The sequence below is a fragment of the Cetorhinus maximus genome, chromosome 4 (genome assembly GCF_964194155.1).
Source record: "Cetorhinus maximus chromosome 4, sCetMax3.hap1.1, whole genome shotgun sequence".
Taxonomy (NCBI): Eukaryota; Metazoa; Chordata; class Chondrichthyes; order Lamniformes; family Cetorhinidae; genus Cetorhinus; species Cetorhinus maximus.
Window position 1 is genome coordinate 57,335,244 of NC_135882.1, and position 144,179 is coordinate 57,479,422.

The window sequence follows — 144,179 nt, forward strand, 5'->3', positions numbered from 1 at the left end:
CATTCTCTTTTATCCTGTGTCTCTGTGACTCTCCTCACGCTCTTGTATCCTGTTTATCGACCACTCTCCTCAATCTCTTTTATCCTCTGTCTCTGCCGCTCTCCTTACCCTCTTTTATCCTGTGTCTCTGCCACTATCCTCACATTCTTTTATCCTGTGTCTCTGCCACTCTCCTCGTGCTTTGTTAACCTGTTTCTCCACCAGTCTCCTGATGCTCTTTTATCCTGTATCTCCACTGCTCTCCTCGCACTCTTTAATATTGTGTCTCTGCTGTTTTTCTCATGCTCTTCTATACAGTGTCTCTGCCACTCTAATCCTGTTCTTTTATCTTGTGGCATCAGGTATAGGAATAAGAGTGTAAATGAATAAATTGTTTGAAAGTTACATAAATAATTTGCTCATCCTACTTGTCAACAGTTAAAAATCCTGCTGAATCATGCAGATGTGGCTGATGAGGAATAAACTGATTAAGAGACGAGATTAGTAAGAATTGCAAAATCTGTAATAAGTACTGGCAGATGCTGCCATGTCCTGTAATAAGGCTTCCATTGACACTTTACTTTAACAAGAGAGTTTCCATGGATCTAAATTATAGGACAAAGACCGAATAAAATCTTAGATTTTATTGACCTGGCTACCGGGTTTAGTATACATACACTAATATCTCATAAGGACAAGAGTGTTTTTATAATGGAAAAATGGATAAGATCTGTACAAGGGACACCAGTGAAGTTACTGACTGACAATAGATATGAATTTGTTAATGATAAATTCAGAGATACGTGTGAAAACATGAATGTTATAGTCGTGAATACAGAATATGATGGCCCTTTTAGCCACGGTCTGTATGAAGGATTCTTGCTGTGATAGATAAAATGGTGCATGAAATTTTAGCTAACCAGGTTGCAAATTGACAACTGCCTGGCATGCGTGGTTAATGCAAAGAATTATTTCCAGATAGTTGGAGGATATTGCCCCTATCAATTAGTTTATGGACAGAACAAATTCCTTTCTGTTCTTTGTGATAGCCCTCCTGCTCTAGAAAGTACAGCAATTCAATCATTTTTTCTTTCACAGTAAGACAGGCTTTTTTCAAGGCTAAGGTCTCATAGAAACTCCATCGTGCACTGTGGTATTGTATAAGACTATCTGAGACAGAGTTTAACTCAGGAGATTTCATCTATTATAAAAGAATGGGTCATAGGAATTGGAAATGTCCTGGTAAGGTCATAGGTAATGATGATAAGACAGTACTTTTCAAACATGGTAATCAAACTATTAAGGTTCATTCCTCATGAATAATTGGAAGTAATTACAAAATTTGGACTCTGAGCAGCCGATAGAAGTTTACGAGGCAAGTTGTACCTCATACGCTCAAATGTTTATTGATGAGGGTCCTAAGGAACAGAATGTGGCAGGTCAAGGGCTGTATGATGGTAATGTGTGTGATCATGACACTGACCACAAGACAGAGCTATAACATCCATAGGCCAATTACTCAGAATGGGTGTTCAGGTGACATATATTCCAGAGGAGTTTAATGAATGGAGGGATGCAACAATTGTGGGAGGTGTAGGAAAAGTTACTGGTAAGTTTAAATATTAGTTGAATGTTCAAGAAGATGGCCTAAGAATTGAGGTCCAGCGACTGACAAAATGGAGTGGAAATTAAGAAGTGCATTGCAAGTAGTGACATTGAGTCTGGAAATGATTCTTGTGGCAGAAAACAATCACAAAATAGAGAAGGAAGCTCTGTGCAAGATGGAGATATCACTGTAGTACTAGTTGTTGGGTCTATATGACATGAATAGAAATCCAAAACTTTATTCTATTGCCATGTTTAAAAAAATTGGTATTCTGCAGAACCAAAGAAAAATGGCTGCTACAAGTCACATGACCTCAGGTCAGGCCCCTTGTCCTGGAGTTAAAAGAACAAAATAATTCCTCACTCAGCCTGTGGAATCTCACACCTTATACAGACCTCTTGTGATCAACGAAAGCAGAGGAAGTGCAGATGAATTGCCCCCCCGCCAGCTGGAACTATCACAAAAGAGAGAGAGCTAAACTTGTCTTTCATAAGAGATGCTAATAACCACTTTGTCTGTCTCCTAAGGAGGAACAATGGAATTCTGGCCAGAAGCACAGAAACTAATTGTTAAACTGCAATTAACAGTTACTGGGCCATGTCACATGATCAAAGCCTCTGACCTTTTGGACAATTTTAATGTTACATCTTTGGGTCTCACAGGCAGTCTGCTGTTTAAGATCCAATTGGGAAACCCGCAAGAGGCAGATCTCCAGGCATCTCTATGTACCTACTTCATTTTGCAGCATCAGCACCAACTGTAAAGCAAACTCGATAACTCCATACCTCAGCCAGCTAAACACAAACGCCTATGTGAAAGAATTCCTCTCTGGCGTGTGTATGTGTGTTTCGTGGAATGGGAAGTTGCGAACACTCCTTGTCCAGGTTTCAATGTGAAATATACTAACCTTCTGAGTTCCTCATAGTGCGAATTTGCTGCAGGTTATTAGTAAATTGGATCACACAAACCAAGGGTTTGGGAATTCACTTCACTGGGTACTTTAAAAATGACTCCAGAAGCTCATCATCTGCCTTCGACTCAGCATCGTCCTCGTCTCCAGCAGTCCTCCAACTGCCAGCGCCCTGGCACTCTCTGCTTCCACCTGCACCTCAAGCAAGTGTGAAGTGCCCTCACCGCTGTGCACCAACATTCTAGCCACCGTTCTAACGCCCACCGAGGTGTTGCTTACAGACAGTTTGGTGAGAGGAAATATGTACAGTCTGCCTGTCTCTCTCCCGTACGTTACATAGTGGAAGTAGAGTTCATTGCTCAAATAGATTAGATAATGAAATAAAGGCCATGGAACAGTTGCACAATTGAACTAAAAGCAGAAATCCTTATGTTCATAAAGTTTTGGTGGATAAACCAATAAGAGAGACACAACAGAGAGACGGATATTTGGAGAGAGTTTAGAGTTTAACCTGAGATACCAGATAAGGGTCAACCAGCTTTGTCACATCAGTGCATTGTACTGAAAAGTCCTTGCAGATGGGACTTGTAAGGCCAAAGCAAGGTTAGTGGCTAAGAGTTTTGTAGAGTGATTGAGTGATACAGAATGGACTCTCCCACAGCTGGAAAAGTAATCTCAAATCTTTTTAGCCTATTTAACCACATATTCATGGGTGTGTAGGTCAATCGACACAAGTCCCACTTCTACAGAGTGAGGCCTTTCAGGGAGGTCTTTCTGAATTATCCAAAGACAAGGAAAATGCATAAGAAAAACCATGGAAACTAAACAACTGCATCCATTGCCTGAATGATACTTCTAAGAGTGGTTATCATTGGGGAGATGTTTTGCTAAACACAGGTTATGTTCAGTTAATAGATCCTGCAATGTTTAATTGGTATCATGAAAAAAAAAACTTCTAGGCATCTTCATGATGAACATTGATGATTTCTTATGGGGTGGTACAGCAAAATCTTTTTTAAAACTCTTATTAATAAGATCAGTGTAGAATTTAATATTGGAAGCTAGGCTTATGGGTTTTTCTTAATATATTGGTTTAAATGTTAAACAGAGTACTTCTGGAATAACTTTAAACAGCAATCTTATTTAGAATATTACCCCCATCCCATTTAATTGTGCTAGGCCATCAGGAAGATAATGATACATTTAAAAAGAACAATTGCCAAGCTTAATTGACCAGGTGAACTGGTTGTGCACTCAGAGTAGGCTACATGATAATTTTGAGGTGTTGCAGTTTAGTATTTTGATGAACCACTCTAAAGTATAAATTGTTTTAATGGCAAATAAAACATTAAGAAAATAAAATCTAGATAAATGTATGCTTAAGTTCACATCCTTAAGTGATGCAAAGAACATGAAGGTAGTTATTTTTAATGATTTTCACACTAGGACGTCCATAATTGGCCCACCAGCAGGAAATAACCTTCTGGCTTCAAATGCAGGCGGCGGTCAGTTTCCTGACAGCCCCCACCGAGCCCGCCTGACAAGAGTGAAATTCTGCTCCAAATCTCTAAAATTTAATGATGGCTGCAAGTCATCAACTGTCGGATTGTTTTACAAAAGGAAATGCACGTCTGAAGAAATTGTTAGGGGTCCTAAAGGAAGATTGTCTTGAAATGTAATGCTTTGTACAGAATATGTAAGCATTTGATTTAGTTTTTAGAAAATGTAGTTAAAAATATGAACTCCAATTTTTATTTAGAGGGAAGAAAACATGTTAATTGTTTATTAATTGAGTGTTTTATTGTGTTCAACTGGTGGGCATTAACTGGGAATTCACTTGTACTCCTATATATAGAGGCAGAATGAAACTGTGGTTGGTGGGTTAAGAGGTGCATGTTTGTAATGGATATCTCTTGTAAGCTTAAAATGTATAAAGATTGGGTTCCAGATTTTATTCTTCACTACCTGGCTTTCTAGAATAGGACAGTGAGAGTCTTTGCTCTGAATTCAAAGGTTCTGGTCAGATCACTTTCTCACAGTCATGGGTGCTGTAGCCTTGGCCTGCAGCATGACTAGGAAACTGTGTGATGTTCTGAGTCGAATACAACTCTTCTTCAGAACTGAAGGTAGCAGAAATGTGATGGGTTTTATGCTATTGAAAAGGGGGAAAGAGAGGAAGAACAAAAGGGAGGGTCTGGGATAGGGTAGAGGACAGGAGAGATTAAATGACAAAGATATCACAGAGCAAAATCCAAAGGGAAGGGTAATGAGTTTAGTAAAGAAACAAAGTATTTGTCCAGAGTGAATGTGAATGGCAGAATAATGAGCAGCTCCAAATGAAATCAAAAACATGAAAAATTGACACATGGCAAAGAATCAGAATCAAAATGGGGACAGAGTTCATGGTCTGAAATTGTTGAACTCAGTGTTGAGCCTAGAAGGCTGTAAGGTGCCTAATTGGAAGATGAGGTGCTGTTTCTCAAGCTTGTGCTAAGCTTCACTGGAGCACCACAGCAGGCCAAGGACAGAAATATGACCATGAGAGCAAGGTGGTGAATTAAAATGGTGAGCAACTGAAGCTTGGGGTCATGCTTGGGGACTCAGCAGAGATGATCCACAAAGCAGTCACTCAATCTGTGTTTGGTTTTCCAATATAGAGGACACTACATTGTGGACAGCGAATAAAGTAGACTTAATTGAAAGTACAAGTAAATCATTGCTTCACCTGGAAAGAGTGCTTGAGGCCTTGGACAGCGAGGAGAGAAGAGGGAAAAGAGCAGGTGTTACACCTCCTGTGACTAAATGGGTGCTGTCTGCAGCAGATGTTGGAGGTGATTGAGAAGTGGACCAGGATTTCACAGAGGGAACAGTCCCTTCGAATACTGGCAGGAGAAGGAATGGGAAGATGTGATTAATGGTGGCATCATGTTGGAGGTGGAGGAAATGGCGGAGGATAATCCTTTGAATATAGAAGCTGGTGAGGTGGAAAGTGAGGTCAAAGGGAACCTTAACTTAGCTCTGGGAGGGAGAGGAAGGGGTGAGAGCAGAAGTGTGGGAAATGGGTCTGATATGGTTGATGGCCCTCTCAACCAGAATAAGGAGGAATCCTCAGTTGAGGAAAAGTGAAGACATGCTAGAAACTCTGTGTGGAAGGTGGCATCATCAGAACAGGTACAATGGAGATGGAGAAACTGGTAGAACAGAAAAGAATCCTCACAGGAGGCACGGTGTGAGGAATATAGTTAAGACTGTTGTGTCGGTGGGCTTATATGGAATATTAATAGTCAGCCAATCACTTGAAATGGAGACAAAGATGTTGAAGAAGGGAAGTGTTAGGAATGGACCATGTGAAGGTGAGGGAAGTTGATGAAGTTTTCCAGAAGAGGAGGTGGCTTGGGTCAGGAAACTGGAAATTGTTGAAATGACGTAAGGCTTCAGAAAATTCACAGATGCAGGTAGGAATAGACTGGGCAAGGGGTAAAAAAAAGAGTAGAGATAGGGAGAAATAAGTTCAGTGGGGCAGGAAAAGGCTGAAATGGTGGGTTTACCAGTACAGTCCTCTTTGTGAATGTTGGGAAGGAGGTAGAAGTGGGCTGTTTGGAGTTGGGGGACTACGAGGTGGGAAGCTGTAGATGGAAGACCTCCAGAGGAGATGAGGTCAGTGACAGTCCTGAAAACAATGTTCCATACAAAATCAGCTAACCAGCATTGTGCATTTCCTCAGTGCCTGCATTCCTTCTGCCTTTGACTGCCCTAGTGCTCTAAGAAAATGATATCCCAGTGGCTGAGCATGACAGGTTGAAGGTTGCTGCCTTTCAGTGGGGAGGATTGCAGATTGTCTTGCAGGTGGCCTTTGAGCAACTTTGAACCTAGAAGGCCTGATTTCGGACTGCACCACCTTGGCATGGGCAGCAGCAATCTGGGCTGGCTGGCTGATAAACTACAGCGAGGGCACTAGTGGAGTGGCAGTGGTCTGAGCTTCCAATACAGCATTCATTATGCGTTCTGCTAGTGCTGCAAAGGAAGCCTTGGTAATGTCACTGGACTAGTAACCCAGAGGCCCAGGCTAATGCACTGGGGACATAGGTTCAAATCCCATCATAGCAGCTGGTTGAATTTAAATTCAATTAATAATAAAATCTGGAGTTAAAAGCTAGTCTCAGTTATATCATTATGAAACCATTGTTGATTGTCATAAAAGTCCCATTTGATTCAATAATGTTTTTTAGGCAAGGAGATCTGCCGAGCATGCCTGGTTGTCCTGCATGTGACTCCAGGCCCACAGCGATATGGCTGGCTCTTAAATACCCTCTGAAATGGCCTAACAAGCCACTCAGTTGTATAAAACCCCTACAAGGTCTAAACAAAAGAATGAAATCAGGCGGACCTCAGGCTTTGACCTAGGCACCAAAGTTGATAATGGCACACCCAGCTCTGTCGACCCTGCAAAGTCCTCCTTTCTAACATCAGGGGGATTGTGCCAAAACTGGGACAGCCTTCCCACAGACTAGTCAAGCAAAAGCCTGCCTTGTTACCTTCAGGGAATCATGCCTTACAGATAATGTCCCACACACCACCATCATCATCCCTGTGTACATCCTATCCCACTGACAGGACAGACCTACCAGAGGTGGCAGCACGGTGGTATACAGTTGGGAGGGAGTAGCGCTGGGAGTCCTCAAAATGGACTCCAGACCCCATGATGTCTCATGGCATGAGGTCAAACATGGGCAAGAAACCTTCTGCTGGTTACCACCAGCTGCACCCCCTGAAACTCTCACCTTAGCTGATAAATCAGTGCTCCACCATGTTGAACACCGCTGGAAAAAGCACTGAGGTGTCGTAGGCACAGAATGTACTGTTGGTGGGGGACTTCAATGTCCATCACCAAGAGCAGCTCAGGAGCACAGCTACTGACCAAGCTTGCTGAGTGTTAAAGTACATAGCTGCTTGACTGGAATTTTTTTTATTCATTGATGGGATGTAGGCATTGCTGGCTAGGCCAGCATTAATTGCCCATCCCAAATTGCCCTTGAGAAGGTGGTGGTGAGCTGCCTTCATGAATTGCTGCAGTCCATGTGGTGTAGGTACACCCACAGTGCTGTTAGGGAGGGAGTTCCAGGATTTTGATTCAGCAACAGTTAAGGAATGGTGATATAGTTCCAAGTCTGGTGGTGAGTGGCTTGGAGGGGAACTTGTATCACCATTTGTGACTCCACAGATCCTGAAGCAGTCGGTGCGCATATGCAGCAAGAGCTGGTTAATAAAGCATATTGGATACTGGACTTTATAAATATAAGCATAGAGTACAAAAATAAGCAGTTTTTGATAAACCTGTATAAAACGTTGATTCAGCCTCATGTTGTTCAGTCTGATATTCTGGGCACGATGCTTGAAGAAGGATGTGACCGCATGAGAGAAGGTGCAGAAAAGAGTCGTGGGAGTGATCTCACGGATGTGGATAGGTTGAACAAGTGCAGAAAAGATTTGATAGAGCTGTTCCAAATCATGAGGGATCTGAAAAGAGTATAGGGCGAAGCTGTTCCTATTGGCACGAAGATTGAGAACCAAAGGACACCGATTTAAGGTGACTGGCAAGAGAAGCAATGGCAACATGAGACAAAGGGCAGAATTTTGCCGTCAGCGAGCAGGGGGCGGGGCCCACTCGCCGACGCGTAAAATGACGTGGGATGACGTCGGGCAGAACCCTCAACATCATCCCGCCTCATTTAAATTTTTAGGAAGGCGGGGCCACAGCAAAGTCAGCTGCAGGCCCGCCGACCTGTCAATGGCTAATTCCTTATCAACCCAAATTTTTCCATGTGACTATTAATTCTATCCCGAATAATTGTTACTAGAATCTTGCCCACCAGTGAAGTTAAACTGACTGGTCTGTAATTGCTGGGGTTATCCTTACAACCTTTTTTGAACAAGAGTGTAATGTTTGCAATTCTCCAGTCCTCTGGCACCACCCCTGAGTCTAGAGAAGACTGAAAGATTATGGCCAGTGCACCTGCAATTTCTACTCTCACTTCCTTCAATATCCTTGGATGCATCTCGTCCAGTCCCAGTGCCTTATCAACTTTAAGTCTCTTCAGCACTTCCTCCTTATCAATTTTGAAACCTTCTAGTGATAGAGTTTTCTCAACTGTCATTATGGCCTGGGTAGCACCTACCTCTTTGGTAAAGATGAATGCAAAGTATTCATTTAATACCTCAGCCATGGCCCCTTCGTCCATGTGTAAATTCCCTTTTAGGTCCCTAATCGGTCTTAATCCTCCTTTCACCACCCTTTTACTATTTATATGCCTATAGAAGACTTTGGGATTCCCCGTTATGTTGGCTGCCAGTCTTTTCTCATAATCCCTCTTCACTTCTCTAATGTGCTTTTTCACCTCTCCTCTGAACCTTCTGTATTCCTCTTGGTTCTCAATTGAATTTTCTACCTGACACCTCTCATTAGCACACTTTTTTTCTCCTTAATCTTAATTTCTATCTTCTTTTTCATCCAGGGAGCTCTGGATTTGTTTGCCTTACCTTTTCCTTTCGATGGAATATACCTTGACTGTGACCGAACCAATTCTTCCCTGAAGGTAGCCCATTGTTTAGCTATAGTTTTTCCCGCCAACCTTTTGTTCCAGTCTATTTGACCCAGCGCCGTTCTTGCCCCATCAATGTCGGCTCTCGTGCAGTTAATTATTCTTACTCTGGATTGCCTATCGCCCTTTTCTATCATCACTCTAAAACGTACAATATAATGATTGGTGTCTCCACATGTTCCCCTACTGATACTTGATCTACTTGGCCCACTTCATTTCAATGAACCAGGTTCAACAGTGCATCTTTTTTGGATTGGACACATGCTGCTGTAGAAAGTTTTCCTGAAAACAATCTAGGAACTTTTGCTTCTCTCTGCCCTTTACATTACCACTGTCCCAGTCTACATTTGGGTAATTAAAGTCCCCTATTATAATTACTCTACAACTCTCTGCAATTTCCCTGCAGATTTGTTCTTCTATGTCATTTTCACTAGTTGGCAGTCTGTAGACTACACCGAACAATGTAATTGCACCATTTTTGTTCCTTAGCTCTAGCCAAATTGATTCTGCCCTTGAACCCTCTGGGAAATCCTCTTTCTCCAGCACTGCAATGTTCTCCTTAGCAATACTGCCACCCCTCCTCCTTTCCTTTCTTTTCTATCTTTTCTGAACATCTAGTACCCAGGAATATATAACACCCAGTTCTGTCCTTCCTTGAGCCAGGTCTCTGTTATAGCCACAACATTATATTTCCACATGGCAATCTGTGCCTCTAACTCCCCAATCTTATTTACTATACTCCGTGCATTCACATACATGTATAATAACCCTGATTTTTGTCACTTTCTCTCTCACCCCGACTCCACCTATTAACTTACTATTCTCTATTCTAGTGTTATCTGTCTCTCCCAATAGTTTGTGCACCCTGGTATTCCTTTCTAATATTCTCTCCTGGCTCCCACACCCTTGCCGAGTTAGTATAAAGCCCTCCCAACAGTACTAGCAAAACGCCCTGCGAGGAACTCAGTCCTGGCTCTGTTCAGGTGCAACACGCCCAGGTTGTACAGGTGCCATCTTCCCCAGAGCCAGTCCCAGTGTCCCAGGAATCTAAAGCCCTACCTCCTGCACCACCTTTCCATCTATGCATTCATCTGCCTTATCTTCCTATTTCTATACTCATTGGCACGTGGCACTGGGAGTAATCCGGAGATTACTATATTTGAGGTCCTGCTTGCTAACTTTCCACCTAGCTCCCTAAATTGTGATTGCAGGACCACATCCCCCTTCCTACCGAAGTTATTGGTACCGATATGGACCACAACCTCTGGCTGTTCACCTTCCCCCAGAAGAATGTCCTGCAGCCGCTCTGTGACATCCTTAACCCTGGCACCAGGGAGGCAATATACCTCATGGAGTCATGCCTACGGGCCACAGAAACGCCTGTCTGTTCCCCTAACCAATGAATCCTCTATCACTGTTGCTCTTCCTTTCTTCTTCCTCCCTTCCTGTACAGCTGAGCCGCTCATGATGCCACAAAACTGGCTCTGACTGCACTCCTCTGAAGAGCCAGTGCCCTAACCAGCTTCCAAAAAGGAAAATTGATTGGTGAGCGGGACCCCAGGGGATTCCTGCATAACCTGCCTACTTCTCTTGGGCTACCTGGTGGTCAGCCATTCCCTCTTTGTCTCCAGGCCTGTAAGCTGTGGTGTGACCACCTCTTTGAACATGCTATCCACGTAGCTTTCAGCATCATGGATGCACCACAGTGACTCCAGCCGCCGCTTGATCTCTGAAGCCCGGAGCTCAAGTTTCTGCAGCTGGCAGCACTCCCTGCACATGTGGTCACCTAGGACACCGGTAGTGTCTATGACTTTGCACCTATTACAGGACACACGTTCCTCTTGAATGAGCTGCCCTGCCATGTCTTAACTCTACTTCTCTTACATTAACTTTATTCTACTTTTGATTAGTTATATTACTTTATTACATTGGCCCTAAATTTTCCTTATTCCTAGCACTTTTCAGTTAAATCCAAGTATAGCTACTTGTTTAAAAATATTACACTTTTCTAATTTACTCAACAGGTCCTACTTAGCAAGGCCGCTGCTCTTATTTCTGAGGAAAGGTAGAAAAGGAAAGGAGCACCTCCTCCATCTTCACTGAACTCCCTCAGTCACTTCTGCTCTCAAACTCTCGCTGCTTCACTTGTTGTTTTTATAACTCCTCTACTCTCCGCTAGGTGCTGCTGACTACCTATACCAAGGTCCTCCTCTCGCAATCTCCTCCAGGTGTTACTGACTCCCTGTATTTTCTTTTGTGTGATGTCACTTTAAGAGCAAAGTGAGTTGGTGGAGTTTTCTGAAAGATGGCTAATTGGTTTCTTGATTATGACATCATCAGTTCCAAGAAATGCCCATGTAACCTGAGGCTGCTGTGTGATCAAACAGCTAAGGAGCAGAGAGTAAATAGAGAGCTAATTGCTCTAATGGGTTGGCTCAGCCAGTGTGATCTCTGTTTGGCAGTTCAGAACATAGAATTTGAGCAAAGAAGAAATGAGAAAAGCTCTCTGAATTGAACAGTTTTCTGTTTGGCTGTATTTGAACAGATCTCAATTTTGAAGTAGGTCCCTGAGAATAGAGCAGAGTGCTCCTGTATATGTTATATAGCTACAAAGAGCAGAGAGCGGAAAACTGGAAGGACAAGGGATTGGGGATTGGTCAAGGCCCATTGCTGCTCTCTCAGTGTTGCCAGAGCCCACCAGTCTTTTTAAAGGGATAGAAAAAAGAGCCTCTAGGGATTCTGTGCCAGGATTGTCATGACCTGAGAGAGAGTGTTCATGGACGTGGAGCTTGTCGGCAGTAACCGTGTCAGGATCCTCAGATAGAAGACGGTTGTTGGTTTATGTGACTCAAGGCTGAAACAATTACCTGTGAAGGGAAATATTGTACAAAATGGAAAGATTGCACGTGGTCCCACATTTGGGGAGGAAGTAGTGAGAGTGCTTTTAACTATGTAAGGCGTACCTTTGTTATATCAATGATTTAAAGTTAAATTTAACCCTTTGATTGAAATACCCTTCACCTGCTAATTTGTTTGAATTATGTTGATTTTAGTCGGTTTGTTAAAGGTTTTAAAAAGTGAAATCCTGTCCAGCGATTTTCTTTCCATCGGCAAATGGAGATTCCTTTGTTATGATCCCAGTTGAGAGAATACTGGGCAAACTTGATATGTGTTAGCATCTGGCTTGATAGGCCAGAATTATTTAAAGCATATAATGTGAGGAAGGAGCAAAGGTAAGGAAATAAGCAGCAAGACTCCAAGATTAAATCAAAACATCAAAACAAACACAGGCAATAATGACTAAATAGATACACTGAACAAATAAGATAATGATTCTAAACAATATGAGCTTCTACCTTAAACTTGATATAACAGATTAGTCCAGCTTAATCTTTTTACTGTGACTTTCACTCTGATAGGCTTTTAAACAGACATACCCTGGAAGGCAGTTCTTTTCCCATCTGGGTCTGGCCGCATAGGTCACAGTTTAGGTCTATGGTATATCCCTACCAATAGGACCTCCAGCTTCATGTATGGCGTTGCTGATGGTCACATGCCCTGACCTACCAGACATAAATAGACACTCTCTAGGCACCTACTCCATAGCTGGACTCCTCCTTTCTCTACAGAGCTACTTGGTGCTCCCCAATTCTCTAGAACTCCCTCTTTTCTTCTCTAAACAGACACAAAAACAAATTGCCTGTTAAACTGGGACTGCCTGGTTGTGGCAGTTATCTGTCAATCAGCCAAACGCAGTTGTCTTAAGTGGTGTTAATTACTGAAGGAGGAAGCTAAACTAGCTAGAGACTCATCAGAGGGTCTATATAATATCCCAGCTTTTTAAACCGCATGACCAGTAAGGGGTGCATGAGGAGCCAGGAAACAACACCTGACTGAGACGAAGACCGAGTGAGTAAAAATTTAGGTTCACCTGGGAATTTGGTGCACAGGGAAAAGAGGCATAGTATACATAGGAATTATTCTAAGTTAATTGAGAAGGTAATTAAATTAAATTACCTAAATAATATAAGTAACAATAGCAGGATAGGTGTTATGTTGCAACTGTGGACTCTGGAAGATTTTGGATGCCAAAGCAATCCAAAACAAACACATATGCAGAAAGTATAAGCAGCTAGAGGAATTCTGGAACAGGATTATTGATCTGGAAGCCAAGTTGCAGACACTGCGCAAAATAAGGGAGGGGGAGAAATACCTGGGCACTTTGTTCAGAAGACGGTCACAACTCTTAGAATATGGTTGTATGTTTTGGTTAGTGGTGAGGGAGAGGAGGGTGTAACCATGAGTGAAGCAGGTAATGGGACTGAGCAGACAGTTGTAGAGGAGCCTCAGCCTTTGCAATTGTCAAACAAGTTTTAAGTGCCGGCAACCTATGTAGACAAAGGCAAGGTCTGCAAGGTGGATGAGCAGGCTGGCCATGGCACCATGGTACCGGAAGCTGTTCAAGCTGGGGAGCAAACAGGAATATAGTATAGTAGGGGATAGTATAGTGAGGAGCATTGACACCGTTCTCTGCAGCAAAGAACGAGAGTCCAGACGGCTGTTGGCTGCCCAGTGCCAGGGTTCAGGACATTTGCTCAGGGCTGGAGAGGAACTTACAGTGGGAGGGGGAGGGTCCAGTTGTCATGGTACATGTAGGTATCACTACATTCCTTTTAGCTTCCCCCGCTTGAATGGCTTCCTGTACCTCGGTGCTGTGGTCAGTTTGCTCAATTGCCCTGCAGCCCCCACTCTCATCCAAAAAAACTGAGAGAACCTCAAACCTATTGGTCAATTGCAGAAGCTCACAGTCCTGCCCTCTGGGTCATCTTACCTGTCTCACTCTCAGTCACATATTCCTGTTTCTGACCACTGACCAAATCAGAAGACCCAATCCTAAGTGGTGTGACTGCCTCCTGGTACAAAGCATCCTGGTAACTTTCGCCCTCCATGATGTGTCGCAGAGGCTGCAGCTCAGCCTCCAGCTCAATGGCTCTGAGCCAAAGTTCCTGAACCGCAAACACTTATTGCAGACGTGTTTGCCCTCCCACATGCTGCAGCCTTGACACATCACCTGTCCTGTCATCCTTAAAGTGTTTTAAATAATTACTTAATTATATTAATCACTTATTTATGTTGCTTTTCTGTATATTTTATTAATTTTACCACCAATGTGTGTGCTATTTTAAACTTAGGGATAGAATAGAACGTACCCACATAGTATAGATACTCACCAAACAGCCAGCTCCTTTCCCCGGAGCTGAGCAATAACCAATTCCTACAGGGTGAAAAAGATTTTAAAAAGGAAACAAACACCTCCTTCCCCACCTTCACCAAGCTCCCCTTCACACCAAACTCCAAGTCTTCACTCAGTTACCTCACTGTAGTTACCTCTGATAAAGGGAAGCCTGTAGATACCCTGTATTTGGATTTCCAGACAGCATTTGATAAGGCGCCACATCAAAGTTTATTGTGGAAAATAAAAGCTCATGATGTAGGGGGTAACGTATTAGCATGGATAGATGATTGGCTGGCTGGCAGAAAACAGAGAGTATGCATAAATGTTTTTTGTTCTGATTGGCAGGATCTGACAATTGGAGTCCCGCAGGGGTCTGTGCTAGGGCCTCAACATTTTACAATTTATATCAATTGCTTAGATGAGGGGAGTGGAGGCATGGTAGTTAAATTTGCAGATGACACAAAGATAGGGAGAAAAGTATGTTGGGAAGAGGATATAAGGAGGTTGCAGTTGGACATAGATAGGTTGAGTGAGTGGGCAAAAAATTGGAAGATGGAATATAATGTGGGAAAGTGTGAAGTTGTTCACTTTGGCAGGAAGAATAAAAAAAGCAGAATATTACTTAAATGGAGAATGGCTGCAGAATTCTGAGGTGCAGAGGGACCTAGAAGTTTTAGTGCATGAGTCACAAAAAGTTTGTGTGCAGGTACAGCAAGTAAATAAGAAGGCTAATGGAATGCTAACCTTTATTATGAGAGGGATTGAACATAAAAGTCAAGATGTTATGTTTCAGTCATACAGGTCATTGGTGAGGCCACATCTCAAATACTGTGTGCAGTTTTGGTCTCCTTATTTAAGGAAGGATGTAAGGTGCTGGAGGCGGTTCAGAGGAGGATTAATAGATTGATACCTGGAATGAACTTATGAGGAAAAGTTGGACAAACTGGTCTTGTTTCCAGTGGAGTTTAGAACTGTGAAGGGTGACTTGATTGAATTATATAAGGTTCTGAACAGTCTTGACGAGGTGGACGTGTAAAGGATGTTTCCTCTTGTAGGTGAGTCTAGAACTAGGGGGTACTGTTCTAACATTAAGGCTCACCCTTTTAGGATAGAGATGAGGTATTTTTTTTCTCTCAGAGGGTCATGCGACTTTGGAACTCCCTGCCTCAGAAGGCAGTGGAAACGGGGTCAATGAATATTTTTAAAGCAGAAGTTTATAGATTCATGTTAGGCAAGAGAATCGAAGGTTATTGGGGGTAGATGGGAATTGAAATCACAAACAGATCAGCCATGATCTTATTGAATGGCAGAGAAGGCTCGAGAAGCCGAATGGCCTACTTCTGCACCTATTTTGTATATTCATATGACTGAGATCTCTGGTTAAACACAACAGACTGGATGTCTGCAGTCTCCAGGTCAGCTTCCCTTACGCTTACTTAATTTCTGAAGGAGAAACACAAAACCCACCAGTTTTTCATTTAGACCATAGCTCAACTCTCAGGGATTTTCTCCATAGCAAACTCTGGGCTTTGTTGCTTCTAAAAGCCTCTCTGCTGGGTCAAAACTTCAAGCATTTTTCTGTAAACACATACAGGTCTACTAAACCAAACCAGAAGTAAACAACCCCCAATTCACCTTAATCTGAAACCAAAACTCATTACATTCTCAGCCTTAATATAAAAACAATAGAGGCAGTTATAACACCTGTCTTTTTTTATAAGTTACTGGTCTTTCCGGGGATTGTAACATAGGGCAGAATTTTGACCTTGCCGGGCGGGCGCGCGCCTGACCCGCCCGAGTGTAAAATGACGGGCGTTGACGTCAGGCAAGTGTCCCGACATCAATGCGCACTCGCATGATATTTCAGTCGGCGGGCGTGTGCAGGAGATGGAGCTGCATCAGCCATTAACTGAGAAGCCAGTTAAGGCCCTTGACATCCCAACTGCCGGTGATGTAATGTTGCCCGTTCAATTTCTCACCCGTTGCATGGGCAAAACAGGCAGACAGGCAGCCCTCACAATTTGGAAAAGCTCATCTACGGGCTGGATAAGAAGGGTCACCAGCATTGTCAATGTGAATAGTGATCAGTTTTGGATATGGTGTGCTGCTGGTTGCTTATTTGAACTGGACAGAGCTACATCTCGGTTCTGAGCTTCATTCTGAGCATTTCTGGGCTTCATTTCAGGACTCATTGGTGTCTTCCAGGCCCCTGGATGATTCAGACTCTGTGGGCTCTTCCAGGTATCAGACAGCCTTCCATTGCCCTGGTAATGGAGATTGTGCTCTCTGCTGGAGGCACCTCCTCTGAGGAGGAAGTGAGGGGCAGAAGGAAGAGGAGGCCAGGTGTCCCAATGCAGCTTCCAGGGGAGGGACCAGTGGGAGGAGAGGCACAGGCACAAGGGGCGCAGGGCCAGCTGGTATCCAAGGCGGAAGGGGATGCAGAAGACAGCATTATCCTGCCCCCAGGGTTTACAGACGGTGATGCAGCTACCTCAATATGTGTGAGGTACAATGCAGAAGGAGGCTCCGCCCCTGCAGGGAAGCCATTAACCCCATTTGTCAGATGATCAGGTCTGAGATCAGCTCCGACTGTGTGGGGTGGACATCCCATGTTAGTGGCGCTGAAGGTCACAGTGGCCCTCAACTTCTATGCCTCCGGCTCTTTCCAGGGCTCAGTGGGGAATCTGTGTGGAGTCTCACAATTAGCTGTCCACTGTTGCATCAAGCTGATGACAGAAGCTCTGTTCAGGCATGCACTGACTTTCATTCATTTCCGTATGGATGAGGCCAGCCAGGCCGAGCGAGCCAGAGACTTTGCAGTGATTGCTGGTTCCCCTGCGTCCAGGGTGCCATCGACTGCACACATGTGGCCATCAAGGCACCAGCTGGTGAGCCCGGTGCCTTCATCAACAGGAAGGGCTTCCACTCCATGAACGTGCAGATAGTGTGTGATCACAGGATGCTGATTCTACAAGTCTGTGCAAGGTACCCAGGCAGCTCCCATGACGCCTACATCCTCAGACACTCCCAGGTGCCGGGGCTCTTCAGTGCTCCAGCCCGGCTGGATGGATGGCTGCTTGGTGACAAGGGCTATCCCTTGGAAAGGTGGCTCATGACGCCTCTCTGCTACCCAAGAACAGAGGCGGAGCATCAGTACAACAGGAGCCATGCCTCCACAAGGGGTGGTGGTAGAGAGGACCATTGGTTTTCTCAAGATGCGTTTCCAATGCCTGGACCGTTCAGAAGGCGCACTCCAATACCCTCCAGAGCGGGTGTCACTGAAAGTGGTTGCATGCTGGCACTAGCAAGGGGGGACCCAGTGCAGGAAGAGGATGTTGGTGCAGCTCTACAGGCAACAGATGATGAGTCCAATATTGAGTCTGAGGACAAGCATGGTGAGGAGAACGCTGAGGGCGTGGAGCCAGACCTTGGAAACCTCCAGAGAGGCAGGGACACCAGGGACGCATTGGCCCAACGCTCCTTCAGCTAGGCTACCAAATAAGAACTACCACTCATGCCAGTGCTGCCACCTCCATCCTAGATCTTCCATCCTGTGCAATAAAGTTTCAAGAGACCCACATCCAGCATTAAATACTGGCCTACCCTGCACCTACAGAACAAATGAAGCATACTCAGGTCAATAACACAAATTCAAATCTCATTTAATGTTGGAACTTACAGCTTCTTGAACTGAACAATATCTGGTGTTGGTAATCACACCATTAAAAAATGAAAAGCTAAATGGGAGAACAAAAGATCACCCGTGACCAGCTCCTCTTGTGCTTAAGGTACTTTAAACTTACATTTATGGGTCTACGTCTAGGTGCTCCCCCTCTTGCTGGCACTGGTATTGGAGACAGCCTGCTGACTCTGCTATCTTGTTGGCCTTAATGATCTTGGCGGTCATGCTCTGGCCAGTGGAGCCCATGCTAGCCTCGCCTGGCAGGGAGCAGCCAGTGCCACGGCTGGCATCTCCCCAGTTGCTGCAGCCTCATCAGATGCCATGGTCACTGGCAGAGGGGTGGAGGAGCTGATGCCGTCATCCAGAGTGCTGTGAGAGGAACCCCACAGAGATGACAAGCAGCTTGTGTGCCAACGTGAGGTCACTCTGGACGTCCCTGCTCACCATTGAAGGACGGGCACCTAGCTGGGATATTGGGTGCCCAATCCATCTCCCACACTGACACTGACCAGCTGAGATCATTGCCTGTGTGAGGGCTTGCAGATCCGAGCGCAACCCCAGAAACCCTGATTCTGTTCCTGGAGCAGCCTCTCCATGAGAGTCGCCACTCTCTCCATGGAGGAAGCAGTGTGCTCGGCCATGAGAGTCAACGCAGTGCTCATGCTCCACAGGGACTCCTCCAAAATGGAGACCATGGAACATGTTCCCTCATGTATCTCCGCCAGATCCTCCCGCACACCCCGCTGGACTTCCAGCATCTGCTGCCTAATGGACGACTCCAAAGGCCCATCATCAGCCTTCGACTGAGCATTGTCCTGGTTATCAGCAGTCCTCTGACTGCCAGCGCCCTGGCACTCTCTGCCTCCATCTGCACCTCAGGTGAGTGCGAAGTGCCCTCACCAATGTGCATCGAGATACTAGACGGCGATCTAATGCCCACCAAGATGTTGGTATCTGTGCTGGTGCCTGCTTCAGAGAGCAGGTGTGACGTATGTGCGTGGGTGGCCCTTCAGGGTCTGGAGTGCGAATGTCTGCTGGTGAACTTAAAGCGGAGAAGAAGAACATGTCGTTAGTTAAAGTCATCACACTGTCAATGTGCGTGCCAGGTACCCTGGTGAGACAACAGAGATCTGCATCATGGTGCCCTCGGCTTTCAATAATCAATGGGGGATCCAGGTTCGAGGCTCACGTCAATGAAGAGACTACACTAGAATGTGCAGCAAAAGCTGAAATTCTCACCTCAGTGCACTGCACGTCTGACACCCCAAACTCTGCGGCCGGTTGACCGAGGTGCATGGCGCCTCTCAAGCTCCAAGGTGTCCTGTTCATAACGGGAGAGGATGAGGAGGTGTGGGTGCCCCCTGCAAGTCCACAACCTCTCAAGACTGTTATGGGATGTCTTTTCCTGAAAGGATAGACGAGCATTGATTAGTCCACTCTGTACCAGCATTGCCATTGCAGCCTGGCCAACCGCACCTGAGGAACGCCTCACAGGGCTCAGCCAATTTGTGGCTGTGGAGCCACAAGGCACTCAGTCCAAGCAGCCAGGACTCACCCCCTTGGCCAGCTCCGGCGTGATTGACAGTTGGCACTCAGACTCTGGCACCCCTGAGGTCCACGGGGGATGGCCAGCCCAAAACACTTCAGCACACTGGCCCATGCTAACATGTACTCACCCATTCTGAGTGCAGCAGGTCATTGAAGCACTTCTGGCACTGGAGCCAGGTGCGCTGCACCACGTCATGGCTGCTCACCCGGGCTGCCACCTCCTCCCATGCCTTCTTGGTGAGGTGCGGTGGCTTTCCCCTCCCGTCTCCGGGGACAAGGGCATCCCTTTCTGGCAGCCACCTTCTCCAGGAGGGCAGCGAGGCGCTCGTCGGAGAAATGTGGGGCCGACTGCCCCGCCGACCTCACCTCCCGCATTGGTTCACCTTCCTGGGTCACAGACATGTCGCTGTTGCAACTCCAACCAAGACAGTCTCCTTGGGGCTGCCTGCGCCACTTTTGAATCGGTCGCCGGGTCGCCATTGAACACAGCGGACAACAGACCTGCACCCTCACCCGCCCCTTCTCGGAGGTTCTCCAGCCGGCATTCATGCTGGGTGGGCCTTAATTGACCTGCTAGCGCGAAATCGCCTTCCGGCCTCGATCACGGGCGGTCGGCTTCCCGACCATCACCGCCCACTCCTGCCAAGCCCACCCGCCGAGGTCAAAATTCCGCCCACAGAGTATGGAATATAGCAACTGTAGAGACTGAAGCAATTTCTTCAAAAGAAATGGGGAATATTTACAACACAGGCCTTGTGATGCTCCTTTAGCCATTAACTTATCAACATGCTGCAAAGAGCTGTAAAATTATACAATCCTTTATCTGCCTCATTACTTTCTAATTAAGCCTATAATTGTTATTTTTGAATCTAGTTACTGTTGGAGGAATTGTCAAATTATACTGCTAGATATAACCAGCAATCAAACTTTTACAGATGGCAGAAGTGTTAAAGACAAAAAACAACTTAATCATATATGTTCTCTTGAGGACAGAAATGGAAATGGAATCCTTCTTTGGCTGGCAAATGATCATGGAGAAACCTTCATGAAAGATAAGTGGCAATTGCTTTTGCTGCAGTACTTAACAATTATTATCAAATGCTTCATTTGAATAAATATATTTATGACTACATAGAGCATTCAAGTAGGCACTCTTGTCCTTTTTCCAGATGTGACCGCATCAAAACATTAATTAAATCCTGAGAACGAGCTGGAACTGAAAGAAAGGGGATGGTGCTTTCTTTCAAAAAAAACTAAAATGCTGATGAAATGAAAGAACGTCACCCAGGAAAACCACATCCTGTGCTCACAGTGCCTTAAACTTACACTTGTGAGTGTTGCGTCTTAGTGCACCCACCCTCACTGGCAGCAGCATTGGAGGCACATTGTGGGCTCTGCTGTTGCATCGGGCCTGATGACCTTGGTGGCCGTCCTCAGGCCGGTGGGGCCTGAGCAGGACTGTGCAACCAGTGATATAGCTGGGCACTGTTCAGTCGTTGCAGCCTCATCAGATGCCATGGTCACTGGCAGCGGAGCAGAGGAGCTGCTGCCCTTGTCCGGAGTGCCGTGATAGGAGCCTACATTGCTTTTCCACCAGCATGAGGTACGTCTGAACGTCCCTTCTCACCTTTGATGGAGAGACTAGGTGTCTCATTCATCTCTCATCCTGGCAGTGACCTCCTGGGGTCATTGCCAGTATGAGAGCTTACAGGGCCAAGCGCAACCCCAGGAACCCCTGATTCTGTTCCTGGAGCTGCCTCTCCATTACAGTTGCCAGTCTCTCAACGGAGGAGGCCGTGCGCTCAGAGCTCAGGGTCAACACAGAGCTCAAGCTCCTCATGAACTCCTTCATGACAGAGCCCATGGCACGCAGACCCTCAGGGTTCTCTGCCATATCTTCCCGTGCATCCTGCTGGACATCCAGCATCTGCTACCTGATGGACGACTCCAGAGACTTATGTACCTTGGACTCAGCATCATCCTGGTCTCCAGCAGTTCCCTGACAGCTGGTGCCCTGGACACTTTCTGCCTGTGCCATCTCACAATGTGAGTGTGCCGTGCCCTCCCCATAGAACGCCCCATCTGAGCTGACGAACTAATGGCCACCAATGTGCTTATATCTGCACTGGTGCCTGGTGGCGAGAGAGGGACGTTGGTGGATCTGTCTGCGGATCCTCCTCAGGTGTCAAGGGAGGGTCCCCGTTTCCCAACAGCCTCCAGAGGATGGCTCTCCTGAGGGAGGAAGACAATATGTCAGGATTATCAATCATCACATAGTCAATGTACATGCTCGGTGGGCAGGTGAGACTATGGACAACTGCATCATAGTGCATCATGATTGCTGGATCACAGGGGGCTCTTGTTTAGTGGTTCTCATTTGAGGTGAGACAACCCTATATTTTTTGCGCTCTCTGCCAGTCTCACATCTGCCCACTTCACTCTTACCTTCCTCCGGCAGCCCTGCCTCTCCACAACCCGACGACCCTGCGCCTCACTTGCACTCTAACTCTAGGGCGTCCATCTCAAATTTGGTTAGTATGAGCAGGTTGGCCACCCCATCACCTGTTTGTCTATGCTCCGCAACATTATGGCTTCTTTTCTCCTGTTCGGAACAAAGTGCATTAACACCATACCAACCTCACACCCACCCCAAACCCACTGGAGGACCAGGCTGAGGAGCCAGCCCCTCTATGCCCCCAAGGCTAGCGGCCACACCTCCCAGCCTTGGCCGGCACATGTAGATGTGCCTTTTGTCACTCTGAGTCCTATACCCTTGAGCACCATGAAGGATGGCCACCCTTCACGACATCCCCACACAGTTCCATGCCAACTCGGTACTCACCCTTGCTGAGCACAGAAGATCATTAAACTGTTTGCAGCACTGGATCCAGGAGCAACGCTCAATGTCATGCCCACTGACCTGGGCTGCCACCTCTGCAGGCCTTCTTTGTCTGGTGTGGTGGCCATCTTTTGCCATCCTGCAGCATCAGAATGTCCCGCCTGCCACTCACTGACTCCACTAGAGTACACAGGCACTCATTCGAGAACCGGAGGGTGAGGGCAGGGAGGGAGCAGAGTGCCCACTGGTATTGCCCTCCTGTCTTGTGTGCCCAGCGGGTGCTGAGGCCATAACTCCTGCAAATTTCAGAAGTCTCTCCAAGACAGCTCTCTGAGCTCCCTCTTAACTTCCTGGCAGCCTTCAGGGAGCTGCCTCTGCAATTTTTAAACGCCCCTCCGGGTCCCCATTGGACCCAGCACCCGCCACGCTCTGACCCTTGCCGCCAGCACATCGGCAATGCCCAAGCGTGCTTCACACTGGCCGGTCCTTAATTGGCGCTCGGGGTCCAATCCCGGTAGGAAGTAGAAAACGTGGCTGCTTCCGGGCCTGCCCAACAATCGCGTCCAACGAGCACAACATTCAGGCTTAAATGTTTTCCCATTTCAGCAAAGGTATCGTATAAATAAATATTTGGAGCCAAAGATATGTTCAAGGAAATTTTAGTTGGGGTTTGAAGTATTTTAGTCACATAATAAATGGCTTCACCAAAATGTCTCTAAAAATATCTTGATGGAAAATTAAGAACACATACACGCACAATTCCATCAAACTCTGACGAAACAAGTATCTGAGAGATATCAGTGAAGGAGACAAAACCATGCCCTTTGAGCAATAAATGGGTTATTTTTTTGTGCTCAGTCACATTTTTTTTCACTAATTTTAGTACTTTGTATGGTTGTATGAAAAGAAAAGACCAAAAGGTAAATGTCTTTCAAATTATGAAGGGATACGATGAGGTAGATCTAAAGAAACTCCTTGCACCTGTGGGCATAAAAAACAAGAAGGCATAAGTTTAAGATTGTAAAAAAAAAGTAGATGAAACAATGTATTAAGGAAGAATCCTTTTACGCAGAGAATAGTGAGAATATGAAACTCTCTGCCACGTGGAGTGGTTGAAGCAGATAGCGCTAATGCATTGAAAGAGAGGCTTGATGCATGTATAAGGGAGAAGAGAAATAGAGGATTGGGGGGGGTGGGGAAATATAATTAGAGTGGGAGGAGGCTTATGTAAAGCAGACACTAGTATGCACCAAATGGTTTGTTTCTGTGCTTCATGTATTGTCATTCCATACAGTTTTCTGACTACAAAGGTTGATTTTATCATAAACAGATTCAAAAGACTTTTGCACTGGTGCTTATTAATGTATCAGAACAATTCCTTATTGCTATCTCAAAATTGGTCAGTATGAACAGGTTGGTCACCCCACCACCGGTGCTCCACAGCATTATGGTGTCTCTTCTGTTCGGAACAAAGTGCATTTATTAGTCCACCTTTATTAGCCCTACTTTTAACACCAAACCAGCCTTGCAATTGCCCCCCCGTCCACCGGAGGACCAGGTTGAGAAACCCATTAAATTTGCACAACGTACCGTCTATGCCCCCAAGGCTAGAGGCCACATCTCCCAGCCTTGGCCGACACAGATATATATACCTTTTGTCACTTTGAATGTACATGAATTGTACTATCATTAGATTAAAGATGCAACACGTTTTGTCAGCAAACTTTTCAATTATAGGTTTAATATGAACAATTTCAGTACTAGTGTACTGTAACTGTCAATATTAACTCTTCAGATAGTAGCACTCAATAACAAAAAGGTTTATCATTATATTGCTGGTGACTGAAGACAACCACTTCTATTGATTCCTTGTCAGTTGGGAGGTAATTACAGAGCTTTTCCATCCACTACAAGGATAACCAAGGGACACAGATGTAAGATAATTGGCACAACAACCAGGGAGGAGATGAGGAGTTTTTTTTTTAATGGAGCAAGTTGTTATGATCTGAAATACACTACCTGAAAGGTTAGTGGAATAGACTCAACAAAACTTTTAAAAAGGAATTGGATATATGCATGAAAAGGAAACATTTGCAGGGTATGGATAAAGAGCGGGGAATGCAATGACCTGAACAGATCTTTCAAAGAGCCAGCACATACATGATGGCCCAAATAACTTCCCCCTGTGTTGTAAAATTCTATGATTCTTAGGATACTATCACAATGTATAATATAGATATGCTACTGCCACCACCAGTCAAGGAGACCACTGCCATTAACATTTCTGCTCATTCTAAGTGACCACCTTTGGACATGATGGCTGCACACATGTGATGAATGATTGGTTAGCATCTTCAGAATTCTTCATCTCCTTTCCTACTGAGGCACAACAGAAGGGTAACACAGTTAGTTGTTCAATTTTTGAATACCAAAATTAATTTATTTGCTGCATTTGAGGAAGTGCAGAAATCTTGAATAGCACCAATTTGATCATCCAGCCACAGCTAGTTGTGATCCTAACAGGAAGTTCTAAAAATTATTTAAATGAGCTAACTCAGGACAGAGCTCATATGTGTTCTTAGTTAATTCCAATAATTGTATGTTGAGGAGCAATGAGTCTGAAGCTAGCCTGTACCTTAAAACAGGTTTATTTCCAAGATAGCAAAGTAAATTCACAGACTCTCCCAGTTTCTCTCAGACAGCCAGAGTAAACTGCTTTATATACTCTTGTAATGATTCCTTAATCCTTTCCTAGTTGGAGATAGCTGTGCTTAATTATCAACTTAAAGCATGTATTCTATTACAACACAGTTTCAACATTAACGTTCTTTGCAAGATCTTCTCTAGCTCCAGAGATGGGGGTCACTCACTGGGTTAAATGTGATCTAACTCGTCCAATGCAAAGCTGACAGGATCTGATTGGTTGTCTCTTATAGACCCCGCCTGATTTTACTCTACATTGGCTTCAAAGAAAATAACTCCTGTTTGCTTTTGTTTTGATGCAATATAGAAGTGGTCTTTTGTTTTCTGTCTGCTACTTGTAACAAAATTGTAAATACAAACTTTATACAAATATGTAGCATTTCCTACAAATAGCAAACAAGAATAATCTTTCAATTGGCCCAAATGTCATTACTCTGCCTTTCCTTCTAACAGGGTCAATTTATATTTTTAATGGGTTTTATTTTATTTATTCAGAGGATATGGGTGTCATTGGCTAGCCCAGCATTTGTTGCCCATCCCTAATTGCCCTTGAGAAGGTGGTGGTGAGCCACCTTCTTGAACCACTAGGGTCTATATGCTGTCTATATATCCAAAGTGCTGTTAGGAAGAGTGTTCCAAGATTTTGACCCAGCGACCGTGAAGGAATGACAACATAGTTTCAAGACAGGTGGTGAGTCACTTGGAGGGGAACTTGGAAGGTGGTGTTCCCATGCACCTGCTGCCTTTGTCCTTCTAGTTGGTAGAGGTCATGGGTTTGGAAGGTGCTTTTGAAGGAAGCTTGACGAGTTCCTGCAGTGCACCTTGTACTGCTGCCATTGTGTGTTGGTGGTGGAGTGAGCGAATGTTTAAGGTGGTGGATAGGATGTCAATCAAGCAGGCTACTTTGTCCTGGATGGTGTTGAGCTTCTTGAGTGTTGTGTAGCATGAATGACTTGCTAGATTCAGCTCTCCACTAATAAATGTTTCTTACAGCTGAGATTTTTATCTTTTACAATCCTTGATTGGCTTGGCAGCCTGATTCATAATGGAATCTCATAACACCGGCTGAACATTGGATGTCAAAGTAACAATACGCCTAATAGTGCTTGCTGTTATTTATGCAATTAAATGTGGAAATTGAAAATTTGTTGTTGGACACATGTCTCATTCCCATTAGCTTAACAAAAAATTGCACCTTATCGTCTGGCTCCCTGGTACAGTGGTTTTGCATTATTGATATTAAATAAAATTGAAATAATTATGTCCAAAGATGTTTTTAAAGATCAGGAACAGGGCTTTCAAAATTAACATTTGTTGTTTCTTTTGACCATTCTAAATTCACCTCTTCTGGATTGAAGAAATATTGCCCTGTTAGGTTTTTGGTTGCTAATTTTTCAAATCTGTTAAGTGCTCGCCTCTGAACACTTTTCCTAGTTTTAATTAAATCCGCACATTTCCCATATTTTCGCTTGTGGCAGCAAACTGCAGCATACAGTCAAATATAATTTACCAATTAGTCCTTTTGAGTCAAGACTAATAGAGATGCGGGTGTGTTAATATTCTTCACATGCACTCATAGAAAAGAGCTGATGGAGCATACCATTCTTTTCAGCATTATAAATGTTACAGCAGCCATATTTGTACTTCAGCTGCAAATTTACATTTACTGTGAATTTAAAATTAATAGGTAATAAAATCCAACTTGTGAAGTGTGCCTAATTGTTTACGGCCATTGTATATCATTGTGGAAACTTCTACCTCTTAATATTCTATTTCAACTGAGCTTTGAAGCGGGAGATTTACGTTCATGGCAATAAATATCCCATTTCCCATTTTTTTTCTTCTGATTTGCAAGTTTAACAATCAACACACATAATACTATATATGACTTGTGAACTGAATCTGAGTATAATTAGGTGCAATGGTCCTTGTCCCAGACCATTCTGAGTTTATAAATCACACTTTTCTTTTTGCATTTGTGACACTTTTGGGCTGAAATTGGTCTTTGGCTGTAGTGCAGTGATAAGTGCTAGCAATTCAATTTACCTCACCCAATTTGCTTTTCTATTGACTTTAATGGAAGAGAAATTCAGGCATAATGTAAAATATGCTCCCAATTCATTAACACCTTTTTGCACTACATTTGAAGACCAATTTTACTACCTTTGTCTCTTATTATCTTATGCATGATCAGCCAGATAAGGCTTTGAAAAACGAATATTGTTCCCCAAATGCCACCCTGAATTGACTTACACTGTATGTCTCAAACAATGAGTTCAGGACCTGTAGGAACCTCAGTCCACATGAATGGAGGTGATGTTCAGAATGAACCTTTTACCTTTTGACCAATCTAGTGCAAAAGTACAGGCTATTCTGTGTCTGTAAAAGAACCAGGCCTATTAGATTGCAGAAGCCTCAGTGGTACTGTACAAAAGTTATCATATTGGCGAGTAACACCATCGACAATCAGCATCAAGGGCAGCATTAGCAGTCTTTGTGTTAAAGCATTTATTTCCCTTGAAAATATCTCCAGGAAGGTATTGACCAAAGCTGAGATCAGTAATAGGGCAGTTAGCAAGTATAACAGATGCCACGGCCACTAACCATTTAGCAGCCTTGCTGTAGGGGGTAGGGCTGTTAATTGGTTCGTAGTCTTGGCATCTGTTACATTCTGAAACCAGAGGAATAGGGAAAGCTAAGCTTGAAACTGCTTAGAAATCATAGTAAAAAAGTGAAGCCACAATAAGGCCTACTGAAGTGTTATTTTGTCCAGGGAATAGATTGAGTCTTTCAATAGACTGAAACAGAAAAGGGTAAATGTAGCTGCTGATGTTCTTGTGTAAAACCAGAGATCAAAGCCATAAGGATGACAAACCTAAAAGCCCAAATGTGGAATGTGCATTGCCTGGAATCAAGTTATATGTAACTAGGAATTTTGAAGTCATGCCTAAAGATGAACTGTATTGTAAACCCTGTCCGAATTTCTTTTCCATCGACTTCAAAGGAAAATTGGGCAGTGTGTACAATGGGTTGCTGATCCAATGTTGCCTGTTTTGTGCTGCCACTGTAGTTGAAATTTCAATGCAGGCACACATGCTCTTCACATCGACAATTTGGGTGGGCTTCTGGCATGTGATAAGGAATGGAACTTGAGCCTCCTGTCTGATTTTCTATCTCTATGTTGGAGTTAGATCAGGGTTCAGGGTAACTCCAGGCCCAATCATTTCCCAAACAGATGAATCTGAGGGCCCAATTCTAATCATCCTCTAAGTATAACAAATGTTGCCACATTATTTGTCCTACTTAACGTTTCACTTCACTGCACGCATCAATGTATGACTCATGTAACTAAAATGGGAAATGGCTGGCATGTTTGCTGTTAGTTGGATTCACTTGCTGCAGTTTGGCCCCCAGGCATTCAATACGTTGGTGTATGGTGTAATAAAACGCAGCTCATCTTAATTTTCAACACCAGTGATTTCTGGCAGTAGAGCTGTATTTTAGCAGATCATTAGCTGTGATTGATAGTTTATGATTATGTGGTAATGTCAGACACATACTGTTGACCTATCATATGGAATACAGTCAGGTAACTATAGTTTTGATGGTTAATATATTCAGGGAAGTAAATCTTCATTGTTTCTTTTGGGGAAACTTAGAAGAATAATTCCCTTATAATCAGAATGTAATGATAAACTGAAAAGTGTTCAAATCTTCTCATGTGAAATAGCTGATGATGAGTATTCTGTGATTGCAGAACCAGCACAAATTAACAAAAGAAAGGACGGTTTGTGCTGAAGAGTCAAAGCATGATTTTGCAATTGACATCTTGCAGTTATGTTATCATATAATTGTGACAAATGTCCTGTGTTACAAATACAAGCACCTGGAAAACAAAATACAGTTGAACACTTGAATGAAGCTTGTGGCACTTCTCAGTATAGCAGTGCCATCTGATAGGACAGGATTTTAATTCACTGCAGTGGAGCAATTCTGAGCAGTTTTGATTCATTATTTTGATGATGGATGCAGATCTGAGATACCTGATTTCAACCTTGTACCTTAGCCATTCTATCTATTCTGAATGAGATGCAGAACTAACAATGGGTGAAATTGGGCATTGGCAATAGCACACGATGGTCAATATTGAGTTGGTAGTCTTCAACTTCAGTGAAAAAGAAGAGCAAGTGGGTGGAAAATGAGCTGCTGATTCAATATTGTCCATTTTGTGCTAAGGGCAATGACCAATTTCAGCCCCAGCAGTAATGCTCTCTGTGCACCAGGCAAAACATGAGCCTCAACCCCAATCTTCTATACACAAATATATACACTTGATTTCCCGTGTCAACTATCCCTGACAACAAACATTTGTGTCTTAGATTAAGATTTCCCTAACTCATTTCATGGGGCATTTCATAGACAGTACACAAAAACAATTCTCATTCTTGGTTGCATTCAAACGAGGACCCATGAAATTTAGGTTAGTGTGGACCCGACAATAGGTGGACAGAAGGACATGCAAGAAATTCCAGAGTCCATCTCATTCTAATAAAATAACAAAAGCCCTAATTGGACCTGGAAATGCAGCAGAGGAAATAGAAGAGCAATAAACTGGATGTCAGCAGCTCTTAAAAGGAAACTGGAAAGGGATTTACTTATTTAAAGATAAACAACTGTGTACAGGGGAAAAACTGTTACCCTTTTAATGGTGGTAAATATTTCAAATTCCTTTCCAACCTCTCAAAAGGCTTTTTGGAGCACAGAAGTACCAGGAAATATACAGTGGCTGATCCAATAAATGCAGATGTAGTAAACAGAATACATGTGCTAGTGTTGGAACATGGCAGAACTCAAATCCCCTGTAAAATGGCTGGTGAAGTGCAAGTGCTGCATGAGATAGCTATCAAAGAAGTTTATTCTCTTTGCTATCCCAGGCCCACCCTCATCAGGGATCAGCAGTACAGTATACCCAGAAGAGATGGGGATCAGGCTGAATATAGCGAGCATTGCCTAGAACACAGATGTGGAAGAAGATAGCACACCTAAACGGAGCTGTCAATATAGGCTTATCCAATTGTTACATTTAATACAACCCATATACATTAGAAATTGTTTCCAGCCAACATTTACTGCCTGCCTATTCAATAGACCAGTCTTTGCTTACAAACACGAACCTTGCCACATTCACCCCTTCAAAAGCACTATAATATATGAAATGTGGTATTGCAGTGTAATACTAAGGAAGCCATATTGTGTTCCTTTCGCTCTTCAGTGGGAAAAGAAAGGCTAGCACTAGTCATGCTGACCAATATTTTGATCACCTCTTTAACACATGTATGGCCGCGTTTTAGCTAACATAACAATAGCAGGTTGAAATGAGCCACAGCAGCAAAGTTGAGCATGGTGGTGATCTTGACTGCCACTGACAGTGCCCGTGTATATGTAGTATATTATCAACAAATGTCCTTTCAGCAGTTGCTAAAGTTCTGCAGCTGGCTCCTTGCTTATCCAAACACTGTGGAGGCAGTTGTCCTAATTCATTGCTTGTTAGGAGTGTTAAGGTGTGCAAATATAGTTATTGGCATAACTGTAGTTGTAAGCAGTGCTGCTCAGGTGCTTACTGATCTGCTATCCCTTTCATTGCACACTATTTCAATAATGGAGTAGTCTATTTGGTGTAGGTCAAAACTGGCCTGCAGTTTGAGCATTGACTTGCTGCCCTTCATTAGAATCTACAGCTTGTATCTAGATGGCTCCATGAGCTTCTGTGAAAGTAACCAACTGCTTTTCAGCTGCCTTCCCTTTTTTCTGTTCTGGTGATTGTCTGATGATTCACTTACAGATTTTGATTCATTTAAAGTCTGTCTTCCCCAGAGCTAAAAGCACCAGAATGAATAGCTGAAACAAAAATGCATGCATTCATTTAAAAATTTGAAAACATTTCTAATAAAACAATCTAAGAAAGGTGTTGCATTAAAAAAAAGTGTACAAAAATCCAGAGCCTTTAAGAGTTTCATCGCGTATGTGGGGTAATTCACTGAAGCTATCCTCCCAGTGCAGAACTTTGCTATCTAAAACTACATATCAAGATATCGAGATTTAGGGGCAAGAGGCCCGACAGGTTTTTTTTTATCCAGTCATTTTAATAGATGGAAAATCCCATTAGACCCCAGATCTTCAATCCACATTCCCAATAGGTGCATCTGATGGCTGACGCTTTACACCCAAAGTGCAAATTCACAGAATTTACTGTCGGAACTTCCCTTACACTGTCTGAAAATGGGCTTTGGAGGGAAAAAGTGCAATTCCACAGAAGGCAGAAAATTGAGGTACGTATTCATTAAAATGTTCTTGCTTTTATTCTGGGGCTTTAATGAGGCCATGAAGTGAAAAAGGATGAATTCTGAAAGCTGTGAGGCTAGTGTGGAAAACAAAAACAGAATTACCTGGAAAAACTCAGCAGGTCTGGCAGCGTCGGTGGAGAAGAAATCAGTTAACGTTTCGAGTCTTCATGACCCTTCGGCAGAACTGAGTATAGTTAGGAGAAAAGTGAAATATAAGCTGGTCTAAGGTGGGGAGGCGGGGGGAGAGAGAAGTTGAGGGTGTGATGATTGTGGAGATAAGCAAGCAGTGATAGGAGCAGATAATCAAAAGATGTCACAGACAAAAGGATCAAAGAGGTGTTGAAGGTGGTGATATTGTCTAAGAAAAGTGCTAATTAAGAATGGAAGACAGGATACTCAAGGTACAGCCCTAGTGGGGGTGGGGTGGAAAGACTAACAAAGTTTTAGTTTTAGATTTAAAAATAATGGAAATAGGTGGGAAAAGAAGAATCTATATAAATTATTGAAAAAAAAAGGGAGGGGGAAGAAACGGGGTGGGGATGGGGGGAGGGGGAGTTTAAGATCTAAAGTTGTTGAATTCAATATTCAGCCCGGAAGGCTGTAAAGTGCCTAGTCGGAAGATGAGGTGCTGTTCCTCCAGTTTGCGTTGGGCTTCACTGGAACAATGCAGCAAGCCAAGGACAGACATGTGGGCAAGAGAACAGGGTGGAGTGTTAAAATGGCAAGCGACAGGGTCTGACCTTCTGCTTTGTCTCATCATGCCACTTTTCAACTTTGATAACTTTTCAATTTCTTGTGCCCTGAGAAGTGTTGGGTACAGCACTCGAAATGCACTTTGAAAATCTGGATGGATTTATTAAAATGCTTGAAAATCATGGAAGAAAAAGGGGTAAATTTCCCCTGGGGTATTTTCAAGCAGCCCCTGTAACTTTGAGGGAAGATCTGCAGAAACTCCAGGGAAACAAGAAAATTAATTTCTAAAGGCTCCAAAGTTTTCAGTTGCAATCAACTATACTTGGTAAACTTATTCTTACCTTTCAGAGCAATATTTACTGCTGTTATAAAAATTCAAGGTGGCTAGTGAAGATACGTTGAAAAATTATTTGCCTGAATAAATATGATTAATATTTTGTAGGTAATCATTCTTTGGGAGATTTAGATTTGGATTTAACTCTGATAGCAACATCGAAAGCAGCAGCACACATGGCAGCTAAAACTTGTGGAGGATCAAAGAAAACAACAGAGGAGATGAGGGCCAAGGAAGCATTAGAGTATGCGTATCTTCAGGACCAGGATGTTGTACCTCAACTTGCCAGAAGAACAGTGTGTGAGGAGGTTGCAATTCAGTAGGCAGCTACTGACCTTTATCACCAGTTGCAATAGGAATTGGAAGTAAGTAACATGAAATCCAAGTGGATGGAGTGCTGCTTCAACAGAGTACTTGCTTCACTGAAGGAATTTGGTTAGTGAGGGAATTTGGCGCAATGAGGGAACAGGTGCTGTTCTGCTGTTTTGCACAATAAGGAGTGATCCAAGAGAGTCAGTAAGAGACCTGAGAACAGGAGTCTAGGTGCAGTAATTAGGTAAGCACGTAAATGATTTGTTGGTAAGTTTTAAGGTTTTTTTTCCTCTAAACGAGGGTTGTAGCTTAAACTAGGACTGGGAAAGTATAAGTACTGTATTAGTTTTATAGATTAACTAGTTAAGCTACAAATAATCATTTAATAAAAGACATTAATTAAATAAATGAATACAATAAGGCTAAGGTATGCAGAGCAGGTTGTGTGTCTGGATTACAGAATGTGGGAGTTTGTGGATAGCGAGGTTATCCCAAATAAACACATCTTCAAGAAAAATCTCCATTTCGAATCTTTCTGGCTCAGGATTATTGAGCTGGAGTGTGAGTTGGAGAAACTATAACACACGCTTGAAAGGAAGGAATTTGTGGATAGTTTTATCCAGCATATAGTAACACACCAGGGGAAAACACAGGTTCAGGAAAGGGAGGGTGTAACTGATAGGCAGCTAGTTTTCAGGATGGTTGAGAAGGAAGTCCTGCAAACAGTGGTCCTGTCCAACAGGTACGATGTACTTGGTATGGATGATGACAAGGAGAGAGAGCACAGGGAGTACAGCCACAATGCAGAGCCCAAGGCACCGTGGTTCAGAACATACTTGACATCATCCTCACCAACCTGCCTCCTGCGGATGCATCTGCCCATGACAGTATTGGTAGGAGTAACCACCACACAGTCCTTGTGGAGACAAAGTCCCTTCTTCACTTGAAGATACCCTCCGTTATGTGTGTGTCACTACCACCATGACAAATGGGATAGATTTCAAACAGATCTAGCAACTCAAGACTGGGCAATGATGAGGCACTGTGGGCCATCAGCAGCAGCAGAATTATACTCCACAACAATCTGTAACCTCATGGCCCGGCATATCCCCCACTCTACCATTACCACCAAGCCACGGGATCAACCCTGGTTCAATGAAGACATGCCAGGAGCAGCACAAGGCATACCTAAAAATGAGGCGTCAACCTGGTGAAGCTACAACACAGGACCACTTGCATTCCAAACAGCACAAGCAGCAAGTGATAGACAGAGATAAGTGATTCCACAGCCAACGGATCAGATCTAAGCTCTGCAGTCCTGCAAAATCAGTCGTGAACATAAGAACATTAGAACTAGGAGTAGGCAATTCAGCCCCTTGAACCTGCCCGCTATTCAGTGCAATCATGGCTAATCTCATTTCGGCTTCATCTCCAATTTCCCGCCCTCTCCCCGTAACCTTTCAACCCGTTACTAATTAAAAATCTGTCTATCTCCTCCTTAAATTTATTCAGCGTCCTGGCATCCACTGCACTCTGAGGTAGTGAATTCCACAGATTCATGATCCTTTGAGAAAAGTAATTCCTCATCTCTGATTTAAATCTGCCACCCCCTAGCCTAAAACTATGGCCTCTCATTCCAGAATGCCCCAGAAGGGGAAACATCTGCTCCACGTCTACTTTGCCTATCCCCTTTAGCATCTTATATACCTCAATTAGATCTCCTTTCACCCTTCTAAACTCTGGCAAGTAGACGCCTACACTGCTCAGTCTCTCCTCATAAGACAAGCCCCGCACTTCTGGAATCAATCTAGTGAACCTCCTCTGAACCGCCTCCAATGCAACTACATCCTTCCTCAAGTAAGGGGACCAAAATTGTGCACAGTACTCCAGGTGCGGTCTCACCAATGCCTTGTACAGTTGAAACAACACTTCCATATGTTTATGCTCTATTCCTTCAGCAATAAATGCCAAAATTCCATTTACCTTCCTTATTACCTGCTGTACCTGCATAATAGCTTTCAGCGATTCATGCACGAGGACACCCAGAACCCTCTGCACTGAAGCATTCTGAAGTTTCTCTCCATTTAAATAATAAGTCACCTTTTTATTCTTCCAACCAAAATGGATAACCTTATACTTATCCACGTTAAACTCCATCTGCCAATTTTTGGCCCATTCACCTAACCTGTCCATATCCATTTGTAAATTTCTTATTTCTTCAATGCAACTTACTTTCCCACCTATTTTGGTGTCAACTGCAAATTTAGCTATAGTACCTTCTATCCCTGAATCCAATCATTAATATTGATTGTAAACAATTGGGGCTCAAGGACCGAACCCTGTGGCACCCCACTAGTTACAGCTTGCCATCCAGAAAAAGACCCATTTATCCCGACTCTCTGCTTTCTGTTGGTTAACCAATCCTCTATCCAAGCTAGTATATTACCCCTAACTCTGTGATCTTATCTTGTGAATTAATCTTTTGTGTGTCACCTTATCAAAGGCCTTCTGGAAGTCCAGATATACTACATCTACGTGATCCCCATTATCCATTTTGCTTGTCACATCTCCAAATGAATGGTGGTGGATGATTAAACAACTCAAGGAGGTACCACAAATATCCCCAACCTCAATGATGGGGGAACACAGCACATCAGTGCAAAAGATAAGGCTAACGCATTCACAACAACCTTCAGCCAGAAGTGCCAAGTGGCTGATCCATCTTGGCCTCCTCCGGAGGTCCCCAGCATCACAGATGCAGTCTTCAGTCAATTTGATTCACTCCATGTGATATCAAGAAACAGCTGAAGGCATTGTTACTGCAAAGGCAAGAGGCCCTGACAACATTACAGCAATAGTACTAAAGACTTGTGCTCCAGACCTTGCTGTGCCCCTAACCAAGCTGTTCCAGTATAGCTACAACACTGGCATCTACCCAGCAACGTGCAAAATTGCCCAGGTTTGTCCTGTACAGAAAAAGCAGAACAAATCCAAACAACCCAATTACCACCCTATCAGTCTACTCTCGATCAGCAATAATGTGATGGAAGGGGTCATCAACAGTGTAATCAAGCGGCAGTTGCTTAGCAATAACCTGCTCACTGACACTCAGTTTGGGTTCCTCCAGGATCACTCAGCTCCTGACCTCATTACAGCTTTTGTTCAACATGAACAAAAGAGCTGAACTCCAGCGGCGAAGGGGGAGTGACTGCCCTTGACATCAAGGTAGCATTTGACAGAGTGTGGCATCAAGGAGCTCTAGCAAAACTGGAGTAAATGGGAACCGGGGGAAAACTCTCCGCTGGTTGGAGTCACACCTAGCACAAAGGAAGATGGTTGTGGTCGTTGGAGGTCAATCATCTCAGTTCCAGGACATCACTGCAGGAGTTCCTCAAAGTAATGTCCTCAGCCCAACCATCTTCAGCTGCTTCATCAATGACCTTCCTTCCATGACAAGGTCAGAAGTGGGGATGTTCGCTGTTGATTGCACAATGTTAAGCACCATTCACAAATCCTCAGATACTGAAGCAGTCCATGTCCAAGTGCAGCAAGACCTGGACAATACCCAAGCTTGGGCTGATCACCTCTTGATATCCAATGGCATTACCATCGCTGAATCCCCCACTATCAACATCCTGGAGGTTACCATTGAAACTGAATTGGATTAGCCATATAAATACTGTGGCTACAAGAGCAGGTCAGAGGCTAGGAAGCCTACAGCCAGTAACTCACCTCCTGACTCCCCAAAGCCTGTCCACCACATACAAGGCCAAAGTCTGGAGTGTGATGGGATTCTCTCCTCTTGCCTCGATGAACGCAGGTCCAACAACACTCAAGAATCTTGACACCATCCAAGGCAAAGCAGTCTGCTTGATTGGCATCCCATCTCGCTGGGTGACCCAGCGACAGTGAAGGAGCAGCGATATATTTCCAAGTCAGAATGGTGAGTGACTTGGAGGGGAACTTCCAGGTGGTGGTGTTCCCATCTATCTTCTGCCTTTGTCCTTCTAGGTGGCAGTGGTCATGGGTTTGGAAGGTGCTGTCAAAGGAGCCTTGTGAATTCCTGCAGTGCATCTTGTAGATGGTACACACTGCTGCTGCTGTGCGTCGGTGGTGGAGTGAGTGAATGTTTATGGATGTTGTGCAAATCAAGTGGGCTGCTTTGTCCTGGATGGTGTGAAACTTCTTGAGTTTTAGGAAAGTTAAGAAAAGTTGATGTCACTTTTGGGTCATGGGTGTGCTGTACATGTAAAGAAATTGTACTTTTGTTAATATATTTGCTGGTTCTATGAATCTTTTGGGAAATAGAAGGCATTGTGATTTTGTACATTGGAATCCTCTTATGTCGAGGTTTAGCCATCCACCCACTCAGTGATAGTGTCCCACTGTGAGATTAATATTCCTGTGATTTCAACCTCAGTTGAACTAGTCTCTGCACCTATGTCTGATGTCAGGAGAATGTGTTTAAATCTTCATTTGAAGTGTGTGATGTAAACGTTTCTAACCCTTCTTCCACAAGGAGCACCATTGAGTGAAGGCAGCTCGTCAGCATTGATAAGCTAGTGGCATTTGTGTCTCCTCAGTGGTAGTGGCAGAAGGCAAGACATGCACGGGAGGAGGAGATCCCTAGACATTTCCACATCACAGTTGCAGCAGTGTTTGCATCATTAGATGGCAGTGAAGGCTTCAAGCCTTCTCTTGCATCACTCTTGTTCCTCAGTGGGCTCTCAGTTCTCCTTCCAAGGAGAGCTTCAGAAATATTTGAAGTGTTTTTTTTCCCTCCCCTGGAACACTGGCCATTTGAGAGTTGAGAAAACAGGACCTGCTGGGGAAGATGATTTACGGCCATCTAGACACAGTGTCCTGTCTATCAAAGTTTATTTTGCAGGAGTAGAGGAAACCGTATGCTCCAGCTTGCAGTAAAGCTTCAGGTCACAGTCAAACACCAGGGTGATGTTGTGGTGGATCAAAACCTAGTTCAGGGGTCCAAAAATCCTTAAATGTGGAGACAGAAATTGATATTATTGAGCAGAAGGATCAAAAGTTGTACTCAGTCAGAGAGCAAGAGAAACAGCACATGGAAGTTGAGAAGGTGATGAGGGAAGATGAGAGGGCTGAAGATATAATTCCAGCTCCCACACTAGAAATGAAAGTTGGAGATTCACAACTTACTTTCATAGTTAATAGAGCAGCAGCAGTGTGTATTATCTTGGAAGGACAGTACAAGAAGTCCCTAAGTCACATTCCCTTGAGCAAAACTGGTGTGAAACTGACTAGTTATTCAAATAACAGTATTACAACACTAGGTCAAGTTATTGTTAGGGTGCAATATGTTAATGTATTACATTACTTGCCATTGGTGGTAGGTGAAGGGAATCAAGGCTCCCCTGATGGAAAGGAATTGACTTAAGAAAATACAGTTACACTGGCCTGGTTATTTACACTAGGAATCAGTAAGACGTCTGACATTGAGAAAGTGCTAAGGGAGCACAAAGTGTTATTTGAACAAAGAGGACCAATGGCTAAAATTAGGCATCACAAGGCAGAAGTCAAGGTAAAGGGTGATGTACAGCCCACATTTTGCAAGAGGCCAGTGCCCTATGCACAGTTATAGTAAGTGAAGAGTTGCATAGATTAGAAAGTACAGGGGCGATTAAGAAGTTGAAGAGCAGTGATTGGGCCACATCCATTTTGGTAGTTCCAAAAGCAGACAGGTCCATTCCGATTTGTGGAGATCCCAAGCAAATGGTAAATAAAGTGATCGAGAATAATGCTTACCAACTGCCTCCCAGTGAAAAATTGTTTTCTCATTCAGCTAATGAAAAGATTTGTCAAATGCATATTTGCAATTAGAATAGCTGACAAGAACCAGGAATTGCTCACCTTTCATGCAAAAGATTGTACCAGAATGAAAAATCACCAGTGAAGTGCTCCTGCAGTGTTCCAATGTGTCATGGATCAGGTAAATGGAATGAAAGGAGTGTGCTGATTCTTAGATGACATTCTAATCAGCAGTAAGGCAGAGGAAGAACACATGTTAAGGTTGAATAACATCCTAAGTCAACTTCGAGTTTAGCATCAGAGCAGAAAAGCACAAATGCTGCTTCATGGTGTCAAGTGTAACATACCAAATATACGGTGAAGAACAAGAGAAGATTGAGGAGATTTCGAAGGCAAGGAGAACAGTGAACAAAGAAGAACTTAGAACATTCATAGGGATTGTTTTGTATTATTTGATGCTCATCCCTGACTTATACAGCAAATTTGCACCACTGTATCAAACACTGAAAGATGAAATAGCTTGGGAGTGGTCTGTGGAGTATCAGGAGGCATTTGAAGAAGTGAAGAAAGTACTGACCAGTAATGTTGTTCTACCTCACTATGATCCCAAGAAAAAAAATTGGTTTTACAATGCCATGCCTGACCACAAGGGTGTGGTGTTAGCTCATGTAATGGAAGATGGTGGGGAGAAGTCCGTATCCTATGACGCTCATACTTTAATGAAGTCAGAGCAAAATTATTCACAAGTTGGGAAAGAGGCATCAGCATCACACATGGTGTCACAAAGTTCCATAAGTGCATGTACAGTAAGAAATTCACTTTGTTAATTGATCACCAAGCTCTAATGATCAATGAAGAGCGTAGTATCCCTAGCTGCAGCACAGCTATAGAGATGAGCGTTGATTTTACTGGCCCATCAATATGATACGAACTATCATAAGTCGGCAGATCAGGGTAATGCTTTCAAGGTTTCTCATGAGGACTGATATCATTCTTAACCACTAGTTATTTGTGAATTACTTGTCATACACAAATGACATGCCAGTGTGGGTCAGAGAAATCAGTGAAGATTCTTGAAAGGATGTGGTGCTCAGTAAAGAACTCAGTTTTGTCATGAATGGTTGGCTTAAACAGTATGATGATAAGAAACTACATGAGTATTTCACCCATAGAAATTAATTCAATGTGGATCAAGACTGTCTCCTTTGGGGTTTAAGAGTCAATTATTCTGCCAAACTTTCAAGAGAAATTGTTAGGTGAACTACATCAAGAGCACAAAGAGATGGTCTGTGTGAAAGCAGTGGCAAGAAACTATTTGTTTGTATCGAAACGTCGACTGAAGAATTGGTGATAAGTTGTGAAGTGTGTCTCACATTGAGAAATGATCCACCCTACATTCCTTTCATTCCATTGTCTAACAAAACAAAGCCATGGAAATGAGTACATGTTGATTTCTTTGAATTGGGAGGGAAAGAGTATTTTGCTTTGGCCGATAGCTATAGCAACTGAATATATGTTAATTTTATGCCCAATACCACCGGTGCTAAAACTATTAAGGTTTTGAAGAGTTGGTTTGCAATTTACAGTTTGCCAGAGGTGTTGGTGTCAGACAATGGTCCACAGTTTACATCAGAAAAGTTTGAAATAGTTTTGAGTAAAAATTGAGTCGATACAGCCTAGTAGCACAATATCGCCTAGCACTGAATGATGCTCCAGAAATGAACAGATGGTGAAAAGGTCTTTGCAAAAGTATTTGCTAGGTGACAAGCTAGCCAGTGATTCCCATCCTTCCCTTTGAACACAGCCAAGACAGTTTTCTGTTCTTTTACAGAATAACAACAGGTTGCTCAACTTATAAGTTAGTGTTTAAACACACTCCTCAAACAAGGTTTAGTTTGCTCAAGCCTGATGTCAACGGCAAAGTAAGAGAAAAGCAAGACAGAGTGAAGATGAGTCATGATACATGGGGCATGAAGCATCGAGAGTTTGGTGCTGGTCAGAAGGCCATGGTGCAAAAATACCGAGATTGTAAGGAGCAGTCTGTGATTCTTGTAAAGAGACTAGGTGCATTTACATATCTAGTGAAGATTGGTGAGAGACTACATCAATGTCATGTAGATCATTTGCTTAAAAGAGGAAATCCGACAAAAGGAGAACATGAAAACCCTTCTATAGTCGAAATTCCCCTTTCACTCCAAAGTACAAGTCAAAAAGAAAGTATAAGTCGCAAAGAAACTGAAAGTTTGCTGGTATCACAGCATCAAACAGTAGAGCAAAGTGAGCCCAGGGTTTTTGATTGAGACTAATCAGCCAGTGTCACTGTTCCAACCATTAAGTAGAGTTGGACAATTGGTAATCAAGGTCAAAGTTCAGGGTTGACACAGTGAGTGATGTTGAGAGAGTAAATGGGAGGAGATACCCAGTCAGAAAGAGAAATAATCCAGGTAGATTAATTGGAAGTATGTAGGAAAAAAGAAGGAAGAAGTTGTTCTTTTTATTTCTTTCTTGTCAAATTATGATATTTTTGTTAAACATTTACTGGTGGTAAGGAAAACATTTTTACATGCAAATTACTTGTAATTTTGGTCATATATATGTTTTAGTTCTGATTACAGAAAAAAACAAATATCCAATCCAAACTATTAAATTTCAGGTATTGTTGGTTTTGGTTTCGTATTATGTATATGTGCATGTACCATTCACATTTCATGTATTTTCTGATTTTGTTTTAAGTGGGGAGAGAGTGTAATATATTGTAAGAGCTGACCATGTTATGGGACTGCCCTTACTGATGCCTCTCTGTTGGGAAGGTGTAAATAAAGTGTGGGCAATGAAAGGAATAAATTCCATTCATTTCCAGTATAGGACAGAGTTGGCATGCAGTATCCATAAAGTGATGTACTTGCTATGTTTGGCTCTCTGCACCATGGTGTAGCCTGCAATCCTTGCAAAGCTGCAAGCTCACTATGCCTGTTGCTTTTTGACCAGAGAGAATAAAGTGTAGATGGCTCTCATTTGAGTTACACAACATTAGGCAGCAAGATACGAGATGTTGCAAATATCGCCAGTTTCATTCTGGAACCATTCAGATGCATAAAAGTTTATGACCATAGTCACTTTCACAGCCACTGGCAATGCAGTCTTTTCCCTGCAGTAAGGTTGCAGTTGTGTCTGCAATGAATGGAAGATTTCAGTGAGGATGTCCTTATGTAAGTGCAGACGTCTCACACATTGTTATTTGCTGATGTTTCAATTGGATAATTGCTGCCTAACCATTCTGCATGGATGTGACCTCCTGCTGAGAACCATTCACTCCTCCTCCTCCACCTACGAGCAGCTTGTCCTGCTGTGTGTGGGATCTGTTCATTCTCCAAATCATGATATATTCCAAACAAGAATAGTTACTAATGAATACATGAATACAATACATCATGATCTACCTGCTCTGTATAGTTCCATCAGACCTTCACACTGTGCATATGCTGACACCTTCACCATATATGCCATCCAGAGCAATCTGCCACACAATGGTGTATGCACCCAAAAAACAGTTGCAAACAATCCCAATTCTCAACCTTTCTTTTTAGTCCTTCAAAAATATATTAGAAAAAAATGCTGGTATTGTGTACAAATACCTGAAAGGAAATACTTACATCCTTCAGAGTTCCCTATTGTCTGGATATATTCTTATTCTGATTATTTTCATGGAATTAATCAATTTAATTTCTTTTATGTGACATGTTTAATCCTCTGATGGCAGTTCCAGATTGATTTTCTTTTCAAGTGACAAGACTTGGTTCAATGCTTTATTCAAATCTTTGTTGATATTTATTTAGTGGAGCACATCAGAAGTAGACATGGGACTTTTACCTGTCTCCAAAACTTGCACATTAATATGGACTTTTCCCCAGGAGTATATCTGTGAAGCAGTGAGCTATTTGACTTTTTTTGTGCATGTTGTTGGTTCCTATTTGGTAGAAGTTACTATTTCCTAAGTTTTCAAAAGTCTTGCAGGGATCGAATCCATGGACAGGATTTTACCGTTGGCAAGTGGGGGCGAGGCCAGCTCGCCGACACGTAAAATGACGCGGGATAATGTCGGGCGGAACACTCAAAGTCACCGCGCCCCATTTAAATTTTCAGGAAGGCGGGGGTGCAGCAAAATCAGCTGCACACCTGCCGACCTGTCAATGGTCAATTGAGGCCATTGACAGATCAATTAAAGTAATTAGTGGACCTGCCCATCCAACCTTTTAAGGTTGGCGGAAAGGCCAGGAGCCCCGGCGGGAAGTAGAAAAAACATGAAACCTCATCCACAGGTGAGATGAGGTTTCATGTAGGGTTTTTAAAATTTTAATAAAGTTTTGTTGGAAATTATGAACATGTCCCAACTCATGTGACATTGTCACATGAGGGGACATGTTAGGGAAATTTTACTTTTCTATTTTTAGGATTTTAACATTTTGAGCCGATCACCCTGAGGCTGCACTTAGCCTCAGGGAGATGAGTGCGCTCTTTCGTGCGCATGTGCAAAAGAGCGCACTCTCGATTTTGGGATTTCCCCCCACCCACACAGGGAGCACATAGCGCTTCTGTGTGGATGTCACGCTGGGTGGGCCTTAATTGGCCCACCCACGTAAAATGGTGGTGCAGCCCCGAACGCTGGCGACGGTCGGCTCCGTGCCCGCCGGCGATTGGGTTGGGGCCGCCGGCCCGACAGGCAGAAAATTCTGCCCCATGTGTCTAAACGATATAGCAGCATGTAAAATGCTGTTGTGCCGCCTTTGTGTTGGTTGCCAGTGACAGAAGTGAATGATGTTCATTTGTTTGGAGCTTCCTAATAATTACAGATTTGTCTTTCCTACAATGACTCAATAATGATTGGAAGTCTCTCATTTCCCTCCTTCAAAGACAATTACATTTTTCAGAATCGAGTTGAGGAGGTTGAAAGTCATTCAGGTCCATTTTCAGGCTAACAATCAGCACAATGCCAGCAGCACATGCCTATCATTTAGGAGTGTGGTGGCCTGGGCAACTGCAGGGAGCCCATTTGGTGCTGGAAGGGTTAATGAAAAATTGATTGTACGCCTCGGCTTAAGAGAAAAATACTACAACCTTGAGAAGAATACAATCTTGCCTGACCACAGTTGCAGTATGAGCCTTGAGACATTCCATTTTGTTTTCTCAGGCCGAATGCAATCAGGGTTGTGATAAGCAACTGATTAACCAAACATCTGTTGTGAGGAAAAGGGAAATTTACTGGAACATGGATTGGTCGGTTAACTTATGCAAATATACGGATAGGTTTGTTGCAAAACTTACTGATTGGCTGTAAAAATGATTTTAACAAGTCTGCATGTATTCTGCTACGAGATTGTACAGTAGCTCTTCTTGTGCTGTCTCCCTTGTGCACAAGTAATAAATGGGGTTTCTACGTAAGAAATGATGCCTCAGTGTGATTAATCTCCGACAGGAGTAGCGAGACTGGTATGTTGATAGGGGATCTTCATTTTAATGAAAGAGGCGAGCTGCAGACATGAGTCCCCCTGTTGAATGGCAGCTCACCTAATCAGAGTCACGTGGTCAAGTGATCCAAACTGCTCCATAGACATGAAGACACAGCAGTCTGCAACTGGACCACTGAGGCCCAGAGCTGCTCAGGGTAGATGGTGTTGACGATAGTTATAGGCTTGAAGGTGAGAGAGGCAGGATGGTGAAATGGACAGAAGTGTGGCAGATGGTGTTCAATGTGGAGAAGTGTGAAATGATGAATGTTGGGAGGACTGATGAAAGACAGTGTATCCGAAATGGCTGGAAAGTGTAGATGAGCAGAGGGACTTTTATGTCCATGTAGACAAATCCTTAAAGGTAGCAGCCCAAGTTGGTAAGGGGGTTAAGAAAGTATAAGGGTTACTTGGATTTATAAATAGAGGAATAGAATATTTAAGCGATAAGATCATGCTATAATTTTATAAATCATTAGTTAGGCCTCAGCTGGGGAATTGTAGATAATTCTGGGCACCACACTTCAAGTAAAAGCCTTAAAAAGGATAGAAAGAAGGATTACCGGGATGTCCAAGTTCCAGGTTGATGACCCTTCATCAGAATGGTCAGTTCTGATCAAATCAGGTCTAAGGGGTGTTGACCTGAAATTTTAGGCAAAATCTTCTTCTCTTGCAGTGATGAGCTTGGAGGCAGAAAGGGCATGTAATTAGGTGAAATGGTGGCATATCAGAACCCTGCCACCTTCCTGCCTCTGCCTCCGCCAGAATCAAGTTCTGGGCAGAAAGGCCCACAGTTGACCTTCCTGCCCCACTGCCTACTAAGGCACTTGAGTAACCCTCAAGGACCTCATCCTGCTGCCATTAGTATTAACCCAGCTGCATTCAGGCCTGTCGCCATGCATGGCAGCTAAAATAATGCGACCACTTTGTCACTTCTGGGGGTTGGGGTGAAGGCACTCCGTGTCTGACCAAGAGACTGGACATCAAGAAGTGAAAGGGGCCTGCTGAGAGCCACCCACTCTACCCTTGCGGCAGACCCCCAATATCCCTCTCCCCGTGACCCCCACTCTGCAAAACCAATGCCCCCTCCCCCCACCCCCCCACCCCACCAACCCGCCGCCCCCCCAACACACACATTACTTACCCATGGCCTTGGTTGCTGCGCAATCCTGGGACTCTGGTATGTGCGTTTCCTATAGCATTCACTGTCTCCCCTTTAGAGCTGCGCAGCACAAGAACTGCCAGCCTTTGTTTGGCCGGCATCTCTCAGTAGACAAGACTTCTGCTCCCAGGGCCTTGATTCTAGAGGACGGCCCACTGGTGGCTTCAACATGCCTTCCTGAAAAGAGGCAGCACGGGTCTCTCATCGGCTCTCACGACCCCCAACACCTCAACAAGCCCATGGGCTTTGTTTCTCACTTTGCAGATGCTGCCAGACATGAGGAGCATTTCCAGCATTTCTGCCTTGTTTCAAATTTCTAGCATCCAGCATGTCTTTTGACAAAGTTGTAATTCAGTTATACAGAGGTGTAGAGAGATCTAATTTGAAGCAATGCATTCAAATTTGAATATTTCTTTTCAAGATATATTGACCTTGGAAGAAGTGCACTGTAGATTCATGAGAATGATATGAGGTCTTAAAGGGTTCATTTATTACAGTAGGTTACATAAATATGGCTTTTAGTCCCTCGAGTTTAGAAGATTGAGGTGGGATCTAATTGAGGCGTTTAAAGTGACAAGGGGATTCAATTGGTTGATATTGAAATGTGCTTTTGTCCAGTGGGCCACTCAGGAGTAAAATCAGGTGTTGTAGGGTGGCTGAGTTGTGCTGTTAATGATAGAGTTGTTTTGCAGACGCTTCTTGGTTGGAAACATTAAGTTTATTTACAATATAATGAGCAGCAACTATATGTGTGCTTTCAACTCCAACTCTAACTCTACATTGACTGCTGAGGTAGTTCGCCCTGCTCTCTAATTGGTTACTACAGATCATGTGATCTTGCCTAACAAGTATTATTTTTAAAGGTACATTACACACTAAATAAAACCATAATTATTACATTCCTCCCCATTTAACTCAGCTATACATGTTATATTTACAAGTACATATTTTTCAAGACAATATAATATTTACACTGGGTAAGGAATTTACAAGTTCAGTCTTTCAGGTGGTTTCCTGGTACATGTGGAACGTCACAGCTCCACAACCTCAGATTCTTTGTCAGGAATCTCCTTTTCTGGAGTTGCCTGAACATCAGGTGCTAGGGTGGGCACTTGCAGTTCTGTATCCTCAACTCTTGCAGGAGCATCAGACATGTCAGTCCTGGGTTGAATATCCTCAACAGGAAACACAGGCCTGGTCATGGTCACTGGTGGAACCAAATCTTGGTGATTCGTCTCTCCCTTCCTTAAATAGTCCACATGTTTACAGATGATCCAGCCATCCCCCTGCACGTGGAAAGATAGAGATCCAGTCACCTCAATTATTTCACCCGGTAACCACTTTGGTCCTTCCCCCAAATTTATCACATATACTGGCTCTCCCACGGTAAATTTCCTCCCATGACTATGCCAGTTGTGTCAAATGTTCTGACTTCCCTGTCTCCTTTCCACCTTCCCCCCTAAATTCAGCATTATTAAGCTCAATCTCGTCCTGAGACAGCGTTTCAACAATAACTCCGCAGGTGTGATACTTGTTGTTGTATGAGGGGTAGTCCTGTAATGAAAAAGAAGGCGTGCTAGCTTGGTTGCTAAGGAATTGCCAGTTAGCTTTTTCATGTCTGCATTGAACGTTTGAACCGCCCTTTCAGCCAGTCCATTTGAGGAAGGGTGGGTATGGTGCAGTTTTCACATGAGTGATACCATTGAGGCTGGTAAACCGTTGAAACTCAGCACTCGTAATTGCCATCTCACCTTCATGAAGCAAGGGGTAGCTTCTGGATCCACATGAATCTTGGCAGCAGGCCCTGAATTTTCCCCAGTTCGTCCTTGAAGATGGTGGCTTGCTTTCTAAGTAGCTCTGTAGCAAGTAGCACTTGCTCTCAACTGGAAAATTTCAGACCATTCTAACTTAGTCCCATTTAACCAATTTCGCCCTAGGAGTCTTGGCCCTTCACCTGCTACCACCATCAAGGGTAGTTTTACCGATTGGCTTCCGTAATGGACAGTTACTCTTACTTGAATGTTTTAATCTATCGTTTTTAGCTTGCCCGCTGTTTCTACTAAACTTAATTGATGTTCACCATTATTCAGATATCTGAAGGTATGTTCCCCAATTACTGTAGCGGAAGGTCCTGTGTCCACTTCCATTCTAACAGGCTTGTCATTTACTTTCGCTGTGACAAATATTGGTTCTGTCATTCCAACTCCCTGATTTAAACAATGAGGAAATGTCTGAATTTGTTGTTTCAGACTCTTCTACATTGTAGACTTCATTAGGCTTCTTCTTTTGTTTACAAGCCTGCTTGAATCTTTCCTTGCATTGCCTCATTTTATGTCCATTTCTATGACAATAGTAACATTCGATTTCTTTAAACTGCCAATCGCTAAAAGACTGCTTGTTTCTACCTCTATTAAAATTATTCTTTGATTTCACTGCTAAGTTATTTTTTTTTATTCTTTGGCTAGCGGGGCCTGTTTCCCACTTCTCGGCAGTGTCTCATTTTTCACGCCTCTTTTGACTGATGTTTCCCGCCCGATGTGGAGGATGGCACCATTTTGCGCAACCTGTATTGCTTTTGAATTTCTTACTGCACTTTCCATGGCCAGTGCTATGTCTAGCACCTTCTTGAAATCCAGATTCACTTCAGACAATAATTTTTTCCGAATAGCGTCCTGTTTCACACCACATACTAAACGATCTCTGAGTATGTCATTCAGAGTCGTACTGAACTTACAATGTCCCGTTAGCTGCTTCAAATTTGCCACATAGCATGCAGTTGTCTCACCTGGGGCTCTATTTCATGAATTAAACTTGAACCTCTGCATTGTGACTGAGGGCTTGGGTTGAAATTGACCCTTCATAGGTCCACCAATTCATCAAAATTCTTTGAATCTTGGGCATCGGGTGCTGTCAAACTTGGAATCAGACCGTAGGTTTTGCTCCCATAAGTACTCAAGAGGATCACTTGCCTCTTCTCTTCCGCCTTAATCTCGTTCGCTTGAAAAAAGAACGTGAGGCCTTCTATGTATTGAGACCAATCGTCTGTGGCTGGTTCAAAAAGATCAATTCTCCCAAATTGTGGCATTTTGAGAGGGGATAACTTCTTCAATTCTAATGGAACTTGCTACTTACAATCACTGGGTGAGGTACAGTGCCAATTACGTTCTAACTTGATTTCTTCTGTTCAATCCTGTTTTATCTTCATCGCCAGTTTGTTGTAGGGTGGCTGAGTTGTACTATTAGTGATAGGGTTGATCTGCAGACACCTCTTGAGTGGAAACATTAACTTTATTTACAATATACTTAGCAGCAACTACACATGTGCTTTCAACTCCAACTCTAACTCTGCACTGTCTGCTGAGGTAGCCCGTGCTACTCTCCTATTGGGTCCTACAGATCATGTGATCTTGCCTAACAAGTATTATTCTTAAAAGTGCATTACACACTAAATAAAGCCATAATTACTACTTCAGGAAACATTTTTTAACGCAAAGCCTTGTAGAAATCTGGAACTCACCCTCTCAAAAGGCTATGAATACTGAGTCAATTAACATTTTAAGGAAGCGATAAGCTGGAAGAGCTAAAGGATCTAAGGATTCAAGGTGAATAAATTATTAAACACATTATTACAGATTAGCAACACAATTAAAATGCTAACAAAGCACTGGAATTTATTTCTAGCGGCATAGAATTCAAAAGCAACAAAGATATGCTAAATGTGTATAGGGCCTTGGTCAGCACAGTTGGAGTACTCTGCACAGTTTTGGGCTCCATACAGTTAAAAGGACATAGAAGCACTAATCTCACTGATCTCATTTGGTGAGCACCAAGATCATGATTCAAGCACGGTCCAATTTCTCAGCCTAAAAATGACTCCATCTACTAGAATCACTAGAAAGCATAACATAGGAATTTAGGAACATAGCTGTGTGATAACTCAGCCTCTTGAGTCTGTACCCTGCTTATTTAGATCCTCACTGATCTGTATTTTAACTCCATCTACTCACCTTGGATCTGTAATCCTTAATCCCCCCACTTAACAAAAATCTATCAGTTTCAGTTTTGACATTTTCAATTGACCTTGCATCAACAGCTTTTTTAGGGAACAGAGTTCTAGATTTTAACCACCCAGTGTGTGCAAAACTGTTCCTGACACCACTCCTGAATGTCCTGGTTCTAATTTTAAGATGATGGCCCTTTGTTCTGGATGCCCCATTAGAGGAAGTAATTTCACTCCATCTCCCCTAATCAAATACTTTAATTGTTTCCAGCATGGGTGCATCACTTCCAAACTGTGAAATAAAGTTTCCACTAAAGGAATTCTACTAGTCTAAGTAAAGTGAAATCAAAAATAGAAAAGATCGGGAAAGATGTCTTCAATGTGAATTTTGAAGAAGCTTTGTTATTGCTGTTACCTCCCCTGAACGCTGACACTCAGAACTAATACCATATTGCTGCAACATTAGCTTATGGTAAAAACAGACTGTAAAGTTAAAGACAAGTTGCTGCATACTCTGAGAAATGGTTCCAGTTATCGAATTACACATAGCTATTCTGCTTTAGAATGAATTCCTCTCCTGAGACATGCACTAACCCAGAATTAAATTGCAAAGAACAGCAAGGAAATGTACTCAATCATAGTGGCTAAAGCTGTTTGATAAAATACAAATGTCCTTTGAAAATGAAGACGCAGGACATATATATGACGGAATAAATAATCGGTCCTTCAGTCAAGAAGATTGCACCACTCAAATCCCAAATGGGAATATCATCACTGACAGAGACAGGCACATGCAACATTTGACAGAATACTATAACAAACTTCATCCATGTGAAACAGCTGTTTCTGAAGGCTGTCTCTCCCAGCATTAAAAAAGGTGTACAGGAAATAATGGAATTCCAGGTGAAGCATTTAACCAAGGAGGTTAGTTTGCACCGTGGCCTGTACTTTGCAGGAAAGGTTTTCGCCATTCACTATGCTGCTAACTGTCCACACAGTTTTTGTAGGTTTTTGAATTGAAACTTGCTGCCATAGGGCTTGTGATCCAGCCTTTGCACCCTCTACAGGGGTACTGTGGTGTCTGTAAGCAGGGAAAGTGACAGCAAGGCTCCTCAACCAAGAATTTAAGTACAGGAGTAGTGAAGTCTTGCTTCAATTGTATAGAACCTTGGTTAGACCGCAGCTGGAGTACTGTGTGCAGCACTGATCCCCTTACCTTAGGGAGGATATTATTGCCAGAGAGGGAGCGCAATGAAGGTTCATCAGACTTGTTCCCGGGATGGCAGAGCTGTCCTAGGAAGAGAGATTGGGGAAACTGGGCCTGTATTCTCTAGAGTTTTGATGAATAAGAGGTGATCTCATTGAAACCTACAAAATACTTAAAGGGATAGACAGGGAGATGCAGTTAAGCTGTTTCCTCTGGTTGGGAGACTAGAACCAGGTGACATAGTTTCAAAATAAGGGGAAGCCACTTCGGACCAATATGAGGAGATTTTTTTCTTTACTCATAGGGTTGTGAATTTTTGAAATTCTCTACCCCAGGGGGCTGTGGAAGCTCAGTAATTGAATATGTTTAAGGCAGAGAGTGACAGATTTCTAAACACCACAAAGGGATATGGGGATAGCGTGGGGGAAAGGCATTCCCTCTTAATCTGACCCCACATAATGGGAGGAATTTTCTGTGCCCGTTAGCGGCGGGCGTGCTTGGTGGCATGAGTGGACAATATAGTGAAAAGGCCAAAAATCAGTTTCATGATGTTGTGAAACCAGTTTGCAATCATCCGCTCTGCCTGTCAATGGCGGGCCGCATGTTCCATGGCCGCGCATCGGGAATTTCATTGTGGTATATCTGCATATCATTATAAGCCCAGCTCACCAGAATCACCCCCCACCCACGCTGGATCATCCGAGTACATCGACCTGCAATCACACCGACGTGTTTCACAACTGAACATAAGCGACTTGCACTTGACGAGCTGCACTTCGCCCGGGACTTTGACTTGCTTTGGGCAGTACTTGCGGTCATCAGCCCCAGGTTTTGCAGGCAGCACAACGTCACTTTTATGGGGGCTCATGGGCAGGTCTCCACGTACAAGGCCAGCCGTAAGGTGGAGGTGGCTTTTCAATGGCTGCAGGGCTAGGGCTTGCTTGGAGAAGGGGGAGAAGTGGCCTCAAGCAAGGGAAGAGGCTGCAGGGCTAGGGCATTATTGGGGAAGGGGGTATCCCAGGATATGTGTTGGGCCACATGTTGATCTGTGCAAGTGGCCTCGAGGGTGAGGGCTGAGGATGCAGTTTCCAGAGAAGATGAGGCCAGATGGAGATGTGAGGGTTTGTGTGAGAGAGTGATTGGTGATGTCCCTTGAGTGGCAGTGAGTGAGATGCCAGTGAATGTGTGATGGGCTTGTGAGTGTGTGAGTTTAGAGTGATGAAATGGTTGCCTTACCCTGGCAGCATAGATGAATTCATTCATCCATTTTCTGCACTGGATGGCCGATCTCTTGTGTGCAGCATTGACACTGACCACCTCTGCTACTGCCTCCCAAGCTGGAGTGATGGGCCTCCTGTGGCCAGAGCAATGGTAGAGGACATTATGGCGGGCTCCAACGGTGTCCAGAAGGTGTCCCAGGGATGTGTCACTGAATTGGGTGGCTGCGGCCTTCTTGCCTTTCTGGGCCACACCTTCTGTGCAGCTGTCCTGGACTGGAAGCAGTGAGAGGCGTGCACGCAGCTGCACTTTACATACGGCACCCGTGAGGAAGTGGAAAGGTGACGGTGTGGCGGGTGAATTGGAGGTCGCCTGCCAGCAAAGCAGCGTGTTTTCCAGGAATGCATGATAAATGAGGCGAGATTGGGATGATACGGCCTGAAAAGCCACCATTGCAGCCGGCGGGTAAAACGTTTTTCCTGCCCGGTACTGCACTTAGTGCAAACCTGGGATGACTGCACCCGATATCTTACTATTTCTTACTTTGGTGCTATTTTTCCCTCAATCCTTTGTGCAACTTGTTTCTCCTTCCTAATTCTCCATCCTGGTTCTCAAGCTCTATGTAAAATTATACCCTTTGCAACAGCACTAGCAAACCACCCCACAAGGATTTTGGTCCCGGGTCTGTTGAGGTGCAACCCCTGAAGAAAAGTGTCAGGACCAGGGACAATCTCTTTACGTGGCCTGAGACCTTACAAATGTGTTGAACTGGTAAGCAGGGAGTGCTTTTTCCAATTGCTGGATTTGGTTTCACCCAGTTCTCCTCATTCTGATTTGATCCTACCATCTTGCCAAACAAGTAGATAAGAACATTAAGATGTTTCATAAACCTAGAGATAGTAAAATGTTTGATTTATTGACTCACTTTATTGACAAAGCATTCATGCCCTCAACATCCAACCATAGAGGGCTAAGTCTTCCTGACACTGTGGAGACAAGGTTGGAAGCTGGGAGCTTCTGGAAAAATAGCAGGGAGCCCTGTCTAGATGGCTTGTTGACACATTCCAGCCTCTGGGCAAGTTTCCAAGGGTGGGGCGGAATGCGGATCAACTGCCCGTTTCACGGAGGAGGACAGAGGACATCCAATTTAAATATTTAAGACCCCAGTTAAGGATGCTTTTTTGGACTGCTAATATCTTGCCACAGCAGAGCTCCCCCCCCCCCCCCCCTCCCATAGCATACGAACGCTGCCAGCTAAAGGAAGACAACCTTCCTGAGGCAGGCTGGGGGCCTTTAAAGATTGATGCCCCATTGACAGAGCCATGTTGAGGTTCCCTCTGATTCTCAGATCTGCCTCAGCGGTGCCTACCTCTCCTGGTGGGCTGTCGAGGCTCTAGGGCTGCCAGCCCCTTGAGTGGGCCAGAACCTGTTGGACACAACACCAACTGATGTTTCATGAGCACCCTGTTGTTCAGACCAATTGCCAAATAGAGGTGTGAGGCTCCACGTCTTTCCATATCCTGTTGTTAGCTCCTATCATTACTTTCCTCCAAGTCACAGCTTTATTGTAAACAAAGCCTTTGATGGCTTTCTCATAGATGCACATTATTATTATGTTGCCTGTCCTTACACTACCCTCTGTATGCCTTAAAAGCATACATGTGTTATCAGCATCATTGAGTGGAAAAGAAAGAATGTTTATAAGAATGTGATTTAAAGTTATGTCGACTACTCTTTTCTCTTTGTTAGGAATAAAAACAATGTCAAAACTTGTTGATATTCCTAAACTGTGAAGGCTACAATCCAGTACAATGGTAATCGATCTGACAGCTATGGATTTTGCAATGGCATCAAACAGGGATGTATTTTACTCTTTGGCACATCTTCTATCTGCTGCTTCATTATGCTTTCTTATCTTGTGCCAGAAGATACATTATTCCATTAAAGATCAGAATGAAAGTTTTAATATTGCATGTGTTAGACCAAAAAGTAAACTAACACCAGTCAATCAGAGAATTTATTTTTATCATTGATCCAGTGCTTGCTGCACAGAATGAAGTGGGGGGTTAAAAACTGATAGCCCCCAAAACAGACACCGGGATCACAACGTCCGACTGATCCATGTCTATTGATCGCGATGCAGATGGCACATTAAGTATCATAGTGTAAGACCCTCTTCCTGGTCTAAAAGGTTCCTGTCTCTACTCTGGATATCACTGACACAACAACTTGAATGAAGTTCCACCAAAGGTAACACCTTTATTAAGTCACTAAGCAATAGTGCATTCAGTAATATTGGTTGCTTAGCTCCCCTGTGTGCTGGATTCTGTCTCAGTGGTCAATCACATGACGAGTTGTTTGTGCGCGATTTCTAAGTGCCTGACCAAATCACTAACCTGCTGCAGCAAAGACGTGTCATTGGACTCTTTCTTTTTACCTTTTCTTTGTTATGGCCCTGTGCATATAAATAATACCTGCTTTTAGCCTATTTAATTGGTTTTCAATTGCATCATTGTCTTTTCCCTTGTTCTTATGTCCTGGGCCTCTCACAAGGCCATGCTTGAAGGAATAAAGTCAATCTGACTTTGTTTTTTGATCTCTTACACTGTTATCAATCCCCAGGCTGGTACAGACAGGCATCTTTATTACCTCTACAAAAGGTAATTTACAAATTACACAAAAGGGGTATATCTTTATCACAGTTCGAAGCCAGTTCTCCTGCATCGTTTAATACATTTCGCAGAGTTTGCTAATTCTGGAAAGGCTTTGACTTGACTGAATTTACCATCATGCTTTGCATTTTAAGCCCACAGTGTAGTTCAGTACAGTTCTTCAAATACCTTTAGTCTGGGTTCTTCTTTCACCTCAATGTTCCATGTTACCACCATGAGACAGGCTCCACACACAGGTTACACCACAATTGGTCTACATTAATTAATATAAAAGAACTAAAGAAACAGTTACCTAGTTGAAAAGTAATTAATACATTAAAAGAAAGTAAATAATAACTTACAATAGTGCCTCCTCATTTCAATGACTTCAGCAGCCAGCCAGCACTACGCGCTGTTAATCTTCTGGATACATCAGCAGGGGGCCAGTATCATGAGTGGCGAGCACCACTGAAAACCAGCCTGCACTGCTTAAAGCACATCTGTACTGCTTAAATGAGAGGTGCATTGTGTCTGAAGCAAGTGCTGGCAATTGTGCAGAAAGTGACGGTGACCTGGGAAACATTGAAGAAAAAATAAAAAAATAAAGGAATACTTGCATTTATATGAAACTTAGCACAATCACCAGATGTTCCACGGTGCTTATAGCTAATTAAATACTTTTTGAAGTCTAGTCACTGTTGTTATGTAGGAAATAATAATAATTATTACAACTATAACAGAATAACTGCTGGCGCCAGATCTGAAGTCACTTCTGTTCAGGTACACATTTGCCCCATATCGCACCTGTCCATGGATGGGGAGTTTTTCCAATCCATGGCATCTTCAGAACATGCCCTTCAGCGGAGTACAGATGCCCATAACAGTGTGCACATGCGCAGATCAGCAGGTGTCAGCACGTGCAGTGATATCATCATGCACCAGCATTTGTGTGCTCACATCATCAGATCGTCATCGGTGCAATTTTTAAGCTGGAGACTCCACTAGAGAAAGTCGTTGAAAATTTTAAGTTCATTTTTAAATCAGGGATTGGTTCAGATGTGACATTTGAGCAAACATGTACTCTTTTCCTATCTACCGTTTATTGTCTTTAATTAAAACATGTTTTGCAGGTATCTCACCGTGGGCTGCGAGGCATTCATGATGTTGAAATTCAAAGTGACCAAGAACAGGTGGCAGAATTTTCATGGACTGAACCGGGTCAGAACAGAAGCAGGTGACACCCCATATGCTAGTCTGCTGCTCCTTTCCCAGCCCAGGCAACATGTGCAAGAGCAGGAGGAGAGTTGGGTACGTATGGGCTAGAAAACTCACCCACAGCAATGATCAGGCCAATAAAGACACACAAGGAGCTCATTAGGAGCTCATCTTTGATTCTTTACAAATTTTCATAAGGGTGGACAGCCTTCGGGAGCTGTCTAATGCAGATCAGCTCAAGGGTGATGAGAACAGGGTCAGCTGCATTTTGAGTGCAGAAAATCAATTTATAAGTCACTGTGAAAAGGCTTAGTGGAGCAGAGGAAGCCCACTCCATCACAGAATCACAGAATCACACAATGCAGAAGAGGCCCTTCGGCCCATCAAGTCTGCACTGACATGTAAGAAACACCTGACCTACCTACCTAATCCCATTTACCAGCACATGAACCATAGCCTTGAATGTTATGATGTGCCAAGTGTTCATCCAGGTACTTTGTAAAGGATATGAGGCAACCCGCCTCCACCACCCTCCCAGGCAGCACATTCCAGACCGTCACCACCCTCTGGGTAAAAAGGTTTTTCCTCACCTCCCTCCTAACCTTCTGCCCCTCAACTTGAACTTATGTCCCCTTGTGACTGACTCTTCAACTAAGGGGAACAGCTGCTCCCTATCCACCCTGTCCATGCCCCTCATAATCTTGTACACCTCGATCAGATCGCCCCTCAGTCTTCTCTGCTCCAACAAAAACAACCTCTCCGTAACTTAAATATTTCATCCCAGGCAACATCCTGGTGAATTTCCTGTGCACCCCCTCCAGTGCGATCACATCCTTCCTATAATGTGGCAACCAGAACTGCACACAGTACTCCAGCTGTGGCCTCACCAAGGTTCTATACAACCCTAACATGACCTCCCTACTTTTGTAATCTATGCCTTGATTGATAAAGGCAAGTGTCCCATATGCCTTTTTCACCACCCCACTAACATGCCCCTCTGCCTTCAGAGATCTATGGACACTCATGCCAAGGTCCCTTTGTTCCTCAGGACTTCCTAGTGTCATGCTGTTCATTGAATACTTCCTTATCAAATTACTCCTTTCAAAGTGTATCACCTCACACTTTTCAGGGTTAAATTCCATCTGCCACTTATCTGCCCATTTGACCATCCCGTCTATATCTTCCTGTAGCCCAAGACACTCAATCTCACTATTAGCCACCTGGCCAATCTTTATGTCGTCTGCAAACTTACTAATTCTACCCCGCACATGGTCATCTATGTTGTTTATATAAATGATGAATAATAGGGGACTGAGCACAGATCCTTGTGGTACGCCACTGGACACTGGCTTCCAGTCACTAAAGTAACCTTCTGTCATCACCCTCTGTTTCCTACAACTAAGCCAATTTTGAATCCACCTTGTCAAATTACCCTGTATCCCATGTGCATTTGCCTTCTTTATAAGTCTCCCATGTGGGACCTTGTCAAAGGCTTTGCTGAAATCCATATAAACTACATCAACTGCACTACCCTCGTCTACACACCTGGTCACCTCCTCAAAAAATTCAATCAAATTTGTTAGGCATGACCTCCCTCTGACAAAGCCATGCTGACTATCCCTGATCAAACCTTGCCTCTCCAAGTGGAGATAGATTCTCTCCTTCAGAATTTTTTCCAATGGTTTCCCTACCACTGACGTGAGACTCACTGGCCTGTAGTTCCCTGGCTTCTTTCTACAACCCTTCTTAAATAGTGGAACCACATTAGCTGTTCTCCAGTCCTCTGGCACCTCCCCTGTGGCCAGAGAAGAATTAAAAATTTGGGTCAGAGCCCCTGCAATCTCCTCCCTTGCCTCCCTCAGCAGTCTGGGACACAAATGATCCAGACCTGGAGATTTATCCACTTTTAAGCCTGCCAATACCTTGTCAATCCCTATATCAATTTGCTCAAGAACCTTGCAGTCTCTCTCCCCGAGTTCGATACCTTCATCCTCATTCTCTTGGGTGAAGACGGATGTGAAGTATTTGTTCAACACTCTACCGATGTCCTCTGGCTCCACCCATAGATTGTCCCCTTGGTCCCTAATGGGCCCCACTCTTTCCCTGGTTATCCTCTTCCCATTGATATACTTATAGAATATTTTGCGATTTTCCCAGCTTTTACCAGTCAGAGCTTTCTCATATCCCCTCTTTGCACTCCTAATTGCTTTATTAAGCTCCACCCTGCACTGTCTGTACTCCACTAATGCCACCGCTGATTTGCTCCCCTTGTACTTGCTAAAAGCCTCTCTTTTCTTATCATTGTATCCTGAATATCTCTGGTTATCCATGCTTCTCTGGGCTTGTTACTCCTTCCTATCACCCTAGAGGGAACGTATTGAGCCTGTAACTTCTCCATTTCCTTTTTGAACACCCCCCACTGCTCCTCTGTAGAGTTACCCACAAGTAGCTGTTCCCAGTCTACCTTGGTCAGATCCTGCCTTATTTTACTAAAATCCACTCTCCCCCAATCCAAAACATATTTTTGCAACTTGTCTCTTTCTTTGTCCATAACGAGCTTAAACTGTACCATGTTGTGGTCGCTGTCACTAAAATGCTCGCCCACCACCACCTCAGCCACCTGTCTGGCTTCATTCCCCTGAATTAGGTCCAGCAATGCTCCGTCCCTTGTTTGACCCTCAACATATTGACCTAAAAAGTTCTCCTGTGCACTTCAGGGGTCTCACACAACCATTAGCAGGGGACACATATCGACACTCATTCTCTCATCAAGACTTTCCCATCACCACCATTCCATCTGTCATGTTGTCCGCACTCCATCCTCTGGCCCTCCTGGGAAGGGCTCACCACACACGGGCATGTATCTCACCCAACCTCTGCTCCATCCCTTCTCATCATGTGCCTTCCTTTCTTTTTCATACAGGCCAAGCTGGTGCACAACAGGCGCGAGAGTGAGGGACGCTCGCCCGAAGTCAACGTGCGCTATTTCATGCTCGTGCATGTCGGGCGTGCACACGCGCGCCGAAGTGACAACTCAGCCCATGGGTTAATCACAGGTAGTCAGCATGGCTTTGTTAATGGAAGGTTGTGTCTGACTAACTTGATTGAATTTTTGAGAAAGTGACAAGCGGGTCAATTAGGGTGGCACGTTCGATCTAGTCAAACATGGATTTTAGCAAGGCTTTTGACAAGGTCCCATAGAATAGATTGGTCAGAAAAGTAAAAACAATTGGGATCTAAGGGCAAGTGGTAATTGAATCCAAAACTGGGTCAGGAGCTGGAAGCAAAATTTAATGGTCGAGAGGTGTTTTTGTGACTGGAAGGCTATTTTCAGTGGGGTTCCGCAGAGCTTAGTATTGGGTGCCCTGCTTTTTGTGGTATAGATGGATCATTTAGACATGAGGTAAAGGGCATGATTTAAAAAGTTTACAGATGATACAAAAATTGGCCATGTGGTTGATAGTGAGGATGAAAGCAGCAGACTGCATGAAAACACTAACATTCTGATCAGATGGGCAGAAAAATGACAAATGGAATTCCATCTGAAAAAGGGTGAGGTAATACTCCTGGTAAGGGAAAACAAGGTGAGGGAATATTCAATAAATGATAGGACACTGAGAAGTGTAGAAGAGCAGAGGGAACTTGGAGCATATGTCCATAGATCCATGAAGGTAACAGGGCAGGTAGATAAGGCAGTTAAGTGGACATACAAGATAGCTTCCATTATTAGCTGAGGCATAGACTATAACAGCAAGAAGGTTATGCTATAACTATATAAAACACTAGGTAGGTCACAGCTAGAGTATTACGTACTGTCCTGGTCACTGCATTACATGTTCACACTAGAGTAGGTACAAAGGTTTATGTGGATGTTGCCAAGACTGGAAAATTTTAGCTATGAGTAATCATTGGATAGGCTGGGGTTGTTTTCTTTGGAACGGGGAGGCTGAGGGGAGATTTACTTGAGATGTATAAAATTATGAGGGGTCTAGTGTAAGGACATTCTTCCCTTAGCAAATAAGTCAATAACCAGGGGGAATAGTTTTTAAGTAATTAGTATATGGGTTAGAGGGGAGTTGAGGAGAATTTTTTTCATAGAAAGTGTGGTAGGATTTGGAACTCGATACCTGAAAGGCTTGTAGAGGCAGAAATCCTGATCCTATTTAAAAGGCACTTGGATATGCACTTGAGATGCCACAACCTAGAAGACAATGGACCAAGACTGGGGACATAGGATTGACTGGTACAGACATTACGGGCCGAATTACCACCTTCTATATTGAACATTCCTATGATTCTTTCTGGGCAATATTTATCCCTCAGTCAAATCATAAAAAATATACTATTAGTCATTATCACATTGCTGTTTGTGGGAGCTTGCTGTGCACAAATTGGCTACCACAATTTATGCATTACAATAGTGACTACACTTCAAAAGTACTTCATTGGCTGTAGAGCATTCTGGGATATGCTGAGGTTGTAAAAGACATTAAATACATGGAAGTCTTTCTTTTAACGTCCCAATGTAACCTTATGAAACTCAGTGGCAAATTAAAGGTGTTACATTAAAACAAGCTGTTACTGTTGTTGTTGTTGACTCCATTGCTGTCTGGAGCTACCTGGAGCTGGGTAAAGAGGCAGCTTGACTTCCCTAAAGGATATTAATGAGCCACATAACTTTTAAAGCAAACTAATAGCTTCATGGCCAACTTTATTGAAACAAGATGTCCATTCTAGATTTATTAAATTAACTGAATTCAAATTCACAAACTGCCATGATAGAATTTCAGCTCAAGATCTTCAGGTTGCTAAGCCAATACCATAATCACTACACCAGCAATCAATGTATGATCACATATGTGTTCCTACATCATTTTGCACAGTACCAAATAACTATCTTAGGTACTTAAAGCCTTATTTAAAAAACTTGTCCTCAGGATTTGAGCATTACTGGAAAGGCTGCTTTTATAGCTCATCCCTCATGGTTGTGTGTTTTGTGCCTGAGTTGCTGAAGTCCTTGTAGTTGTGGTGTCCCCAAAAAGATGTTAGGTAAGAGAATTTCAGGATATTGGCCCAGGAGTGATAATGCAACAGTAGTAAATGCCCAAGTCAGGGAGATGTATAACTTTGAGGGAAACATAGAAGTGATGATTTTCCTCAAATATTGCTGCTCTTTACAGTCTCAGTGGTAGACATAACTGGATCAAGAGGTACTGTCAAATTAACCTTGGTAAGTTGATAGGGGGCATCTTGCAGATCAAACATCCTGCAGCAACAGGGCACTGGAGGTGAAAGGGGTGGATACTGTGTCCAGTGACATAAGTCAGCAATCACATAAGCTTCACTGTCCTGGATGGTATTCAACTTTTTGTGTGTTGCTCTGGCTGGGCCTGTCTAAGAAATTGTAGAGTATTTCATTACATTCATGACTTGAGCCTTGACTTTGGCAAAGGCAGTTTTTGAGGGGTCCAGAGATAAGCCAGCTATCATACATTACCCAACCTCTTCTGTGTTCCTGAGGTATTTGACATGGCTGATCAAGTGTAACTTCTGGCCAGTGGTGACTCCGAAATATTGTTGTTATGGAACTCAGCAATGGTGATGTCATTAAACTGGGAAACATCTTCTCAGGCTGACATCTCATTGAAGTTCAATGTAAGCATGAGGAACAGCACTTCATCTTTCAATTAAATACTTTATTGCCTTCCAGACTCAACATTGAGTTCAACCATTTCAGACCATAATTTCTGTACCATTTTGTTTCCTTTACTTTGCATCTTTTGGTTTTTCTCTTATTTTTGCATTCCGTCAGCAGCACACCTGCTCGAGGCACATCTTTCATTCCTTTGTTTATTTTCTTGCCCCATTACCATTCCTTTTGCCCTAAAAGAGAAAAGCTTGTCAAAAGTGAAGAGCTGGAAATACTCAGCAGGTCAGGCAGCATCTGTGGGGAAGAAACAGAGTTAACATTACAGCTCTGTGACCTTTCACCAGAACTGAGAACAGTTACAAGTTGTGAGCAAGGGGTTGGTGGGACCAGGACAAAATGAAGGTCTGTGTTAGGGTGAAAGACAGGGGAGACTGAATGACAGAAGCGTTAGTCTTTCACCCCTTATTGTTAGATCCTGTTTTATGCTAGCATAGCTTCTTCATTGCTGGACCAATTGTGAATGGAACAAAACATCAGTGAGCAGACCCAGTCCTAACCTTATGATAAATGGAAGGTTAAGAAAGATGCTCGAGGCAAGTATGCATCCCTGAGAAATCCTTGTGGAGCTACGATGACAAGTCTGCAACAACAACACCTTTACATCAGGTATGACTTCAGCTAGTTTCAGGTTTTCTGTTTGACGAGGGCTTTTTGGTAGCATATTCAGTCAATTGATGTCAAGGACAATTACTGTCAGCTCTTCTAAATTAATTTCTTCCCAGAGTCAAGAGCCATTTGATTATTGATCACAAAGTTTTTTTTCTACAATATAATTAGTCAATTTTTTCACAATTGATGTCAAATCTAAAGACTATTAAATCACTGTATCTGATAACAGAACTTTGAACATCAATAGATAATTGAATAGAGCCACAGCTAATATTTTTCTTGTGCTAATGTAAACAAAAAACAAAGGCCGAAATTTTCCGGCCCCATTGGCGTCGGGTGTCATGGTGGGCGGGAGGGGGACAATATGGCGAGAAGGCAAAAAAATTGGTTTTGTGCTGTCATGACACTAGTTTGTGATTGTCCTCTCAATCTGTTAATTTTGGGCTGTTTCCTGCCGCCAGACATCAGGAGCATCATTTTAATACATTTGCATCTAATTATAAGCCCCACTTGGCAGAATCATCCCCCCCCAATGTTAAATTTACCACCCACATCAGATTGGCATGCTACACGATTGTCTTTAAAAGATTTGCACCTGGCGACCTGAACTTCGAGGGGATCTCGGAGATGAGTGCATACAGCCTTGTGCAGCGCCTGTGAGCATTGCCCGTAAGACATCAAGGATGAGGCACGGTGCATTAGTAGGGGGCACAGGAAAGTCTCTTTGTCCCGGTTGTCTTTCAGGGCAAGAGCTCCAATGCAGGTCAAACAAGGAAGAAAAACTTGTCAAAAGTGATCGGTTGGAGTGAGATCAAGATGCCCCACACTCATCTCGCGCTGACACTGTTGGAGGCTAACTATGGCATCAGTGATACAGTTCATCCCATGCAGCAGCGCAGGGCCTATGTCCTGGACCAAGGTGTCTATGGCAGTTACCATCCTACCAGTGTTGACCTTGGTACATTGGCATGACGGCGCTATCACCTCAGCCTGAAAGTGGATGGACTTCTCCATCGTGCCTTGCAATCTGAGGAGTGCAGCGGACATCCCTTCCTGATGATCCCGAGCTTGCCTTTGCAGTTCCAGCAACTGTAACATGACTGAGTCCAGAGGCTCCTCATCTGACTCAGACTCAGCAGATTTCTGGCCTCCAGCAGTCCTTAGAGTACCGGATACTTAGGAAGCCCCTGCCGCCGCCTGCTGTGGCAGATAGTGCAATGTGCTCACCAGATTGTGACTCCAAGGCTCCTCTAGAACTAGGTCCCACCGTGTGTCTTTGTGCTGGTAGATGGTGTGGGTGAGCACTGTGATGGGTCTTCAGTTAGGATGTCATCAGATTCTTGTTTCAAGGCGCCTATGGGGTTTCAGTCGAGGACCTGGATCATGGACACCCCTCGGCTGCTTCGCAGATGTGCTTGCGAAAGCAAGGAGAGATAATTAGGGCATGGCAGGGGATTGCGGAACAGGGGGATTCACAGCATGGTTGTCTGATGGATGTTGCACTGCTAGATCGTCACTTGGCTGAGCACCACTGACCTCACCGTCAGCACAGGAACGGTCTGGAGCATCACTGTGCAGCCGGATGACTCTATTTTCAAAGCCTGTGAGGATTGTAATGTCAGGCATTCCTCCACCAATCTGTGACCTCTCCCTTTTGTTGTATGCCGGCTTGTCCTGCATGAATACAGATGGAGAGAGGGTAAGCTGGACGCCTAGCAGGCCAGATGATAATGATGTCTGGCAAATGTAGGTGGTAAGTGGTGCCATGGACGTGACGAGGACATGATCTACAGGGCAGATGAAGATGTGTGTGAGAGAATGAATGGTGATGCCCCTTGAACTGGCAGTTAGTGAGATCCATGTGATGGCCTTGTGAGTGTATGAGTTGAGAGTGATGAGAAGAGTGACTTATCGTGGCAGAACGGAAGAGATAATTTATCCTTTTTTGGCATTGGGTGGTTGTCCTCTTCTGCAGGGCATTGGCGCTGACTACAGCCGTCACCACCTCCCATGCTGGATTGGTGACCTTGCTTGCTGGTCTTTGCCCAGAGTGGGGGTAGAAGACTTCATGGCGGGCCTCCACAATGTCCAGTTGGCATCCAAGGTGTTGGCAGACATGACTTTGCAGCAGCTTCCGATGCCTTAGAGAGAGAGCTAGCTCCGTGCAGGGGCAGCCTTTAAATATGGCGCCCGAATTACTGAAGGCTTGAGGTGCCGGTGAGGCGAACGAATCAGAGGCCGCCCTGCCAGTGATACGGCGTGTTCCACAGGAATGCATTATCAATGAAGTAGTACGCATCGGGAATTGGACAATAGGGAGCCAAAAGCCGCCATACGGCCAGCAGGTAAAGCGTCCTTTTTCCCACCCGCTACTGCACTGCGTGTAAGTCTGGGATGAATCCGTCCTAAGTTACTTCATTCTTAAAACTTTGAAAGATATTCATTCGTATTTTCCCTATTACTGCAGGTAGTTAGAAACAAATCCCCACTTTATTTGTGAGCTTACTCAATTGTGGAATTTCCTCTCTTAGAAATGTAGCTAAGAATGTAATTTACTTTTAACCAAATGACCATCTCTATTTTGATTAGATTCTGCCCATAGGTTCTTTCAATTTGGACATACCTACTGATTCACCAAACCACCCAGCGCCTGACAATCTCTCAAATCTCAATCCCTCAATTGCATGTAATTTATGCCCTGAAATTATATGATTCTTTCTTCCGTTATTTCAGCAGAGCTAGTTACAAATTTATGTTAAACAAATGAATAGCACCTCAAAAATGACAGAGAGGAATTTCAGAAAAATGTGTTTAATATTTGAATACTAATATCCCCCCATATTAAACAAGGATTGGAGAAGCTTTGAACAAAATACATGTATAGAGAAAATATAGAGAAATCTTTGAGGAAATTATGTTGGTTATACTAATGGCAATTTTATGCAATAAAACCTCAACATCTAAGTTACTTATTTACTTTTGTGAATGATTAAGTCTGATTCTGGAAACCCTTGCTTTTTATCATTTATTTGTTCTAGACTGTGCTCCCTGTTTGGCTAATTTAACAATTTAACAGCAGCAGCTGTCGTGTCACTGTTGTAATGTTGGCAACATTCATGATTTATCATATGGCGATTTTGTTTCTGGCATGGTTTGAGGGGGAGAAGCCTGCTGTGTTGCATGGTTCACTGAGTGTAACTAATCAACAGGCGAAGCTTCACATGTATGGAAGAATGCAACCTTCAGTGCCTGGACTGTTTGCTATCAGCTTAAAGTAATTGCCATTGTCTCTTAAAAAAAAACTGCAGTGACCAGATTAAAGTTTTCCTTAAATAAATTTATTGATATTTGTTTCACTTTTATGCTAAACCTTGGAGGACCAATCCTTACATAATTTGAAGCCTAACATTAAGATCTCCACTGCTATGAGTTAACTTATCAGCAACATAACTTCCAGCATCAGATTCTCCAGGTATTGGTTTAAATCCAAATAATAAGACTTCTAACCATAAGAAGCACCTGCACTCAAAAGAATAAAAACAACTTATACTTTCCTAAGTTACATTTAAAATGTCAGCAGCTGATTACCGTCATCACTATACTAATAAATACAACATTTTGCATTAATTTGCAATTTTATCCGATTAATAATGTTCTTGCAATGTTTTTGTGCAATACAGTAGTTCTGAATTGACATTGTAAAACTGTTTCAATCACAGATTCTCTGGGATGACTTAAAAGGTGATAATGCCATATCTAACAAAAGTCAAAATCAATACAATGCAATGCGCAAATTGCATGATCAAGATGTCGTTACAAAGGTGGAAAACCTTACTTAAGAGATTCCAAGAGATGCCACATGGCAATATAGCAATCAGTTGACTTTCAGAAATTTTGGAGTTACTTGGGGGTGATTCTGGAGTTCTACCTAAAATGGGTACTTGATGAACACGCTGCCCTTCCCCCTCACCCAATCTTCCACCCCACAACCCTGCCACCCTTCACCTGCCAAGGCTGGCATCAGTAGGTTGGATCCATTTTCAGGGTTACATCTTGTTTGAATGTCACCAGCAAGATTCATGTCATTGTTGTTCATGGTCTCTTATAGTCTGCTGTCATCATATATGTTGAGGGTCTCGATGTAGACCTCAAGGGATCTGTCTCTATGCTATCTATGCTAAGCAAGATATTGAGACTGACAAGGGTTCTAGTCAAACACAATTATATGAATGTTATTACTGGCAACAGCTATATACAGCTCTGCACAGGACTTGATCTAGCCTGGGTCCTAACAGTTACATAGGCTGATTACTTGACTATATGCCTGACTCATAACGTATACATGGGCAGAATTTTCTGCCTGTCGGGCGGGTGGGCCCGACCCAATCTCCGGCGGGCAGGGAGCCAATCCCTGCCGGAGAAGCGGGCCGCAAATTTACATGGGTGGGCCAATTAATGGGGGCGGGGGATTCCCCAAAAGCGAGGGTGCGCTCTTTCGCGCATGCGCAGAAAAGATCGCACATCTCCCTGAGGCTAAGTGCAGCCTCAGGGAGATCGCTGACATTTCTAAAAATATGAAAAATAGAATAAAAAATCCATAACATGTCCCCCTTGTGTGACAATGTCACATGAGATGGGACATGTTCATAATTTACATAATAACTTTATTAAACTTTTTAAAACCCTACATGAAACCTCATCCCACTGGTGGATGAGGTTTCGTGTTTTTTCTAGTTCCCGCTGGGGCTCCTGGCTGACCCATCAACCTTAAGGTTGGATGGGCAGGTCCTTTAATTGGTTAATTGATCCTGTCAATGGCCTCAATTGGCCATTGACAGGTCGGCGGGCCCGCAGCTGATTTTGCTGCGCCTCCGCCTCCCTGAAAATTTAAATGGGCCGGGATGACGTTGGAGGTTCCAGCCAACGTCATCCCACGTCATTTTATGCGTCGGTGAGTGGGCCCCGCCCCCTGCTCGCCGACGGCAAAATTCTGCCAATAAAGTCTTACCGATACGGAGAACAGAATTGTCTGTGCCCATTGGTGCCGAGCCTGCTCGGTGGCATAAGCGGGAAATATGGCGAGAAGGCCAAAAATCGGTTTCATGTATGAAACCAGTTTGCGATCACCTGCTCAGGCCGTCAATGGCGGGCCATGTTACCCACCATTGGACGTTGGGAACCTCATTGTAATACATCTGCATATCATTATAAGGCTAGCCCGTCAGACTCATCCCCCACAAGCTGGATCGTCCGCCCATGTCGGCCTGAATTACACACCGACGTGTTTCACATCTGCACATAAGTGACGTGCACCTGGCGAGCTTCATTTCGCTTGAGACATCGAGGTTTGTTTGCCCACCTTGCTTCAGTCAGCACTCAGTCATCAGTGCCAGGCTTCGCAGACAGCACCACATCACTTTCAGGGGGGCTCATGGATAAGTCTGTACCTACCAGACCAGCCATAAGGTGGGGGTGGCTTTGTACGATTATTTTTGTTCACAGGTCTCCCACAGGGATCATAACACAATTAATGAAGCATAGAGAATAAACAGAAGGAGCGATGGGAATGTATGGTCATGCCACTTACATTTCTAAAATTATTTCTCTAAAGTCTGATCTTCCAGTGTCAGAACAGAATAATTTATTAAAACCACAAGGGTTTGTCAACATTTGTTACATTCTTCCTCTCTTCAACCTAAGCATATCAGTCACACAAGGATTGGTGAAACACCAACGTGGGTTCTTTATTTGAAGATAAGACTATATACGCATGGCATTCACTAGGATGCTAAGTATAGTACATCTGAGCTCTACTCCTGCTTGCAGACTAACTAAAAGTCAGGGGACTAATACATCACTTCCTGTTGAGTAGGTAGTGATTGAAATTGTTCAGATATGTTCCTTAAAAGTGCGTGCACCTCATTTCACAACCTCCCCGCCTTTTCCTAAACTAAAGATTTACCCTTAAAGAATCAAATGATTTTCATGACAGCAAAGCAAAAAAACATTGGCCGGAATTTTCCAGCCCCTCATGCTGGTGGGATATTCCGGTCCCGCCGATGTGAATGGCGATTTCAATGACTCTGACCATTGCCACAAGAAAACCCACGGCAGGAGGACTGGAAAATTCTGGACATTGTTCCTGAACGTACTTTAACGCACAACAATAAATTTACAAGCCTCTAAAACGTATTGGCGGTTTGCTTATCCATCCAGAATTAGTTATGGTGATCCTTGCTGGAGATTGTTGTGCATTTTCAAATTTTGGTTGGGGTACCTTGTTTGTGTTGTGTTTTAGACCATGTTCTGTTCACAATAGGACTGCTCCATGTGTCTGGTTGTGGTATTGTTCTGATTTGGCATCTGTTTCACTGCACTGTCATGCTATTTGGTGTCTATACTTGATACGATCTTAGTTCTGGGCATATGCTGACAATTTCTGCTGGATTCCAGGTGATATCAGTTGGGTATTATAGTTAAACTTTCTGTCCGATGTTCAGGGTTAGCAGACAAGTGGGAGCATCACTGTCTGGAAGTTCCGCTCCAAGTCACTCAGCATCCTTATTTGGAAATATACCACCGGTCCTTCACTGTCGCTGGGTTGAAATCCTGGAACTCTCCCTGACAAGCACTGTGGGTGTACCTACACCACATGGACTGCAGCGATTCAAGAAGGCAGCTCACCACCACCTTCTCAAGGGCAGTTAGGGATGGGCAATAAGTACTGGCCTAGCCAGCAATGCCCACATTCCATGAATGAATAATAAATCCAAATTCATTACCTGCATGCCTTTCATCTTCCTCTGTTTACCGAGTTGTATGTCACGTACTCCTGGGAGTATTGATGAGTGATACTCATTGTTTGTCCACACTTGTCTGCTGAATAGTAATTCCGCCATTGGTGCTGTGGTATGGTGAAGTGTGCACATTCAGAATGGGTATACATATTTAATTCCAACTGTGCTGCATCACCTGTTGGTTGCTGTTCTGTACTGAAGAGTTGGGTGGTCTTCTCCCAGGGTTTTCAGTGATGCTGTTTGTGATCTCTGATCCTTGTCATGGTCTCGACGTTGTCATGGATGGTGACCAAGGATAGGTCCTTGCACGTTGGTAGGCCTACAATCACTGGACCCGTAGTTTCCATGACATAAAATATCTAGGGTGGCCAGGTTGAGCTTTTGTAGTGACACTTGAGGTTAATGGATCCCAGGGATGGAATATCAGAGCAGTGAGTTTTTCAGTGATTGGTTGAATTATTGCTTGCCATTTTTGTGAGTACATGCATTTCAGTGTGCAAAGTGATATCAAAATGTTTGCACCTGCACCAGTATCCAGTTTAGTGTATGTTGACCCTTCATTTGCAGACATATAATCTGGACGGTGGCAAATGCTTCTGTTGGTGCCTTTGTGTCAATACATTCTTTGATGCTCACTATGCTGAATGTCTGCTCACTTTGTGTGTTAATTATCTGGTCATCCTCATCATCTGACCCAATGGTTTGGCTAGACATTTCATGGACCTTGCCTTGACTCTGTTTGGTATGCACTCTTGGTTGTTTGGAATGCTGTACCTGTCTTGCCTTTGGTTTTGGCTTCTCATGGTGTTGCACCACTTGTTTTGGCCTTTGCTTTATGCATTGGCATATCCAATGTCCTCTGACGCCACGTGCCTTGCATACAGCATTAAAAGCTGGGCATCTTCTGGGTGCATGTATGAAGCTGCACCATCCACATTGCTTACTAGGCTTGCCTGCATTGGCTATTGTGCCAATGGTGGATGAATTATGCATAGCCTGTAGACTTGGACTACCCATTAGTATAGCTTCGTAATTGTGTCTGCTTTGTGGTAATGCTTGAAAGGGAGTGCAAGCACCCTCTGATTCCGCAGAGACCAAATGAGACTTGAGCTTCTTAATACCGGTTTATTCAAGCATATGCAGGGGAGCTGCATCCATTCACAAAATGGCATACAAGCTCTCCGATCGTTTACATTTCGTTACTTTTGTACCTTTTACAGATCATGGAATATTTGAATATACCAATCATTAGTTGACACATTTCTTACTCTAACATCGTTATCTAATTGTATTCATTTACATGTGATAAGGTTATCCTATTACATTCAAGGCACGTACACTTGATTATACTATCCAATCATACTCAAAATGCATATTCATGATTATACCATACAATCATGAATAAGGCATGTACACATGGGCCTTGACCCTTGTCCGACTCAGTAACTCATGACTACTTGTGGTTTATCAAAGCTGCTTCTCGTCCATTGTTCCAGTATTTTAACCCCTTCATCTGCCCCTTCAATGCTTTCATGATGTAACCTTTGGGTTGGTCCAAGATCTATTTTTTGAATGCTTCCACTGGGGTAGATGCTACCATGAGTTCAATTATTCTGTCAGCTAGCTCAGTTGCTGTGAAGTTGCAATCATTCCCCTTGTCTCTGCATCTATTTATGAATTGGTTAATGGTCTCTGTCGGTTGTTGCCTAAAAGACATGGATTCCAGATGGTGCGTCCTGAAGTTGAGCTTCACTCATAATTGATCTTCAAGTCTTGACAATATTTCATCTGGGTTCTTAAGATGGTCGTTGGACAGACCTGATGCATTCAATCTGTGGAGGCTTCATTGCCTATAGCAATTTTAATTATAATGGCTTGTTTATCTGGTTCAGAAATATTGAGGTCCAGAAAATATAGCTCAACACGTTGTCAGAAAAACTGTAAACTTAGATAAGAAATCTGATGCCTTCCAATTGAGTGTTGGAAATTTGGTGGTCAACTTTTAGCTTTTGGCAGAATTGTTAATGCTATCTGGAGCGTTTGAGCTATCTGGAGCTATGTAAGTTTCTTCCAGCTCTTTTAGAGCTAATTTACCTCTGAGTTGCAGTACCTTTTAGGAGCCACTGCCTTAGCTGGTTATAGGATACTGCTTGACTACATGGTGACACTGTTGAGGTCTTTCTGATTCCTCCTGAGTTTTATTAAGCTCTGCCCACAAGGCATGATTTAGGTGGGAAATTGGCTGCAGGTCTGAAAGCACACAGTGAGAAAACAATGATTTACAGGCTTCTTTTAACTATTAGTAGCTGTTACTGGATAGGCCAAGCCCCAGTCTGCAGTAATTACCTTCCCCAGACCTCATGTGGGGATAGTAAGCAGTAACATTTCTCCTATCTATGGAGTCCTGCTTAAAGTGAGACCACCTGGAGCCTGCTGTTTAATTTATGTTCCTGTTTAAACTTCACAGAAGGTAGACTTCAACTATCTAAGCTCCCCCCCCACAATTTAAACAATCTCACTGGGACCCCATACCTGCTATCTGGAGCGAGGTACTTTCCCGAATGAAAGAACAAAATGTGTAGGATTCGTAGAGAGCTGCACATAGTGAGTTTTGATAGTTGTTTCATATTTACACCAGTCCTTTTCTTTTTATACTTCAGTCAAATCTTCAAAAACCATGCTATCACCCCGCCATCATATTACATTCTTCTTTTCAATGTAAACATACCAATCATACACAAAGATCGGTGAAACAATAATGTAAGTTCTTTATTTGAAGATAAGACAACATACAGTGACTGTTCACTTGGAGGTTAAGTATAGTGCATTTAATTTTTGCTCTTGCTTCTTGCAGACTTACTACAAATCATAGAATTAATACATCACATCCTGTCAGGATTGACAGTGGTCTAAGATATGTACCCTTAAAGGTGCATACACCTCATATCACAACAGGATTTCTAAACCTTAGCTCATCAATTCATTCTGTGAAGCATTGAGAAGTACACAAACATGTTTTCTGGAAAAACATGTTTCTGGACCTGGCAGTTATTTGCAGTAAAGCCAATTGAATTTAATATCCTGGATAATTGAACTATGTGGCTGCATTTTCAGAAGTTATACTAGTATCTCTGCCCTTAAGAAATATACAAAGAAGGAAAATTCAGAAGGTTAAAAGGTGAGGAAGTTAATTGTTTTACAAAATTGCTGAGCCAACAAATTGTGAATAAAATATATCAGAATTGAATGTGGGGGATTGATTTAAAGCTGACATGAAATGCCATTGTTAACTTAGCACTGAAAAAGTATAAACCAATATGCTGATTAAATTTATTCTTTCAATGGAATAGAACCAAATTCTTTTCAGTCACTAGTTCAGGTCCTGTTTAGCTTTTCATGCTATATTCCCTTGGAGGGCATCATGTTGGGCATTTATTTCAGGTATTTGTGAAATTGGGGATCTGTGGTGAAATGCTGGGTCATCAGAGCGTTCACAAAGTGACAGTTGTAAATGTAATCCTTGAGCATAAAATTGATATTTGTAACACCACTAAAAGGTAGGCATCCACTGCATGCACCAGAAGCCCCTAAGCCAGGTATATTGATGGCACCCAACCGATGGCTGATTGTCCATTGCCCTAATTTGGACTTTGCAGGCCCAATCAACAAATTTATACACCACTCACCATAGATCGAGTGTTCAGCTGCAAGTGAGGCCCAACACTAGACTTATTTAAAAGACAAGGCACTCAACCTGTAGCTAAGTTGAATTTGAAGAACTTCTGCTGTTGCAAAGTGTCTCAAAGTACAGTGGAGTGTTTCTGGAGGTTTTGTGATGAGTTCCTGAATTTAGTAGTGAATCTTGCTGCATCATCACAGAGAAGTCAGAGGATTTGCTCAATGAGGGCCTCCCCCTCACCCCAGTAAGCTGCTGACAAACCTGACAGGGTTTGCTGGGTGCCCCCCACCCACCCCTGCCCCCCAGATGACATGTCCCCGACCTGTCTCTGGTTGAATACCAGTAATTTTGGGATGAGGCATGAGGTGGCCCATAAGATGGCCTAAAGTGTTCAGAGGGACTTGGGAGGGCAGCAGGATCTCCACCCCACACACTCCCGCTGATCACATGGACACTCAACCCTCAAACTTGCCCAGGATGGGGGGCTGGCATTAAATTCCATCCGAAGAGTAGGAGTGCACTCTCAGTGACCCTGCCAAGATTGAACGTACACTACCAAAAGTAAATTAGCTCTTCATTTACTTCAATGTTATTTTCCAAGCCTTGCTTGTTGTAAGTTGGCTGTCACATTTTCATTCATTACAATTGATTGGCTGTGAAGTGCTTTGACATATCACGAAGTTGTGAAGGATGCCATATACACTCAGAGTTAATTAGTTATTTTTTTAAGGTCAAAAGTTGAAAAATATCTCTCTAGACTCTGCAACTAGCCAATGTTGGTGATATCCACTATAACTTTCCTACTCCGTGGATATAAGTCAACAACACGTGTTAAAAATACTGAATTTTCAAAAGTTCTATTATTTAAAAATATCCATATATCAAAATTGCAGAAAGTCACCTGAAAATTATTGTTGGAGTTAGCCACATTATCACCAAGGAGTAATATTGTGAATGTGGAATATTGTACATTTTCCAACTGTTATCAAATTAGACAAATTGCATTCCAGATAGATGGTTTCTGTGCACCATTCTGTGGAAGACTTGTGCCTGGCTAGCTTAGCTTGTTACTAATGATTTAATAGGTACTTAACCAAAAGGTGTGGAGTACTGCAAAGCTATTTATTGTACATGCAATGTGTTCCCTGCACAGATGTTGACAGACCTATTGAATGCCTCCACAGTTTTCTGTTTAAGGAAACTTAAGGAGTAATTTTTACTCTTGCCAGGGCAAAATCTGACAGAAGTAGACCTGATGCCTGTTATATATCCTGCCTGACTTTTCATACTATTGACCTCAAGGGAAAGTAAAATCAATAGTGTTTTTAATGGACAGCCAATCTTCAAATGTCAGTTTTCTTCCACTCTCTAACTAATGAGTTAAAATGCTAATTTGATGTTATTTTAAATGTGTTGCTATCAGACAATGAATCTCAGTTACAAAGCTTAGCATCAGTACAAATGTGTTTTCTGCTTCATGCCAACAATAAACTTGTAGTGGTCAGTTTTGACTGCTGTAGCCTTGCTTTAATGGGATAATGGCTTCAAAATGGGTCTTGTTGCCTTTTAATATTGGAAATGTGGTTGGCTCCATTTTGAACGGAGCTTACCGCAAAGTGCTCACCTGTTTAAAGAAATGAGTTCTATTTAAAATGAAAATCAGGAACCTATGAAGTAAATAGGAATCTAATAGCCATTTTAGGTCAAAATCAATGCTCCAAGTTTGACCGTCCTGGGCCCAGAGAAATAATTTGGGTCAATACCCCCCAGGATCTCCACACTCCTTGATCACAATCTTCCAATATCCATCCAATACGGCCGCCCTGCAACTTACCATGGCTGCTACCCTGTTCTGAGCTTCAGGACTCAATCAAGTAATCTACACTGGGACATCTGTTGGGAACACTATTGCCTTCCTGTCAGATTTAAATGAGTCCTGAACCTAAACCTGGTGACCTGCTCGCTGCTGGAACCAACCAGTACACTCTGTCAATCAGGTTCTTTCAGGTAATGATTTTGCACAGAAACTTGGTTATAATTTCACCTCTGCAATACCAGCTCAATGTCCGGTGCATTCTGAATGCACCCTCATGGAAACTAATGTCTACATTTATTCAAAAAAAGAGCCTCACCAAGCGAAATACTGAGTGAACCTCGGCCTCTTCCTGAGGAGTCCAGGATCACAAGTGCCAGTCTTCAACCAATTTGATTCAGTCCACATGTTTTTAAGAAACAGTTGACTGCACTAGATACAGGAAAGGCTGTGGGCTCTGATAACATCCTAGCTGTAGTATTGAAGACATGTGCTCCAGAATTAGCCACACCAAGATGTTCCAGTGCGGTTACAATACTGGCACCTACCTATCAATGTGGAAAATTGCCCATGTATATGCTTTCCACAAAAAGCAGGAGGATAAATGCAATCCGCTCAAGTACTGTCCATCAGTCTACACTCAGTTATCAGCAAAGTGACAAAAGGTGTCATCGACAATGCTATCAAATGATACTTGATCACTGATAACCTGCTTACGAATGCTCAGTTTGTGTTCCTCTAGGACCACTCGATTTCAGATCTGATTACAGCCTTGGTCCAAACATGCACAAAAGAGCTGAATTCCAGAGGTGAAGTAAGAGCGATTGCCCTTGCAATCAAAGCAGCATTTGATTGGGTGTGGCATCAAACAACCCTAAAAAAAACGCCAAGTAGAATTAGTGGAAGATCTCTCCTTTGGTTGGAGTCATAGCTAGCACAAAGGAAGATGGTTGTGGTTCTTGGAGGCCACCTCAGTCCCAGGACATTGTTCTGTGAGTTCTTCAGGCCCCATCACCTTCAGTAATGACCTTCCTCCACATAAGATCAGAAGTGATGATTTTCACTGAAGATTTCTCCAGTTCTCTCCGCAACTTGTCAAATAATGAAGTAGTCCGTGCCTGCATGCAGCAAGACTTGGGAAACATTTAGGGTGGAATTTTCCCAGAATTGCACTAAGTGCGGTAGCGGGCAGGTAAAATGGAGTCCAACCTGCTGATGAAAATGGCGAGTTTTCACGCTGTATCGTCCCGAGCCTGCCTCATTACTTATTCATTCCTACGAAACATGCTGTTTCCATGGTGAGCCGCCCGCCCACCATCACCCCGCTGTTGCATCACGCCGGCTGCAATCTTTAAAAGGCAGCCGCCAGCAAAGCGCTAATCGCCACCAGCTCATCACTGCTGCCCGGGAGACCTGGCCAGCAAAGGGAAGAAAACTGCAGACCCCGCTTTAACGACAGGTCCCTTGGTTGCTGGATGACGTGGAGGCCCGGTGGGATGTGCTCTACCACCACTCTGGCTGTAGGATGGACACCGAATTCACCAACCCGGCTTGGGAGGTGGAGGCAGTGGTGGTCCGCGCAAACGCCCTGCAGAGGAGGACAGCCACCCAATGCCGTAAAATAACGAATGATCTCCTCTGTTCCACCAGGGTAAGTCGCTCTTTTCAGCACTCCCAACTCACACACTCACAAACCCATCACACATCCACAGGGCCTTCACTCACTGCCAGTGCAAGGGACATCGCCATTCACTCTTGCACATATGCCGAGATTGTCCTCATCCCGTCCATGGGACCACTCACCACCCTCACAGGCCAGGCATACTTATCATCTGGCCCAGCAGGCATCCTGGTACACTCTCCCCATCTCTATCCATGCAGGACAAACTGGCTCACAACAGGAGGGAAAGGTCACAGACAGAAGGAGGGATGCCAGAATTCAAAGTTCTGATATAATTTGAAAACAGAGCCATCCAGCTGGCCAGCGATGTCCAGGACCAGTCCTGTGCTGACGGTGTGGTCGGCACTGCTCTACCAAGTGAGGATCTAGTAGTGCAACATCCATCAGACAACCATGCTGTGAGTGATGTGTCCTCTTTCACAGGCCACTGCCATGCATTAATTATCTCCACATCCCCCCTTGCTTTCGCAGGCAAATTTGCCAAACAGCCGACAGAGTCCATGATCCAGAGCCTCCAATCAAGCCCTGAAGAAACCTCTGAAGAGGAAGCTGGAGTCACCCTCCTTGAAGTCCTGTCACAGTGCTCACCCACACCCTCCGCCAGCACAGAGACACACTTCTCGGTGGGACCTAGCTTTAGAGTAGCCTCAGGATCACAATCTGGTGAGTACATCACACTTTCTGATCCACAGCAGGTGGAGGCAGGGACTTCCCAGGTCCTCGGCACTTGGGGGACTGCGGGAGGCCAGAACGTTGCTGAGTCCGAGTCAGGTGACGAGCCCCCAGACTCGGTCATGTCACAGTTGCTGGAGCTGCAAAGACAAGCTCGGGAACATCAGGAAGGGATGTCCGCTGCACTCCTCAGTTTGCAAGGCATGATGGAAGAGTCCGTCTTCAAGCTGAGGTGATAGTACCTGCATTGCAATGCATCGAGGTCAACACTGGCAGGATAGCAGACGCCATGGAGACCTTGACCCAGGACATCACTCCTGCCCTGCTGCGCAGGCTTAGCTCCATCGCTGATGCCATAGTTGGCCTCCAACAGTGTGTACGTGAGATGGGTGCTGGGCAGCTCAATCTCACTCCAGCTACGCCATCTGCTCATGGAGTCAGCCAGGGGCCCTTGGGCAACCATAGGGAGGAGGATCAGCAGGTGCACGCTCCGGGGCCATCCACCTAGGTGACTCTGGGAGTGACCGGCCCATCCGAATCCCCTTTTCATGTGACCTCTGCAGCTCCAGCTCCTCAGGCCATGGAGGGTGCCACTGCCACACAGCAGGGCCCCGAAAGCAGGCCGGGGCCTTCCAAGTCTCGGCCCTCCGGAGGACGCCCACTAAAGTCATCACAGACAGGTCGTCAGGGCGTCAGGGCGTCACTTCAGCAGGCTGCCTCCACCTCTGCTGTGGATGTCCGGGGAGCACCAAGGCCTAGCTGCAGGGTTAGGAATGTTAGGTAAAAGTAGTTGTACAGCCTGACCATGGGTGGTGATCATTTGTACATACTGTTCATTATTATCAATAAACTCCAAAGAACATCTCCCTGCCTATGGCTCCTTGTTCTGATGAGCAGTGTTCTTGTCACTCAGATGTGAAACCTTTCTGCACAAGATAAAGGCAGGTGTCTCAGTCCAGGGCCTCTTCCCTGTGCTCTGTGCGGCCTTCAGACCACAGTGATGGTCCAGCCACACACTCCCTGGAAACATTACTGATGCCTGCAACTCAGCGGTGCTGGTCATTGCTGCCAGAATGTAGTAGGCAGGTGCCACAGAGTTCTCTCATACTCTCCGTGTGCTCTCAGCACCTTTAAGGTGGGGCTGGTCCTCATCACACCAGCGTCTGCGACCAGTGATGCTGTGCACCAGCTCCTGAAGGGCTGAGGTGCTGAAGGCGGACACAGCATCAGTTTTGTCTAAAGTTTCATGGCTGCGTGTCTGAGATGGCCCTGATCATGGAGTGCAAGCGACCTGCCCTCGACCAGACAGGAGTCAGACATTCTCAGAGGCAATGTGGAGATCTATGGAGTGTCCTCACTGCATGTTATCATCATCCTCCTGTGATCAAGCGACTATTAGGGCCTCCACCGCATCTCCACGGCAGGAGCGTTCTCACAGAGGGTATTGGCGCTGCTATAAGCCAGACTGGAGTCAAACATTCACAACTGCGATGTGAGGATCTACGGAGATACCTCACTGCATGTCATCATCATCCTCCACAAATCTGACAACTAAGAGGGCCTCCCGAGTGTGCCTGCCTCATGTAGCCAGTGCGAGAGCCTCATCCCCGTCATCGTCACCAACAGGGACCCCTCACCCTCATCCCCATCGGAGTCCTCCTCATTGGAGGAGACATGGAGCTCATCCATCTCCTCCTCAGCCAGCTCTTCTCCCCTTTGCAGCGCCAGGTTGTAAAGGGCACAGCAGATGATGACGATGCGTGACACCCTCTGTGGACTGTATTGCAGGGCTCCACCAGACCAGTCCAGGCACCGGAACCGCATCTTCAGCATTCCGATGGTTTGCTTCACCGAGTGGCGAGCTGCTGTATGAGCCTCATTATAGCATCGCTCTGCTGCAGTCTGAGGCCGCTGCACAGGTGTCATCAGCTACGGCCCCTGCAGGTAGTCCTTGCCCCTGAAGAGCCATCCCTGCAGCCTCTGTGGACCCTGGAAGACTGCAGGGATCAGCGAGTGACTCAGGATGTAGGCATCGTGCACACTCCATGGAAACTGTGCGTATACCTGCAGGATGAGTTTCTGGTTGTTACATACCAGTTGCACATTCAGTGAGTGAAAGCCCTTGCAGTTGATAAGGTACACCGAGTGTAGCGACGGAGACCTAAATGCCACATGAGTGCAGTCAATTGCACCCTGCACCTGTGGGAATCCCCAGATCAGGGCAAATCTAATGGTCGTTGTATCCTGGCTGTCCCAGTCCTGGGCGAAATGCACAAAGTTGTTGCCATGGAGAAGATGGCACCTGTGACCTTATGGATGCATTTGTGGATGGTGGATTGTGAAATCCCACACAGGTCACCTGTGGAGCCCTGAAAGGAGCCATTGGCATAGAAATTGAGCGCTGTGTTCACTTTCACAGCCACTGGCAGTGGATGCCCTCCATGTCCCCTTGGCGCCAGGTCCTGCAGTAAGTGGCAGATGTGAGTCACCAGGTCCCTAGACATGGGAAGTCGTCGGCGACACTGGTTCTCAGTCATCTGCAGGAATGACAGGCAGCATCTATAGATCCTGTGTGTTGCTAGGCGCCAACTAGCCACCTCTCGCTGTCACTCCAGGGCAGCATGTGTGGGAGCACCTGCTGCCCCTTCTTCACGAGGTTACTGCTCCTGCCTTTGCACGGCCAGGAGCCTCAGTCGGTCTCTCCTCCATCTTCTACGGCCTCTGTAGGCCATCAGGCATACAGCTGGTCACCAGGATCCATGATCCTGACGTGGTCCTCCTGCAGCATGAAAGAGAGAGAGACATGGTTATCATGGTTGTACTTAGCATCTTTCCTGGCCCTGTGTGATCGTCCCTTAAACCTTCCCAGAGAGTACTCGGATAGCCAGAGGTAAGCGCACTGCATGGCTGCCCCGGCAACCTGCGACATGGGGGACACTGGTTCAAACCGGGATGCTGAGATTGCAAGGGGCTGTGAGCGCCTCTATCAGAGAGTGCTAAATGGCCAGCATTGGTGAGGAGATTGTACAACTTGTGCAGTCCAACTGCTCCGCGGCCCAATAAAGTGGCGGCGGACTCAATGTCAGTGCCTGGGGGGGTGGGGGTGCGGTGGGGATAAGATATGGGGTGCTTGGTGGCCCTTTGCCAACATCCCATTCACCATCTTAAACATCGACTCCCTCTGTGCACTCTGCAAGATTCAGCAGAGCATTTTACCAAAGTTCTTTCAATATCACCTTCCAAACCCATAGCTTCTATCACCTAGAAGGACAAGGGAAGCAGGTGCATAAGAACACCTTCCAAATTACACACCATCTTGACTTGGAAAAATATTGCAATCCCTTCCATGTCACTGGGTAAAAATCTTTGAACTCCCTCCCTAATAGCACTCTGGATGTAGCGACACCAGATGGATTTAGCAGCTCAAGGGAACCTTCTTAAGGGCAATGAGAAGATGGGCAATATTTGCGAGTATTGCTCACTACCATTAAACAAATAAACCAAAAAGTAAGGAGTTTGTTTAATTCTTTGTAGAATCACCAATCAAGGGTTGGGGAGGCTAGATGGTGTAGTTGATTAGATGCTAGTCAGTTATCCCAGGAACATGGATTAAAATCCAGTTTAAACAAAATACTATGGAAATAGAAAACTATTAGATCAAGCATGAGCAGTCAGGAAAATCAAGCATCAGGTAATGGAGAACCAATGGCATTGCGTCAAGAATTTTAAAGTTGCTATCTTAGTTTATTCACTGAAAACCAAGCTGACTTCAGAGGAGAGGTGAAGAAGCAAAGAGGGAGCATGAAAAGACACTGGCAGTTGGCATAAAGGGGAATCCCAAAGTCTTTTATAGGCATATAAATAGTAAAAACATGGTAAAAGGAGCAGCAGGGCATATTAAGGAAAAAAGGGAATTTGCACATTTGCACAAAAAAGGGAGGCAGGAGGCATAGTTGAGGTACTAAATGAATACTTTGCATCTGTCTTTACAATGGAAGAAGATGCTACCCAGGCCATGGTAGAAGATGAGGCCATTCAGACACTAGATGGATCTAAAATTGATAAGGAGAAGGTATTGGAGAGGTTATCTGTACTTAAAGTTGATAAGGCACCTTTAGTAACTGTGGGTATAGCCCTCCTGCTGTCTATCAGGGGTCACGTGATGTTCCGGGAGACTCCGACCAATGAGCCCTGAGTGTAGGCAGTCTGGGGGGTGGAGCTTCCTGACAGGAGTCCTGGTCTAGCATGTAGCACCTGGAAAACTCTCTGTAATAAAGTTTATCTGTTTCTTGTTGAAACCTGTCTGCTCCATCAAGTCATTAGGTTTGGCGATGAGGGTAAAATAGCTCTGACGCTGCACCTCACCCTGTTACCATGAGTACATCGAATCTTAAGAGAAAGAAAAGACTTCTCACCAGTCATGCCACTCTTGGGCAGAATCGATCCTTATGATGCCACTATGGAAGACTGAAGCCTGTAGGTAGGGCACCTCGCATTTTATTACAGAGCGAATGACATTACCGCAGAAGAAAAGTGGAAAGCCATCCTTTTGAGTGAATGTGGCAGTAAGACATACAATCTCATTCGCAACCTGTCGGCCCCGAGCAGGCCCAATTCTAAGTCCTGTGATGAATTTGTGGACCTTGTGAAAATAATTTTCCAGCCGAAGCCATTCGTAATAATGCAGCGTTTTAAGTTCAATTCCAGAGTTAGGGCTCCGGGAGAGTCCATCACGACTTATGAGCGAACCTTAAGCATTGACAAAACACTGCGAATCCGGGACACATTAAATGAGATGCTATGGGACCGATTAGTTTGTGGAGTTCAGGATGACGCCATTCAGCGCCGTTTACTCACTGAGGTCAACATCGACGTTAAGTGTGTCCTAGGAATCTCCCTCGCCATGGAAAGCGCTGTGAGAAACTCGCAGGCTTTGCAACACGTACAACATGACACTGTTCTTCATGTGAGACGGGAACCTGCTCCCGAGCATGGTGCCAAAAGCAGACCCACAGCATCGAATCGAGAGGCAGTGTCCACTGTTAGAAACATGAAAAGGCCGAGTAGAAACACTTCAGCAGCGACTCCAAGAGCAATTTGTTATAGACGTGGAGGTGACCACAGACCGGACACCTGTAAATTCAAGGAGGCAGAATGTCATTACTGCCATAAGAAAGGTCACGTAGTAAGGCAATGCAGGGCAAAGTTGAAACAACCCGAAAAACAGCAAACCAACATGATTGAATTAAAAAATGCAGCAGAACCTTATGCTGCCGACACCGATGTTTATTCCCTATATAACGCAACCGGAAAAAACTGAACCTATCACTGTCAAAATCCAAGTTAATGAGAAACCACTAATAATGGAAGTGGATGGGAGAGCACACTTTCAAATACCTTAGGGAAGGTAGAAAGCCAGTAAACCTGGAGCCTCCACTATGGAGTATCAACTGAATGCTCTATTTTCCAGGGAACAATGGAGAGTCTTTTGCAAGGACTCCCCCGAGTGGTAGTATACCTAGATGATGTTCTGATCACAGGGTCGACCGAGACTGAACACTTGCCCAACCTGGAGGAGCTGCTAAGAAGGTTCATGGAAGCCAGCGTATGATTAAAGAAGGAAAAATGCACATTTCAAGTGCCGGAAGCTACTGTTTTTAAATTATTTTTAATTTTTTTTAAATTAATTTTTTTAAATTAATTTTTAAAAAATTATTTTAAATTTATTTTTTAAATTATTTTTATATATATATTTTTCTTTTCCCACCTATTTCCATTATTTTAAAATTTATTTCCATCCACTGTTTTATCTCTACCTTTTAGCCTATTTCGATCCCTTTCCCCCCCACCCCCATTAAGGCTATCTGTCACTTGTTCGACCTGCTTTTTATCCTTAATGTCATAATTAGCACATTCCTCAGCGAATATCACCTCCGTCAACGCCCCTTTGTCCTTTTGTCTATGACAGCTTTGGCATTCTCTTCTTTGCTTCCACCTATCACTGGCCCTCTATCCAGCTCTACCTGTCCCACCCCCCTCAACCAGCTTATATTCCACCTAATTTCTATATTTCTTAGTTCTGTTGAAGAGTCATACGGACTCGAAACGTTAACTGTGTTCCTCTCCGCAGATGCTGTCAGACCTGCTGAGTTTTTCCAGCTATTTTTGTTTTTGTGCCAGAAGTTACTTACCTGGATCTCAGGGTGGATGCCATGAGTTTGCATCCGGTAGAAGAAAACATTCAGGCAATAAAGGATGCACCCTCACCATCTAATGTAAATTAACTTAAGTCCTTTCTGGGTATAATCAACTAATATAGCCACTTCTTTCCTAACTTATCAACTGTGCTGGTACCATTACACTTGTTGTTAAAAAAGCATCACTGTCAGTTGTGGAATTCACGGCAGGAAGAAACGGAAACTGTTGCATTCATCATATTGATTGTTACACTATGACCCATCAAAATAGTTGGTAATAACATGTGATGCCTCACCTAATGGTGTAGGAGTAGTGTTATTACATAGATTGGAAAATGGATCAGAAAGGCCCATTGGCTATGTCTCAAGGACCCTCTCCACAGCCGAGAAGGATGATTCCAGCTAGGAAAGGAAGGTTTATCGGTGGTATTTGGGCTGAAAAAATTCCACCAGTACCTACATGGACCACATTTCACCGTTGTGTCAGACCATAAACCATTAATGGGTTTATTCAGTGAGGATAAGGCCATTCCACCAATAGCCTCAGCAAGAATACAACGTTGGGCTCTGATATTATCTGTGTATGAGTATACTTTTAAGTATTGCCTTGGCTCACATTGTAAATGCGGGCGCACTCATTATCAGACAGCATTGTACATGCTCCTGTTCCACAAGAAGTTGTGTTATTACTGAATTTCCTGGATTCTTTGTGTGTGCGAAGCAAATTAGAAATTGGATGAACTGAGATCCATTATTGTCGAGAGTCAGGGACTTTGTTTTGCAAGGATGGTCAAATTCGCCTGTATCTGAAGATTTGAGACCATTCCATGCCAGAAACACAGAGTTAAGCTGTCAAGATGGAATTGTGTTGTGGGCATCAAGAGTTGCTGTCCCATCGCAAAATAGAGAACCATTCTTGACAGAGCTTCACAGTGTGCATCCAGGCATATCAAAGATGAAAATGCTTGCACGAAGCTATGTCTGGTGGCCAGGCACTGATGGTGACATTGAAAGAATGGTCAAGCACTGTATCCATTGTCAGCAACAACAGAAGTTGCCTGTTTCAGCTTTCTTGCATTTATGGGAGTGGTCTGGTTGACACTGGGTTAGACTACATATCGATTATGTAGGACTATTCTTAGGTACTATGTTTTTGTTGATCGTAGATGCACATTCTAAATGGATGGATCTATACAAAGTCAAATTGCCAACATCGAGCGCAACTATCAAGAAGCTATGTCAATGTTTTAGCATACATGGCCTACCTGAAACTGTCATTTCTGATAACAGCATAGCTTTTACCAGCACAGAGTTTCAGAAATTCATGAATTTGAATGGAATCAGACATATTAAAACAGCCCCTTACCATCCCTCATCAAATGGTTTAGCCGAGAGCGCTGTACAAACTTTCAAGTCGGTATGAAAAGGTTATCAGAAAGTGCTCTAGAACCTCGACTTTCCCACTTTCTTCTCAGTTACCGTACAAGGCCACAACCAACTACGGGTTCAACATCGTCTGAATTATTGATGAAATGCCGCCTACTTACATGAATAAGTCTGCTGTTTCCAAATTTAGAGGGGAAGGTAGAGCAGAATCAAAATAATGAAAAATTGAATCATGATTTGTACAGCAAAGCTCACACATTCAGTATAGTGACACGGTATTCTTGTGAAATTTCAGAAGTGGACCTTGGGTTCCTGGAACCATTAGCTCAGAGACTGGCCCATTATCTTTCCAGGTACAAGTGGAAGATAGAGTTGACTATAGGCATGTTGATCATGTTTGTGTTAGTGACATATTTCAGCAATCAATTTTTCCGTCTGTGATTAACGTCGAACCTTCAGTTCCTGAGGGGACAGACCGGCCTAGAATAGACATGCACGATGTCACTGTAGAGTTGGCAAACCCTGAACTGCCATTTTCTAATGATGTGTCTCATGCTGCAGTCTCAGATCCTGTTGAGGAACCTCAAGTGGTAAAGTTACACTGCTCTAGCCATATAAGGAGAGCACCTCAGAGACTTGATCCTTATTTATCTGAAGTTGTATATATGTATATATTATTGGATATTCAATGTTTCTTTGTAAATAGAAGCTGCAAAAAAAAGTGGGGGGGGAAATGTAGTATCTTTGGGTATAGCCCTCCCACTGTTTATCAGGGGTCACGTGATGTTCCGGGAGGCTCCGACCAATGAGTCGTGAGCATGGGCATTCAGTAGGTTGGGGCTTCCTGACAAGAGTCCTGATAGGGCATGTAGCAAGCTCTCTGTAGTAAAGTTTATCTGTTTCTTGTTGAAACCTCTCTGCTCCGTCAAGTCATTATAGCACTAGGACTGGATGAGATGCATCCAAGGATACTGAGTGAAGTGAGAATGGAAATTGCAGAGGCATTGTCCATAATTTCTCAGTCTTAGACTCAGGGGTGGTGCCAGAGGACTGGAGAATGGCAAATGTTACACCCTTGTTCAGAAAAGGGTGTAAAGGTAAGCCCAGCAAAGCCAGTCAGTTTAACTTCGGTGGTGGGGAAACTTCTAGAAACAATAATTCAGGACACTTTTAATAGTCACATGGGCAAATGCGGGTTTAATTAAGGAAAGCCAGCATAGGTGTCTTAAGGGAAAGTCATGGTTAACTAACTTGCTGGAGTTTTTTGAACAGTTGACAGGGAAGGTTGATGAGGGCAATGCTGTTGATGTGGTGTACATGGACTTCCAAAAGCCATTTGATACAGTGCCGCACAACAGACTTGTGAGCAAAGCCATAGCTCATAGAATAAAAGAGACAGTAGCAATATGGATATGGAATTGGCTGAGCGACATGAGACAGAGAGTAATGGTTAATGGATGTTTTTTCATGCTGAAGGGAGGTTAGTAGTGGAGTTCCCCAGGATCAGTGTTGGGACCCTTGCTTTGCTTGATATATATTGATGACCTAGACCTTGGTATACAAGGCACAATTTCAAAGTTTCTGGATGATACAAAACTTTAAAACATTGTGAACTGAGAAGAGGATAGTATAGAACTTCAAAGGGACAAAGACAAGTTGGTGGAATGGGCGGACAGGTGGCAGATGAAGTTCAATGCAGAGAAGTGTGAAATGGTACATTTTGGTAGGAAAAACATGAAGAGATAATATAAAATAAGGAGTACAACTCTAAAGGGTGCAGGAGCAGAGGGACCTGCGTGTATATGTGCATAAATCATTGAAGATGGCAGACAGGTTGAGAGAGCAGTTAATAAAGCAAACAATATCCTAGGCTTTATTATTAGAGCAAGGAGGTTATGTTGAATTTGTAAAAGTCACTAGCTCAGCATCAGCTAGAGTATTGCACCCAGTTCTGGACGCCACACTTAGGAATGCCGTGAAGGCATTAGAGAGAGTGCAAAAACGATTCACGAGAATGGTTCCAGGGATGAGAAACTTCAGTTATAAAGACAAATTGGAGAAATTGGGTCAGTTTTCCTTGGAGAAGAGAAGGCTGAGAGGAGTTTTGATAGAGGTATTCAAAACCATGAGAATAGACGGGGGAAACTGTTCCCGCTAGTGAAAAGATCAAGAATGAAAGGGCAGAAATTTAAAGTAGTTAGTAAAAGAAGCAGAAGTGATATGAGGAGAAACATTTTTATGCATCGAGTGGTTAGGGTTTGGAATGCACTGCCTGTGAGTGTGGTGGGGGCAGGTGGAATTGAATCATTTAGAAAGGTAATTAGGCTGTCCTCGAAAAGGAAGAATGTGCAGGGTTACGGGGAGAAGGCGGAGGGATGATACGAGGTGAGTTGCTCATTCACAGAGCCAGCGCAGACACAATGGGCTAAATGGCCTCCTCCTGTGCCATAACAATTCTGCGATTCTGTGAATTAAGAACTTGCTACTGTAAATAAAACTGGAAATATAATCAAGATGATCAAATTGACAATTATAAGGTAATTATTCAATTTACCAGTGCAAAAACTTTTTTTGTCTTTGAAATGCCTCTAACAATAACCTGATGCTTGAATTCATGGGATTTTCAGAGCAATCATTATGTCAGCACAAATAATCTCCAATAAAGTTGCAAACTGCATGCGCCAGAAAGAAACCGTGTGACTGTGTGAAGATAGTCCATGGGGAAATCTACAAGCACACAAATGAAATATGCTCCCTTTGGAACCACAGTTTGGAGCAGACAGATTGTTTTAGTGTCTGATAGGAAGCTTATTACCCAGAGTTTGCCAAGACTTGCAATTTATAGTTTCCTGCACTTGAATTGTTACCAATGTGGCAGATGGTGCATTACTGGCATGGAATGTATGTGTGCACAATGTCTGCCATATTCAATGCTTTGGTGCCAGTTTCACACCAGTAAAAAGGGTGCAGTGCCAATGAAGTTCTAGGTGTAGGCATTAGAGGTACCCAACCCCATAGTCGGGAAAGTTGAGACCAGACGTGTGCCGGATTTGGGGATTTTACGGATTTTGGGTCACCAAAACAAAGCGGCAGCTCAAGGAAGTGCTCTGTGTGCTAATTTGAAACTATTACACAGGGCACCAGCTTTGAATGTAGCTAGTTTTTGAGTCCTTCTGGATTTTGAGATGCCAGCTATGGGGTCCAGTACCTGCACAAAGCAGATATGATCCTTTGGAGCAGATTTACAACATCTCGCCCTGGTATAAAACTGATGGTATGACATCAGTACTCTTGGTCATCTTCAGTTTCCTCAAGCAAGTGAACAGGACTCATGCTTGTGTTTTGGTATTTGGAAGCTATTCTACTGTGGGAGAAAGGTGGGGTGGGAGAGATCGCAGTCACCCTGATCCAGTTTTTATATGACTTTTTTTTAACCTCTCCCTAAATTAGGTGTGCTGAAGCCAATGATAGTGCCCCGACCACAACCATAGCTGAAAATAAGTCAAATCAGCACAGCAAAATGATTGAACCTTTGACATCCCTGGTTTGTTATTCTTTGGATAACTGCAGTGAGCCATTAGAATCATGTGGAATTCTTTGGAATATTGTTGAGCCAAGCATTATAAAAGGGCTCTTTTCTCTGGAAAAGAGAAGGCTGAGGTGTGGGCTGAAAGACATCGTTAAAATTATGAAGGTGTTGGATTGGATAGATGCAGAGAAGGTGTTTCCACTAGTAGGGTAATAAATATAAGCTGGTCCCTAATAAATCCAATATGAAGTTCAGGTGAAATTTCTTAATAAAGAATGTGGAACTTGCTACCATATGGAGTAGTTGATATGAACAGCATAGTTGCATTTAATTAGGAGCCAGTTAAATACATCAAAGAGAACAAAATAGAATGATATGCTGATAGAGTTAGATGAAGTAAAGTGGGAGCTGGCTTGTGTGGAGTATTAACATTGCCATACACCAGTTGGGCAGAATGGTGAAAATTCTAGGTCCCTGATCTTCTGTTCTCTGGATTGTCGGAGACCAGATATCCAAAACAAGATACATGTCGGGACCATGTAGAAGTCCTGATGCACTAACCTCTGGGGAATTGCCCGTGAAGTTTGAAATTCCAATGGGCAATTCCTGTGCTTCCTGGGACCCTCTGCAAAAGTCTCTTCTGGTAGGCTGGAAGATTAGTCATATTTTAAGACCAAGCAAAGAAAGACAATAAAAAGAGGGAGTAAGTAAAATATGAGAGAAAGCTAGCTAGTACTATAAAAGCAGACATTAAGAGTTTCTGCAAGTATTTAAATAGGAAAAGAGAAACTGAAGCTAGTGTTGGTCCTCTAAAGAGTGAGTCTGGGGAAGTGATAATGGAAAACAAGGAAATGGCAGAGTCGTTGAACAGGTATTTTTGTCTGACTTCACTGTAGAAGACTTAAAAAACTTCCCAAAGATACTTGAAAATTCAAGAAGTGAACTGGAGGGAGGAACTTAAAACAATCACCATCACTAAGAAAAAGGTGCTGGGAAAACTATTTGTCCTAAAGACGGACAAGTCCCCAAAGACCAGGTGGCCTGCATTTGGGGCCTTAGAAGAAGTGGCTGCAAAGATAACAGATGCATTGGATATAATATTCCAAAATTCCTTAGATTCTGGAGGGGTTGGAACGGATTGGAAAATAGCTAATGCAACACCTTTATTCAAGAAATGAAGGAGACAGAAAGTTTGCCTAACATCTGATATAGGGAAATTGCTAGAATCCATTATTAAGAAGGTTAAAGCAGGATACTTAGAAAATCAAAATGTGATCAGGCAGAAAACATGGCTTTGTGAAAGGGAAATTGAGTATAATTAATTTATTAGAATTTTTGGAGGAAGTAACAAGCAAGCTGGATAAAGGGGAACCTGTAGATATAGTGTATTTAGATTTACAAAAGGCATTTAATAAGATTCTGCATCAAGGACTACCAATATAGGAGAACATGGTCTATGGGTAACATATTAGCATGGATAAAGGATTGATTAGCTAACAGGAAGCAGAGAGTAGGGGAAAATAGGTCATTTTCAGGGTGGCAAGCTGTAGTTAGCGGAATATCACAGGGATTGGTGCTAGCACCTCAATTACTTACAATCTATATCAATGAATTGGATGAAGGGACCGAATGTATGGGAAATATATTTGCCGATCGCACAAAGATAGGTCGAAAGGTAAGTTGTCAAGAGAATGTAAAGAGTTTAAAAAGGCTAATAGATCGATTAAGTGAGTGGGCAAAAATTTGGTGGATGGAGTATAGTGTGGGAAAATGTGAACTTGTCCACGTTGGCAGGAAGAATAAAAAGCAGATTACTATTTAAATGGAGAGAGATTGCAGAACATGAAGGTACAGAGGGATCTGGGTGTCCTGGCACATGAATCACAAAAAGTTAGCATGCAGGTACAGTAAGTAATTTGGAAGCCAAATGGAATGTTGATATTTATTATCAGGGGAATGGAATATAAAAGTAGGGAAAAAGATAAAAGCAAAATACTGCAGATGCTGGAAATCTGAAATAAATATAAAAATATATAAAAGTAGGGAAGTTCTACTGCAGTGGTACAGGATCTTGGTGAGACCATATCAGGAATACTGTGCATAGTTTTGGTCTCCTTATTTGAAAAAAATATATAATTGCCATAGAAGCTGTTCAGAGAAGGTTCACTTGACTCATTCCTGGGATGAATACAAAATTGATTACAAAACTAGGAGGTTATGCTTCAGTTGTATAAGGGACTGATGAGAACATGTCTGAAGTACTGTGTACAGTATTGGTCTCCTTATTTAAGGGCAGATGTAAATGCATTGGAAGCAGTTCGGAGAAGGTTTATTAGACTAACACCAGGCATGGGTGGGTTGTCTTATGAGGAAAGGTTGGACAGGCTGGGCTTGTAACCACTGGAGTTTAGAAGAGTAATAGGTGACTTGATTGGAACCTTTAAGTTCCTGAGGGGTCTTGACAGGATGGATGTGGAGAGAATGTTTCCTCTTGTGGGAGAATCTAGAACTAGGGGTCATGTAAAAATAAGGGGTTGCTCACTTAAGACAGAGATGAGGAGAAATTTTTCCCCTCAGAGGGTTGTGAGTCTTTGGAACTCCCTCCCTCAAAAGGCGGTGGAAGCAGAGTCTTTGAATATTTTTAAGGCAGAGCTAGATAGATTCTTGATAAGCAAGGGGGTGAAAGGTTATTTGTATGTTTTATGTATGTATGTTTATGAAGGGTTTATCTTATGAAGAAAGATTAAACAGGTTGGGCCTAGACCCATTGGAGTTTAGAAGAATGAGAGGTGATCTTATTGAAACATATAAGATTCTGAGGGGACTTGATAGGGTGGATACTGGGAGGATGTTTCCACTTGTGGGGAGACTAGGACCAGCGGACATAGTTTAAGAATAAGAGGTCTCCCCTTAAGATGGAGATGAGGAGATTTTTTCTTTCTCTCAGACAGTCATTAGTATGTGGAATTCTCTTCCCCAGAAAGCAGTGGAGGTTCATTGAATTTATTCAAGGCAGAGTTATGCAGGTTTTTGATAGGCAATGGAGTAAAAGGTTGTGGGGGGCAGATAGGAAAGTGGAGTTGAGGCCACAAGCAGATCAGCCATGGTCTTCTTTAGTGGCAGAGCAGACTCAAAGGGCTGAATGTTCTACTCCTGTGCCTGAGTCCTATGTTCCTGTGACTCTGGGTTAGAGTTGGAGACTTCAGAGAGTTCCAACGTACTTGCCTGGATAGTTACCCAGGAAATGGTAGAAGGAAAAATCCTGGTCCTACAGAACTGATCACCAAGTCACCCAAGCTGACCCCTGACACCCCGACTACCCCTCTAACACCCAACTACCCCCGACCCAACTAATCATCTGACCCCACCCCCCCCCCCGCCATGACCAACCTTCCAACCCGACCCAACTACCCCACCTGAGCACGCTAACCCCCAACCACCCAACTACCTCCCCAAGCAAACTTGACTACCCGCCACCACCCGACTACTCCCGACCTGACCTGGCTACCCCCGAACTGACCTGACCACCCCCCCAAACCACTTGCCCACCTACCCGCCACACCCACCTGCCACCCTACCCAACTCCCCACCTACCTCACCCACCTAACCATCTTACCACCCTATACATTCACACATTCATCCACTCACCTATTCAACCATTCACTAACATCCATACTGGAAATTTAAACTTACCATACGGCAGCTAGTACCATAAAAAGGGGGCGTGTCCTGTCTTCACCTCAACATACTCCGCTGCTATGGAGTTCACTGATGGACTGTATGCTCCGCATTTTTGGAGAAGCGGGGCTCAGAAGATACAGCCGGAAATGCAGAGCTGCGTTGGGGCACAGAAAGGTACGCTCAGAGCGGCAAACCGAGGAAAATTGCCACGTCACGGAAGATCTGAGCCATTGAAATTATATAAATCTCACAGTAAATTCCTGATTGTAACAGATCATGGGGACAGGAAAACAAAAGAGAGAGAACAGAGTGACATTCCACTACATTCATATACATCCTATTGGCCAGTGACAGGATCCCTATGTAACCAATGTGTTGTTAAGTGGATGGAACGTCTCCTAATAATTTAATTTTCGTCAAAAGTTAGCATGAATTTAAAATGAGAAATCACCATTTTGCACTGACACCAACATTTTCACTAAAATTATCAACAGACAAAATTTGAAATCCAAATGATGACGAGAAACAGAAGAGTATTCCAATAATAATGCAATAAATGTTTTATTTTTATGCAAAATTAAAATTAGGCAGTTATCAGTCAGATTACCAAAACGGCAGTTTAACACTTTCATGATATATTCACAAGACAATTAGCTTTCAGTACAAAAATTATAAACAAACCAGTCAAATCCACTTCATATTTCTTACATATTTCAATATTATCAAGATTATTTTTTGTAATGTTTTCGTCATTAACAGCTAGAACTCCCACACACTTCAGCTGGAGAATATAATGGCCCAGAACTTCTGACCTCCAGGGGAGGGGGCGGGTGAGGTTCACACCCTGGAGGTACCCCAGAAGATGTGCTAGGGTACCCCTCGCAAGTCCCCATGCAAGGACTGCACTGAGATTGCTCAGGAAGTTTAAACTTCCGTTGGGATCCTGCACATGGAACCATCCAATACTACTTCAAATCAAAGACTTCGGATAGTTCTGACATTTCTTAGCAGAATAGTTATACAGGAAAAATTAGAAGGAATAAAATGACTTCTAACTCCTGGGTAACAATGGGCAGGATTTTTAGGTCAGCATGCAGGCGCGATTGGCAGGCCCGGGATTGGACCATCGCCCGCGATTGGCTCCCGTCCAAGATTTCACACTGGCTGGCCAATTAACGGCCAGGTAGCGTGAAACGTGGGTTGAAATACTAAGCGTTTCCAGGGTGGGGGTGGGAGGAGGGCGGGTGCTGACCTAAGCATGGGCGCGGATGAGCACGGAATGAAAGCTCCCTGAAGGCAGAGAGGTGCCTCAGGAAGCTGAAGAATTTAAAACCAAGAAATGAAGATTTTAAAATCCGGAAAAAAATGTCCACGCATCAGAATCAGTCACCTGCACATATACATGATGAAAATTCTGTTCATACATTTTCTTTTATTTAATAACGGAAACCTCATCCCACCCTTGGATGAGGTTTCATCAAAAATATAAAGTCCGCCTGGCAGATTCGCCCATAAGGTTGGACGGACCACGAAAAATCGGGGACAGTTGGAACTTTAATGGGCTTAATTGCCCTCTTCATTGTCAGCGCTCGCACTTCTGACTTCTGCCCAATGGTACTGACCCTCTCCAACCCCTGACTCAACCGCCGATTAACCACCCCCGATCCCCTGACTGCCTGCTGACTATCCCTGCACCCCCAACCTGACCGACTATCCATCCAACTCCCGACTAACCCCTCACCCCAACCACCTCAGCCACTGCCCCAACTACGCTACCCTCCAAACCTGCCACCACCTGACCCACCCTGAAAGCCCCTGACCACTCCCCCCGACCACCGGATAGCACCCATCCCGAACCCTCACCCCCGCCCACCCTACCCCCTCACCAACTTACGTTACACACTTACCTTATCTCCTGTCAAAGTGGCTGGGAACTTTAAATTTGCCAATTTATAGCAGCTAGTGCTGTAAGAAGGGGGCATGGATTCACTTCCTCTGACGCTGCTATATTGCACAGAAGAGTCCCAGGAGCTGCTGCACTGCACATTTCTTGGGAGGCCTGGATTGGAAGATTGGGTGAGGAACTATGCAGCTCTGTTCTAGGGTAAGTAAAAGGGAGTGGAGTGACAATCCCATGGTGATTGCCACTCCACCGAAGTTCTGGGCCAATAATTTCTGGGGATTAAAAGGGGATTAGTGGTACTTGTACAAACTGACCTGTAATGAATTATGTACCATTTGATTCAACTGTAGCCCCCTCTTAAAAGAATGCCCAGATGAGATGACAAATGAAGTCCAGACTGGAAGAGTTTACCAAGTGCAAAGGAAGGGTGACAGAGACACAGTGCATCCTACAGCATTAACTGGTGATTGAAAATTAACAGACCAGTCAAAAACTTGTGCCAAGACTCAAGGTCATCTGAGCATCTACTAAATGACTGGCTTGTTCTAGTTCTTTGGCAGTGTTACAGGAAATCACACCAACCGTCAGATAAACAGAAACATCTGTGTATTAGGCATATTTACATAGACATGGGTTCATTCCTTATGTATTTTAATAAATGAACTGTTTATAAAATAGTTTATAAAATGATAAGCACCTTGCATCCATCGGTCATGTCATTACTACATCTGATCTATTAAATTAGTGAGGACAGTTTAATTGGAAGTGATATTTTTATATAATTAATGATATACTAATTTTGTGAAGGCCTCATTTTCGGATTTTCCAATAGATAAACAAAAGTAAGATGTTGGAGTTGGATTATATTGACTGTAGACCAGTCTTTATCTTCTTTGAACCTTTACAATCTAATTTCTGTCAATGATATTAATTCTTTGACATTTGTAGGTCATCTTAGTAAGAACCAGAATTAAATTGTAAACTTCTAATGGTGTTTACTAAATAACGAATGGAAAAAGGAAGAATATTTTGGGGGTCAGTTAGCTCAGTTGGCTAAATGGTTAGTGTGTGGTTCAGAATAACACCAACAACACAGGTTCAGTTCAAGTTCCAGCTGAGGTAGCCTTGCCCTCTCTCCCTGCCCCTGAAAATGGACCACCAAACCACCACTGACAAAAAGCCGCCAATAAAACAGTTCAGGGTTAAGCATCAGCAAACGATGAGCCAAGGACCTGCCTTCGGACAGAGCGCACATGATGATGATGAAAGGACATTTTGTGTACTATTGCAAGATTTAATTTTTCTAATGAACATTGGGGGTATAGTTTTCACTTTAGAAGCAATCAGGAAATTATTCTCAAAATTTCACTGGTTAGGCTATGGTTCAAGTTTCTGATAAAATTAACTTGCACAATGACAAACATAAAACCTTCCATGAGCCAGTACAATCAGGCAACATAATAGAAGGTAATCATTTCTGCTTTTTTTCCAATAAAAGTATTCCTTGAGATATTTAAGATGGTAACCTGATGCAGTTTTATTGATTCTTTTTGAAATGAGTTTTTCACCCATAATAATCATTTTTAACAACCTTAAAATAAGAACATAAGAAATAGAAGCAGGACTAGACCATTTGGTTTCTTGAGCCTGCTCCACCACTCAATAAGATCAGTGTTAATATGAACATGGTTTCAACTCCACTTTCCTGCCTGTTCCAGAATTGCTCTAGGCTTCCAGGTAGGTCAAAAACCTGTCTAACTCCGCTTTGAATATAGTTAACACTGCTCTTTAGGGAAGAGAATTCCATAGATTAATGACCCGTTGAGAGAAAAAATTATCCTCACCTCCATCTTAATTGGGAGTCACCTTATCCTGAAACTGTGCCTTTTCTTCTAGATTCCCCCATGAGGGAAAACATCCTTTCAGCATTTACCTTGTCAAGACCCCTCAGAGTCTTATTTGTTTCAATAAGATCACCTCTTATTTTTCTAAACTCTACGAGTATAGGCCAAACCTGCTCAACCTTTCCTCAAGAGAGTACGACTTCATTCTAGGAATCAACCTAGTGAATCTTCTATGAGCTGTCTCCAATCTAATATATCCTTCTTAAATAAGGAGACCAAAACTGGACGCAACACTCTCGGGCCATGATTTTCTGGCCCCACTGTGGTGGGACCTGCCGTGGGGATATGGTGAGCCAGCCAAAAATCCATTGACCTCCGGTGGGATTGGATGATCCCGGTGGTGGGCAGAGCCAGAAAATCCCACCCTAGGTGTGGTCTCACCAACGACCTGTACAGTTGTAACATGGACTTCCCAACTTTTATTCTCTGTCCCCTTTGTAACAAAGGCTGAAATTCCCTTTGCCTTCCTAATTCCTAGTAGTACCTGCATGCTAACCTTTTGTAGTTCATGTATGGGAGCATTCAGATCCCTCTGTACTCTTGCTTTCTGTAGTATTTTAAAAAGCCAGACCGAATCACTTCCTAGTTTCATGAGTATACGCTGGTCAGTTCCTTAGAAAGTTAAACAATTTTGTGCCAAAAAACCTTTTAAAATGTATCTACCCACCTAAGATAAGGGGCACAATGTGAAGAGATTATCTGAACTAGCACAATTGACAGAAACTCAGAATGTCATCTGGGCATGTGGCAGTTTTGTGAGTGGGGCCTGATCTGGGCAATTTGAATTTTAAATTAAGCCAAAGATCCAAAATTTAGCTTTAGTTCAGTCGATTGCACTAGAATCTTGATGCAAAACTGACAGAAAAGTGGAAACTCAACCCTGTACTTCTTTAAACATTGCTTTCCAGATTTAGAGAAGCTAATAATCTGATTTATGTTTAACATAGAGGTATTGGGGACCAGAAGGCTTTTATCAATCTGTTAATTTTGCTTATAGCAATCTATTGAACTATGAGGAAGCATAAGTTACATCCAAACATACAGATTACTTTTAGGAGTAGGAATACGCTATTCGGCCCCATGAGCCTGCTCCACCACTTAATAAGATCATGACTGGTATGATTGTGGCCTCAACTTTATTTTCCTGTCCACCCACTATACTCTTTTTACTCCCTTGTTAGTCAAGAATCCATCTAACTCAGCCTTAAAAATATTCAATGACCAGTTCTTTCTGGGGAATAAAATTCTAGAGACTTTCGACACTCTGACCCTCTCATTCTTCAATTCATATAGGCCCAACCTGTCTAATCTTTTCTCATAAGATTACCCCTTTGTCCCAGGAATCAGTCAAGTGAACATTCTCTGAACTGCTTTTAATGCAATTATACCCTTTCTTAAGTAAGGAGACCAAAACTCTACACAGAACTCCAGGGGCAGAATTTTGCAGTCGGCAAGTAGGGGGTGGGGCCCGCTCACCGACGCGTAAAATGGTGCGGGATGATGTCGGGTGGAACCCTCACCAATGTGCACCGAGAAACTAGACGGCGATCTTGTGCCCACCCAAGTGCTGGTATCTGCGCTGGTGCCTGCTTGACAGTGAGGGTGTGACGCAGGTGCGTGCTGAGCATGGTGGTCCTCCGGGGTCAGGGGTGGGCCTTCAGGCTCCTCATTGTGACCACCTACTGGTGAGAATGGACAAGAAGGACAAGTCATGAGCTTAAGTCATTACACTGTCACTGTGTATGCCAGGCACCCTGGTGAGACAGAGATATGCATCATGGTGCCCTCATCTTTCCATTATCAATGAGGACTCCAGTTTCGAGGTTCACATCAATATAAAGACTACACTAGAATGGCAGTAATAACAGACATTGTCACCTCAGTGCACTGCACTCTTACCTTCATCTGGCACCCCACCTCACTGCGGTCAGTTGACCGAGTTGCATGCCGCCTCTCGAGATCCAGAGCTTCATCCTTGTACTGGGAGAGGATGAGGAGGTGTGGGGCCCCCCCACCAGTCCGCGACCTCTCAATATTGTTATGGGATGTCTCCTCCTGAAAGGACAGAGGAGCATTGATTAGTCCACTCTCTACCTGCAGCGCCATTGCAGCCTGGCCAACCCCAGCTGAGGAACACCTGGCAGGGCTCAGTCGATTCATGGCTTTTGAGCCGCAAGGCACTCAGTCAGGCAGGCAGGGCTCACCCCCATGACCAGCTCCGTCACTGATAGTTGCCACTCACACTCTAACACCCCTGAGGTCCACGGGGGTTGGCCAGCCCTTAACTGTTCTGCACACTGACCCATGCCAACACGGTACTCACCCTTCCTGATCATGGCAGATCGTTGAAGCGCTTCCGACACTGCACCCATGTGCACCTCACCACGTTGTGGCTGCTGACTCTGGATGCACCTCCTCCAGGAGGGCTGTGAGGCACTTATTGGAGAAACACACGGCTGACTGCCCTCACAACCTGCCCTCCTGCCGGCCGTGTCCAACCACATTGAAATCCATCGAAAGTTCAGCGTTCTTCCATGGCAGCCTTGCAGGGACTGTCTGGGCTGCTTTTGAACCAGCCATCGGGTCGCCATTGGACCCGGCAGACATCATGCCATCGCCCCTTCTCGGAGCTTCCCTAGCCACTTTTCACACTGGGCAAGACTTAATTGGCCCACCATGAAATCGCGGTCTGTTCCTGGTCGCGGGCAGCGTTCTGACCGCCCCTGCCAAGCCAGCCTGTCAAGGGCAAAATTCTGCCCCATTTATTTTTCTTAGTTGATGTACACACTGAAATGCTTTCTGCATCAAAACTAAATTTCAGAAATAACTAGCATAGCTGGAAAAGAACACAATAGTGTGAATGCTGAAAATTTCTGATACAAAATTGAAAATGCTGTAAAATCTTAGCAGGCCAGACTGCATCTATAGAAAGAGAAACAAAGTAATAGCGCTTCAGGTTGATAACTTTTCGTCAGAACTGGAAGATTCTGGTGGTTAACAACTGTCAAGCAAGCGCAGGGCCAGGGAAAAGGAATGCAGGAAAAAAGCAAAAAGCTAAGTTCTACGATAGAATCATAGAATGCTAGAATTTTTACAGCACAGAAGGAGGCCATTTGCTCCTTTTCTTTGCTGGTTCTCTCTAAGGACAAATGTGTGTGTACCTTCACCACATGGACTACAGCAGTTCAAGAAGATGGCTCACCACCACTTTACAAAGTCAGTTAGAAATGGGCATGCTGTCCTTGACAGTGTAACACATGTCCCAAGAATGAATAAAAGAAAACTCAACTCGTCCAACTCCACCGGTCTTTGTCTGTAGTCCTGGGTTTTTTTTTTCTCTTCAGGTGCTTACCAAATTCCTTTTTGAAAGCTTTGATTGCATCTGCCTCCACCACCCTGTAAGGCAGTGCATTTAAGATCCTAAGAACTCGCTGGATAAAAAAATTATCCTCATGTGTCATGAAGCTATTAATGTGTATAATGTTATTGGAAATTATTTTAAATTGGGCTTGTAGTAGGGTCTGTGTCTGTGGGTGTGAGTGTGTGTGTGCCTTCATTGGATTAAAGACAGCTAGTCTGGGTGCTTTGATGTATAGTAGTTTGAGATGTTAAACAGTAAGAAAGTTAAGGTAGAGGGCGCATTTGCATTTTGTTGAATAAACCATTCAACGACTGGGGGGTGAAATCTTGCACCTAGCTAGGAGACACCAAGCAATATGTTTATATTACAAATAAAATTGGTACTATGAAAGGGGTTTTATTGTTAGAAGGGGTGGAGTTCAAAGGGCCTGGTGATACAAGGAGAATTTGCATTCAAAGGAGAGGCTAGGTATATACAGAAGAGTTTTTTGTGTTGAAGTCAGAGGCATGTGAGATCTAAGCCGCCTGTAAGCCTACACCTGTCTGGAGAGGGAGAAAATTGAAAGGAACCTCATTTTGAATTTGTAAGATAAAATGTGCTTTGCCTGGTGTCTGTTTAATTCTATGGGTTATTGTTGCCATGGTAAAGATTACCTGGGAGTTATTAACTTGGGGATTTGTTTAATAGTTATTATGTAGTAATTTGTAGATGTATATGTGTCTAATTTCTTATTAAAATTAATAAATGGTTAATTTAATTTATATAAAAAAACCTCTGGAGGCTTGGTGGTTTCATTTTTTAGAAATATCTTGACTGTTTGTATTTCTATTTCATGTCAGTGTTTTTCAACCTTTCTGATGCAGCTGTAAACCAGTACTCTGGCTGTCTTCTCCTCTTCACATATCGATGCATATTATTCACATATGATAGACATTACTTTTGCATCGGTTTCCTAACTTTAATACAGAAGGTTTTTCTTACTCCTCCTCCTCTGTTGATGGAAACATGCCTTCAATGGGTCCTTTAAGTTTGCTGCGGAAACTGTGTATGCCCGATTGACAACCAACTTCAAAATTATCTTCTTCACTCACTTCCTCCATAAATTTTGTCATCCCATTGCTATGATCCAGATGAATAAACCTGCAGCAGGGGAGTTTTTCTGTCTTTACTCAAGTCATTTTCTTGTTTACCCGAGTGATGTGTCACAGCCTTCTGCACACGTTCACATTCCTCTCATTGACGCTTGAAAAATGGAACCTTCATCTCCATTTCCTTCCAAATTTTATCCAAATATTTGCTTTTTCTCTTATTTACCAATTGCTTTCCAGTTTATGAATTTTTCCATTCAGCTCAACAACTCCTCGGGTCAGTTCAGTTGCCTTTGTTTCAGAGTAATCTTCGGAACCCTTATACAAGCTTAACAACTTCACATGGGCATTCCATTCATTTCGGAATCTTTCCTCCATAGTCACTAATTGCTCCTTAGTCTCTCAATTGGCTCATTAGATCCTCAATCTGTTTTTTAATGTTTTCCTTAGTTGCCTTTAAAGTCTGGATTAGCTTTTCCAACCACACATATCATCTTTCTTGTTCTCCAGATTGCATCGGAGTTCAAGAACTCCATTGCTCTTTTCACAATGAAGTTTTAACAGTTCATCAGTCTTGTTTTTTAATTCTACAATCAACCAAATGTCTGATTTATCAGCAATTCTTTTTTCCTATTCAGAGCATTTTTCACAATACTCAATAGAGACTTCTGACACTTGAAGTTCACCAAGTTTTAAATGAAGATCTATCTTTGTTGTATTTGCTTCTGTAAGTTTATCATTTAGACCTTTCAAGTCCTCATTAAAGTGTTCTGCTTGCTGTGACTGGCACTCCACTGCTCTCATGAGTTCTTGTTTTACATGATCAAATTCGTCTTTCATGCATGCAAGTTTGTTCTTTACACTGATCAGCCTTTCCTTCAATTGCTCGTTATGAGCAATAAGCTTCTCCTGTTTGGCCAAAGTAATTTTGAGGAGTTTGTTGAGATCAACATGATCAAACAACTGCTGCAACACAGTCATCGCCATGTTACTATCTATACCTGCCAAATCATTTCCCAGTATAAAGTCTACCCCTTCAATAGGTAAACTATGAACAATTACCACAATAATAATTCAATTTACCATGTCACTTTGTAAATTAACGTGACACAAGCGAACAGGTTCATAAATCTCATGAATACCCCTTAACAATACTTTTTCCTTCATCAAACCATCTGGAACACAAATTGTATCATCAGCCACAATCAATGGCTGATCTGCCCCAATATCTCTCAAAATATTAATTTGTTTACTTGTTTTGTTGGAGGATTAGGGAATACTTCTCCCTTCAATACAAAATCTCTATAAACTCCAATCACTTGACTCACATTAGCAGTACTCAAGGAAGAATTGTCTTGACTATCCTGAGTTGCATTTCCTATTCTAGGAGGTTCTGAGAGAACACATTGAGCTAAGGACAGCATGGAGAAAATGCCAACAGAACTCAAAAAAAGACTAGGGTGAATAAAAGCCATGGAGCAATCTTAGCCTTACAAGAGTGCTTTGACCACGTGGGAGACCCGGATCAAGCTGAGAAGTGGCAGAACTGACGTTGTAGGTTTACAAGGTACTGAACTGCTTCTAAACTAGCAGAGGAGTCCAGGAAGGATTAACTCAGTGCCCTTGCCTGCGCCATAGGCAGTAGCGCAAATAACATAATGGTCAGACGGGGCATAAATGAAAAAACACTGACATACGAAGAGGTTATGAAAGCCTTTGACACATACTTTAGCCTTAGATGGAACACCGTAATAGAAAGGCCAAGTTCAATAGGCGTATCCAAAGACCGGGTGAGAGCATAGATTCCTCCATTAATGATTTATACTGATGAGCTGAGAATCACAAATATGGAGCCCTGAAAGACAAATTAATTCGGGATCGCATTTTTGTAGGGGCCTTAGAGTTTGTCAGATTTTCTGCAGTTGAGGGAGAATTTAACGTTATTGAAGGCTGTGCAGTTAACAAGACAGGCAGAAGTCAGAAAGCAAAATCATGCATTTATTCAAGGCAACAGGGAGATTTTGTGGAGCAACACAGCTGACACAGTGCAGTTTTGTAGGACACAGAAGAAGCAGCGCACCAACTCAAAAAAAGCAAAAGGATGAGTGGGACGCGATAGCCACCATTGTCAGTGTTATCGCTGCGGCAGGAAAAAGCTGCATCAGTGCGAAGAATGCCCCACCAAAAATGCAGAGTGCCATTCCTGCATGAGGAAAGGGCGTTTTAAATCTGTATGCCACAGCAAAAATAGCTCCCAACTCAGAGATTAAAAGAGAAACCAATTAAAACATGTAGCACTCAAGAAATTGAAGATGAAAAAGACAATTGAATTCTTAGCAGAAATTACCGGATCAAATGGGAACTGTTGGAGAACAGACATTATGGTCAATGGGCATAAAACAAACTTCAAATTGTACACTGGAGAGTGAGTTTCAGTTCTGACAGACATAAAACAGTGGCTAAAGCAAGATTTTCTCCATCCATCAACTTTATGAATCCATGTTCCAGGAAGCATTCAACTAAAGGTCATGGGTCAGTTAACTTCTAAACTTCAGTACATAGGAAGAGAAATCACAGAAACTTTGTGGTCCAAAATCAAGAGTGTTTTCTGTTAAGCTGAGAAGCTTGCCCAGACCTACAACTCATCTATAAAGTGGATGAATTGGGGAGCCACGAAAAACTGAAAGAATTCAGGACAGATTTTCAAAAATTATTTAGAGGCCCGGTGAAGACTGAAACAAGGGCTGTTAAGTGGCACCACCAGAACTTAATGGAAGTTGAAAATGGTATGTGAAAATGGTATGTGAAAATGGTAATTAATGGTATGTGAAAACCTTGAGAAAACCAGGAAGAAGATTTCCCATGAATGGCAGGTCAAAGAACCACAGGTTCATTACCTGGAAGCAGCAGCTTGCATCAAGCAAGAAACCGATAGGCAAAATTGAGCAAGGAAAAAAATAAACAACAGCACCTGCATTGTCACACATTCCTGTTGAAAAGCCTGAACGTGAGAAAATAAATTGTATCGAAGATGTGGAGTTCTATGCCTCATAGACCACAAAATTCCTAACAGCAACAACACAGAGGCTAAATGAAAGTCGAAAGGCACTAACGGTAGATGAGGAATATACCCAAATTCTGGAATAATGCATAAAAGGATGGCCAAAATATGTTCCAGATAATCTCACCCTGAATCAATACTTCGAGCAACGAAGACATCGTGTGTGGATAACTTGCTGATTTATGATGAGTAAGAGATTGTTCAGAATAAGAATACACAGAATATATACATTCCAACGAGAAAGAAAAATTCCAAGGGGAGGGTCCACCATCTGTGGTTAACTAAAAAAGCTAAAGACAGTATCAAACTTAAAGAAAAAGCATATACTTACACAAAGACAAGTGGCAGGTCAGAAGATTGGAAAGAATATAAAGAACAGCAAAGAATGACAAAAAGATTAATAAGGAGGGAAAAATTAGAGGATGAGAGAAAGCTAGCTAGTAAGTTAAAGGTGGATAGTAAGAGTTTCTATAGGTATTTAAATAAGAAAAGAGTTAAGAAAATGAGTGTTGGTCCTACAGAAAATGCACCTGGGAAATTGATAATGGAAAGTAGGGAGGTGGTGGCTGAGTTAAGCAGGTATTTTGCTTCAGTCTTCACAATAGAGGACACAAGTAACATCCTGGAAATAGCTGTAAATTAGGAAATGGAAGGGAGGGAGGAAATTGGGAAAATTACAATTACCAGAGAAGCGTTATTGAACAGTTGGGGCTGCGGGCTGACAAATCCACAGGTCCGGGTGGACTTCACCCTAAGGTTTTGAAAGAAGTGGCTGGTGAGATAGTTGATGCATTAGTTTTAATTTTCCAAAATTCCCTAGATTCGGGGAAGGTTCAATTAGATTGGAAAATGGTAAATATAACTCTTTTATTCAAAAAGGGAGGGAGATAGAAAGCAGGAAACTATAGGTCAGTTAGCCTAACCTTTGTCACAGGGGAAATGCTAGGAGCATTATTAAAGATGTTATAGCAGGGTACTTAGAAAAATTCAAGGCAATCAGGCAGAGTCAGCATGGTTTTGTGAAAGGGAAATCATGTTTAAACAATTTATTGGAGTGTTTTGAAGGAGTCACATGTATGGATAAAGGGGAACCAGTGGATGTACTGTACTTAGGTTTCCAGAAGGCATTTGATAAAGTGCCACATCAAAGGTTATTGCAGAAAATAAAAGGCCATGGTGTAGGTGGTACCATATCAGCATGGATAGAAGATTGGTTAGCTAACAGAAAGCAGAGAGCTGGCATAAATGGGTCTTTTTCTGGTTGGCAGGTTGTGATCAGTGGTGTGCCACAGGGATCAGCGCGGGGGCCTAACGTTCTACAATTTATATAAACAACTTGGATGAAGGAACCAAAGGAACGGTGGCTAAATTTGCTCATGACACAAAGGTAGGTAGGAAAATAAATGGTGAAGAGGATGTAAGGAGGCTACAAAATGACATAGATGTTAAGTGAGTGGGCAAAGACCTGGCAAATGGAGTATAACGTGGGCAAATGTGAAATCGTTCATTTTGGAAGGAAGAATAAAAATAAAGTATATTATCTAAATGGTGAGAGATTGCAGAGCTCTGAGATTCAGAGGGAACTGGGTGTCCGAGTGCATGAATCACAAAAGGTTAGTATGCAGGTACAGCAGGTAATTAGGAAAGCTAAGAGAATGTTATCATTTATAATGAGGGGGATTGATTTCAAAAGTAGGAAAGTTATGCTGCAGTTGTACAGGGCATTCATGAGACCACATCTGGAGTATTGTATACAGTGTTGGTCTCCTTATTTAAAGAAAGATGTAAATGTGTTCAAAGCTGTTCAGAGAAGGTTCACTAGGCTAATACGAGAAATGGGTGGATTGTCTTATGAGGAAAGGCTGGACAAGTTAGGCTTGTATCCACTGCCATTTAGAAGAGTAAGAGGCGACTTAATTGAAACCTTTAAGATCCTGAGGAGTCCTGACAGGGTGGATGTGGAGAGCATGTTTCCTCTTTTGGGAGAATCTGAAACTAGGAGTCATTGTTTAAAAATAAGGGGTTGCTCATTTAAGACAGAGATGAGGAGTTGTGAGTCTTTGGAACTCTCTTCTTCAAAAGGCGGTGGAAGCAGAGTCTTGCAATATTTTTAAGGCAGAGCAAGATAAATTCTTGATTAACAAGGGGATGAAAGGTTATCAGGTGTAGGCAGGAATGTGGGTAGAGGTTACATTCAGATCAGCCATGAACTTATTGAATGGCAGCGCAGACTCAAGGGGCCGAATGGCCTCCTCCTGCTCCTAATTCGTATGTTTGTATGTATACATAGAGTCCTCAGGCTCTAGATCCTTCAGAGAAAGCACCAGGGATACCTGGGCATTACAAAGTGTCATGCTAGAGTGCAAAATTCAATTTGGTAGCCAGGGATCTCAATATCATTAGATAAAATGATTTTGAGCTGCATCACCTGTACAATCCATCACCAGGAGAAAAGGCAGCCACTGATGGTATCCTCATTTCCGTCCAGACCGTGGGAATGTCTTGAAATGGATCTTCATGCTCAGGGGAAGACATTCCTCATAGTTGTCAACTATTACTCTAGCGGATTGAGGTTAAACATTTTCATGGTCCCACCTTGGAAGCTGTCATTAAATTATTAAAAGAAATTTTTGTCACCCATGTCATTCCAGATCTAGTCATTTCAGACATTGTTTGCAAATAAATGTTTTAAGCAGTTCATAAAAGTCTGTCGACTTGTTCATACGACCAGTTCACCCAGATACCCACAAGCTAATGAAGATGCCACGATAGGAATAAAAACAGTGAAGGCATTGTTGAAGAAAAATGTCAATATCAACTTGGCATTGTTGAGCTACCATTCCAAACCGCTCCAGAATGGTTTGGCTTCATCAGAACTGCTATTGAGAAGCTGACTACAGGTTTAACTTCTTGTTCTTCCACATACATTTATGCCATGCCTCAAAGCAGCAGATATAGAGAGAGTAAGGGAGAAAGAGGATGAGTATAGTGCAAATCAAACCAGAAAGTACAATCAATGCCATAGAGTACAGGATGTACCAGAACTTCAGCCAGGTGAATCAGTATGGATTCATAACCAGAATCATGAAGGCCAAGTTTTGGAAAAAGCACTGCATCCACAATTTTATCTTGTAGAGACTGAAAATGGAATAGTGAGAAGAAACAGAGGCACATTTATATATACAAGAAGAAGACCATCAATGAAATGTACCAACTAACCAGACAATCAGGAAGACAACTTGAATAGTGAACCAGTAGTCTCTGAAGATTCACAAACTAGTTTACGGAGTTTAAGAGAGAACATGGAGAACTTGAATCCTATGTGTCCTCTGAGAGAGCTGAGAACAAAGTCTGGGAGATCGGTGAAATCACCAGCGCTTATCTCTGAGATCTAGGGATAAAGTCAGAGACTTCTGGGGGAGATGTAGTTTAAAGAGTTAATGTTAAAACTATAAATAGATAGTCTACATCACCAGTAATCTAAGACATGACAACAGAACATGCTGAGAGATAGATCTATGTGAAGCCTTGTGCTAAACATTGGACTATACATAGTGCCACGACTCACTGGGGATAGTGTGCTACAATATTAAGCCCCACTGCTCCCCGAGCTGCGACAAATATGAAAAAGTTTGATCACCCCACCTAATTGTTTAATTTAGGTTAACAGAATATGAGCACCAGGTTTGTAAACTTAATAAGTAAATAACTGTTTATTGAACAAATTGTATTTAACCAGTGGCAAAAGAAAGAAATATGAACTGTTAATTTCTAACTCTATAACCAAAACTCTACCCCTTCTTAAATCCCTATACACACATATACAAGGCACATAAGACACACAAAACCAATGATTTTGAGGGTGGGATAAAACAGTTCAATAGCACCAATTCCAGAGTACAGGATTTGATGGGTTGATTTTGATTGATGTCTTCCAAATTCCTTTCAGTTCTTTGTTGATGACACAAGGTGGTCTTCCAGTACTTTCAATCTTTAGTTTACTGGTTGAGCACTTGCCTTTCAATATCTCTAACAGTGATTTTCCCCTTTGCCTCTTGATAGGGGTTTTCAGAGAGAGAGCAGGTTATACAGATATGAGGAGAAAAAGCTAGCTAGCTATTATTATAGAATTACTGGAATCTTACACACGCAGGAGAGAGCGATTTTAAGAATTTTTCCTTTCAGGCTAGGAGCTATTCTGCTGCACCACTTTCACACAAACCTCGGTCACCTGGTCAGGAGCCAATTAAAAGATTGTTGCCAGGCAGTTCCCCAATTAGGCCAGATTCCCCTCAGCACCATCCTGTCTTTCATGGCACCTTCTGTTTCAGGACAGCAAAATTGTATATAACCCTCACACTGTTTAAGTAGACATGTCTTTCAAACTGCAGCCATTGTAATTTTAGTCCACAGTTCAACAGAAATAAAAAGATATGTTTTTTACAATAGTTAGTAGAATGTTCAATAAAAGGCAAAGTTTACCAACAGCCTTGCCTCCAGCAGTACCTATCAATCCTGACCAAAGACAACTTCATCTAAAACCCTCAATGATGATAACTGACCTACCTAACACTACTGTGTGAGTAACTTCACATGGACTGCACCTTCTCAAGGGCAATTAGGTATGGAAAATAAATGCTGGCTTTTCCAGCGATGCCCACAATTCATGAATGAATCTTAAAAAAAAATGTACAAGTAAATCGCTTTTTCACTCATGGGTGTTTGGGGTCATGGCTGGTAGGAACCTGCATGCTTTCCAACCTTATGGACTAATTACACGGACCAATGGAATAAACCTATACATTTTAGACTTATTGATGTTGAGGCATGCAAGCTGAATACATAGTAGTTGAGGATAGATACGATCTCAACTACCACTGTCATCCTGGTTGTCTGAAGCTTATTTTGTAGCAAAACCTTGTCATAGCCTACTTGGGGAACCTTCCCTGTAAATACAATTCTCCTCTCAAAATCCCAGTTAGCTGTGATTATGTTTGTAAACATGACTCCAGGAATAAGGGCATATGTAGCTACACCACCTCTAGGGTAAATGATATTCCCTGATGTTCCTTCATTAATCTTTGTCTTTCATCTCCAAAACACAGGAATAGAAGAACACAAAACCAGACACATTCTCACAACTTTGTTATATTTAGATAGAATGTTTAACATAATGAAATGTCCTCAAGTGCTTCATAGGAACATTACTAAAAAAAAGTAAGACAACAAGCCACAGAGGAAGGTATCAGTTCAGATGACCAAAAGCTTGGTCTTAAGGAGTGTCTTAAAGGAGGAAAGTGAGGTAGAAAGGCAGAGAGCTGTAGGGACGGTATTCCAGAACCTAGGCAACTGATAGCGCGGCCACTAATACTGGTGTGATTAAAATTGGGGATGCACAAGAGGCCAGAATTAGAGGAGCGCAGGTACTTCAGGGGGCTGTGGGGCTGGAGGAGATTACAGAAAAAGGGAGGGGTGAGGCCACGGAGAGATGTGAAAACAAGGATGAGAACTTTAATATCAAGATGTTACTTGATAAGGAGCCAATGCAGGTCAGTGAGCGCAGGGGTGACAGTGGAACGGGACTTGTTGTGAGTTAAGGTGCGGACAACAGAGTTTTGGATGACCTCAAGTTTGCGAAGGGTAGAATGTGGGAAACCAACCAGGAGTTTGTTAGAATAGTCGAGTCTCGAGTTAACAAAGGCATGGATGTGGGTTTCTGCAGCAGATGGACTGAGAAAAGGGCAAGGTTAGCCAATATTATGCAGGTGGAAATAAATGGTTTTAATGATTGCATGAATATGAGGTTGGAAGCCCATCTCGAGATGAAATGTGATACCAAGGTTATGAACAGACATGCTTAACCTCAGACTGATGCCAGGGGTGGAGTCAGTAGCTAGGGAATAGAGTTTGGAACGGGGATGGAAAACAACAGCTTTAGCCTTCCCAATATTTAATTGGAGGAAATTTCTGCTCATTCAGTACTGGATGTTGGATAATCAGTTTGATAATTAGCAACAGTGCAGGAGTTGCCAGAATGGGTGGTGACATAAAGTTGGGTGTCGATAACGTACATGTGTAAATGAACACTGTGCTTTCAGATGATGTCACTGGGGGGCAGAATGTGGATGAGAAATAGGAGAGAGCCAAGGAATAGATCCTTGAGGGACACCAAAGGTAATGGTGCAGAAAGCAATGCAAATATTTCCAGAAAGGGCAGACATTATTGAGAGAGGGTGGGGTGAGTTCTCCTCTTCCCATGGACAATCCCACAATGGAACAAGCTGCCAAATGAAACAGTCACGGCCCATCACTTGAAATCTTCAAGACCCATCTTTTAGATTATTTCCATTTAAAAGTTGTCATTGTCAGGATTACCATTTCTCAGGTGTTATGGCATAGCCAATGGTAAATGCTGAGTTGTTCAAATCCCAGAGGGAAACTTGAAACAACTGCCACAACTTATTTTGCAATTTGTATAAATTTCAAGATGCCTTGAATTCAGTAGTAATAAGATCACCAAGTCTTATAGGTTTTTACAGAACTAGATTAAACACTTATTAATAATAGAAATGATTTTAAACACATACATATATCTACAAATTGCTACTTTTTAAAAAATTGTTCATGGGATGTGGGTATCACCAGCCAGGCCAGCATTTATTACCCATTCCTAGTTGCCCCTAGTTCAGAGGGCATTTAAGAGTCAACCACATTGCTGTGGGTCAGGAGTCACATGTAAGCCAGACCAGGTAAGGACAGCAGATTTCCTCCTCTAAAGGACATGAGTGAACCAGATGAGTTTTTGCAACAATCAACAATGGTTTCATGGTCATCATTAGACTTTTAATTCCAGATTTTTATTGAATTCAAATTCCATTATCTGCCATGACAGGATTCAAACCTGGGTCCCCAGAGCATTACCCTGGGTCTCTGGATTACTAGTCCAGTAACAATACCACTATGCCATCGCCTCTAAATCCTCTACTTAATCTGGCTCCTAGTTACACTTTCGTTAAGGCAACAGTAAGACACATAGATTTTAAAAGACCCAGGCAAGGTGACACAATACCCTGAACCAATCGAATTCAAAGTGAGTTTTCTTAAATTCAGTTCTTTGAAAGCAACAGCTTGAGGCATAGATGCTGAAGGCTTTTCACGCTTGTCAGACCTTAAAAATGCTTACCCCTTACACACAGCCTTCGCTTCTTTATACATATTTTCCCCGTTGAATGTAAATGCCCATTGTTTCACTATGGGCAGGATTTTTCGCTTGGCATGTGGCACGCACCTGACACGCCCAAGCATGAAATAAAACGCGGTGATGTTGGCCGCTTCGGCCTCAGCTGACGTCATCGTGCACTCTTGCGATAGTCCAGTTGGTGGGTACACCCCACAGCCAGCAGCGCTGTTTGTAAAATAAAAAAATTACATTTGAATTAAAAACATGTCCATGCTCATGTGACAGAGTCACATGAGGGGGCATGTTTTATGACATTTTTAATTTGTTCATTTTTTTTAAACAGCGCTTCATCTCCCTGAGGCAGCTTCATGCCTCAGGGAGATTGAAGTGCTCTTTCGCACGCATGAGCAAAGTTCTCGCTTGCCCACTCACCCTCCTCCCCCTGCCTGCACAGGCAGTGCTGAGTGCTGCTGCTCGCGTTCCATGTTGGGGGGCCTTAATTGGCCCGCTTGTGTAAAATCGTGGTGCGATGCCAATCATGGGTAGAGGGTGGCTTCCCGACCGCCCCCATCGAGCACCCTCACCAAGAGCAAAACTCTGCCTTATGCCTTTGGACTTTACCTTTCTGATAATAAAAATCCCTCATAAGCACTAAGTTTTACCAGTAATCTTTGGGAAAAATAAACACATTTCACCTAACTAGGCGATACATTTCACCCTCCACTTTGAAAATAATCTAGCCTGGTTTATTTAAAAATGAAAATACCCTTTTACACATTACATTCTAAACTTCCATGTTTACCATGTTTACATCAAAGCCTTCAGACCAGCTGCCTTTAATCCAATTAAGTCTCACACACACACACATACACACACATATACACATACACATACATACACACAGATGCAGATACCACTATTTTACAATAAATTCCAATAACTATGAGAATTATTATATCTCCCTGACACAGGTCATGCCTGGTTTAGCTAACGCTGCCCATATAAATGTTGTTGGGGTACGGATGTTCATCTGTGATGCCAACTCAACTAAAACAGAAGCAGAACTGCTGTAACATTCGCAGAAGAACCCTGAGGTGGTCAGGTGGGGAGGGGTCAGGGGGAGTCCTTGATTCTTAACACCCATTTTAACAACATAAGGGCATAATATGAGTAAAAGTTGGAAAATCACACAAGAATAACTTGCCAAATGTTCACTATGTTAATAATGCTTTTGTACATTTTGTGTGGGAGCACTTTGTGGTGATCCAGACCGTCAGCTGGAAAATAATCTGGTGCACTAAATCTGGCAATGTGGCATATCATACTGCTTTCTGAGCCACAATTCACAATCACACCAGCAGGATCAATCCTTCCATATTATTTTGTATTGGAAGGTTAGATTAAGCAGCTTTGGTTGAAATATATTTCCAAATGTATTACAGTACTGTTTTGTCTAATTTTAATTCCAAGCATTCCATTGTTAAAATAAGCATTGCTTCCCCCTTAGTGGCTCAGATAGTTAAGATAATGAGCAGTTAAGCCACATAAACCAGGAAGATCACAGGCTTGGTTTTCAGCCTATGCTGAGTCAGTTGGTCTCAGGCAGGATATTGGTATGGGAAATATAATTGGTCTCAATACCTTGGTGAAGGAGGGAAATGTAGATTTTTTCTGCTGATTGTTATCCTTTGTTAAGTTTAGAAGTGGAAAGGAGCCCCAGAAAGTATTGCAGTGACAAAGGGCTATATATAATAGTTTAAGGCAGTGCTTCCCAAATTATTTCCCATTGTGGTCCCACTTTAAAGTAATGTGACCCCATTAAGTCTAAAAGAAAGCAATTAAGCAGTATGGTAACATTCAGTTTATATTTATTAAAGTTTGCGTGTCATAGATAAACATATCATACATCATATAAATATGAAAATCTGTTTTTTAAAGTTAATGGTAAAAAAATGTTATTATTTTATGTACTCACCAGTCCACTACTTCACCTCAGCCACTCCAGCCCATGGACCTTGGCCTGGAGATAGCGGGTACTAGTGATGCTCGCATTTGCATTCAGTTTACTAATTTTAGCTACATTGCACCAAGGTTCCCTAAAAGCAATGTTGGCATCATTGGCATCATTGATTTTAATGTGAAATGAGTCAAATAAACTTTTAACTTTCTACTGAAAATTCAGACCCTGCCATCTCCACGCTGGACTCCCACCTAACACACACACACACACACGCACACAGTAATCAGTCACTCCGTCTCCCCAACTCCTGTAATCAGTCCCTTTCCCCACCTCCCACACACTGTAATCAGCCTTTCTCCTCACTCCTCACACAAACTATAATCAGCCGCCCTCCACACATCCCATACACATTATAATAAGTCCCCTCCCCATCTCCCGCACACACTGTAATCAGCCTCTCTCTCCACCTCCCACACACACTGTAATCAGCCATCCTCCCCACCCCCTGCACACACACTGTAATCAACCTCTCCTCCCACTCCCCACACACACTGTAATCAACCTCTCTTCCCACTCCCCACACACACTGTAATCAACCTCTCTTCCCACTCCCCACACACACTGTAATCAACCTCTCCTCCCACTCCCCACACACACTGTAATCAACCTCTCTTCCCGCTCCCCAAACACACTGTAATCAGCCTCTCTCCCCATCTCCCACACACACTGTAATCAGCCTCTCTCCCCATCTCCCACTCACACTGTAATCAGCCCCTCCCCATCTCCCACTCACACTGTAATCAGCCTCTCTCCCCATCTCCCACTCACACTGTAATCAGCCTCTCTCCCCATCTCCCACTCACACTGTAATCAGCCTCTCTCCCCATCTCCCACACACACTGTAATCAGCCTCTCTCCCCACTCCCCACACACACTGTAATTAGCCTCTCTCCCCACTCCCCACACACACTGTAATCAGCCTCTCTCCCCATCTCCCACTCACACTGTAATCAGCCTCTCTCCCCATCTCCCACTCACACTGTAATCAGCTTCTCTCCACTCCCCACACACACTGTAATCAGCCTCTCTCCCCATCTCCCACTCACACTGTAATCAGCCTCTCTCCCCATCTCCCACACACACTGTAATCAGCCTCTCTCCCCACTCCCCACACACACTGTAATCAGCCTCTCTCCCCATCTTCCACTCACACTGTAATCAGCCTCTCTCCACTCCCCACACACACTGTAATCAGCCTCTCTCCCCACTCCCCACACACACTGTAATCAGCCTCTCTCCCCACCTCCCACACACACTGTAATCAGCCTCTCTCCCCATCTCCCACACACACTGTAATCAGCCTCTCTCCCCACTCCCCACACACACTGTAATCAGCCTCTCTCCCCATCTCCCACTCACACTGTAATCAGCCTCTCTCCGCTCCCCACACACACTGTAATCAGCCTCTCTCCCCATCTCCCACACACACTGTAATCAGCCTCTCTCCCCACTCCCCACACACACTGTAATCAGCCTCTCTCCCCATCTCCCACTCACACTGTAATCAGCCTCTCTCCCCACCTCCCCACACACACTGTAATCAGCCTCTCTCCCCATCTCCCACTCACACTGTAATCAGCCTCTCTCCCCATCTCCCACTCACACTGTAATCAGCCTCTCTCCCCACTCCCCACACACGCTGTAATCAGCCTCTCTCCCCATCTCCCACACACACTGTAATCAGCCTCTCTCCCCACTCCCCACACACACTGTAATCAGCCTCTCTCCCCACTCCCCACACACACTGTAATCAGCCTCTCTCCCCATCTCCCACTCACACTGTAATCAGCCTCTCTCCCCACTCCCCACACACACTGTAATCAGCCTCTCTCCCCATCTCCCACACACACTGTAATCAGCCTCTCTCCCCATCTCCCACTCACACTGTAATCAGCCTCTCTCCACTCCCCACACACAATGTAATCAGCCTCTCTCCACTCCCCACACACACTGTAATCAGCCTCTCTCCCCATCTCCCACACACACTGTAATCAGCCTCTCTCCCCATCTCCCACACACACTGTAATCAGCCTCTCTCCACTCCCCACACACACTGTAATCAGCCTCTCTCCCCATCTCCCACACACACTGTAATCAGCCTCTCTCCCCATCTCCCACACACACTGTAATCAGCCTCTCTCCACTCCCCACACACACTGTAATCAGCCTCTCTCCCCATCTCCCACACACACTGTAATCAGCCTCTCTCCCCATCTCCCACACACACTGTAATCAGCCTCTCTCCCCATCTCCCACTCACACTGTAATCAGCCTCTCTCCCCATCTCCCACTCACACTGTAATCAGCCTCTCTCCCCATCTCCCACACACACTGTAATCAGCCTCTCTCCCCACCTCCCAAACACACACTGTAATCAGCCTCTCTCCCCACCTCCCACTCACACTGTAATCAGTCTCTCTCCCCACTCCCCACACACATTATAATCAGCACCTCTCCCCACCTCTCAACACACTGTAATCAGCACCTCTCGTCACCTCCCACACACACTGTAATCAGCCTCTCTCCACTCCCCACACACACTGTAATCAGCCTCTCTCCCCACTCCCCACACACACTGTAATCAGCCTCTCTCCCCACTCCCCACACACACTGTATTCAGCCTCTCTCCACGCTCACCAAACACGTTGTAATCAGCCCCTCTCTCCACTCCTCACACACATTGTAATCAACCTCTCTCCCCACCTTCCACACACACTGTAATCAACCTCTCTCCCACTCCCTACACACACACTAATCAGCATCTCTCTCCACTCCTCGCACACACTGTAATCAGCCCCTCTCCCCGCACACACACTGCAATCAGCCTCTCCCACTCCCTACACACGCTGTAATCAGCCTGTCTCCCCCACCGCCTCCTCTGCCCACGTGCGCGCGTGCACACAAATATACACACACACACACGCACATGCGCACATGCGCGCATGCGCACATGCACTGTGTAATCAGCCCCTGTTCCAAACACCCACCTCACACAAGTAGTCAGTCAGTGGCAGTCAGTGGGGAACATGGCAGTTCTGACAGCCCAAGCGTGAACAGGTGTGTGGCTGCAGGTGACATTTTAAATGGTCTTGAGACAAGTCCACCAGTGCAGAGATCAGATCTGGTGAATATTCACAGGGAGAAAGATAAAATGAACTAGCTTATTTCACTTCAGTAATGCAGCAATAAAGTGAAGGTCACATTGATATTAGTCGGAAAGAGAGATTGAGAGATGAGCAGGGCAAAGGCAAGTTGGGACACCACCTGGGCCTTGGTGCCAGTTTGGGGCGCAGTCTCAGGGTAGGGGGTGTTTGCAACCCCATTTGCTGTTTCTGAGACCTCAATTGAATTGTGACCCACAGATTGGGAACCGCTGGTTTTTAATGTAACAAATGCATGTCAATCATAAAAAATAGGGATGATTTTCCAATATTTTCCCACCAGTGGCTTTGTTTTAGCTCCAGCCCTCTTCCACAATTCTGTGAGCGACATACTTTCCACCACCTCGAGGAAGTTTGCCTATACGGATGATCTGGCCCTTGCTGCCCTGGCAACCAACCTTGGAGATCTTAGCAGCACCTTGTCCCAGGTCTTAGAAGTGGTGGAGCAATTTTTCAACAACTGGTGTCTCCGCCCAAACTTGACTAAGACTGTAGTCACTGCTTTCCCCCTCAGCAATCGACTGGCTAACAGTGAACTCCAGGTCTCCTTTCGCAGCAAACCAGTCAAAATAAATCATATCCCAAGTACGTTGGAGTTGGTCTGGACTGCAACCTCATGTACTGTGAACACCAGAATAGGGTCACAGGAAAGACCAAGGTCATATTAAACATTATCTGGAAACTAACTGAGGATCTAATTCATGCACTCGTTGTACTGCTAGAGTTGCTCTTGCGTACCCTTCAGCGGAATACTGCACTACTCAATGGGGTGAGAGCAGCCACATAAAATGCTTGGACACTCCTCAACACATCAATGTGGATAATCAGTAGTGCACAGAAACCATCAGCTGGGCAATGGCTCCCAACCTGACTAATATCCCACCTCCTGACTTGAGTTGGAAGGCAAAAACACTGAGGGCAGAATTTTCTGCTTGACATCGAGGGGTGGGCCCTGCACGTCAGCACGTAAGATGACGCGCAGTGACGTCGGGCGAGTGTCCCGACGTCACCGGCGCCATAGTGATATTTCGCTGGGCAGGCGCGCAATGAAGTTCGACACGCATCTGCCATTAATTAACAGGCTAGTTAAGGTCCTTATATCGGCAATCGACGGCAATTTTGAGACGGCTGTGTAATCTTCGGCTTGGCGCACAGGTGCAACAGGCAGGCGGGAAAGAGACTTTTTAATGAAACTCATCCATGGGCGGGATAAGAGGGCTCAGTGGGGTTGTCAATCTAGTCTGTGAGTCTCTATTGCAGAAAGTTTTTAAAACTTGCCGGTGTGATCTGTAGCAGTTCAGAGTGAATTCTAGCAGCTTTCTGTGTATTTTGAACCTTCAGCTCAGCACTCAGCAGACAGGAATCTTTATCAGGCCTGCATCATTCTGGAGGCCTCCCTTTAGCCTGAGTATGAGTTCTGACATCTCCACTGGAGGCAGCTCCTTTGAGGAGGAAGGGAAGGCTAGAATAAGGAGGATACCAGGAGTAGACAATCAGCCTCCAGGGGAGCCACCTTTGGGAGTACAGGCTCATAAACAAGGGGCCCAAGGCCAAGGGGTAGTCCAAGGTGGAAGGGGCTGCAGAAGTCGCCACTATCCTGCTGCCAGGGTATACAGGCGGCGAAGCAGCTACCTCAATATGAGTTGCAGTGCCGAAGGAGGCCCCGACTGACAAGGGAGACAGTCAACTATATTTGTCAGATGATTGGCCCTGAGATCTCTCCTAACTGTGTGGGTGGACACCCAATGCCAGTGGCTCTGAAGGTCACAGTTGCCCTCCACTTCTATGCCTCTGGTTCCTTCCAGGGCTCGGTGGGTGATCTCTGTGGTGTCTCCCAATCAGCTGTCCACAATTGTGTCAAGCAGGTCACAGACGCTCTGTTCAGGCGTGCATTGACCTTCATCCATTTCCACTGGGACCAGGCCAGCCAGACAGAGCGAGCCAGAGGCTTCGCAGCCATTACTGGCTTCCCCCGTGTCCAGGGTGCAATCAACTGCACACGTGTGGACATCAAGGCGCCAGCAGGTGAGCCCGGTGCCTTCATCAACAGGAAGGGCTTCCACTCCATGAAGGTGCAGATAGTGTGTGATCACAGGATGCTGATTCTACAAGTCTGTGCAAGGTACCCAGGCAGCACCCATGATGCCTACATCCTCAGACACTCCCAGGTGCCGGGGCTCTTCAGTGCTCCAGCCCAGCTGGTTCGATGGCTGCTGGGTGACAAGGGCTATCCCCCTCAGAAGGTGGCTCATGACGCCTCTCCGCCATCCAAGAGCAGGGGCTGAGCAGCGGTACAATAGGAGCCACGCCTCCACAAGGGCTGTGGTGAAGAGAACCATCGGTCTTCTCAAGATGCGCTTCCGATGCCTGCACTGTTCAGGGGGCGCACTCCAGTACCCCCCAGATCGTGTCTCGGTGATCGTGGTAGCATGCTGTGCTCTCCACAATCTTGCGCTGGAAAGGGGGGATGCAGTGGATGATGAAGACATTGACGCAGTGGATGCGGCTGCACACGATGAGTCCAGCACTGATTCTGCAGATGAGGAAGCACAGGGGAATGATGAGGGGCTAAATGCTGACCCGGGACTACCTCAAGGAGGCAGGGACACCCGGGAGACTTTAATCCAATGAACCTTCAGCTAGCTCCACACAAATGAATCAGGAGGACCAGCCTTGCCTGGCACATCCATACGCAGCACTTAAGTGCTACATCTACCACTTCATCAGCTGCAACTAAGGGCGTTGGACATAAACTTCAATGTTGACTCAAACATTCATGACATGTATGTAAAACATACAAATGCAGAACAAAGGAGCCACCCTCAGCCATGGTAACACATCTGGATTTAATTTTCACCATCAAAAGTTCTCACAAATTCAAAACTAAATGTTAATCAAGCAGAAACAAATAATAAGTCCCTAATCTAGGGCCAAAAGCACCAGTAAGAAACCCGTGGTGTGCCTAAGGCGTCTTATGCTTATCTTTACGGGTTCTACGTCTTGGTGCCGCCCCATCACTCGGAGTGGCATGTGAGATAGCCTGCTGACTCTGCTGTTGGCCCTGATGGCTTTGGTATCCGTCCTCTGGCCCATGGAGCCTGTGCTGGGCCTGCCTGGGGGGGATCTGCCAGGTCAACAGCTGGCATCTCCCCAGTCATCGCAGCCCCACCCGATGAAGTGATCATTGGGAGAGGAGAGGAGCAGCTGGTGCCCTCATCCGGAGCACCCACAGATACGACAGGCAGCTGCTGCGCCGACGTGAGGTCGTCCCGGACCTCCCTGCTCACTGTGGATGGATGGGCAATGAGCTGGGAAGCTAGAAGCCCACACCATCTTGCACATTGGCAATGACCAGCTGTGGCCACTGGCGCTGTGAGGGCTTGCAGGTCCGAGCGTAACCCTAGGAGAACCTGATTGTTCTCCTGGAGGAGCCTCTCCACGAGAGTTGCCACTCTCTCCATGGAGGAAGCATGACGCTCTGCCATGAGGCTCATTGCATCAGTGATGCTTCGCGTGGACTCCTTCACCATGGACACCAAGCAAAGTATAGTCTCATGTAACACTTCCAGATGCTTCCACACACCCGGCCGCATTTCCTGCAGCTGCGTCGTGATCAACTCCAGAGGCACATCATCAGGCACCGACTGAACATGTGCCTGGTCCCCTGCAGTCCTCCGACTGCTGGCGCTATCAGCACTCTCTGTGTCTGCCGGCTCCTCCAGCGATTGTGAAGTGCCCTCTCCACTGTGCCCCAGGACACCAACTGATGTTGCTAGTATCTGCGCTGGTGGCTGCCTCGCAGAAATGGTGATGTAGGTGACACTTGAGGGCCCTCAGGTGTGAGAGGGGGCATCTGGAATTGCTCCTGGTGGACAGGCTCTGATGATGCTGAAAATAACAACAAGGACAGTGGATCAGTTAGCGTGCACACAGTGACACACTTCCTTACTTTCCCACTGGCTCATTATGCGCTCAGCCTTCCAGAACCTATGGTGACGAATATTGGTAGTGTGGCAAATAGTGAGGATGATACCCTTACATTACAGGCAGATATGGATGGAATGGTCAGATGGCCTAAGGAATTCCAAATGGAATGTTATGTGGATAAGTGTGAGGTGATGCACTTGGCAGCAGAAACAAGGCATGGGAATACACGAGGAATGGTGGGACAGTGGAAAGTAAGGAGCGTCAGAGGGACCTTGCAGGGCATGTCGACAGGCCCGTTAAGGTAGTGGGACAGGCACATAAGGCCTTTAAGAAGATAAATGCCATACTTGCCTTTATTAGCCGAGGAATAGAATATAGGAATAGGGAGGTAATGCTCCAAGTGCAGAAAAAGCTGCCTAGGCCACAGCTATAGTTCTGCATGCAGTTGTGAAATGCGCTTCACTGGAGGGATGTGATTGGATTGGAGAGAGTGCAGAGGTCATTGACCAGGATGCTGGCTGAGCTGGAGAGTTTGACCTATGAGGAGACATAGCATAGGCTGGGGATATTTCCCCTGGAGCAGAGGAGATTGAGGGGTGTCATTATTGAGGTTTATAACGTTATGAGGGGCATAGATAGGGTCGACAGAAATGAACTTTTCCCCTTGGCGGAGGGATGACTAACCAGGTGGCATAGATTAAGGTAAGGGGCATAAGGTTGACATGTGATGTGATGAGCGACTTTTGCACACAGAGTGTGTTGGGAATGTGGGACACACTGCCTGAAAGGGTGGTGGGCGCAGAAACCCTCCTAACATGTAGTAAGTTTTTGGATGTGCAGTTGCGATGCCATGGCATACAAGGCCATGGGTATAGTGCTGGGAAATGGGATAAGGCAACTTTGGAAGGTGTTTGACGCGTGCATTCTTGAAGGGCTGAAGGGCCTTTTTCTATGATCTACACCTCTGACTCTATCGGTCTGTGACCGAGCAATGTTGCAACAATAACAAATTAAACAATCATCAGTGCTATGGATGTTGGGAGGACATTGCGGATCTCACTGTTGGCCTCAAATACCTGGCCGTTCCACCCCGGCCTCACCGACACCAGCAGACCTGGGCGTATAGTGCCTCTCAAACTCCAGGGCCTCCTGTTCGAAGCGGCTTAACATAAGCAGCTGGGCCTGGCTGTCTCCAGTCCTCAAATGCTCAGACGCATTGTGAGCATTCTTCTCCTGAGAAACAGAGAAGACCATTCATTGAGGCAATTTGTACATGTATTCTGCACGCGCACGCCGCACCCCAACCACAGTGGCCCATATCAGGCCTCCAGTGCCTCCTCTCCCCACTACTGCTGATCACTCACACAAAGGTAGTACGCCTGCTCCCAACCCCCCACCGCACAGTGGCCAATTTGGACACATGCTGCATACACCACTTTAGCAAACACATGGTATTTGCTCTCATAACAAGGAGGCGCAACTATGTGCAGTGCCGAGGGCAGCAGATGGCTCTTGGCCATGAGACCTTGAGGCTCCCCTTCCACAATCTCATCACCATGAATAGGACATGTATTGGGCTTCTGAGTATGCACCTAGCTGCATCTCCTGCAGGTTGCCCCCAGACTACTCATGTGCAACTAAGAGCAACACATAGTGAAGGGGAGAACTCATATCATGGGTCACTCAGGCTGATCTAAGCATGGGCGCTATCTGCTTGCCTACCCAGCGTACGATAAATGCCCAACACAATTCAATGCAGTCACAACAGTAAGACTTGGAGGAGGGGGGTGGTGGTGGGGGGGGGGGGGTGCTCAAAGGCTAAGGCTACCTGCTGGGCTAAATTCCCAACACCAACATGGTACTCACCCTTCCAGAGCGCAACAAATCGTTGAACCGCTTGCGACACTGGGTCCAGGTGCGCCGCACCACGTCGCGGAAGCTCACTACCTCCGCCACCTCCTCCCAGGCATGTTTCATCATTTCATCATGTGGAGGGGCCTCCTCCTCCCATCCTGGGTGACCAACACCTCCCGCCGTGCTGTCACTCCTCGAGGAGGGCAGCAAGGCAGTTATCAGAAAAGCAAGGGGCGCATTGGCCCCCCTGCTGGCCTACCCTGCAGCCTGCCCTGCTCCTGCGGCAGACCCTGCAGCCTGGCCTGCTCCTCTGCCCTTCCCTCCAGCCTGGCCTGATCAGCCGACACCCTGCGATGTGACCTGCAAGTGGCCATTGTGAGCAGCTTACAGGAGGCTGCCAGGTCTTCCTTTAAACTATTGGACCCGGCGGTCTGTGCACGCCCACAACAGCCCGCACACTCCCGCTATTCACGGGAGTCGGAAATGCGCTGGGCGGGCCTTAATTGGCCCACCCGCGCAAAACAGCTGCGTGGACCCGATCGCTGGTGCCAATCGGGTCTGCGCCCGCCCACGGTCGCTCCTGCTCTATCCACCCGGCAGGCAGGAAATTCTGCCCTGAAAGAATTTAACTGCATTGAAGTCAACCCAGAACTGCTGATCAATGAAGACCTTCAGAGCCTACCACCTCAAATGGCGAAACCTTTCTGGAGCTCTGTGAACGATTGGAATGAAACAGGTTTTGATAAAAAAGGACAAATGGCACATCCTCTGGGCTGACACCAATATCACCAACAAAGATCTGGTGACTGATCTGACAGTAGAACCTCCTGGTTTCAACCTCCCTCAAAAACAGTGGTCTACACTCAACAGGATCCATATTTTCCATGCAAGAACATCGCACCTCCTCCAGGACTGGAATTTCAAGATCAGCCCAGCAGACCTCGGAGGTCACCTGGATCAGGCTGTTCATCGCACTGTGAATGAATAATGTGGTCTACTCAAATTTACTGCAGGATTCAAGGCGGTCCACCAAAAAGCACAAAGTATTGTGACTTAGCTGTTTAACTTTGGCTCAGACTTGTAAAGCTGCAAGATGCCATATGCAAGAAGAAGCAGGAGAAACATCTATAAAAATAATACACTCTCCACATATCTGAACTCCTTCATCACTCGTACCATTTCTTGTAAATCTCCTCTGACCACGACCTCCATCACATCCTCCTTAAAGTATGGTGCCCCAAGCTGGAAAAAAATTCTTCAGCTGAGGCTGTGATGTGCATGTTTTTATGACAATTTTAATTAACATTTGGAATGTTGTGCAGGACATGCCCGCAGATTTTCAAAGTGCATCTCCGGCAATTAAAAATTCCTCCGGCCTAGGGGTGCTAATCTTAGGTGCTAATTAGCCTCCAATGTGGTTAGGATGGTGGTCTTAAGTGTCACGGCGATGGGAAATTGTGACTGAGTGATCAACCAGTAATTTTACCAGTTAACCATAAACACACTGAACTATCTAAAAGGGACCCTTTTTTTAAAAGACAGTGACTAAAAATGACAAACAAATCACACAATTGCAAGTTGACCTTTTCTGGAAAGTTACTATATGGATTGCACTGCAGAGAGACCCTGACATGTTGCTCATGGAATTCCACACCTAGGGGTGTCAAGGTCCACTTCAAAAAGGACTATTGAAAGGAATGGATATGTCATTTGCATCTGTGTGAGCTTACCTCTCCAGCAGAGACAGAGCCATACATGGGGAACTGCTAGCCAGCCAGGACATACAACCACAGACACTCAACCCCCCCCCACCCCACCTTGTGGAGGATAAAAGAACCCAATCTCCTGTTGCTTTCTATGGTCTTGAAATGTGTCAAATGTTTCTGGGATGAAACATCGAAATGTGATTACTTGTTGCACAACAATTACTGTAGTAAGCCTGATAATCAAATTCCTTTGGCATATACATTGAGCAGGACTTTAAGAGTTGGGTTTGCCAAGCAGAGGCAGGGGAATCTGGAGAATCTGTTCATGGAGCAGTAAGGAATCTCTGTCTATCTCTCGCTCTTAAGTTAAGTAAAGCCCTATCCCCACAGTCTAAGAATCAAACAAACAAGAGACAGTGAAGGTCCAATTGAGACATCATCGGAGAGATTTTGGGGAAAAAAAACTTCAGCAGAGAAACAGGCTAAAGAGATATCTCTCTCTCTCTCTCTCCTTGGGAATAAGCGCAGCACTCGGTTCAAGAAATCAGCGTACCCAAGATCTGCCAATGAACCGAGATCTTGTAAGAATTGCAACATCGTCTACATCTACTTGCTCCAAGGAACCAGATAACTTCAATCAGCCCCAAGGTTTAACAATCTATACCTCAAAGACAAGCAGAGGACTTCTAATCATATATTCTTCTAACATTTAGTTGGAATCTAACTTTCCATACTTCTGATACCTGTGGGTGTGTGATGTCCCGTCTCTTATTATTTTTTCTAGGGTTTAATGACTAATAAACTTACTCTTTCTTTGACCCAAGAAAACCTTGTTTAGTTGGCTCCTTACTGTTCACTGCATAGATAGAAAAAACATACATTTACATTTGGATAAGGTATCCACGAGGAAAATAAATTTGTTGTGACCAACCAAGGAGGCTGAATAGAGGGGAGCCAGTTCACTCCCCCTCAGGTCATAACATCAGAGCCACATCAGTTTAACCCATGTTTCCTGCGAGACAGCAACTTGGTAAAGGAGCTGAAGTGTGCGGCAGGAACCATTGCTTGGAGGATCATTAAGGCTTTGATTGACAATTAAATTGCCTCATTAAAGAGTTGCACATCTTTTTGGTGGATAGCACTTGACCTAATGTCCTCTCCTGATAGCAACAAGCTGTTAGCGAATAAAATAGTCGTGCAAAAGATTTTGAGTGTTATTTAAAGGTATATTATCTTTTACTTGTTAGTGAAGGTTTGAAAAGGACTTTCAAAACACATCAGAAGGCTTTATAGAATGTTTTTCAGGACATCACCAAACCTTTATCAGCATTTATCCTGGAAATTCCCTGAGGACTTCAGCTAAATGGAGTGAGCGCTGTACCACCCAATGGACACTTAATAGAAGTCACCAGGAGAAAAGGGGTTGAAGTCTGTGCTAGGAACTGCCATCCCTGAATGATTAAGGCTCTGACTGATAATTAAATTGCGCCTTATAGCAATAATTAAAGAGGCTGCATGCTGTTTTGGTGGCTAATGCTTCAATTAACTACCTCTCCTAACAGTAATCAATTGAACAGAAGCAAAAAAAATTATTGCTGCAGAACTCTAGTACTACTCAAAAGCATGCTTAACTTCCATTGTTCACTTGCAGCTGGCAATTAACTGTGTTTGAAAAGGACTTTTAAGACACATCGGGAGGCTTTCTGGGACACTGCCAAAACTTTGGCAACACTCTATACGCATTTTCCATGGAAATTCTTCGAGGAATTCATCTAAAGAGTGTGAGTGCTGCACTCCTATACCTTACTGGAGGCCTTCAAGATATCACTTCTCTGACCTCAGGGTCAGAGGACTCCACTGCCATGTCCAAAAACATGTTGGTCCTCTCACTCAGTTACTGAGCCATCCTCCAAGCTGCCACTGTGCGTCAGCCAGCATACTCTACCCCTTCAGGGGAAGCTGGTGGGTGAAGACTACAGATACAGCTCCAGGTAAATTCCATCTAATCTATGCTTGAGAGCTAACCCTGCAATGGTCAGTTTCAGCACCTACAGGCATGTTTAAATAATGTGAATCATCAATTAGCTTGAAAATTGTGCGCTGAGTTTACACTTACACTTTTTCCTCATTTGGGGGCATGGTTATGCAGAGACATGTATAAATGATAGCAAGTCTGATTGCCTGTAAAATCATTTCAGTAGACTAACCAATTTACAGGCCTCTTCTGGCTTTTCCCGAGGCAGCTTCCGAGACCTGCAGGGAACACCTGTGAGTCGGCAGGAAAGAAGTTCAGATGATTGGAAAGGAATCTAAGAGCCTTTTTAACCACAAATTCCTTTTTTCCCGACAGTTATCATGCTGTGTCTGCGCCTCACCAAGGTCATCAAGGCAAGTCTTCAGTGAAGCTGACAAGATGTGAAAACTTTGATTAGTTAGACTGAAGTGTACAAGCCACAGCCATTGAGAGGCTCCTGTTCAAGGCACTTCTTCTTTCAGAGAGTGCTTTCACTGCTTGATAGATGATTGCCAACTTCTTTGAAGACACTTCAACCATTAAGCACAGGGGCCTGTAACCTGCAACTCAATAAGGACTCATGTGCGACTCCAACCTTGATTGATCAAATCCATTCTGATGATACTAAATGGCTTGTTTCATTTTTTAAAACTCTCATTACCATTGTACTTGCGAGAAAGTATCATTCAATTAACTTTTTTTTCTAACATCCTTTAAAATGTTGTCACGCGCTCTCTGTCTTGATTTTCATTATTATTGCCATATGAGTAACAGCATTACAGCTCTTAAGACACTGTGTTTATAGCTAAATTTAAAAAAAACATGGCTCTTCTTGTTATTATGGCTGTCGTCACCTGACCTAGCACTTCACTCACCTTCAGCTGCCCTTCCCTGCTGCCAGCCTTCACTTCAGCATGGGAGCAACTTATGCAGCTCCACCTTCCAACTCTGTTGAGGAACAAGAGCAGAAAACACCAACAGCTCCAGCAGCATCAAGAGCAAAACCACCAGAAGCACCAGCTGACCAGAAGGAAAAAAAACATTTCAGACCAGTACTCTTATTTCTCAGTTTTACTGGTGTTCCATTTTAAGGTATACAAGACCAGTTCAGACCAGTATTCCTATTTCCCAGTTTTTACTTCTTTTTTACCTTCTGGGTGTCTTCTCTTCATCCACATGCCCCACCATAGGGAGGAGGGGATAACACTGAGATCCAGGTGTAAAGAGGCAAAACTCCCAACACAGGGTCTACAGGCATAGGGTCAGCTCTCTTGAAATATCTGAGCACCAGTGTCTCAGTTTGTGCAGGCTCTCACACAGGTCACTGTTGACATCTACAGACTCTTGGAACAAGAACTCCTTCCAAACTCCTGGGTCTCTGCCTTTTTACAAAGCTTTGTGCTCTCTCCTCCTGCAAGAAGAGAAATCAGAGTAGTGCAAGTGTTCATAATGGTTCGTCTGGAGAGGAAGGATGGACACAATTTGTAGAGGGTGACTGTGAGGCATGGGTGCCAGAGGGCAATAAGATAATGGCGAGTGTGAGTTTTGGCTGTTTGGATGGGGATGTGAGGTGCCTGCAGAGAGCGGAATGAGTGGAGTTGCAAGGTGTTATGATTTATTAGGAGTGATTGGTAAAGCTGGGCCTGTCCTCTTTAGATGAGAGAAGGTTTGGAGAAGATTTGATAGAGGGCTGTGGATAGAGTAGACAGGGAGAAACCATTCCCATTAGCAGAAGGTTTGAGAGCCAGAGGGCACCAATTTGAGCTGATTGGCAAAAGAACCAGAGGCAACATGAGGAAAAATGTGTGCATGCTGTGAGTGGTCAGGATCTAGAATGCAATCCCTGAGGGTGTGGTGGAGGTAGATTCAATCGTGGCTTTCAAAAGGGAATTGAATGCTTATCTAAAGAGAAAGCAATTGCAAGGCATTGAAAAGGCAGATGAACGGGCCTAGCTGAATAGCTCTTACAGGGAGCTGGCACAGACACAAGTAGCCAAATGGCCCCCTTCTGTGCTGTAACCATTCTATGATTCTATGATTCTATGACCTGAGGACTGCTTTCAGGAGAATGCTGGGAAATTCAGAGCATGGAGCTTGACAGCTGAAAGTGTAAGTCACTCATTTGTCATGCTTTCCGGAGGTTCTGAGTCCTCTTGTTTTATAATATTCTTGTGAGATGTTTTATTATGTTAGAGACGCTATATAAATTTCTTGTTATTAGGTAGTGAGTTCCAAGATTTTTACTGAGTGGCAATGACAGAATGACAATACATTTCCAAGTTAGAATGGTGTATGTGATTTGGACAGGAACTTGGAGGTGGTAGTGTAGTAAAACATCCCAAGGCACTTCACGGGAGTGTTAGCAAACAAAAAAAATGACACCGAGGCTCAAAAGAAGATTTTATGACAGATAGCTGACTAGTTAGGTAACCTATTAAGTCACCAAACATACCATCATCCCAACTGCCCCCATAAGTAACAGGAATAAAATATTTATACTTATCATTTGACATTGCTTTGACTCAAACATTGTTTTACATTTTGCTTGATCGGACACTTTTTTTGCCAGCACGCATTCTTTCTCAGAAATATTTTTCTTATGCCAGTTAATTGAAATATTTTGTTGGCAGTGCATTTCATCAATTTGAGATACAGTTGCTGGACAGAAAAGGCATTATTGTTATTGGCTTAGGGAAGAAAGCAAAATCTAAACCTGAAAGTAAAAGCATTTCAAAATGACATTGGTATTTTCCAACTAATCTTTGGAAAAAGAACAGCAAATTCCCCAAGGCAACTGTCAAGCTTTTAATATGTATCACTGAAGAGGTTCCGGAGAACACGTCTCCCAATAGTAAGGCACACAGGCAACACAAAGAAAAGTGAAATACATGGTTGGGTTTAGAATTTAAAGATCTGTTGATAGTGACTTGGTTACTCTTGACCCTGACTCACTATCATGCACAGCACTGAGTGTTGGAGGATCCTCAAAAATGTAGCCACATCTCTGGATGGCCTTGCAAACTCTTTGTATGGGAGATGCCAGGGTTTGCTTATCAGACTTGCCGCATGGCGAGCCCCCCACCGCTGCTGAGGTGGGATGAGGTCCTTAAGTGGGCATTAACTACGCACTAAGGGCCTCAATTTGCAACAGGTGGGAAGGCTGCCAACAAGTCTTCCTGCCCCAGACTTAATTGAGGTGGAGACGGGAAGGTGGCGGGATCCCCACCCACTGCCCTCCCGCCTGATTAAATGCCCCCCACCACCAATCTCACCTTGGGGGAGAGTACAAGGTTCTGCCCTGTAGATAAGTGGCAAAGTGTGCACAACCCATTGTTTAATGGCTGGCGAAATGGTGGGTGCAAAGAAGCTGTGTTTGTTTCTTAGCATTCCTTCGCACTCTCCCATGAGGATATTGGTGCAGAAGGCAGTGACAAACAGGTTTACTTCTCTATACACTATGCAAATGATGTGGAAGAAGATGATGTACACCTCTAGGAAGCTGTCAAGTTACGACTGCTTAACTGTACCATTTACCAGGTATATAAATCATGTATGCCTACCATAAAATGTCCATATCAGTCTGATTGAGGTACAGAATGTGCATAGGCATGTTGCCCACAAACTTTCAGCTATTTCATTGCATCTCACACATACCGCTATTTAATTGGTGGAATATGCAACTCACATCTTCCAAGGCAGATCACACTACAAATCACCTTAAAATAATCTAGCTGCGTGATGTGAAGTCACTGACACTCAGGTTGGCTATAGGTTGCGCACATGTCTATTAATGCGTAAGTGCTCCTTTAACTTCCAGCAGCTAAACAGTACTTTTTTGTTTGTGCAACAAAGTTGAGACATCAATGCCACAATCCTGACCTAAGAGAGAGCTCCCCAGTGATGTAATAAGTATTGAAAAATCTCTTTGATGGCATATACAAGTAATTCTGCCAGAGTTTGTGCACATTCATGAGGTAGAGGTATGTTTGCAAGTTAGTGAAAGAACTAGAAGTTTGCATGAGTGTTTGTTGACAAATGACTGCTTAATTAGCCTCAGGTGCAAGAAGACCTTCTCCCAATATTTTGTCCACGATTGTTTTTCAACTTGGAGCTACCTGAAGGCAAGAAGAATGTGCCAAAACTGAAGCATTATTATTCAAGATTTAACTTGGCTGTGTCTAGTTTAATTCTGTCAAAGGGATAAGCATCAGATTCATGACAGAAATCATAAGATAAAACTTCACTCCACTGCTTCGATGGCACAAGGGAGAGTGGGTAGAAAACCTGCGCCATAGGCCTCGGAGTAGCTTAATCAAGAGTGATATGGCAGAGGATCTCTTATGCAGTTTGACTAGAGGCATCCAAAAGCTTGGAAAAGTAAAATAACTTCAAAACTGCGGGGGAGCGGGGGGGGACGGCAGGGAATACTATAATTCTCACAGCCTTTAAAGTTAAAATATTTTCAAACAACCTCCCTTTGCAATAATTACCTCCTTCAAATCCAATTGCATAAGCTCAGCCTTCAATCCCATTTACCTCACTGTAATGATGAAAATAGTTACTGTAATTTTTTTATTTTTCGGATTTGGCATGGATGTGCACTTTATAACCTCAATGCCTATTTCTTTTTAATTATTCCAGTATATAGATACTGGGTCAAATGCCTGTTTTTGTAAATCCTGCTTATCAATACTAGGTAAAATGACAATTTTATAATGTCCTTCTTCATATATGTTACCCTTTCTTTTGTATTTTTGCTTTCATCTTTGTTGCATTTCTGTAGTAGTATAATTTTCATTTGGTAAGCTAGTTTAAGAACATCAAATTTTCAATCTTTTGAATGCTTTTGCCCAAGTGTATTTTATGATTTTTCTGTTTCAGATATAATTCTGTTTCATACAACTTTATCCAAAAATGTTAATTATGTATAATGTTGTCTATACTCTCACATGAGAAAATCTGCTCTGTGCTTCTACTGTATGCTAAATCTTCAATGAAGGTTTCTCTAGCGTCTTTGAAATGTATGTAACATGAGAATCATGGCAAACTAAGTGTGCTTTGCAAAGATGATGCAAGTAAATAGTCCTGCAATTCCTCAAGTCATGTTCCCAGTGGTTATGTATGGATTGCACCAATGATCCCTGCAGTGCTCCTTCTTCTTTTGTATGGCTGGGTGTAGAGCAACAACTATAATTTTACATCAAGGTAGTCAAGCCAGGATATTACATCAGGAATGGTGGTGTGTATCACCATAATACCTCCTTCATATTTATGAGTTGCGCATTGAGTTGTTATGTGTTCCATGGTTTGTTCTGGGTGGCCACAGTCGCACACTGGAGTGTTATTAATTTTCCATTTGCGCATCCGGTATCCACGTCTGCAATGGTTTGTATGAATACGGTTTAGGGCTGCCCATGATCTTCGTGGGAGGTTGAAATCACGTGGCCTGGGGTTTTGTGCATGGGTCAAAAAGGGCTTACATGACTTCAAGTGGAGGAGAGGGACTTTAGTGGGATCCTGATGGATACATTTGTTTTCCTCGATTCGCTGAGCTTCACGGAGGGTTGCTGCGTCGTGGCAGATTAGTGAGGTGGGGGGGAGGGGGTGTGATGTGTACCAGCGCGGGTAGCCAGGGTGTTTGGGTCGACTTGAGAGTTCCAGTGATGCATCTCGTTGCAGTATTCAGTTAAACATCAACCTGTTGAGTGTGGCTACCACTGGTCCATATCGGTGCACAGTACTCAGCTACGGAGTACATGAGGGCTATCGCTGAAGTCCATAGTACTGGTGCTGAGGCTCCCCAACTTTTTTTTAATTCATTCATAAGTTGTGGGTGTCACTGGCCTTGCCAGCATTTATTGCCCATCCCTAATTGCTCTTGAGAAGGTGGTGGTGAGTTGCCTTCTTGAACCGCTGCAGTCCCCTGTGGTGTCGGTACACCCACAATGCTGTTAGGGAGGGAGTGCCGGGATTTTGACCTAGCGACAGTGAAGGAATGGTGATATATTTCCAAATCAGGATGGTGAGTGACTTGGAGGGGATCTTCCAGGTGGTGATGTTCCCATTTATCTGCTGCCCTTGTCCTTTGACTTGGTAGTTGTTGTGGGTTTGGAAGGTGCTGTCTAAGTAAGCTTGGTGAGTTTCTGAAGTGCATCTTGTAAATGGTGTACACTGCTGCCACCGTGTGTCAGTGGTGGAGGGAGTGAATGTTTGTGGATAAGATGCCAATCAAATGGACTGGTTTGTCCTGGATGGTGTCAATCTTATTGAGTGTTATTGGAGCAGGCAAGTGGAGAGTGTTCCATTACACTCCTGACTTGTCCCTTGAATACGATGGATAAGTCTTGGGGAGTCAGGAGGTGAGTTACTCACTGCAGGATTCCTAGCCTATGACTTGCTCTTGTAGCCACAGTATTTATATGGCTAGTCCAGTTCAGTTTCTGGTCAATGGTAACCCCCAGGATGTTGATAATGGAGGATTCAGCATTGGTAACGCCATTGAACGTCAAGGAGCAATAGTTGGATTCTCTCATGTAGGTGTTTGCCGATTTCTGGATCAAATTGGCTCTTGACTTCATCTTCTTCAGGCGATTGTGGAAAGTTAGTGTACGGTCTAGTTTCACTCGGAAGTAAGTCAGACTGGGTCATATCATATAAGGTTGCCGCAGGTCGCATTCAGGGTACGTTTAGCATTCTATCAAGATGAAATGTGGTGACTGTTGTTTTGTGGGATTTGGTTTGAGCCTCTATATTAGGAAGTGCTCAGACATGATGTAGATGTCCGTGTCAAAGTGGACTCAATTTCGTTGAAGGTAGCTGCTTGCATTGCCAGGGCAAGATCATCCACATATATAAATTTACGCAACTTTGTTGGTGTCATGTCGCTCATGTAGACGTTGAAAAGCGTCAGTGCCAGTACTGATCCTTGTGGCTGCCCATTGTTATGGGGTCGAGGTGAGCTGACTTTGTCACCAAGATGGACATGTAGCTGTCCATTGCTTTGCCCAAAGCAGGCATAGAGTTTTGGGGCAGTGGATGATCCTTGTGAGTTTCAGCATCAGACCTTTAAGCCAATTCTTGGACATCGCAGGGAAGATTTCAAACTAAAATTGTTTTGAGTTGTGTTTTAATAGGCCGATGGCAGGTCTATGAGGGCTGCACCGGCCTTGAGTTTCCTCTGGAAACCGGCCTCAATGTGCATTGTGAGGGAAAGAACTTGGCTGCAGCAACTGTGTTTACGCCCTAGCCCGCTTGCTCTTCAGGATCACGGCCTAGGCGAGAGGGCTAATTCTCCATAGAATGACATCTTCTAGGTGTAATAGAAGTGATATCAACCTATAGCTTGCCAGGTTGGCGATCAGCTTGCCAGGTTTTGGTATGGCACAAACCATCTTCTCCCGCTATGCTTTAGGGCATGAATCCATGGCTTTGCTGAACAGTTTCACAAGCTACTGGAGTCCCTTTGGGCCTAGTTGTTGGAGAAATTCTGGAACGATACAATGTCTTCCAGCTGCCTTCCGTTTCTTCATTGCTGCTAGCCTTTCCTTCACCTCACCTATGCTGATGGTGGTGGGGCCTTGTGGACGGATCAAGATCATAGTTGACAATGTACCTCTCTCTTTGTGTTCTTGTTGAGATGTCTTTTGCACTTTCCACTAATTTGGAAGCTATGGAGTTGTGCCGGACTTTTGGGGACTGGTATTCCATAGGATTAATGATTACAAGACGATCTAGGGGGGCCCAGGCATGGTGACTAGAGTGCGTGAGGTTCATTCCTTCAACACATTCAATCCATAGCTGGCATCTGGCTGAATAGATCAGGGTCTTTGCAACCTGTGGCCTGCCAGGCTGATTGTATTGCCAGAGTAGCCCTGGGTCTCTTTTGTTCGGCGGGGAGTGTATTCTTCCCTGAAGCTTCAGGGATGCTTTTTTTGGTGGCAGGGAGAACACTAAGCCGATAATCACATTCCGGGATGGGAGGGATTTGGGTCACCACTTTCTCGACGGCTTCCCTCTAGCCGGCTTTGGCCAAGTTCCACCGTTGAATTCATTTTGATGAGATCACAGGGATTTCAATACTAACATGAGCAGTGATGGTCCTTGTTGGCTGTTGGGGATGTCAGAGAGTTTTTTTGCAGGATGCATGTAGTGCGTTCCCACTTTGATCTTTAGAGGTCCGGGTTGTCAGCGGGCAGAACGGAAATTTGCTCATTGATTGGGATTGAAGACCTGTTTCAGATCTTCTACAGACATCCAGCCTGTTGGGTCTTTGCTATTGGCTTCATTTATCTCATAACCCCACATGGTGTGGTGACTGTTAAAATCACCAACATATACAGCTGAGATTGGTGAGTTTGGGAGTGCTGGCTTCAGCAATTTTGAGTTAGGTGTTTTATATACAGTGCTGATCATACTTGAATTCTCAGGGACAGTGAAAGTGCAGTTCATTGGCATGTGGCAGGCTGAAACTCTAGTAATGGGATGCATAGACCATCGTCTTTATCCAACAATTGTCCTTGATTACCACAGTTTATTCAACAAACAAAATTGATTCTTTGACAATCCAAACTGCTCACCTCCTCCCAATCAATTCAATATCAAATCTTCAGTGGGCCTGGAATTATGAGGCGTGTAAGAAACAGTGAAAGAGGACAAATTCATTGTGGTGCGCTTCCAACATGCACCAATCCAGGAGGTCTGAGGCTCATCAGAAATTGGATCTTGAGCCTCATTGTAATAATATGGGCAAAGTGCAAAGCTAATGCATTTCCAGAGGCTGCTTTTCCAAACGGTCACTTGAAATTTAGATGACTTGCCCCACTGGCCCTCATGTAAGTCACTGGAAGGAGAAAGAAGAAGAAAATACGAGGGGGATGATCAAGTGCAGGCAGCAGCCCCCAGGCAGCCGTTTCTTTTGGTACTGCATAGGCCTAAGGCAGGCATTGGACCCCTCATTTACATATGCAAGGGGCCTAATGCCTCTTTCTCAGACAGGCACTATGGGCAAATGGGCATCAGCCTGTGCCAAGACTGAAGGCATCCTAACTCTAGTTGTAGATCAGGAATGGGACATATACCTCAAAATGGTCCTTTGGAGACAATGAGGGCCAATTTTTACCCCAAGTCTTCCAATTACATAATTATATTTTCCTTAAATAGATTGGAAAATATTAACAGTAAATTAGACTTTTGCAATATATTATTTACAATATAACCAAACAACAAAATTATAACAGAGAGGAAAGGGAGGACTTAGATAGTACCAGAAGATAAAAAAGGCCAAGGTTAAGTAAAAATTCTTAAACTGTAGATCCTGTGTGACCAATGCCTATACCTAGGTGGAAATATTAATCTGTGTCCATATGATGGGCCTAAAATTGAAATCTTCTTGAGGTAATGACAAGAAATTGTCTTTGGAACTAGTGTTGTAAGATTGCTCTGTTTTCCTTGCAAGTAATCATTCCTTGATTCAGCCAGAGGGAAAAACAATTCTATTTACAAGCTGAAAGATTTATGCTAAAGCAGATTTTTCAATAGAAATGTCAAAACATAGGACCATCAATTCAATCAAACAAACAAGGAATAACCTACTCCAGCACGATAACCCATTTAAATGATAAGGGAAGCCTGGGTGCATGAAATGTTTATTAATTAAATTTAATTATTAGTAATAGGCTTGGAAATGAGAGATAATTTCCAACTTTCTACTTCTAACAGGAAGTTTCACCCACTGGAAGAGCTATCAGAAAATTAGGTTTGACTGACTGTCAAACCAATTAAATTAATTACCAGAAAATCATATGTAGAGCGCACCTCAATTTCCTATACATGGTCCAGCTAAGCACATTCATGAGGTTAGAAAATTAACCCTCATATGTCACCATAAATAGAGGAAAATTTTAATACTTGTATATGGTTAAGAAGCACATGAAAATAATACTGCCCATTACGAAACCCTTTTATCCATATATATGAGGTAATTTTATGAGTTTGTATTGCCAGCAGTGTGTGTTAATGGAAACTGATTTGAGAGAGGAGATGGCACTCCAAGGGAAGCTTAATGAAAGAGCTCTAGTGGCCTCCAATTTGCTTTCCAGTCAAAGCTGAGTTAGCTAATCTCAGCCAGAACAGTAATGAGGGCTTTACGTTCTTGGGCTGAGGAGGAAAAGTGGCCTGTTTTGGAAAATGTGCATTCCTGAATGTTGGACGAAAGTGGAGTTGGACAATGTTCTGATACCCCAACACTAAGAGTGTCTGCTGGTGCTTTCCATCAAGCATCATATGTGAAATGGGGCTACTTCCGGGGACTAACAGGTCACTGGTTACCATGGGAGCATACTTCAGCAAGACACAGATTCTTTAGAAGAAGAAAGAAAAAAGGGGAGAAAATTGGTAAAAATATGAAAAAAATCATGGCATTGAAAAGCAATCATATAGCTTATTTACAAAGCATGTTTGCACAACAGAGATTATTAATATTACCACAGAATGGAAGAAAGCATAAAACCAAAGTAAATCAGATGGAGAATAAAAGATAAAATTTGAAGAGTCATTTCTATTGAAGATTGAGCATTAGTAATTGAATTGCTGAGAGACAATCTTAAATTACAGATAAATAGGCTCATACCTCCATTAAAAGAGTAGAGAAATGTCATATTTACATATTAGACAGTTGTTTGCTAGTGTCTAAGCTACAATTTACAATTGTGTAACTAAGTCACAAGCTACTGTCATAATTAATTCAACAATTGAAAAAGAATGCCTAAGCATCTTTTGCACGCGACAGAAGTTGTGAGCATGTTTATTTGACATTGCATTTACTATGAATTCTGACCACAATCTTTCAGCACAACTCTGTTCATATCAGAAATGTACATCTGTTGTGGTGGATGAAATGCGAGAATATAATGTTTGTGCTCCAACATCATCATGACATGCAACATAGAAATGACGATGCACTTATATAAGGCATTAAGACAGGATTCGTCCTCATCAGCATTTATGAGTATCAAATTCAAGAGAGTGGAGTGACAAACTTGAAGTATAATGCATGGTGTTATTGATTTCTTTCCTATCTTGGCACATGTAAGGTTAAAAGCTACATTCGCTCAGAGAAATTTACCCAGCTTGTTTTGATACACAGGAGTGGCAGGATAAATCTTGGGCTAAAGTACTTCTGCCAGCCACTGCTGGCCACAATTCTCTCCCTTCCGTTTCCTTATCCCCAATCCCACCCCCTCTCAGGACTTAACTGTTGTGATATGAGGTACATGTACCTTTAAGTGATCATATCTTAAAATATTGTCAATTACTACCACCTTGACAGGATGTGATGTATTAGTCCTATGACTTGTATTCAGTCTGCAAGCAGCAGCAGTAGGTGTCAGATGCATTTATTAACCTCCTAGTTAACAATATTTGTATATAGCCTTATCTTCAAATTAAGAACCGATATTATTGTTTCACCAATACTTGTGTGACTGGTATGTTTACCTCGATCAGAAAAATGTAACATTGTCTGAGGACTACTGCTAGCGAGGCAAGCAACTTGAGACTAAAGTGCTGATACTGAAGTGTTCCCTCAAGAAAGATGTTTGTAGAAACACAACAGGTCACAGAAATTTACTTTGAATATGTAGATGAGGGCTGAGGACCAATTTCTAGAGATCCTATGACCTGTCTCTTTAATTACGTGTTGCCCCCGCAACCCTGAGTCTACATCATGAGGTGCAGCCTGCAGCAGGACTCTCAGGTCACATCTATGAGAAGCTTAAGCCTAGGGTTGAAAGCACATTCTTCCTACATTGATAGCAAGAAGTTGCACCACTGTAATAAACACTAAACATATTGATGAAGGGACATTGACCTGAAGGGTTAAATACATTTATCTCCACAGATGCTGCCTGGCCTGCTTAGTGTTTCCAGCATTTTTGGTTTTTATTTTAGGCATATACACAGTATGTATTTTCCATCATAACTACAGTAACATTAAACTTATGTGTGTGGTCATTTGTTAAAAACGTTTTGGAGATTGGCCGTATCATGTGGTAGGCATGGGAGCTAAGTGAACTAAGTACACACAGAGAAGGGCCTGTACATATTGGTAGATTTGTGGAAAGAAAGGGGACTGATATTCATAGTCTAAATTGTGAAATGACCAATGAACATTCAGTTTTACAATGTTTGTGCTTGTCACCAGGCAGGTAAACTATCTTCTGATTACGCCAAAAGTACTGTTAATAGTGACTCATCATCCATGTGGTAAAACCCCCACCATGCCCATCATGTTAAGGAGCAATAAAAAGGGGATCTTATCATCAAAGTCAAATACTTTCATAATAAGCTTTTTATTTTTCATACATTCATTTGGAGTTTTGCCCTTAAGAGAGTCATGAATTCAGCTTTGTGTTTGCCTAGCATTTCAAGGGTAGACAGGCAATTCGTGATTGCTGCAGCTTTCCAGTTCCGTGCAGTCTTCCTTCTCTTCAAGCAATGGTACAGCTTAAAAGCAACAACATGTAAACACATATAAAATGTGATGCAATGCTAATAGTGCAAACCACTTGCTGAACTTTACTGCCATTAATATCTAGCCACATGACAATCCAGCTTCTGCTCTTTGAGAAGTTCAAGTAGGGAATATGTTCATGATTCACAGCAAAAGTTGGTGAAGTATAATTAGTTTCTCCTTCAGAAAGTACAATCAAATATGTACAAGAAAGATTGACATGCGAATTGTACTTTTAGCTGACAGTCACCCCAGCATTAAAACAGCCTCATTAATGAAGATCACAGCTAGTAGATCTTAAAATATGCATCATTCCTAACAAGAGTTATCAATTAGCTTGTATCTTTTCGTAGTTCATCAAATAATTAACACAGCATGGTACGTGTCAATGAACAAAGCTAACTTATTTGACATAATGTATGGACTATTATGATAACTTAGAGGTGATTGAAGTTGACATAAGCAACAAGTGAAGAGGCAACTCAGTCGAGTGCATACCTCCACCATGCTGTGTTAACTCAACACTATTACAATTACGTAACACTTCCTTGAGGCTTTTCCCTATTTGATGCTCTTTAACTACAAAGTTGAAAAAAATAAATCTTTTTTATTCAAGCTTCTATCTCACTGAGGAGGCTTCAGACAATCAACATCAAAAACCTGATCTGAAAACTCTGCTCACATTTTGACAGCTGTGACAAATTCCACCAACAGATGATCTAATCCACAACATTCTAAATAAAACAACCCCAACATTATAAAAGAAAAAGTCAATTTACCTTAGCTCCCAATGTTAATGGGTCCTTTAAAAAATTCCAGGATCTGGATCTGCATCTTCCCGAAAAAATTAATTAATTCGTCCTTGGGCCTACTCCATCTGTGTACCAAGCTTTGTTGAAATCAGTCCATTAGTTTTTGAGATATATTGTTTACAAGCAGTCAAAGAAACTAACAAACAAGAGCAAAAACGTTACCTCCTCTTACCTTTAGTGGCAGCGGTAATGAAGGACATGAAACAGTAAACCTCGATGCACAGAAACAATGAGTTATCTGAAACTCTGAAGGACATGAAACAGTAAACCTCGATGCACAGAAATAATGAGTTAGCTGAAATTCTCACTCATGATCGGTTTGGCGAGCGTTACCAACTGGACAATGCCATGAATTAACTGTAATTATGAATCACTATCAGTTCCTGGCAACAATGAAAGAAGCATTAACATCAGAACAATGTTATGAGCTAAGCGCCCATCGCCATGAGGGAAATCACCTTATCTTCTTAATTGACTGCCGCTCTCTTCCAGGAATGCCTACCTTGAAGAAGTACTGCTCTTCTCTCCAACAGGATTTCCACTTGTCTCTTTTGCCCTCCAATTCCGTCCTGGTGTTTGACAAGGTGTTTACGAAAACTCACTTTCACAGCCATATTTCCTTCCTCAGTGACTGTCTCCATCTCTGACTTACCCCACATGGATTCCAGCTGAAGTTCCATCCCTCATATTTCAAATCCACCGAGGATTATAGGTATATCCGAGACATACAACACTCCTCGGACTGCTGTTCTCACTGCATCCTGAGATCCGCGCTCAGTGCCATGCGCCACCATATGAAAACACTCGACCTTTCCCTCCAGCAGCACTGACTCACCCTATCTCAAAGCTGTCCTTGCCCCCAGTTTCATTTTATTCTTCATCTCATCCGACACCTTAACAAGAAACTTTGTCTCTTTCTTTCAAATGCTAAGGAACGCAAGCTCCAACAACACATTGATACCAACGCCCATCCAGGACCCTCCCCCCCTTCCCATCCCTCTGACCCCATCCCGTCTTCTAATCCCAGCCCTGGCCATGTATTGATCATACCCCCTGACCTTCCCCTCTTTGATGCTGAACGGTCAGTGCTCAGCAAAGGACTCAGTTTCATAGTCCAATGCCCTCACCTCAATGAATTCCGGGCTCGGCACGATGCTGAACTCTTCTTCCATCATCTTCATCTCCATGCTCACTTCTTTGGGCAAGAGTCCACCCCCTGTTCCACGGATCCTTTCACCCACCTCCAGTATTCTCCCTCCACCTGGACCCCTCCCTCTGGCCTCTTACCTGCTCTTGATCTTTTCATTGAGAACTGTCAGCGTGACATTGGCCGTCTCAATTTCTCTGCTGCTCTCACTCACTCTAACCTGTCTCCTTCTGGACTTGCTGCATTCCGTTCTCTCAGGTCCAACCCTGACTTTGTTATCAAACCTGCTGACAAGGGTGGTGCTGTTGTTGTCTGGCGTACTGAGCTCTACCTCACAGAGGCTGAGCACCAACTCGCAGACACTTCCTCCTACCTCTCCCTGGACCATGACCCCACCACCAAACATCAAGCCATTGTTTCCAGGACTATCACTGACCTCATCTCCTCTGGAGATCTTCCCTCCACAGCTTCCAACCTCATAGTCTCCCAAACTTGGACAACCCACTTCTACCTCCTCCCCAAAATCCACAAACAGGACTGTCCCGGTAGACCAATCATGTCAGCCTGTTCTTGCCCCATGGAACTCATTTCTTCCTATCTTGACTCCATTCTCTCTCCCCTTGTCCAGACTCTTCCCATCTACATCCGCGATTCCTCTGATGCCCTACATCATAACAACAATTTCCAGTTCCCTGGCCCCAACCGCCTCCTCTTCACCATGGACGCCCAATCCCTCTACACCTCTATCCCCCACCAGGATGGTCTAAGGGCTCTCCACTTCTTCCTTGACAGAGGCCTGAACAATCCCCATCCACCACCACTCTCCTCCGTATGGCTGAACTTGTTCTCTCACTGAACAATTTCTCCTTAAACATGTCTGACTTCCTCCAAATAAAAGTTGTGGCTATGGATACCCGAAGGGGCCCCAGTTATGCCTGTCTCTTTATAGGATATGTGGAACATTCCTTGTTCCAGTCCTACTCAGGTCCCCTCCCACAACTCTCTCCGGTACATCAATGACAGTTTCACTGCCGCTTCTGGACCTGGAAAAAAATATTAATTTTGCTTCCAATTTCCACCCCTCCATCACTTTCACATGGTCCATCATTGACACTTCCCTTCCCTTCCTTGACTTCTCTGTCCCAATTTCTGGTGATAGACTATCCACCAATATTCATTACAAGCCCACAGAATCCCACAGCTACCTCGACTACAACTCTTCACACCCTACTTCCTGTAAGGACTCTATCCCATTTTTTCAGTCCCTTCGCCTCCATCGCATCTGTTCTGATGATGCCACTTTCCTAAACAGTGCTTCTGACATGTCTTCCTCCTTCCTTAACCAAGGTTTCCCACCCACGGTGGTTTACAAGCACCTCAACCGTGTCCGACCCATCTCCTGTGCCTCTGCCCTCACATCTTCCTCTCCCTCTGAGAACCATGATAGGGCCCCCCCTTGTCCTCACTTTTCACCCCAACAGCCCCTGTATTCAAAAGATCATCCACCACCAAACACATCTTCCCTTTAACCCCCTGTCGGCATTCCGTAGGGAGCGTTCCCTCCAGACACCCTGGTCCACTCATCCATCACCCCCTACACCTCAACCCCCTTCCACAGCATCTTCCTATGCAATCGCAGAAGGTGCAACACCTGCCCCTTCTCTTCCCCCTTCCTCACCTTCCAAGAGCCTAAACACTCCTTTTAAGTGAAGCAATGCTCCACTTGCACTTCCCTCAATTTAGTCTACTGCATTCGCTGCTCACAATGCAGTCTCCTCTACATTGGAGAGACCAAACGCAGTCTGGCTGACCGCTTTGCGGAACACCTTCGGTCTGTCCACAAGCATGACCCAGACTTTCCTGTCACTTGCCATTTCAACACACCATCCTGCTCTCATGCCCACATGTCCATCCTTGGCCTGCTGCAATGTTCCAGTGAAGCTCAATGCAAACTAGAGGAACAGCATCTCATCTTCCGATTAGGCACTTTACGGCCTTCCGGACTTAACATTGAATTCAACAACTTCAGATCATGAGCTCTCTCCTCCATCCTCACCCCTTTTTGATCCCCTTTTTTCAAATATTAATTTTAAAATTTTTATATATACATTTTTTTCCCACCTATTTCTATTATTATTTTAAAAATTTATTTCCATTCATTGTTTTATCCCCACCTTTTAGCCTATTTTGATCCTTGCTCCCACACCATCCCCTCTCCCCACCACACCCCCACGAGGGCCATCTGTTACTGGCTCATCCTGCTTTCTACTCTTAATGTCACCATTAGCACCTCCTTTCACCAGTATCACCACCATCAATACCCCTTCGACCTTTTGTTTATGACATCTTTTGCAATCTCTCCTTTGCCTCTACCTATCACTGGCCTTCAATCCAGCTTCATCTGTCCCACCCCCCTTATACAATATATATTTCACCAAATTTCTACTTCTCTTTAGTTCTGAAGAAGAGTCATCTGGTCTTGAAACGTTAACTCTTTCTCTCCACAGATGCTGTCAGACCTGCTGAGTTTTTCCAGCAATTTTTGTTTTTGTTTCAGATTTCCAGCATCCGCAGTATTTTGCATTCGCCTTATCTTCTGTTGTGTAACGAGCAGGGGAGGAGATAAGGAATTGTCTTTGACCTTGCAGTTTTGCATAGGTCAAGAGCTTGAAAGGCCAAAATAAAGAGGTATGAAAGACCAGGTGATCCAGTAGGTTTTTAACTGAATCTAAGCCTGAGGCCCAGGTGTGGGTGTTAGAGTGACTGGGACACTATAAAAAGAAGCTCAGTGTTGAAATGTGGGCACTGCAGTCAGGTGAAGAAGGATGGGGTCCGGTCATCTCCAGATCCAGGCCTCTAATCAACACTGGTAACAACCAGCCACGTGGGTGATTGTAAGTTTCAGTCAAATCATGAAGGGGTTTGTACTGGGGTTTTGTTTGTTTAATAAACTAATGAGTTTTGCTTTTCAGCCAAAACCTATTTGTCGCGTGTATTTTATTGTAATTCTGGCGTCCAAGAATCACTGGCAGGAGGAAAGGAATAGAACCCCTTACAGTAATAAGCAGAAACTTACATAATTAAAGGGGAGTGAGGTAACAATACAACTAAAGCCATTAAATAATTAGCAGTATTAAATAACTTCTACAGCCACAGTAGTACCACAAAGCCTAAAATTAGAATTGACAAAATATGCCATCTTGGTGCACAGTTCTCAACAGATCTACTCTGCCCCTGGAATTTTGCTTACCAATTTATTTATTCTCCTGAGGTAAAATAATCAAACGTAACACATCTAAAAAAGATTAAGGCCCTGAAATTCGGCATCTGTAGTGCCCTTTTTTGGCACTACTGGTGCTGTTTTGCCTCCAAATTGGAGTTTGCAGTGCTGCACATTCTTATTATCCATGCACATGCGGAGAGTGTGCATGTAACAAAAGCCATGCTGTCACACAAAATGTGACTGAGCAGACAATGGATATGCTAAACAACATTTCTGCTATGGAGGAGCTGGCAGTACCTGGCAGAGGGTGTGCCAAGTTCTGTAGTGATCTGTTGCACCCTGCATAATGTTACCAACAAGAGGACACAGCCATTACCACCAGCTATGCGACAGCAAGCTGGCGAGGAGGATGAAGAGGAGGAAGTGAGGAGGCCTTTTTGCTCAGGCTGTCCATGATTGACTCAACCTACTCTGGCATCGCTGAATGCAAATCTAATCCCGATTTATTAACAGTGCCAGCCTTAACTTTCGCTCTGATACTGACCATCACAGCATCCTCTTGGCCATAACATTAAAATAAAAGCCAATAAACAAACTAGCTACTGTAAGGGGCCTATAAACCGCTATAAACCATGCCCATCAATAACTTTTTTCTTCTACTATTTCTTATCTCCACACAGACTGATTATATATTTTGCTTCTCTCAACCAAGATCCTTTCTCACTGTACAGATCTTCTCCTTTATTAACAGAGCTACTCACCTCCTTTTCCTTTCTTGCAGTGATGGCAGGAAATGTGGTCAGGTGCTCAACTGCTCTTGGTTAGCAAGGAAATGCAGGTGGGCAATGAAAGGACAAAGGGAGGTAGCGATGATGGCAATCAGACTTTCTCCTTAAGACATCCCTCCCCCTCCTCCGGTCTCTAGCGAACCCCTTGGCTCATCCTACAGAGCCATAATCACTGCGTCCTGACCCCTTGATCAAAGCTACTCATGCAAGGATGCAGGTGGGTCAGCCTGTGAACAGAGGACATGTGCCCTGGATTTTTCATTCACTGGCGCTGAGAAATAAGTCGGCTGACTCCATGCTTGCTCCAGATGCAGGGGTAGCACCACGTAGAAGAAAGAGATAGAGGACATTGAAATGGTCTCAGTGGCACAAAGAAGTTCCCATAGAGGCAGCTTCCAATGTTCTTGAGAAATGACAAACTTCTCTTTCAAAGAGCCATGTCTTATTGTTATCTGAGAAGAGTCCAATCCCAGGTTGATAATGAGTTCAGTGAATTTGTGGAGTGGCATGAGATTGTAGGTTGTCAATGTAAGGCAAAGAATGTGCTGAAGGCTGCTCACAGCAGAGAGCTTTGTTTGCGGGAACAGGGTGGTGTCTGCATATATGTGAGTGAGAGAGCAATGATACAGGCATTGTCCTCAGTTGAATGAGGGAGCTGCAGCTTTCTCTGACATGCAGATCTATGCCAGGATGCATCTTGGGAAATTATGGATGGTGATGCTCCACCAGGTCATCTTCCTTCTCGTTCTTCTCTTCCAAAGAAGTGGTCACACTTCAATTTCCTCTGTCGCCAGTTCCACTCCTCTTTGGAAAGCAGATTGTGCAGAGTGAAGCACACCAACACCATGCAGGAGACCCATTCAGGCCCATATTTAAAAGCAGCTCCAGACTGATCATGCACCTGAACTCCATCTTGAGCAAGTCAATGGTTTCATCAGCCAGGTTTTCAGTGGGAGCTCTTTGACCCTCCATCCACTGAGGCTGTCTGGAGGTGTGAAGATCTGAGGCAATTGAGGCTGCCAAAGGATAAAGACATCATGGGAGTCCCCTGGAACCATTGCACACACTTGCAAGATCTTCTTGTGGCAGTCGCATAGCAGCTGCAAACTTCATGACTGTAAGACCTTACAATTAACAAATATGCTTGGTGGGTCCACTGGAGCCTTGGTTGCCATATCATGTGCAGTCAATTACACACTGACCCTGAGGAAATCCTGCCATTGAGGTGAAATCTATAGCCCTTTG